The following is a 144,179-nucleotide window of genomic DNA, read 5'->3' as shown; positions in this document are numbered from 1 at the left end:
ATAGAGTGTGATCTATCACATCTGAAAGTAGACCTACACCTATGATCAGGTGAATTATACCTTAAACGTACCAATTTCCCACTGATCAATACAGACATGTCTCAGACATAAATGTGTCTGTCCCAGGTATCTGAAGCTAGTGACATGAATCTACTTCTCCAGTCTCATTCTTAAACGACCCTCAGCTTTTCCATTGCCTTGTTCCCTCTGGCTTCCCACAGTAAAGGATGCTCCCTATAACTGGCAATGTGGACTCAAAATAGTTTTCACCTTTTGAACAGTGACAGTCCTGCCAGTCACACTACGAGGACTTTAGAGAGCGCACTAGAAATGCTGATCCCACTTATACACCCAGGGGATAACCCCAGTTAGCTCTGTACTGAACTTCTCTTAACTTCAGTGAGAATTTACATGTACCCCAAGCATCCAGGTGTACCTCCTAAAGAGAGCGGAGCTCATCATACATGTGACTGTGCCTACAGCCACCAAAAGAGGCAGGCTTTGTGAGGTTGGCACCTTCCCCCATAGAGCATCTTCTCTAAGGGAGGCTTTGCATCATAGTCAGCACAATAAACACTCCCTAAATTATCTGTACTTGAGCCACAATGAAATCTATTCAAGATGAAGAACTTTCATTTTTAAGTAAAGTGGAAGTTTTGCCTGGTAATGGATAAAATTATATTTTAACTGGCCCAAAAGGTGGCTGGCATGTAGTAAAGAGGCCATGTTCTCTGATTCCAACTGTACTAAATGCATCCTCTAGCTGAAAGAAAACAGTGATTATCAGAAAGTCAATTGTCATTCTGCCTCTTTAGAAAAATTCCCATTAAAGATAAAGCCAATTTTAATTAGATTAAGTATCCAATTACTGTAATTACATTTTAAAAAAATTCACATCATGAGGATGACCCTTTTAAAAAGGGTTACAAGAATAATTAGTGTATTCATATTAACCAAAATGTATTGGATAATATTTATACCCAGAAGGCAAAGTACATTACACATATTTCACCTTTGGGGAAAGCTTGCAAATGTTTTGGCAGTGGTATGAATATTTATAGGGAAGAGCGTGCTTTAGCAAGATTATATGAGAAAGCATTTATATGCCTACAAATTTTTACCCAAGGGTAAAGTATACATAAAATGTAGTGCAGAGATTATGGATATGCAAAGTACGATTTAAGCGGGGAATTTATATCAGTTTGTTTAATTAATTGGTGCAAAATACTACTTCCCTTTTTTTTTTTTTTTTTTTTGTGACAGAAGGGCCCACAGAATTCAAGTCCGAGCTTTCTTTCCGCCGATGAATGACAGCAAGAAAGGTGAAGGGAAAGGGTCATCCCTCTGCAAGGCATCACCTTGTCCATAGGGTAAACCATCCCCCTCAATGTGCTCCTGATCACACTGTGTAAGCAACCCCATCTGTTACCTGATGTTACCTTGTCAACTTGCCGTGGAGTTGGAAAACACACAGGCAGCCTCTAGTCAACACTGCTCACTGAGGGGCAACTCCTCCAGTTCTCAGTAAGGGGAAGACTAGAAGATATGCCAAATAGGTTTGCTCACGCACAGAAAACAAGAAACCACATCCTTGTTCCAGGCTACCCACAGAAGGCACAGCGGATGTGACCCATTTTCACCGCTTAGGTGCAGCACTGGCTTAACACATACTGCAAGGAGGCTAGCTGTGCCGGCTGTGGTGCTGCGCACAAAATCCTCGCTGCAGACTAGTGACCGCAACGTTCCACAGTGGTCTTCCCAGCAAATACTGCCAGTGCAGCCTAACCATTGATTTTTGACGGCTCTGCAGGTAATAATCAATTTGGGAATTGCCAAGGCATTACATTCTTCCTCAGAAAAAGCTCTCGGGCTTCCTACTGGTGTCTGCATTTACCTAATGGCCATTTGGCCCTTTACTACTAAGATACTCAGCAATGAGAAGTATGCTTGCAGCACGCACACAGACACCTTCCTAAGGTAGGTGAGAAGGTGAGGTGTGATGGCACAGCTTTTGGCAGATGGGGAGGCTCTTGAGTCATTTGTCAGTTTGATTAAGTTAAGGAATTTGTTCCTAATTTACATTTATATCTAAGATGATTGTTCATTTTTATGGCAATTTATATGTGGCCCGTCAAGAATGAGCAGACAAAAAAAAGACGGGCTTAAAATGATTCATTCAAATTCTTTCACACTAATTTTCTCTTCACTGAATTATCAGCAATCATACTTGAGCATTCATGCCTCTCCTGTTTTTCAAAATTGTTGAGTATTTTTTTACATAATCCGTATTTTGGTATTCATTAAGCCATAGACTGTGGCTCATGCAGATCTTTACCTACACATGTGAAAAATGTTCTAGATTGTGAAGATGACCCTGCCCTTATGTTACAATAAGTTGCAAATATTTGTGCAAATGGATGCTGGCTTCGATCCTGGTGTTGCCAGCGTAGACAGTAGCATGAATGTGTACAATTTCCTCAACTCACACTGTCGTTTCCTGGATTTTGAGCTTTCTTGCAAAATAAAGTAGCCCAAGAGCATCCTTAGGAAAAAAAGAATAAAAACAAGGAAATAGAAGTCTGATTCATACTGGATAAATTGCCTTTAAAAACTTTTTCAACATTTGTCCCACAAAGAAGAGAAACTGAGAAGGTTGGTAAGCACAGGACAGCAGAGAGGCAGGCAAGTGGGAGAATATCAGGGTTAAGTAAGTAGGAAGAAAATTAAATTAATTTCCAATGCTCCTCTCCAGAAGTTCAAAATAAATACTTTGTTCGAGATTGCTATCAATACCTGCTGAATATCTACAATACTACCTGGAAGGTATTTTGCTATGTAAGTGTTGTTTCTGAATACTATAAAGGCTGTACTTATATCAGTTTGGAAACATAAATCAAAGAAGATATTTATGAACACTAGCACTTACGAGGACATTGTTCTGTGAAAATATCTCTTTTTATGTGATGGCAAACACAATTCAAGGCAAACACAATTCCAAGCAATCTACATACAGCAAAATCCACTTCAGGAGGCTGACCTTTTTGAGGCCCTGCAATTAGTGCATTTGTGGTACTCGGATCATGGTCTGAAAAACACATATTCAGATCAGAATATATTTATTTTCCCTCTCCAGAATGTAAAATCATCTAAAACATCCTCTTGATCTTAATTGTTATGATGCTGTTTTCAATGGTTGTTTTGTACTATTAGAAATGGGTTCTACAGCAAGCTGAACCAGAAGTATTTGACCTGTGACTTCCACAAAGGACTGTCCTTTTTGTGAAGCCCAAGACTTGTACCCTAGGCTTCCTCTGCAGGACTTCTGTATTTGACTGTAGAACAAAAATGGGGTTTATCAAGTCCTCCTTTTTTTAAAACATAACCCTTGATGATTGAAGACTTCACAAAGAGCCATTACATCTATGCAGTCTCTGTGTATAATCCCAGTATTAAATTCCTTGCTTTGGCTTTGAGCTGCCGTAGGCTTCTTGAGTGACCAAGTACCATGCTGGGATCAGAAAGCTGGTGATTCCACATGAAATGCTAGTTGGAGAGTATCAGTCTCCCCATTCCTCCTTGGCTTTGAATGGTGTAGGGAAAAATACTGAGAAAACTGCCCTAAGCATTTCTTTCTTTCTTCCAGTGACCTTCTTAGGGACAAGGTAAGAATGAAAAGGCAATCTGCTTCATCCAAACCTAATCATCAAGGAAAACCCCACATACCAGTGTTTTGAAACAACTGCCTTGATGACACCCACAGCACTTAAAATGGTGAAACCACCCTTTGACAGTTGCAGCTTAAGGCTAAAAAGGCTCAGGTGGTGCTGCTGCTGCTTTCCCCGTTGCCATTTGGCCAGTAGTGTTCTCATGGAACACTACTGGCCAAGGTCGTGGAAGGTTGTTTTGCTTTTGGCTGATGCTTTGGGTAACTTCAGCATCCTCCGATGTTGAAGATGACTGACCTAAGCAACTGCAAAATCTAACCACTGTACTATGCTAAAAAGCTTTTTCTCCTCAATGTAAGAGACAAAAGCTGCTGCTCATGGTAGTACATCATTGCCAGAGAATAACAGTATATTTTTTGTGACAGATTGAGTGAATTATTTCTTGTTAGGGACTGATGACACATTCTGGATCAGGGCGATGCTCCTTTTGATGTCGCTACCTGCTAACTTTGCCACTGCAGGCATCAAGAGCTGATGGCAAGTTCAGGGAAGAGGTATAGACACCGTAACAATTCTTATTCCCAGGAGCAAAGCGGGGAGTCACAGAAGTCATACTGCGAGATGCCTGAGAACCAGTGAATGAGTGGTGGGTGAAGGAGCTGTGGAAGGGGACAGTCCAGCCAGGTTAGTCTGGTAATGGTTGGTGGGACCTGGCCAAGGGCTGACGTCTCCCTCCAGCTGAGGTGCTCAGTAAGAACGATTTCCGGCATCACCTGCCCAGTTCCAGCTGTTCAGTCAGCGGTTATCTCTTTTGTAGTAATTTAAGAGTCTGTGGTATTCTGCTGCTGTAGTGGTCTGCAGCGTTAGTCAAAGCAATTCTGCTCTCAGCTCAAGTCTAATTAAGGGTAGCTCTTGCGTAAAGTGAGTTAAATTCAGTAGTCACAGCCCAGGCCCCATGGAAAATAGTCTAATTCAACTACAGTAATACAGTGTAATATAAATATAATGGAAATACAAAACCATATAATTTAATTTGACATGACTGGCAGTGTTTTGCTTAAGTCGGTGAAAATGAACGAATACAAACAATGAACCTCCCTCTTCACTTCGATCTTTTATTGTTAGTATAGTGGGAAGGTGGTTTCAGGATGACTTTGCACAGCAGCAGCCTAAACAAATGCACTGACAATATGCAAGTTTCAAGCTCTCTTTTGAAAATATATGCACATTTATAATTTTGAAATTTCTTAGATAGTTGCAGTAAATTGAATTAAATTTTAAATACAGTCTGGACTTTTCTACATCTGTTCTCTGTGCTCTAAGAGAGGGAAAACAATCCCGCATGGAGAACCCAGGCAAGCCATGGCCTTAACCAGCTTTTAGCCAAGACACTTTCCTGCAAGTCCCACTGCCATCACGCCAACAGCCCTACCGCAGGTGGGGCCCTGGTCCCTTTCTAGCCCAGGGAGCCCCCCAGTAGCCACGTTGCCACTACCGAAATCGCCTCTCACCATGGCAGGGCACCACAGAGCTTTCAGCGCCCACCTGACCCATCCTGCCATCGCTGCCACCTGCAGAGACCAGCTGTGACACCACTGAAACCCTTCACAGGGGAGAAAAAAAGGTGCAGGATTGATTTCTTTTGCTTTTCCTCTTGCCCAATGTCTGCAGTGCTACAGTCAAGGGAGGACAGAGAGTCTGGAAAACAAGTATGGTGGGATTACGAAGAGGGGATCCACATGCCCCCTCCCGCCCTGACCCGCGTCTTTGATGGCCGTTTCCACAGGGACCTAACCCAGACCAGGACTGGGACTTCCCGCACCCCGCTTCTCAACACTTTTCCCTCAGGGAGGACGACGCTCCACCGCCTCTCAGGCGCCTTCCCCAGGCTCCCTCCCTCCCGGCCGCGCCGCCGCCCGGCGCATGCGCGCGCCTGCGCGGAGACTAACGGTGGGGTAACGGCCGGGTAACGGCCAGCCAACGCCTCCGCAACGGCCGCGGCGCGCGAGCCGCCATGGCGTACTCGACGTGCTGCAGGGTGGCTATGGTCTCCTGCCTGGTCCTCTGCGTCTCCCTCCTCCTGCCGCGGACCTTCCTGTCTCGGGGCGGCGGGAGGCAGGAGCCTGGGGCTGCGCCGCTCGCAGCGCCCGCACCGCCCGAGGGTAAGAGGCCGCCGCGGGCCCCGCCGCCGGTGGCGGCTCCCCTGAGGGGAGGGCGAGCCGCTCCTCGCCGCCATTCCCCCCCGCACCGTTACGCCCAGGTCCGTGTTTCGGCTGCTGCTCGGGGGCCGAGCGTGAAATGCGGGGGGTGGCTCAGCGGTGAGCCCGAGGCGGGGCGGGCGGTGGCGCTGGGCTCCCGGCCCGTCAGCTCTCCGCCCCTGGGGGTGCTGCTGCCGCCGGGCGGGCGGTGTGCGAGCGGGCCTCTGTCGGAACGCGCGTCCGGGGGGTGCTCTGCCGCCTGGTATGAAAACGTAGCGTAGTTAATTGTTCCCATAAGTGTTACCGCGTCACTCTCTCATTGGTGCGTGTGAAGTGTCACAGATTGAATTTAGTATTCTTGCTGTGAGCTACCTTTTTCTGATCCCTTCAGAGAAAGATAGTTTAAAAACTTGCAAGTTTCATTTTATTTGTTTAAGTAGGGCACTAACGCTACTGAAAAGAGAGATACTCATACCACTTTTTTCATTGCGATACATCACTTTTTATTTGAAAGCTTCATTATTTTGTTATTTTCTGTATCGAATGCTTTTGTTATTGAATATGAAATAAAAGTTCATTTGAATCATCTTCATTGTTTAGTTTCCTACTCCAGTATTTTAAACTTGGCATTCATGCACCAGATTCTCATAATGAACACGCCACATGATGGCTCACTTAGACTTGGATGCTGTCCTTGCAATCCCTTGAGCTCTGTCTGCTTGCCTGCCCTCCCACTTTGCATGTCCCCTCTTAAGTTCTAGAGGAATGGATTCATACAAGCACCTCCCATTCTTTTTATGCCCATTGCCCTTTACTGTAGGTTTTTCTCCGAAAGGTGCTTCAGAGAAGTAGTGAGTATCATAGCCCCAGGTCTTCGCAGAGAAAGAGTTTTGCCCAGGGCTGCCGTTAAGCCAGAGATGAGGCTGATGGAGGTCTAGAGAACCTCTGGGTTGTACTGGATGCTGTCCCACAGGGTCTCATGTTCAGTGACTTGATCTTCTGCATCTTTCCAACAGCCTGGTTCTTACGTGACCGTATGGTTTAGTGACACTGGTTTAATTTGGCCAGGGTTTTTTAAGGACGTTCAGGCTGAAGTTGGTGCTGAAACATTATGTTGAACCAAAATACATGACCTATACTGTGGTTACTCTTTCATGGTTGCTGTGTGTATTCTTTTGGTTGGTTCTTGGTCTTTAACTTAAATACAGGTTCATCAGCATGTAGATTTATAGGTTTATAGTTTCATTCTGTAATCTCTAACACAGGAAACCTGAATGGTAGCTGATTTTTTTGATAGCACATCAAAAGCAGTACTGTGAGGGCATGATGCTGGGGCCCGCAAAGGCCCAGCAGACAGCACAGGGGCTGGGTGAGGACCGTGGGTCACCTGCCTGAAGCAGGGATGAGAGGAGATGTTCTGGGAGGTAGTACCTGTCTCTCCCTTAACTTCTGCTCCTGTGCCGCTCCCAGCCCTGATCCCACAGTGATACCAGATGGCAGGGTTTGACAAACTGTTTTCCCACAGCAGTGCAGTCTTAGGCAGTTGTCAGTTAATATTTTGGTGCTTCTTTCTTTGCCTGCAGGATGGACTGAATTGATGTAACAGAAAAATTAGCTAAAAAAACCCAGAAAAACCCCTTGCACCCAAATTATTTTCAGTGACATTTTTGATGAACGATGTTCATACCTGTTCTAGCACAGCCTACTTTAAGCAGTGCTGTCCCAAGCTGGCTAATCACAGCCACAGTTAAATGCTTGATGTAGGTATCATTAATGCTCTTTTTCCATCATCAATAGGTAGCATAAATACTCCGTCCATCATCCTGGAAGAGACTGCAGCACAGCAGGAGTTAGCGTGTGTCTGGTGCAGAGTGAGCCCTCAGCATGCTCCTCTCTTGCATCCCAGTCTTCGGCCGAGGATGTAATACCTCGCCTCAGCTGATCCATTTCAGAGGAGAAATTATAGTCTGTATTTTCAATTTGATAGCAAGAATTTCATTACATCTGCTCTGTAGACCAAACTTTATTTCACCTGGAGTTATTTTTTTATTGGAAGAATAAACTTCGATTGAACAGTTCAATTCTTATCTCTGTCATTCATCATCCTCTTCAGTGAACTGATAACTGCAGTTACCTGACAGCAGTTCCAGGGACTTGAAGTAATCGTGTCATTCTTGAAGTTAATAAAGTGCTTATTGTAGTCTTGGGGGCAAAATGCCTCTGAATAAAACATTCTTAAAGTTTACTACCATTTGTTAGAACTCAATGTTACCGGAAGGCTTATCGAAACAGGCTTTAAGCATGGGAATGGTGCTTTCTCTAATAAAGGCATTTTCAGAGGTCTCTTTTTTGAAAATGGTGAGCACAGTACTATAGAAATTAATATTATCTTTCAGACAGGTTGCTCTTTTTCACAGTAGTAGTTTCATGTAATGAAAGAACTTACTTAAAGAACTAACTGTGCATGTATCACATTTCTAGTTTATTTCATGGACAGGCATTAGTTTGGTGTTTTGGTTTTTTTTAGCTTTTGGAAAAGAGGAAAAAAAGAGCAGTTTAAAAAGTACTTTTAAGTCTAATGTTCATAAATACATGCCGTGCATTTTGTAAAGCTACTCTCTTAAGTTGGTAGTTTAAGCAAAACCTTACAGCTCCATGACAATAGGTGTATAGTCTGTCTGCATTCTTATGAACAATAAAGTGGCATGAGCTTTACAAGAAAAATGCACAACTGTTCAGGGTTCAGGTAACGCCTCTGCCCAGCTTGGATTTGTGCAATGCACACACATCAGTTGCCTGCCGGTGTCCTTAAGAAAATTACCTTTTTTCCATTTGGGGTAGTTTCTGTGTTTTCCTTTTTAACCTCCACCTGCATTATTTAATAAAAAATGTTCAAGCATTTGACTGTTTCCCTTAGAAACACCTGTGCAGTGGTTTAAAGTAAGGATTTCAAAATTGTCATTCCTTCTAACCATTTTTGGGTAGGTTTGTAAAGGTGTGTTGTTGGGATCACAGCTAGAGCTACTTTGTAAATGTCAGTGAAAGAGCAAGAACTAAATGAATGCATACTGTTTGTCCAGTTCGTCTTGATGTTACTCTGTCTGCCAGAATCAGAAGTATTTATAAAAAGATTTAGAAGGGAAAAACATAAATGACTGCATGTGTTAAAAATCTAAAACATGGGTCTTGTGATAGTGTATAATACTGAAATAGGGAGTGGCCTCAACAATGAACCGAACGTGAACTTGTAGTGTTGTAAAAATGATTAATTACTTGGGCTTTCTTTGGGCAGAGGTGTTGGGGGAAACAGTGTTAAAGAATAGCAGCAGAAATCATATAGGGGCTTGAAAGAGGATTTAGATTTAATGTCAAGAAAACAGTTTGTGTATAGATTATTCTAAGCTATTATGCTAGACATGGAGGCTATGCAAGAAAACCTTGGAGGACACTTTCAGTCTGGAGAAGATCAAGTTACTTTGTCACAGAGCCTGTGTCTGTCTGTTTGTTGCCGCTTGCAGGTTTAGAGCCCTGTAGCCAATTCATCTCATTGGACACAGAGACAGAGAAAATAAATCTTTTATAAAAATACACTTCTGAGAGGGCTGAAGATTGATGCAAGTGTCCTGAGACGAAGGCTTCAGTAGAATGCCTTTTTATTGCATTTACCAGAGAGGGAGGTCTTGCATATCCTACTTCCCTTAGCAAAAGCTTTGCTTAGAGCACTCATCTTCTTTAAATGTCATGTCCAACAGAGCAGGGGACAAAAATGTACAAAACTCTTGAGTTCTGGTTCTCACAAAAGCGTATTTCATTTCTGATCCCTGTGACTGAGAAAGCGGTCATTTTCTTTTTCAGTCACTATGATGAACATTTTACCAGGGAAATGTAAATGGCACCTAAGCATCCCTAAACGTGGGAGTGAGAGTACAGTTGGAAGATAGGTTTGAGGACTGGAATTTGCATTGCTGAGGCAGGAGGATAGTTCTGTATCCCACTGTCACATGTTTTTCAGTTAAAGCTTTTGCAAAACGTCTAGCTGGTTTGATCTTGGGCTGTGGTTTTGTTGCTTGGTTGGTTTTGCATGCACAGTAAGGAATAGTAAGTGGCCTACTTGGAAAAAACACATTCTTAGTATTTCCAAACCAAAGTAATGTAACCATGGTTTTGGGATGGAAACGAAGAAAAAAGGCAGACCACCTCTTGCAGAGGATGAGCAGAACTGTGGGTGCTGTCCCAAGGAGCAGCATGGATGAGATTTGAGGAGCAGTGAGACAGCATCCTTTGCTTTGCTGTCAGCGTGGACAAGTCATACGTGCTTCCCATTCCCCATCAATAATCCTTCTCCTACGCTTCCTGGGGTCTGCAGAACATGCGTATTTTATAAATTAAGTCATGTACCGTAAATCTCTTGATGAACGAAGTGCAAACTTAATGTAGCAGCAGCCCACATGTACTGTATGTCAAACTTTATTTTTTTATTATACGTGTATGTATGTATCCCAGCATTTTACAGCTGGTCAAATGTTGCAGAAAGACATATTATCTAGATTAAGAGTTGCTGAATCGTACAATAACTCAAGTCTAAGTAACTTTATGAATAGTCATGGTGGGTTCAGTAGCAATTCCTAAACCCCATTAGACAGAACACATAACAGCTTTCTTGGAAAAAAGACGCTTGCGTAGTCTGAATATTATCAGCTGGTTGGCCATTGTATTAGGTGTGCTATAAATATACTTTTTAAGATTTGCTTTTTTTCAGCTGAGTGATAATATTGTTAAAAGTTTAAAAAACCCACAGTAAATTTAGTGTGATACTGCTATTAGGGACTTCATCTACATTCAGAACTAGTCTCTTAAACAACACAAGTATTAGCTGGGGCATAATTTTATTTTTGGACCTAAAGCTATTGAAGGGACAGGATTAGACAAAACATGCTCTGCTTGCCCTGTAGCTGGTTTGCAAAGTTGATTTGAAGCATTAAACCGACAAATTATTAAGCATGTTAGGTAAAACTTAGGTAAAAAGATCGCAAAGCCAGGTAGGATGTATTGTGTGGAGTTACCACAGGCAGCGAGGAGGTCTGTGTGAAGCTCACGCTGTCACATGGGAGCTGAGAGACATTTCAAAAGGAGAGCTGTACCGGGGCACCCCTCAAAGCTAAATGGAGGTTAGTGCTCTTCCCTTCCCACAGCATGGAAAATGTTCTCTTGAAGTGCTCACCATCTGCACTGGCAACTGGATGGCGCAGCAAACAAGGACCCATCACGTGGTCCTCTGTGCTCATGTAGAAGTGTCACTTGATTTTATTGATGGAGAGTATGTCGTTGTCTCCATTTGAAAGTGGCTTGTTTTTGTCCCTGGAAATGTTGAATCCAGTCACATCATCTACTGGTGTGGGACACTGTGGGACAGTGTTGGGCTTTTTTATAACGTGAGGTATGTTGTTTAATTGACAGCGGCATCCAAATTGCTATGCATTTCATTTATATACTATTTGACATATTTTTGCATATGGTGCTTTTAAGTTACCTGTGCTGTCGATTTCCTCTGCAATTTACATGGGTTCTTTAAAAAGCTAAAATTAAAAATAATTTTATTTTTTTTAAATAAGGAAATCATTATAAAAGTTTAAAAATCAACAGGGAAGATTTAGAACTAGAAGCCATGAAATTTCCCTTATTTTGATAATGAGATGACTAGTGTGTGTCCCTTTGGCCTGATTATCTTTAATTGAATTGAATCTTTTAAAGCACAAATGAGGCCTTGTGGATAATTTAGAAAACTATTCCCTTTAAATTCCTGTTAAGTGCAGTTTCACCTTTGTCAATTATTTTCTGCTTTCTTTATCTCCTTTTTTATAAATAATTTCTGCATGAGTATAAGATGTTTTACAAAGGTTTATCTACCCTGCTGTTTCATCCCTCCCTCAGTGATGCTGCTCTCTACACACCAGTTATTTCCCCAGTGACCTACTGCTACAAGGCATTCCTGCTGGAAGTAGGATTTTCTTGTAAATAAGATGCTATGCTTTCCATCACAGACTTTGAATAATTCACTAAAATTAAAGTGCATGATAACAGCTTCCTCAAACTTAAGCCTGAGCTAATCTGAGAGAGGTTTTGGTCAGTGGTGGTATACCTAGGCAGTTTCAGTAATGCCTACAGCATCCGTCACCTAAAAGAAAAATGTGAAGAACTTCACAAATTATTGCTATCACTTCCTAATATGTATTTACTGTAATTTTCTGTGCTCAGGAATTTAGCTGCCTATGATGGTGTTTCCTAGCAAGAGCAAATGTTTATTTAATCTAATTTTCTCTTGTCCCGCTTCTCTTAAAATTAGTTGCAGCTGGGTACTTACAGAAGTAAAGTTAGTTGTTTGCGGTGCTACTTCAAACCTAGTTTTCATTATCCTTATGCAAGTGCATGCAGCCTGCCCCAGTGCCAGTGACTAGTGTCCAGGCTGCCTGGCTTTCCTGCTGCCGGGGATGGGGACGGGGACATTTTGCAGCTGGTGTTGGGGTAAGCTGCCACCCAGCCTGACAGTCCCTGGATCTGGTGCTTCCATCCAGTGCCTCCCACCACCAGATGTGGTGATGGAGTAGCTGAGTCATTCACGTCAGTCCCAAATCGTGGAAGGGGGTGCAAGGGCAAGCCCAGGGTAGGTATGGAGATAGAAAGCAGGATGTCTAGTACACAGAGGAGTGAAATAGTGAATTTCATGGCAAAATTGTTGAATTCATGGCAACAAGAAAATACAGTAACTGCATGAACTTAGATTTATTGAGATTCTAGTGCCTTTCAGTTGAATGAAATCATCCACAGGAGCATTTCAGGCTCTTTGCAGTCTTACTGTAGCATCCATGCACCCATTTATGCTCACTCCCCTTTCTTGTTTTAAATTCTCTCCGCCTCTCTCAATGCTAGAAACCATTGTTTCCCCTCTAAAATGCTGAATGTCCTAAGCTATATTCAATCTCCTCTCTTACCAACACCTTTTTAACTGCTTTACCCAACACTTCTTTAAGGAGAACAGTTTAAGGTGCTATCACTTTTCTTTATCTTTCATTACTCATTTGGTAAAATCAGGTAACTACTTCATATGCCAATAGACGAAAATCTATACTGTGCAAACACTGCAGTTGTGTATCAGGACACTAGATGGGTAGCGGTTTATACATGAACATCTTTGCATGATACTGAAAGACCAGGTTCATAGCAGCAAACTAATATGTTATTGGGGTTTTTCTGAGCAGAGAACCAGAAGTAAGAGTTTAGGTTTTCATTCTGTTAGGGATGCTGTTTCATAGGGTCATTGGACAAGTGTGTAGCTGTTAAACTCTGTGTTTTGTTAATTGCCCTGCCAGCTTTTTCTCAAGAGAGTAATTGTGCATACCTAACTCCTAGCACTGCATATAGCAAGTGACCAAGGACTGAGTTTACAGACTTGGTACTTACAGTCCAACAAGTTACTTTATTAATCAGTGGTGGTGTATTTAAAAGTAGAGGAAAGAAGTAAGCCGCACCTGCTGCAGTTTTGGCTGCATGTAAAAGGGTGAAAAGTAATAGAAGAAACATAATTATTGTGTGTTTTCTTGCAGGGAAGCTTGGTCGCTTTCCACCAAGGATGCATTACCAGGTCACTCCCGACAGCCGAGCTACCCCTCATTTTCCAAGGTCTCACCTTGCTGAAGCAGTTGCCAAAGCCAAGGCAGGTGGAGGTGGTGGTGGAAGCACTGGTGGATCTGGGAGAGGTCTTGTGGGGCAGATTATCCCTATATATGGATTTGGCATCTTCTTATATATCCTATACATTTTATTTAAGGTAAGACCGACATAAATTGAAAAGTCAGGGAAATAGCAGCTAAAAAATCCTCAAAACAGAAACAATAGTCCCATTCTGTACTTGGTTCCATTGCAGCCTTGCTCAAAAAAACCTGTTTATGGTGGGCCTTTGGTGGTTGAAAGATTGGCGTGTCGTGTGGTTTTCGCTATTGCAGAGACTGTAGTTAAGAATGTAGGGATGGGTTGCTGAAATCTTGTATTGGCCTCTGAACTCTTACATTTTTTTTAAGGATTTCCCCTCCCTGGAAAATGTTCGTGTCTAGAACAATGTTAGATTAATTTTGAATGTACACGTAGTATTCTTTTCTATCATGTGTGACTACATATATATACTATATATGTCATGTATTGTGTTACACATTTAAGGTGGGAGAGAGGGAGTACAGTTATTGCATACCTTCTGGAACAAAAACACCACATCGTTAGAGAATGGGAGTTTGGGGTTGTATTGACCACGCTGGAACTACCCCAGCTGAGGAACTGGTTGAAAGCTAGTTTAAAAAAGCACAGCCCAAATTCCCCTCCAGTATTTCACACCTGATTTAAACTTCTCATGACTTTTTGTTATACAGACATGACTCCCATGTAGGTGATGACAGTCAGCTGTGTGGGGGGAGGGAGAAGTGGACTTGTGGAAATGTTTTTTCCTTTGAGTGGGTGCTGAATCCAGACTGAGCAGTGTCCAAACACTTGAGCCTGCTCTGGACAGACAAGAGGCAAGAGCAAGGTGAATTGGGTGAGCTGATCAAACACAAAGACAAAAGAAATAGATTGCTTGCAGTTTCTGTATAGAGACAGCCAGTATCTTTGCTGCAGGTACAAAGTTGGCGAGGAATAATGGCAGAAACTGTTGCAAGAAGGATAGGTGGAGTCACATACAATTCCTTCAAAACCCGTCCTTCATTTCACAGTAATTGCCCAATACACTGTTTTTTCCTTCCTATACACCGAAGAATTACAGGATCAGGCTAGAACAGGTAAATATTCTAAAATGAAAAAGTTATTTTTGATGAGTTATGGTTTCACTATGCTTAAAAATATAATTTGTTCCAAGTGTCTTTTAGCAGTTTTAAGCTGGCAATATCTCCTAGGCATCTTTCATGGTTGTCTGATTTTGCTGCTGGCCATCCTTTTGTGTGGTTACTTTCTGGCATATTTTAGTTTTCTGTCCTTTTTGGTGTTGCCTTTGGGGCTTATCTGTTACTATTTCTGTAACTCATAGAAGCATGGTCTTTTTTCACTCATCAGCTGGCTTCCAAGGGAAAAACTATTGCTGGAGAGCGGAAATGCCCTATTGCTGCACCTGGAAACATGAAGAGGAAAATCAGTGAGTATGACTTCTAAGTTGTATCTGTGTAGCTGTTGACTCTGTAGAGGCACGGTCCAACTGGTTTCTTCACTGTAAAGCCGCTGTTTCCCACCCATGAAGAACAAGCCAGAAGATTCTGTGTTGGAATGATCAAGAGTTAAAGTGAATTGCTGCACCATCACTTTCTAATCGCATTCAGCTAATGAGACTCTGTGATAGTAGCCTGATGTCAAGTCCCAGTGGAAGCACTGGCTTTTCATAAGGTTCACCGAATTAACTGTATGGATTTGCTGAAAAGCTATGCAGCTAATGATTAAAAATGGATAATAGGATGTCCATTTATAATTATTCTATAATCCATAATGTTCTAGTAATAGTATATAAAGATATTAAAAGCTACCTTCATTTTTTTTAATTTGTGAATTCTTAGGCATCACCAGGCACTTCCCTACTTTTTCCCTTCCGTTTTAGCAATGCTCTAAGTTTTGATGAGAAAGCAAGCAGTATTCTGAAATGTTATTGTGGTTTTACCTAAACATTGATGGGATAGATTCAACTATTTGTAGACATTTATTAGATAAATTAATGAGCTTCCTATTGAAGATTGGATGAGTAGTTACCATACCAGTATTTAAGTATTTTGTGTTTAGCTGGCTAAATTGTAATAGGAAAGAAAAGTACTTAGAGCTTTATAGAAAGTGCTAGCAGTAAGGTAATTCTCTTAACATAGCTGTAATTATCTTGACATTAATGCATATATTAGGAACACCTAATGTACTCAGTGATATAGATTGTATTTTCAGTGCACTTGCACCGCATTGTGCCTAGCAATTTTGTGCAATTTATTAGTGAAGGTAATTGTATTTTTTTCTCTAATGCTTGGTAAGAGAAACTAACTTTGCAGTAAGTTAAATATTTACCATCATTATAACTCAAAGAATTTTAGTGGTGAAAATTATTCTGCCTTTTTCTAGAGTTCTTCATTTGTATTCCTAACGCATTCATTGCAAGCTTTAGCAGAGCAGGGGACAAGCCACTGGACTCGCAACCACTTACGTAGTGACTTGGAGGGAGTAACTTTCTCTTTGCCAATTTACTTTCCCATATTTTTAAAGTCTCAGACATGCTAAATAATGACATTCTCTGCAGAATAGAGATCTTCCCAAAAGCAGGATGTTTGTGGATGGCTTTTTCTATCCCTACTATGTGGCTTTGTGCTGCTTAAATGGGTGTGCCTGTAGCAGCTGAATATTTAACTTAACCCAGGCTGGTTTCGTTTTGTTCTGCAGCTGGGAACAATGAAGTCACAGGTATAGGATTTTGGGTGTGAGCTACAAAAGCCAAACGAGAAGCTCAAGCATTTCTGTTGACAACCATGCTGCTATGTCTTTGCTGTTAATGCTTTCAGCTAAATTAAAGCCAGTATGGGTGTTCCTGCAGGCATGCATGCCTGTGTGTCTACTATTGAAATATGGACACATATCTTGAAAAAAAGTGCAGCTGTGGAAATACCGTGCTTTGCTCCCCAGGCAGACATGATGGGGTTAGCTGTTGTTCATCCTGGTAAGCCTGGCAGACTGCATTTGCTGCCTACCGTGGCACATCTGTGCAGGGTTAGATGCCATCAAGCCCATGAACTTTATTCTCTTTGATAAAGATGTGGCTTCTCAAACCTTAGAGTCATTAGAAAATGCTCGAGTGACCTTTTGTCTCTGTTCCCAAGGATTTAGCAGGGAAATTCCATGAGAACCATTAATTTTGCGGTAGGCAGTAAAACACTCTGGTTTCCTTAGAAAAAAAAAGTACAGTATTTTCTTTTTTCTAACTTTAATCTCCCGGGCATTTACAGTGGCCCACTCACTCTGCTTATTGGGAGGTTGTTTGGGAGCCTTTGAAAGAACGTGCTTTCTGTGCGTCCTATTACCATTGGCAATAGTCTTCACCTTCTTGTACCAGGAAAAGTAGGTAGAACTCTTTAAGCTGCATGTTTTAGTTTCCTCACAGCCAGTTTGGTTTGGTACAGCATGTGGTAATGGGACAGGGATACGTTTTCAAAGCTCCTACTGACAGATCTTGGGTTTTTCTTGTTTTACAGCTGACTATGAGCTCACTCAACTCCAGGAAAAACTGAGAGAGACAGAAGAAGCTATGGAAAAACTAATCAACAGAGTAGGACCTAACTGTGACAGGTATGTTTCAAATTACAGCATTTTAAGGAGAGATTCTGCTCTGATTAGAAATTAAACTTTCTTACATTGGCTATATTAAAATAGCATTTTTATCACTACTTCAAATTGTAGAAATTTTATTTTAAACATCACACTTTTTGTTCTGCAGTTTTTCTCTTTTCAGCATCTACATTTAAAATAAATAATTTTTTCCAACTTAATTTTCCTTAAACAGATATGCAACTATCCCTACCCTCCCCCTTTGTACAGTACATTGTTTGGAAGATAATGATGTGTATGTGTAAACAGAAAATAAAACGCTACATTTGAAGTATATAAACCAACCTGTCCTAATATGACCAAAGTAATACTTTGAGTGATTCCTAAGAGACCCATTTGTTTTATGGCTCTTTTTCCAGTTCCATTTTTCTAAATAGTTATTTATGGTTATTTATATAACCCTTTTCTAAATAGGGTTATTTTTCTAAATAGAAATGCTGTTATAATCTATGTAAATGCTTGTTAGAATATTCATAAAATATTTCTTTAAGGGCAGAATTATATAATAATCTGATTCCATTACTTAGTTCCACCCTGTAACCAGTAAATCAATGCATTTGCTTCTGAATATAAAAGAAAAAAGCAGTTGTAAAATCAGGATTTAAAAAATTATTATGTTTATTAATGTTTGCTATAAATCTGAGATCAGTGTTCTACATTATAAAGAAGCACTGGAAGCAGGTCTATGTTTTTCACAAGGAATGTAACAACACGAATAGGACAATGCGTAACTGCAGTGTTTGAAAATTTAAATACCATGAATATTAAGGTGAGGTTTGCAAGCAAAAAAGATAGCTCTTCAGGTTGTAACGCATGTTAACTTTGTCAGGATCAATCAATGCCTTTTTTAACCTATTCTGTAGGAACAATTCCTTGCCGAACTCGCGCGTTATGTTCATTTATGCTTCAAACTGCATTCTCCTTGAGCATGTAGTTTTGACTACTTTGCACCATGCCCCGTATTGCAGCCCTGCACTCATGTCAGTAAGACAAGGTGCCGAACTTGCCCGTGTTAGGCCAGGTTCCAGCAGGAGAACCCGTAAGCTGCCCTGGTTTTGCTAGTGAAACAGAAGGGTACTATTTTGTCTATTACTCATCTCTGTTTTGGAGCGCTAATGCAATGCTCTATGCATACCTTTAAGCTGCCAGAAATAGGCTTATGAGATGCCCAGATACTGTGCTGACTCTTGGGATAGGATATTTTTTATTGAGAAATGGGTTTAGGGCCTGATCCAGTATTTGTTCCGCTATGTGTTATTGGCTCAGAGCCTTTATTTAGTAGAACTTCCCTTCTTTGTTCAACCAAACTATTTTTATAGATGGATCTAAAGGCCTCAGGGGAAATCAGAATCTGAATCTAATAAAGCATTTTGTATATAGCCTCTTTAAAGAGAACGTGAAAAGCACCTCTAGATGGAGCAAATAACTGTTTTTCAAATACACCCAGACTTTGAAGCTTTCTTAGTCTACACTGTGATACTCATTAAGTTCAGTAATACTGGATGAATGTCTTAAAATAAAATGTATGGTTAGAAAGTGTAATTAGAGCACAAGAGTATAGTGTTAGACTTATTCAATCTGGATGTTGACAGATTTAAATAAAAAGGAAAGAGGAAGAGAGCAAAAATTACTTGCGCTCTATTTATTAAAATGCAGATAAACAGAAATCCTTACAACAGAAAAGTCAGAGAAAGAAATAACTGGTATTAAATTTAAACTAATGCTGAAAGATCCCAAGTGAGACCATGGCCCATTATACTAGATATGGCAAAGTAACTCCTAGACTGTCAAGTGAAATATTAGTAACCAAAACAAAAGACTTATTTTTCATTGTCACAAATACAGTGTATCATCATAATACACAGAGTTTGTAATAGCACTGATGTCTGAGGTCACGCCTCATTTTCCTCTTGCTATACTTCAGGAGAGTTCTCCTTCCAGCTGAACTATTCCAGGATTCATCCCGGCTTTCTCCTTCTGGTGGAGATTCTTAAAATCCAAAGACATTCTAATTTTGTATATTTTCTTCAGAAAAACCCATTGCTTTTGAAATGCGGATGAGTTTGGAAGGACAGTTTATTCTTAGATAATGCTGTACCATAAGAAGAAATTCTGTTTCAAAGGAATAATATATCCTGTGCTCTGTGATATTATTCTGCTTTCTTCTGTAGCAAGTATACGTGCTGTTTTAGAAATAGATAGGAATAACACAGCTCAATTACCTGTTTTTAAAGTCCTGTTTACCAGGCTGTCAATTGGAAAAACTTAACATGAACTGAGCAAATGTGATACGGAAGAGAGATAGAGGCTGTACTCTGTAGGGTTCTATTTTGGGCCTATAGCTGCATTTTAATAGAGATCATTTTAAGATCATGAAACAACAAAATACCAGTTGACATGTCTGAGATATCATGTTAGATTATGGATTTTCACTGCAGTCAAGATAGCTCTTTAGGAAATGTTCTGATCTCAGTGTAAGAATAAGAAACCTTTACCTGTTAGTGAGCACTTTGGGACTCTACAAAACATAAGCATTGCCACTATGAAAAGTAATAGCTGCGTTGGAGCTACAAATACACACAGCAAAAATATTGTCCTTTTCTTATACTGTAAACCTTTTGCATTTGTTGTCCTCTTAGTATTCATAAGTGAATTATACTCTAGTAAATCTCCACTGTGCAGACAGTCAGATGTCTTATACATTGTCAGCATCCTGTAGTAGGTCTCCGTAGAGGTTTTAAATTAAGTGAAAATACTGCATGGGCTTTGGTTTCTCCCTCTCTATAGGGGAATTTGTCTTTTAAGCAAGGTATCTTGGAGGAGGAATACTCTGAAAAACTCACAGAGACCTTGTGTTGCAATAAGACAGTGCTTTCTAATGAGAGTATCCAGCATATTAGGAATTTTCCTGTAGGAAATCCCACAGTATTTCAGCTGCATTGGTTGATCCTATTATCTGAGTTAGCATATCTCCCCATTGTGCTAAACAGACAGACCTTTCTGTCTTTATCCAGGTGATAGATATTAAAATTACATACACTATTGTCTATCAAAGGAGGATTAGTTTGACAGTTCTATTACAGCTTCTGTCAAAGGCAGCTAGCTGATAAAACCAGTTATTTTTGTGTCCCTGTTAATTCACATCTCAAATTCTACATCTGCATAATGCAGGCTTTTGAGAAGATGCTGTTTCACATCTACACTTGGTCTGTGGAAAAAACTGCCACTGCAACTTGAGGGGACCCAGTGCAATCTTCCTATAACATTGGGACTATATCAGCTTTTCAATCTGTGGGGCAAAGTGCCCCTCAGGGGAAGCTCAGAAAAGTGATGTTTAGCCTTGTGATCTCAATCTAAAATGTTTCATCTGGGTAGCTGGTAATGAAACTGGTGGGCCTGCTCCTGAGCTAAGTTCAGTTACGGAACTGTGCTCAAAATCTACCCCAGGGTCAGCACTTTGATCACCATCACACAAAACAGCAGTATGATGCTAATCTCTTTGGCTTTAAACCAGTATGACTCTGCTGCCTTTAATGGAGTAACTATCGTGTCATCATCATTCCCGTATATGTAGAGTAGCACGAAGTACCTATTTAAAGTGCCACTCTATTCACAACAGTTAGTAAGAGGAAAAACTGAAGATGGAAGCTGCAAGCTTTCAAGTTTATGAGAATTCAGGTACTTGAAACAAGGTTTAGATAGGTAATAATCACTTAAATCCAAAATCATTAATCTATTTCTAGCTCCTCTCTTCCCATCTCACCCCTAAGATTCACTGAGCAGCTGTCTAATCTTGGAGATTATCTGTCTATCTGATGATCTGGAGATCACCAGAGATCATCTGTCTGACCTCACGTACCACCTACAGTTGAGCATTCTGCGCATGCTGAGGGTCACCCTCTCTGAGTCACTAGGGGCAATAGATCCTGCCTAAACCACAGTGAGATTCAAAAGAGCACCAGAGTAGTGCCTAGGTCCCCTGAGGGGCTTGAACTGGCACTTACACAGAGATCAAACACCTACTCAGCGACCTGAAACTTAAGATGAAACAAGTGCAACAGTCAGAATGATTTTCACCCCTAAGCATCATTCTTTCCTATTCTGTCTTTCTTATTCTGACCTACTGAGTGAGTTAGTAGAGCTCAGATCACCACCCTCCAAGTACTTCTTTTTGCCCATAAGATTATTAGGACGCTGTTTGGTTTTTTTTTCCAGAGAAAATAACATGTAATGACTACATGATCTTATCTGTTGGAAGCATTTTTGTTACAACAGTAAGTAATGGTATTACCTGAGCAGTAGTAATTACTAGAATCAGCAGTGTAGAATCAGCCAAAATTATAATTTACTTTAAATGTGATAAAAATCTCAGTCCTCTTCCACTCTCCCTCTGATTCTAAAGGCAAGTTAAAGTTACATCTAACACATTCTTTTCATTTTTAATTCTTCCTTCCTGCTTCTCCCCTGCCCCCCCCACCAGGCAGCATTGTTGACTCTATATGATGATGATCTGTCCAACTGACATTTCTTAATGAGGCCTTGCAAATTTCATACCTTTAATGGCCATAATTAGGGCTCATCAGACTCTTGAGACTAATGTCTGTGAGAGACATTTTTGGTCAGCCCCACTAGTTGTTTTAAATGTAGCATAGATTCTGAATTGTATTTTCTTGTAATGCTTCAAACCAGGTATGGCCCTCTAATTCTCCACCTAATGCTCTTTTAAAAAAAGACAGAAATTTCCATACTGTCTTCTGTACCATAACTCTTGCTTGTGTGTCACTTCCATCTTGCTCGCACATTTGTGCTACCTGCCTTCCTTTACCTGTTTGAGTTTGCAGGCTTTCTAGATAAATGGCTAAACCTTTATACTGAGCTGGAGGGCAGACCACATGCAGATGTTGAATTGTGATCATACTGCAGCCAGGTTTCTTCAGACTGTGCTGCTTGGACGAACCAAACAGTTGGGTTCAATCTCTGTTAATAGTTTGTAATGATAGTGGTCTGAATTCTGGTGTTTAATATTTTCTAGCAGGACTCAAAATGTTACCACAGACCAGGAAAAACGGTTACTTCAGCAACTCCGAGAAATTACTAGAGTTATGAAAGAAGGAAAATTCATAGATGGCATCTCTCCTGAGAAGGAAGCTGAAGAAGCTCCTTACATGGAGGATTGGGAAGGTAAGCAAGAGCCTTTCTTACAATTACCCTGATGAAAAAAATTGAGTAAGGATTACTTATAGTCCCAGGTCCTTTCAAAATTTTTGCTAACTTTATCCTTCCTTCTCAGAAGTCAGTATTCAAAACTTTGCAAGAGGTGGTTTATTTTCCTGACCATAATAGAAAGAAAATACATTTTGAGGCATCCAGCATTTCCTTTAGTGTAAACACTACACCATCTGCTGCCAAAAGTGGCATACGAATATTCACATATGCTTCATCTGCTGCTGGGTCTTGGCTGCTGTAGGTTTATATCTTTCCCTTTCTTTGCTGGGCTAGATTTCATGCAAAATCATAAACCCCTTGGGTATCAGAATCAATATGTTTTGGATAACTTAGAGTTTCTACTTTTGATTAGTCATTCTTCGTTTGCTCCAATGTTGTAAAAGTAAACTCCAAGAAGTCTGTCTTCTAAAAATTATTTATTTGAATTTCCTTTCCGTTCCTTGATGTTTACGTGTTACATAAATGTGTTTTCAAGATATCCTAGCTGAGCTACTCACTATGATAATTTGAAATGCAGGCTTAATTCCTTGCTCTTTAAGAAGCTTTCAAAAATGATCCAAAACATAAACAGTGGCTTCAAGCTCTGTTTTCTTAAGTCAAGTTCATGAGACATTTTCTAAAACGAAATGCACAAAATCATTGACATATCTGTTTTTTCAACTTTATAAATAATGCTGTTTATAGCAAAAGTCTTCAAAACATGAATCAGTCAATCTGTAGACAGAAAAAAGGAGGGGGGGGGAAAATCTATTTAAAGATCTAAGACACGCAGTTTTCACCTGTTAGCTCCCATAGCTTTCAGCAAAGCTCAGATACTCACTTCTGAAAGTCAGGGTTGATATTCTGGCTCCCTAAAAATAAGTGCTTTCTCATCATCTCCCACGAAGTCATGTTATGCACATTCTTGCCATGGATTTAATACTGTGACATATACATGGTATTAAATGGATGACACACATACTGGCAGTGCTAAAAACAACTCTTTTAACAAACTTATGCATCCAACACTGAAGTCAGTACTACTTTTAAATGCTGGTAATACTTCAAGTTGCCTATCAATTTATTCCCAAGGTTATCCAGAAGAGACCTATCCTGTCTATGATAATTCTGATTGCTTCAAGCGCAAACAGGACACAATCCTTGTAGATTACCCTGACCTGAGCCAGCCTTCTGCAGAAGAGCTGGCAGAAAGAATGGAGGGCATGGAAGATGAAGGGCATCTGTGCAATGAAACCCTGCTAACTGATCTCACCACGGGAAGGGGTGGCCTTGCTTTAATGCAGAAAAAGGACGAGATAACTGACACCAGTGAAGAGGAGAGGGGCCTTCATCACAGCCAAAGCATTGAGGAGTGCTGCTGTTGTTATGAGGATGATGATCCTGCTGTCATAGCAGAGAATGCTGGATTCCACTCTGACAGCTGCAGTGAAGCAGAAGAGTCAAGCCAAGAGGACCTGTCTGTAGAGTCTGAAAATGAAAATGCAGCACTGAAAAAGCAAAAAGCCAGTGATTCAGATGAAACAGGCACACTGAGAAAGCGCAACACAAAAGGACTTGAGTAAGAGGGACAATGGTGGATGTTATCTAGAAGGTAAAAGTAGAGGTCATAAACTGTCATTCGTGTGGTTTTTGTTCCCAACGCAGACTTCTCTGTGTTCATCTCCTTGTACTGATTTAATTCCCGTGGTAACAATCAGTCACATCATCTACCTGAACTGGAAGCCAGTGCCCTCTTTCATGCAGTCTCGTCACGGCTTACCATGGTGTTGCCAACAGCGCTTTGCCCTTGCTTTTGGAGACTGGTATCTTAGAGCAGATTATTCCATTCAGATACTTGTGATTCTTTCCAATTCTGAACAAACAGTCCTTGTCTTTACCCATTGTCATCCCAGAGTTATCCAAATGTGTCTTCTGACTTTCAAAAATATCTGTTTGTGTGCTGCCAGATATGAAAATTAATCAAGTGGATATGTATTTATGAGATTACCAGGAAGCTGGAGGAGGAAGTATGTCTTCTTTCTCTTACCTGAATGTTAACTGATCAGCAGAACAGACCCTAGTTCTACAGCTGACTTCCTCAACCGTGTCATTGCTGCTGTATGCCCAAGAAACTGTTGTCACTACAATCCACAAAATTCATATGCAACCCCAACCCACAGCCCATTTCCCATCTTATTCCACGCCACAGGACCAGTAGCCTAATCTGTGTTGTGTTCCAGGAAGAGCGTGAGCAAGACTGAGGTGTTATGAATTGTTCTTTGTCTTTGCCATAGCTGTGGTGAAGCCTCTTGGTGAGACTCCCAGATAAGTGCAGGAATTGGACCTTTGTGTTAGAGAAGAACATTAAAAATATCCCTGGGGATTGGAAAAAAAAAAGCAGTGAGGTTTGTCCTTAAAAGTAGAGAATAGAGTGAGGGTGAACCTCAGACTGAAAAGAAACCCCACCACCTGCAGGCCCCACGGACCTCCCTTGGTGGCCTCTGACAAACTCCTCATGTGGAGCTGGCACAGTGGCCCAAGGGATGCCAGGCCCTCTCCACCCCTCTCCCTCGGGGCTCTGTGCAGAGGAGATAGCAACTCCCCACGCAGGGCCGGGGGGACTGGAAAGAAGGGCGGATGCAACACTTGGCAATCAGCACTTCTTTTATGGTGTGCTAGAGACATGCGCACGCCAGCTGTGCCTCCCTTTCCCGCTGGTGGGATGTCTGGATGCTTTGCTCCCTCTCAGCCACTATGGGATATGGAGGACTGTGCCACTTGCAGGGAGCCAGGTCAGTGGGGGGTCATGGGGGACACCTGACCCTCCTGGAACACCCTTGCTGCCATCTCGTCCAGGGGAGCCACAGGATGAGGAGGGAGCTGGAGCCCAGGCCCACAAGGGGAGGTGGAGGGCATCAGTCCCTGTGCCAAAGGGAGTAATACCTAGGAAAGGGGCCCATATTTGGCCACATGCATCCCCATCACAGTGGCCTCCTAATGTCATGGGTTACCTCACTGCCGTTTATTCCGGACCCTATAAATACAGGGACCCTGGCAGCTGGCCCACAACTCACTGACCTTCAAGTTCCAAGGATGACTGGAAGAAAGAGGTCCCACAGCAGCAAGGCAAGTGGCTGCCCACGTTTGTGTGGGAAGGCAGAGAGGCAGCTGCAGGAGAAGTGGAGGAAGAGGAGGCAGCTTTAGCGGGGGACACCATCAGCTGCATGGTGGCTATGGCCGTCACTCATGTGGCTGATGGTGTGGAGCCCATGGATCCACCTTACGATCAAGAAGAACCAATGGAATTGGATCCACCTCCAGCATGGCTCCTCAGCATGGCTCCCCAGCACCACTACACCATGCCAGGGCTCCCCTCTATGACTCTTATGTATTCCAAACACCGGACAAGAGAACCCAGGTAAGAGTTAGAAAATCATTTAGAAATCATTTTAGAAATTGTTTTTTTCAGTGGTTTTATACCAACCACATATTTCAAAGCAAATGAATGCAACATCAGATCAGGCAGAGTGAGCACGGCGTGTACAAATACAGCTGGAAAGTTTGGTCTAGTCAAGTGATTTTTCTCAGCTTTGGAGCTTCATGAGTTTTCAGGGGGGGTCACAGATTCCTAGAGAGCAAATAAACACCTGACAATATGCTTATTTTTCTCAGTGATCTGCCCAGGATGGCTTAGACAGTGCCCAGAGACCACTCCTCCTCTCTGCTGGTAATTCCTGTTGTGATCAACCATCTGCCAAAATGCAAGATTACCCAAACCTATATTGCTCCTGACAGAGGAAATAGCGAGTCTCCTGTCACTGAAAATTTCCCAGATAAAAAGGTTTGTTCACTGGCCCCGTAGTCAGAAAATTTTCTGATGTCTAACCTCAACCAGTTTGAATCAGTTCTGTCTTTCAGAGGTATGGAGGACAGATCCTTCACTTCTGCTTTCCAGTAGCTTTTTACCTATTTCAAGGTTGGTTTATTTTGTAATTGTCCAGTTGATCATTCCTGCCTAAGTATAGTTCTTTGCTCTTGTCCTTACTAAACTACATTCCAGGTTTTTCTGACTGTTTTCCAGACTAATTTTTGTAGAAATGAGCAGGCCAAAAATGCAGTCCCTAACAACAGCTAGACTTGGAAAGAGTTGGTTTAGCTCCTAGCAAACAGCACTGAGGCAGCAAGAATGGGACAGTAGGGACCTAAAGCAGCAAACAACTGGGCCTCTGCTCGGCCGGTGTTCATTAGGAACCTCTCTGTCCTTTTCATGAAAATGGGTAAGAGGAGCATTTCTACAGTGATTACCAATTTCAAGTCTTCGAGCTCACAGTTTGAGAAAACTTACAGGCTGAAAATGACTACAGATCTGGTAAAGTCAGGACTGATAGTATAATTTCTATGACTCTGTGTTTTTAATTGATATTAGTGTTAAAGGTAAAAATACAATATAGACAGCAGTGGAAACTCCTTATGTTAAATAACCTCCATACTCTGCGTAGGTAATTTATCAAGCTATTTCTTACCTTGGGTAGGGAAAGACATAGTTGTTTCAAACAAATTAAGTTTAATATTTCTGCACAGCATTCTGTATTGACAAATACTGGAACCTCTATGACATACATAAGGTAAATTATGTGAAAATACAAAAATCAGTCGTTGCACATACTGTTAAATAAATACTTTTACTCCAGAATACCAAAGAGTTTCTTTAAAAAATTTACTTTGTAAGAGCACATTCTTGCAGGTTTATCTAAAACTCCATATAGGTCTGAACAAAAATGAGATGGCTGACTACTCGAAACAGGTCAAGACAGTCTTATGTGCAAAGAAGGGTAATGTATTACAGGCATTATGAAAAAACATGACTGGTTAAATATTAGTTCTCAAGATTAAGACTTTTTTGTCAGTTTTGATATTTTCCACTCTTCAAATCCCATATAGTGTAAAGGAAATCTAGACCATAACATACTCAAATTCTGCTGTATATCATTAGTTTGTTTAAGAAAGGCAAAGAGATTAATTAGATGTTTACATGGGAATAAAAAAACTCCAAACCCCTAACTAACCTGCTTTTTCATTTTATAGGGACAGAAACATTCATGTAGCACCTACATTTTCTACTTCTTGAAGTTTAAGTAAACAAGTCAGAAACAAAGGTGTATTTTTCTTTACAGGCAGATATAGATATATATATAGATACATATATATATATATAGAGAGAGAGATATAGTGTGTGATATATATATATATATATATAGTATATAGTGTGTATATATATATATACTGTCCCAACACTATATATACCCAAAATGGGTATTTCTAGAGCTGCTGCCAAACTCTGGATCTTTCAGACTGTCATTAGTTGGATGAAGACAGTAGTGGGAAATACAAAAATGGTTCAATGTCTACTAGGAACTCTCAGAAATTAACCACCTCAAAAGTATTTACTTTGTGAGGTACTTCTAAAGCTGTCTCATAATACAAACATCCTTCACAGATAATTTTTCCCTTGTTCCCATATTCTTGAGTATAAGAAACTGTTTAAAAAGGAGAAACAAAAGCCCCAGTCTTGTAATCACGGGGTACAGACTGACTCACTGCATGGATCAATACGACTGAAAAGTGAGCTCAAAGGAAAAGGGAAAAGCAGATAGCTATTTGTAATAAATACAGACACTTACAGGGACAACATTTAAGAGAGAACTTTTTTTTAACCTTTTCCACATAAAGATTTCATGTGTTAAAAATTATTTTAAAAGGAGTTTCAAATAACAGCGTCCTTTAGCGATATTTTGCAATAATTAATATCAAGACAAATTAATATCATGGTTTATACTGTCAGTATGAACAGTGGGAAAGAAGACTGAGTAATCCCCCAGACACCACCAATGGAAATTTTTTAAGACTGCGTATGTATGTGCGCACAGCACATATATTTGCATATCCAACATTGGAAAATGCTGAGAAAGTCATAAATTAAAACCTAGTCCATACTGCGAATCCTGCTGTACTGGGCATGTACATGTGCCCCCTTTATACTTTGCATATAACTTCCAGATGACCTTATTTTCTTGTCACTGAGTACAAGATTTTTTACTTGAAATAAACTCTTAGTTTCAATCACAAGAAAATAATTTTGCACTCTCAAGATGTTAACAAATTTAACAAAGCTCCAATATTTGTCTTTTTTTATACAGGTTTTACAAAAACGCACTGTAAGAGATTTGTTTCTTACAGGCTTCATCTCTTAGGGGGAACTTGCTGTGTGATTTGCTAATTCTTGTGCAGGGTCAATTAATCCAGTATTATCCCGTAAAACATGGGCAATTATTAGCAATGTTTTGTTTTTCTAAATGCCCTGTTTAGTTGCAGTAATGACATCACAGAATTTGATGTCACATTTAATAGAAAAGGTCAACTTCTTCACTGATAGATGTTCCAGATCCCCCCTTGAGTGTGAACAAGACTTCATGGGATGTACGTAAGAGCAAAATTTGGCCTCCCTTCCAAATCCACTTTCCAAAGTATTGCTGCCAATACTGCCCAATTTTGAGATCCAGATAAGCCCACTTTTAAGCAAAGACAGGCCAGAAGACATTAGGACTCTTGTAGAGACACACAAATGTGGTGTTATGGAGACCCAGCAGGAGTTAGAAAGGAACTTGCAGCTACAGCAGCAGGCTTTGCATTAGGCCCTAAACAGAAATAAATGGCTGAAAACGTCATCATGAAGAAATCTGCACAGAAATCAAGCTGTTTAGGAGAGAAAAAAAATGGTATGGGCGGAGTTCTTTCTAATGTAACACAACATAAGCAGTGACCATCATAGTCTATCAATGAACACCGAAATCCATTACTTGCTCTAAGTAACGCTAAAGAAGTGTGCCAATTCACCAGCAAGGAATCACTCTACTGTCATTCCCCAGCATGTACTACTGCCTTGCCTGCACGCTGGAGTTCCTCCACATCTGCAAATGGAGCTTGTTTGCGCTTTTGTTTGGTTTTCCGTAACTGCTCTCCTTGGATTGTATATTCCATTTTCTGGGCTTAGGCCTCAATGTAGTGCAAGTACAATTTAAAAAAGGTGTTATCTTCTTATATGCAATGCAAACACATGGGAAGTTCAAATAACTTCGAAGAGCCACAGGGTCCCGATTTTTGCCTTCAGGAGGAGCCCTTTCTTCAGTATTAGGAGAGCTGTATCTTAATGGCGTCAGCTCTGCAGTTACTTTGCTAAGCTTCCACGCACGTCTTTGCAGCAGTGTCCTCTGGCTGGTGACAAGCACCCAGGGTGGGAAACAGCATGCGAGGGAACACGTGTGCTGTTACAGAGCAGGGTGACAGTAAGCATGTAATAGTTGCATTGCTTAGTGATAAACCCATCCACAATAAACCCAGTGTGTGTGTTTTTCTTATATGGTGGCTGCTTCCATGAGTGCTAAGAGGGGCTCTCATCCTCCAGATCCAGGCAGATATAAATGAAGAAGAAAAAGAGAAAGAAAGATTATTGTCTGAGAAACAAGCATATCTCTGATGGCCACTGTAAAAATAAACCTAGTTATACTGGCATCGTTTACACCATGCTCCTAGCATCAAGCTCTGCTATACCAGTAAAGCAGTAGCTTTCAGCATACAGCCCCCAGACCCCTGGCGTCCACAAATTCCAAAGAAGAAAGCACATTGTTGTCAGGAAGCTTAAATTCATCATACAGGTGGCAGTGAATCAGAGAGGGCTGAAAAGTACTGCTGTAGAAAAAGAGGACTTCAGAAACATGGCCTCTAGTGTGTAGGTGCCGAGCTTTGCGAGTACAATTCAAGGAGCCAACTGTTAGAAACGCTGTACTGTAAGCCATAATTGCCACCCTGAGAATACGCAAGACTTCTCCAGTATCTTGGTCAGAAACCTATTCTGCACTTTAATATTCACCAACAACCTTGAGCTGCACAATGTGATGAATACCCCCACTGCAGATTATGCAACCGGAATTGAAGGCCACCCTACATCGAAATGAGAACATATACACAAGGATTTAACACGCTTTAATTCACAGACATTAACTTTATAGGTTTCACTGACTTAGCTTTCTGGAGTCTCCCCATATGGAAAAACCTGTACATGTTTGAGACGAGAAACTTATAGATGGAAAAGAAAATCGGGGAGCTTAAAACAAAACATGGAAATTGTAGTAACACAGATGACTAAGAAGCTGAAAAGCATCTACCACCTGCAAGAAAGTGTTTGAAGTGATACCAAATAGGAATTCATCCTCATGGACTTGTGCTATGTAGTCCAAAAGACAGAATAAACAGTGCTTTTGAAAACAGCGTTTCTAAAAAAACAAAAACCAAACCAACCTTGTCATAGTGTCATTGAATTCAGCAGCTCTTGAGAATCCATCATAGTTAGAGCCCTATTCCACAATCAGCTTTTAAAGGAGACAGTTACAAATCTTTTAAGAGTAAGCATTACAGCTGTAGCCCTACTTTAAACCAGAAGTTAGAATTAACAGTACACAGCATTTTTATATTTTCAGCCTACATTATAAAACAGTTAATATCCAAATAAATACAGTTAGGAATGCAATATAGCCCCATTGTTTTTTCACTTAGGAAAACTCAATGGGCCTGATTTAAGTTATTTGCAGAGCAACTTTTCAGTTCCTGACACTTGCACAGCACTTTCATTTTTGTTCTGGGCGATTCTCATGAATTAATAAGCATGAAATTTGATTTCAGTTTAATTTCAATTGCCTGATGAAAACTCTCTGTAGTAATATAGTTTGGCTTTCCAGTGTTCCAAACTGAAGTGAAACACGTTAGTCTTCACAATTAAGTTCAAAACAGAGACCTTATGCCTACTAGTTGGTCACCCATGGCAATAACTAGAACACAGGTTTGGGGTCTAAAAACTTAATTCTAGTGCCAGCTCTAAAAAGGACTCTTTGTTTTTCTGTTTGCTTTTATAAACTGTAAATTACATCTTTGCTGCCATTAAAAGGATAATACTACTTACCTGCTGCTCCTGGACTGCTTTAAGGCTTTCCTAGCTGATGTGTAGCGTCTTTGTGAAGTGTTAATTTTAGCTTGTGTTTGTTTGTTAAGGCTAATATTTACTAACCTAATCACAGGTTGGCCCCAAGATGGAAGACACTGCAATAAGCATAGAAGTAGCAATATAAAGCCCCCCAAAAGGGAAAAGCGGTGCCATGCTGGTGAGAGAGGGCTGTATCTTTGGGTAAGGTCCTCACGCTGTGTTCCAGATGTAGTAAGCAACAGGGTATCAGAGGATGTTTCACAGCACACAATACTCTGCCAGTAATAACATTCCTGGTTGGAAAAAAAAAGCCCTCTGTCAATCCAGGCACATAGCACTAAAACTTAATGATTTTGCCTAGAAAGCCTGTTTTATTCTTAGATCAAAAGTTTCTATTTTTAGTATCAAATCTCCACATGTAAGGCAGCAGAAAATGAGGCAGAGACTTTAGTAGAAAACACTGCTCTATTTGTGTTTAGGACTGGAATTACTGACCTTCAGAAATAAACGTATTGGTGCACAAAAAAAGCAGTATCATAAGGCAAAACCCAAGGAAAGCGTATTATTATAGCTATGTTATGTTTCTTCCAGCGGGACTATCAAGCACTGCTCATGTCAACCGAGAAAACTCTTGGAAAAGGCAGCTGCCTTTTAACCAAATCAACTTGGTACACCTATAGCTACTTCAAAAACTATTTTATTTGAGCTCAAACTACATCTTTGAAAACATTTTTAAAATAGCTAAAAAATACCATAATGTTTAAAGACACATCAGTATCAATATAGTTCTACTTCTAGCCACTGAGGAGAGGAGATTCTTCCCTAAGGAAGAGAACAGGATGGTAATAAGTGGGTTATCTTCTGATGTCCCCGATCTGGAATGAAATCCTCCTGTTATGAGGTGCCAGAGCTCAGAAACTTGTTTGACAACGCTGAACTTCATAGCAAGAAGAAGCCAAATATCACAAAATATATTCTGGTTTTGTGTACTTGTGAGATTTTGTGCACTGGCAAAATAAGCAAAATAATGTCTGATAAAATCACACTTGCCTAGACCGTAAGCATTGCCTTTCTAAAAAGATTTAAAAAACTAAAAAGGAGTGAAAATATTCCTGCTGTTACTTGTTAAGTCAACATAGAAAAGGTGCATGATTTCTTACGTGATGTTCAAGAGTGCTTAAGAGAATTAGGACGTGCGGTCTTGTTAAACTTTAGAAATCCCATCACTTACTGCGTCTGATCACACTGACAGATTCCTGTAGCCAAAGTCTGTCAGTCTGCACAGCTCAAACTGTGTTCTGCTTGCACAGATGGAGCTGCAGGATCAGGAGCTTAGTGCTGAAATGAGAGTTCAAACTTCAAGACAAGCTTAAGGAAAGAAAATTTTGAACAAATAATTTCCCTGTACTTTCATTGTAAGCATTAAAATCAGATTGATTTTAATGTTAAAATCTATAAAAATGTTTATAAATTACATTCTGTTACTTTGAGAGAGTTCACTTTCTAAATTACTGATACTTCGAATGGCATTGTGCCAACTGGGATAACCTCGGTAAGAAGCCACAGATACAGGGTCAAATGTAAGAAACAGATTGCATTGTAAACATCCCATGTGAGTATAAAGGTAGTCATAAATCACGAGACTCATTGTTTTTAAATCAGAGGTGCGTGACAGAGTCAAAGTCTGCAGTAACAACAGTTTTGAACAGCTGAGTCACATCCAACAAAAAAAACCCCCAAAAGTACAAAAAGGCAATTTGCAGCACAATCGCCAAGTGTCTCAGTTTGCTACATAAAAGCATAAATAGGCAGTTGCATTAACTGAACCACTGCAATGTGTCAGGAATAATAATTCTAAAACAAGTGATGGTGCAAACTAAAACACAACCAACAATACATCACTGTGAGAAGGAAAAGTGTATCAGATGGTTTGTCCTTACTATTTTTTCTGAACATTTAGTGACCAAAAATGACACAAGGTAAAAAATTAAAGCCTCACTGAAATCGTTGACAAGATTTCCATAGAATTCAACAGCGTTAAGATTTTATCCTAGGAGAATGGTTAGCTATTTAGTTTCTACATACCTGGCAGAAAACTGTTCATATTTTACTGTGGTTCCTTCAGTGAGAATTTAATAGGGTACTTGGCATGCCAACACCACCTGCCATCCACCAGCCTCAGAACACTCCTGAGAAGCCTCTCAGCAGAACAGGAATGTAGGCAGGTCCAAAAACTATTATTTCCATTCAACTTGTTGGAACGGAGGCACAAAGAAGTTACAAAATTTGCACAAAGCCACACAGTCAGTTGGGATTAAAACCCAGGTGACCCGATTCCTCAGGCCTATATATGTTCTAACAGCTGTTGGACAGCCTAAAAGATTAGGCTGATTTTAACACAGATTTTTGACTCTTGAGGACTTTTTTTTTTTGCATGCAGGCAGTACCTAAGTACAGAATAGATGCAGGAGTATTCACTGGTACTTGCTAGGTTGTGACTTTCAAGTAGGCCTTCGTACCAGTCCATGTGCTAGCAAGCTTTTGTCAGAGTAATTTCAAACTGCCATTGTAGACTTAAATAAAACCATGGTAAGCTATCAGTGTTATTCAGTGATCCAATTATAAAGCGAATAGGAAGGTGGGTTTTTTTCTCAAAAACGTAAGCATAATTTTTCTGAACTGTGTCCTCTTCCTAAAGCGATTCAGCAAACCAGTGTACAGGATCCATTAAACAGTTTCAAGACGGCCAGTTAATGCAAGTCTCAGCAAAGGTATGGATAAACATACCCTTACTGAAAAAGAGGAATCTAAAATTTCTAGGCAGTTAAATAAAATACAATATATAAAATAACTTTTTAATGCATTTTCATCCAATATACAGGCATTTGTGAGTATCAGCTACTGAGCTACTGAGTTCATAGCAAAATACCAAAACATCAAGATAGTTGTGCAATTCTTTTTCTTAGTTCCTTGGCAAGCAACAGAAAGAACTGAAAAATATCTGGCTAATTCATTTCAAATACTTAGAGAGCAGAACCCTGGAAGGTAAATTTCACACACGTAGACCAGCAGATACCCTTTATCATTAAGTAGCCCATATAAGAGAAGCCTGCATCTACAGTTAGATTAATTCTAGTGCAAGATTTAGATGCATAAAACTACTTTCTTCTAGTAATCAAAATGATGCCTTTTGAGAAATCCGAGTCATCAGCCCACAATTCTGAGAGAGGTGACTGCTGTTTTATCACGTGTGCTGTCCTTATTTGCCATATTTTACTGGTCAGCACATACTTCTCTATAACCCAGGAAAAATCTTGCAAGAGATGTTTCAGGGCAGCAACATGATAGTATGAGGGGACTAGTTAGGACACCACAGGCTCAACCCCAAAATCTTCTCTCTGACACCTGCCACGCATCAGGAGAAACTCCCTCCGTCAAAACCACCAGGCAAACCCCTGTCCTATCCTACTAAAATAATCAAAGACAAAATACTCTGGTACCAGTCTAGAGTCATCATCTCGTCAGGGCAAGAACTCATTTGCTGTGTGACATCCAGTTCCTGCCATATCCTTATATGAAACCACTAATAAACTAATAAAATCTGTAAAAAGCTAAGATACAAGAACTGGAAATGATTTTCTATACTAAGGAATGGATTGATTTCCTTTGTTTTTAATTGGCAGCACTCAGGTAGGGTTAAGATCTTTATAGGCAGAAAAGAAGGTCTAATGCTTATTACTTCTAGAGACCTCACTGATGTCTCTGCTTGTTCATCAACAGGGAGCAAAAAACCAGAAAGTTCAAATTGATGGTGTCGGTTCACCATGACTGATAAAAATCAGTGGTGTCATTTGACTCCACAATAATGTTTTTCAATCGAGGCAGCTACCAGATTTTATTACAGAGCCCCTTTCACTAAAGCTCCTTCAGTTCTAGTGCCTCATGAGGGCAGTCAGCTGGGAACTCCAGTGTTTCGTAAGGCAACTTGAATAGTGAGAGACTTGTCCAGTAATTATTACAAAACCATTTGCACAGATGTATTAGCATCAGAATTTGTAACAATGGCCTACAACATCACTATGCTGTGTGCCATATATTACCCTACAAAAGACGTGGAGTGATGTCTAGCTTCTAAAAAATAAACTCTATTTTAGGGCACCAACACATTTTAGCTTATAAAATCACTTTCAGCCTTTTGAAAAAGGAGAAATAAGGCAGCACTACAAAGGGAATCTGTCTAACAGTCTGCCTCGAGGCTTCTGGACAGTTCTGCTCGTTGATTTGCAACCAATGGTTTGGAAACTCTGGTTACTGAATGTTTACTGAGAAAAATTCTGATTATATTTTAGGCAAGCTTTTTTATCTGCTACCTTTTAATGTGTTAATTTACTCTGCTGAAAAGCCAAAGGGCCAAATTCACCCCTCTGATAAGGCTCCTATTGTAGGAGCATCACTGGATGTGCACCGAAGGCATTATTCATCTGTGGAGAGATCACTGAGTAATATTGTCAAAGTAAACACTTTTGAGTTGCACATCCTTGAAGAAAAGATAAAGGGATTGTGAAGAGAATGAGAAGAAACAGAACGTCAGAGATGAAGAAAAGTAGATAAAGAGCCAGGAAGAAACTGTTTGATGTAAACAGAATGACAAGTTAGATTAAGAACTCTCATTAAAGCATGCAGTATTCGCCTATAAGCAATTCAGGGAAGGAATTTGTTTACAACTCTCTGCCAAAATCAACAGCAGATGCAAAAAATCATAAATGTTGGGATTTTAAAGAATATTACATCTACTTTATCCAAACAGTCACTAGGACTATGTGAAGGAAATGCACAGCTGGGTGCCATGATATTCTTTGTCACACCAAGTAAACAAGGTTATGCCCTGTTGCACATTGACATGCAGGCCCTGCAGAAGCTTCTGCTAATACGAGTGTGCCTCTAACTACTCTTCGGTTACTTTAGTATGCATATGTCTCTGAAAACATATACTGGTGCCAAGGTTTTATTGCTGGTGAGGAAGAAAATCTAACTTTGTGAGGACTGTGTAATCTCAGGTATGACTGTATGTTAAGACAAAACCTGCTGCGACTTTACCAAGTTAGGAAACCAAAATTTGGAGATGTGCTGAAAAACTTGTGATACCACCTTGCATTCATATGCAGTAGTGTCCTTCACCAGAAAGCGTCCATCAGAGATCATATGGATGCTGAATTAAAAGAAACTGCTTTTGGAGCAGATGGCAATGGTCAAGTGAAACTGAAGAACCCAGTACCTTGCTCAACAACAGTGAGGAATCAGGATTTTGGCAAAGACCAGTAGGCACAAATCCTATTGTAAATGAAGCAGATTTAATGAGAGGTCCTCATTCCTCTTAGTCCCAGGTTAACATCCCCCTCTAGTGATCTCAGTTTATGGTGGGGAATTTTTTCCTCAGCAGCATATTGGCTGATGTCTCTGTATTAAGATGATAGGAATTTGAGTCACCGCTTTCCTTCTGGCATGCTTACAAGTTAAAAAAATACCTGGCCTGGGAAGAACACGCAGTGAGAGTGAAGTTACACAATGTGCTGGCAGCAAAACTGTCCCAAGAAGCTGAACTCTCGCCTTTCCCCAGCCTCCCATTTTCACCCTTGTGCAGGAGGTTGCTGCACATGAGTTTCCTTCTCATGCCAATTCCCTGTGGGGCCATGATGCAAGTCAGACCATTGTTATGATCTGCATTAAAAATAACCCTTCCTAAACCATTACTAAATCCAACAACAGATCGTGTATTTGCACCATAAGACACTTTGTTCCTTTGACACAGTGTTGTGCACAGAGAGAGGCAGAAAACTATGTCAGGTGCCACTTTCTCAGGCTTTAAAGAAAACGTATGACTGGTGAGCCACAGAATTAAAGCCACGCAGATTCCCATTCCTATGCTGCAGAGTTCTTGAAATCTGCATCGCACCTAAATACCAGCAGTGGGAATTCCTGTCTGGTTTTGCAGTAGTCTAAAGAAAAGATTCTGGTTATCATCGTAGCAAGTTTTTAAAGACTGACATGAGGTAACCAAAGGCGTGAGGGTTAAAATTCAAAAGTGAGATCACAGATAGGGATGTGAAGTGGTGGGAAACCACCAACTACAGGCGAAAACAAAGAACCATGTGCAAAGCCAAAGTTTCACACCGCAGCTCACGGCTCATCATTTTGGTTGTTCATTGAGGGAACCGACTGCTCATTTCTCTCAAACAAAAGGTGTCTTTCCATTTTATACCATTGCGTGGAAAGGCTCCTTGCAAAAAGATGTGAAAAAAATTACTGTTATTTAAAGATGACATTTGACAGGCTGAGTCCATCAACAAAACACTGTTCAAAGCCAACAGACTTTTTTCCCCTAGATTTTAAAAAGGATTAGAAAAAATGCTGGCAATTACGTATTTACATCTCTTATCTGAAATCTCCTTGTCTGTGTACTGGGAAGGAGACCTGAAGGCAAATGTGAAGAAGAAAGTATATTTCTTTTATTAGTTGAAATTATACAGACCAAATGGCACAACCTTATGGCCTATAGTCCCTTATAGTCAAAAAGGGACTGACAGCTACAAGACGAGCAGATTTGATCTCATTTTCTCATTACATAATATTTGGTTGTGCAATGCAGGAGTCTATAAGGAGTAAAAAGGAGAATCTGAATACATACGGTATAAAATGCAACTACTTCTTCACTCCCATTTCAATACCCTTCTGGTGAACTATGTATAAATTCTATTACTTTGTGTGCCGTTTAGGATGACATTGTTCAGAACAATGGCAGAAAGACTTGTTAATTTTAAAGGTGTTTTACAGTGTGCTTTCAGTTGCAGCTCTTGGCTTTTGAGATGTTGAGAAGATAAGAGAATGGCATGTTCTTTGCTTGTGTTTTGACATGGTACTTGTTTATATATTCCAGATAAATCAGAAAAAAAAAGAAACAAAAAATCCACACTAGTTTAAGCTCTTCTGTGTCCTGCCAGTGTCTCATTTGTATGCAGCATACACTAGATTTGCCTAGAAGGATTTAGCTCAGTAGCTGGCACGTTTACATTAGAGAACAACATACACAGTTTCAATCGATTTCAAGCGTTCTTCCAATGGGAAATAAATATGAAAAGTGGTTGTTGCTGAAAGTTCAAAAAACACAATCAACAAATTGTAAAATAGCAAAAGGCCAGACAAATTTAATAAAATATTTCCATTTACCTTCCTCAGCTTTACACAGCCTGTTCAAAATAATAGGATTCTCTGTAGAGAGCCTTTATCCAACTGTTTGTATCACTTCATACAAAATATGTTTGAATTACCACAGCAATACAAGGATATAAATTCCCAACACGTGACATGCCAAATTCAACATAAGTTATGCTTTCTTGGCATCTAGACCTTTTCCTTTTTCTTTTCTATACTCCAAATACATTTCCATTTAAAACAAATTAAAAAGCATGAAGATGTTAAAACATAATGACATCTTAGAATTCAAGTGACTTGTGCAACATTATTTTGTGCTTTCTACTTCTCCATTTCCTCCTACTGCAATTAAAATTCATCATGCCCTTCCACATATTCAATAGCAATGCATCAAGTTCAGTCCAGCACAGGTTTGCAACCCTCAGACTTGGCTTTATACTACACAAGATCCTTGCAAATTCAAAAAAGTGCATCTTTTTTTGTGACGTTGGATGATGTGAAGCTCTGATTAGTCGATGTAGGAATGCAACCTTGAGGTATGATTGCAGCCTCAGAATAATTCTTAAATGTAAAAAGAAATTTTTGAGCGTGCACGCCCTTTCTGGATTTAAAAAAGACACCGTTATAATGGTGCTACTAGAGCCACGGTACAGTACATCATGGCACATCTCCATAACATAATCAAGGACATGAGATAGAACTTCTATTTACACAACTTGATGCCACTTCCAGAAAAATATGACAGAAAAAAAGGAAAATATTATTTCCTGAATGTCCTGAATTTTTAGAAGATTCCTTGTACTTTCTCTTCAGCAATAGAGTAGTCCTCCAGAACTGCTTTTTCCCTCACCTGTTTAGTATGGACCGTAAGTGACACCAGCAGGAATTGGGAATCATATGGCAAACGGCTTCCTTTGAGAGGATGCTCACCCATGCCCCTTTACTCACAAGCCAGCTTGCTGTCAAAACTTGAAAGGGCAATAGCAAAGGCTTGTAGTGCGCACATTGGGTAGTTGTAGTCCATGGTGAACACATCCTCAGCCACACGGCCAAACTGCATCACTATGTAGTCAGCTGCAAGAGAGGCCATAAAAAAGTGACAAAGTGTTACTTTTGTTTGCAGCCATTACTAAGTAAGTATTCAACATCATACCCTGGCCCAGCTCAACAAAATAAAACCAAAACATGCTCGCTCATCAAACTTTGCAACACTTATTCATGCAAGTGGGTGTGCTGATATCAGAGGGAGAAGCAAGTTCCTTGAATGAAGAACAGCTGAATGATAAAGGATTGCAAGACTTGTTACTGTCTTAAAAAAAATTACACAGATAAAAAGTGGTTTTTTAAACACAGTGGGAAAATTGCTTCTGTATAAAATACTCAAGTCTTTTATATAGACCTAGTGCAGAGTTTCACATGTACCAAGAACCAATCAATAATATTCCTACTTAACTTCAGGCAAGTGGACAAGCAAGGATAATGAGGGAAAGGCAGCATGATTGTGATCTAGACCTAATCATGTCTCTCTATTTTATCATATTCAGAAATCCTTCCTCAACATCTTTTCTCTTTTGTACTCTGTCAGCGAGAGGAAATCTCAGCCTCATTCATCCTTTGAATGTTTCACTGTAGAAGCAGGTGTAATTGTTTCACCTTATAAAATGTAGCAAATGCCTCGCCCAATGTTTCAAACTCAGTGATGCTCTCAGCAACTTTCACCAGCTTCCAATATTCCCGGCAGTCTAAGCATGGCGCTGCTGTGGCCCAGTGTGGTCCAGCACCTAGTGACTGTGCTTACCTAAAGTGAGTGTAAAGTGGGGCAGTATTACTCCATTCAAGCACTTGTCTTTATCCCTGCTCCAACAACTGTACCTAAGACTGAGAAAAACGGGGCTGTACGTTGCTGGCAGAAAGCAGCACATCGGTAAGGTCCTACTGATAGTGTGAAAGGCAGTTCTGACATTTTCAGGGTGCTCATTAAATTCAACAAGGCCACAGGCAAGGTCTCACATGTGGGTTGGGGCAATCCCCAGCACATATACAGGCTGGATGGAGAATGGATTGAGAGCAACCCTGAGGAGAAGGGCTTGGGGGTATTAGGGTGCTAGTTGACGAGAAGCTCAACTTGACCTGGCAATACACGCTCACAGCCCAGAAAACGAACCATATGCTGGGCTGCATCAAAAGAAGCACGGCTAGCAGGTCAAGGGAGATGATTCTGCCCCTCTACTCTGCTCTGGTGAGACCCCACCTGGAGTACTGCGTCCAGCTCTGGGGCCCCCAGCAAAAGAATGACATGGACCTGTTGGAGCAAGTCCAGACGAGGACCATGAAGGTGATGATCAGAGAGCTGGAGCACCTCTGCTATGAAAACAGGCTGAGAGAGTTGGGGTTGTTCAGCCTGGAGAAGAGAAGGCTCTGGGGAGACCTTATAGCAGCCTTCCAGTACCTGAAGGGAGCCTACAGGAGAGCCGGAGAGGGACTCTTTGTCAGGAAGTGTAGCGATAGGATGAGGGGTAACGGTTTTAAAATGAACGAGAGAAGATTTAGATTAGATATTTGGAAGAAATTCTTTACTGTGAGGGTGGTGAGGCACTGGAACAGGTTGCCCAGAGAAGTTGTGGATGCCCCATCCCTGGAAGTGTTTAAGGCCAGGCTGGATGGGGCTTTGAGCAACCTGGTCTAGTGGGAGGTGTCCCTGCCCACGGCAGGGGGGTTGGAACTAGATGATCTTTAAGGGCCTTTCCAACTCTAACCATTCTATGAGTCTGTAGGGCTAATGCTACAAAGAGTAGTAATTGCAAAGTGGATGTGCAGTGGGATTGGTCTGACTGCCACCATCTTCAACTGGGCAGTGTATGGGGGTTGGAGTGAACAAAAAAAACCAAGAAAGCACTGTGTGATACAAGCGTTTGAGTGGAGTTATACTGCCCCGTGGTCCTGCTGACTGAAAGTACTGCCACTCTGAGAGCAGAAATGACTGTTGCTCAGTTCGTAAGCTGGGCAGCCAAGGGAGAAAAATGTGATAGCACATAGCAGAATCACCTGTTGCAAGCATGAGCACTTAAACGCCCGACTTGCATCAATGTCATGGCCACGAGGCAGAGCAGCATTAAGCCTGACCCACACGACTAAATTAAACTCACTCAGGTAACATCAGTAATGGCAAAATCACTGTCAGGCTGTGTATGCAATACTGTTTCTACACATTACAGACAGAGAGCTATACTTACGATCATTATCATGAATAATTTGGAAGTTTTTCACTGAGGCCTGTGTGACTCGACCATGGAAATTTAAAACATAGGACTGGGTGTCATCATTCCAGACTGGCGTTTTGTTATGCAGCTCAATGACACTCTCTGTATTTTTGTTCTGCCATCTTGCAAGAAGTGTCTCATGTTCCTGCACACACCACAGATACAAACTTCAGTTTAACACTCTCACAATACAAAAAAATAAATTCACCAAAAAACTGCCCAAAGACTAAATTGTCACCCTCGACCCTCAAAACAGTATCATCGAGTTGACTGATGGTATGACTTACATTTCGTGGTCTGATGGAAACTCTTTCGTGGTCCATATTCATTCCTGGTATGATCACACTCATTTTACGAGGTCCTTTAAACCCCAAGACATTTGTTTCCTAAAAATGTTTAGAAAAGAGCTTGTCATGTTCTGTATTTTTAAAGTTAATTTCTTCAACAGAGGGACACAGTGGCAGCCTGGGGAACTTATTTGTTAGACAATTCAAAAAACATTTTGAAACTCCTACCTTCACTGGCACTGCCAAACATTCTAGCTTTGTCTTAGAAGCTCCGACAACAGGAAAAATGGAAATAGAGAGGTTTCCAAAAACACTCCTAGCATTGGCTGCCAGCAACCTTAATACAAGTTAAAAAAAAAAAATCCCTTTGTTGAAAAAGGATATGAACTAACCAGATTGCTTGGCTACTGCTACATCCCAAAATAAAATAGTTGTAATTTAAAAATCATAAAATGCAGTCACACATTTTGATGAGAGACAAAATTAAATATATGGGACCAATTCCATTTATTCTAGAGCCAGGACAAAAGCAAACAAGAAGAAGCTGCCAGTAAAAGCATCTGTTAGGAGTGCTGTGGTTTTCAAAGTCTTCAGTTATATTCTGCTTAGAGATGAGCATGGTAAAAAACAAACACATTAGCATGAATGCAAATTTGAGCTATGAAGGCAGAGAAAGTAAAAAATAACATGGACAGCAAAAACAAATCTGTGGAAAATACAAGTTCTTTCATTAAACATGATTTGATGCCTTTCTGACTAGCGTTTCACAAAAGCGTTCTAATACTGCGCTATGCTCTCAGAACACAACAACTAAAATCTAAATAGGTCACAAGTCTTATTTTAATCTGAGGTTTTCTTTTTTCCACAGAAGAAACTGGGGCCAAATATTTCAGTAAGTTGTCATCTACTTTTGAAAAAGAAAAAATAAAGGGCAGTATTTTCCAACCCACTCAGTAAAACCTGATTGCCTACTTCAGCATTAACTGCAATGAACAAAACAGTGACACCTCTGAAAGTCCATCTCCTCATGTTTTGTGATACTTTTTTTTTGGGTCACATACATTTTCTCCCCTCATTGTTCCCCAAGTCAAGGGCTGCAGACACACACTGAGGAATCTCAGGAAGGAAATTCACATTGGCGCTATTCCCAACAATGTACCACAAAACGCCAAGAACTGGACACCCGCAGGCTCCAGCTGGTGTGGCTCTACCATCAGAACATTCAGAAGTGACATATCGAGGTGTCTCTGCTTTTATGTATCTAATGCAAGTGTCCTGATCATAGAATGGTTAGAGTTGGAAAGGCCCTTAAAGATCATCTAGTTCCAACCCCCCTGCCGTGGGCAGGGACACCTCCCACTAGACCAGGTTGCTCAAAGCCCCATCCAGCCTGGCCTTAAACACTTCCAGGGATGGGGCATCCACAACTTCTCTAGGCAACCTGTTCCAGTGCCTCACCACCCTCACAGTAAAGAATTTCTTCCAAATATCTAATCTAAATCTTCTCTCGTTCATTTTAAAACCATTACCCCTCATCCTATCGCTACACTTCCTGACAAAGAGTCCCTCTCTGGCTCTCCTGTAGGCTCCCTTCAGATATTGGTAGGCTGATTTTAAGGAACATTAAACTTTTTAAAACATCTCTACTTTTACAAGCAAAAATCCACACATGTCAACTCACTGGAAACATCGGAAAATAACAGCCTAAAATTTACATGTGCAGAAGTTTTGTCATCCATCAACCTTTGGAATAACTTTGCTTGTTTCAGCAAACCATCTGGAGATTTTACACAACTCATTACAGATTTTCATTAATGCAAGAAAAATTCCACTGAGTTATTTTACTGAATATTCTTGAAGCAATCCAGGTATATTCATAAATCTTCAGAATTATATACATTAATCGGAAGATTCTACCTCTTTTCTGAACCACTTATGTCATGGCCTTTGGCAGAATAAACCAATGGTATCAGTTCAGCTGGAAGCATACACTTGGTTCTGCATCACGGCGAGACTCAAACTAAAATGACTGCCAGCGGATTTTATAAACAGGAGAGACTCAGCACAGCAGAGGACAGTTTCTAAGAAAAGATTCATGCTTATGCTTATTTTCCACTAACTACTGACAATTTTGATCTTCTCTGCAATGCTTTACAAGCTTTTCTTCTCATCAAGCTGCAGTTATGCTATAAAGAATTAATTTAGATGCTGACTCGTTGAAGACATTGTTCAAGGAAAAATTAAATAATAGCGCTGAATCACTTCCCTCCCAATAAGCAGTATTGTCACTGAAAAAACAGGACTATAGTCTTTGGATTTACTCAGAAACTCTAAAATCAATACTTCTACCAAATGATAAGGGAATGGCTTTTAGTTGCACATTACATCAATCACCAATTCTATCAAACGTTTTACTGGCAAATGCTATCCTTTTGCTAAAATCAAGGTACAGAATAGAAATTCTACAAACATGGACTATAAGAGGGAAACAGTAGGGACAAAAGAAAAGCTTCAACTAAGAGCAGACCTTTCCAATTTACTTGCATCCAAATAAAATTAATTCCCCTTATCTCCTGTCTCATTCTCTGTTTCTCTTTTATTTGCCTCCTCCACTATTTTGTGTGCGCAAATTCAAGACCACAAATGGCATTATTAGGGGAACATAGGCCAAATTCTGATTTCGCATCATTTTAATGCCACTGACAATCTTGGTTTATATAAAAACTCAAAGTAAGGGTTGTTAGCTGGCAGAGCCCTCTTGACTCAACCAGCACACCAATGATTTAAATCGGCTAAGGACTTGGCCCAGTATTGCTCAGAAACTGCACCCTCTGCCTTAGCCCAACCAGTAAGCTGTTCCTGTGAGTATGTGTCAAAACAAACTGGACTGGAAGAACACAGAGCCTCTCCCCAGAGTTGCTTTTAAAATCTCACACACTTTCATAAAGTTCTGTAAGCATTTTGCTACGGTGGCAATCGCTGCCATGATAGAAGTGGCAAGGTGTATATCCCAACAGCTCCCAGGAGATTCACAATTTAATTATCCCAACTTTCTTTCAGCCACTTCCCTTTCCGGACTTGATTCACACATCTGTGTCTTGTCCTTAATATATTCTGTAGAAACTATCACTCCGTAGAAAGCCCAGACCACAGAACCCACTACAATGGAGCACAACGCAAGTGACCGAGGCCTGAGTAGAAACATGTAGTTTTATTACTTTACTGAGTCACACCTCAGAATATCAGCTGAGCTCCCTGCCTGCAGAATCTGATGCAAACTGAACTGTGAGACACTATGGATATAAAGGAATCCAGCACAGAAAATCCTGGTACAAATGGTAGCTACACCTCCCTGCTTCTCAATAAATTTTGCCAAGTGATTCTGAAGTCGGCCATTAGGTGCTGCTGCAGGTTTATTAATATGCCAGCCTGCCATCAGCAGGGAGAGGAAAAATGGTTAACAGCACCTGATAAAACTCAGTCTTTGCACTAATTTTATTCCTGTTGCTTGAAACATGTCCTAAGGTGAGCTCCACAATGAGAGTTCTCAACATGTTTATCCCACGGTTAACAATAGCTGCATCACTAATCAACAAGACCTGCTGAGATGATTCAGCAGGTCAGGCTCAGTAAAGCTGGTGGAAACGGGTACAGCTTGCTCTCCAGATGGGTGCTCGATCGGATGAGCTGAGAGACAGCGAGAGGCATAGTGGTGCTTCCAAAGTATTGTTTATTATAGTTTTTGCTGCAGGAAAATTCTCAAGGCGAGAATTAAGAGGTTACCTTAGAACAAGGGTGTTTCGGGGGTGCTCTTTCTGGCTCTGTGGCTCTGCTGCAGCCAGGAACAACCATCTCACTTTAGCAAACCTGGCTAGTAATGAAATAGCATTCTGATTTCCTTTCGTCCTCTGACCATAGCACACCTGCAAGCCCGCTGCCTTTCTCCACAAGAATCAGAATATCAATGGAACAAGTCTTTTTCTTATACAAACATAAGGGTTTTAAATGGCTGATCTCAAAATAGACATACATAAGCAGCTCATCTTAGCCACATTCTCCAAACAGTGGCCATGGTTCTGTTCTTTCCAACACTTCTAATTACCTCTGCTGACTGCAATTAAGTTTTTTACTTGGTAATGTTAATAGTTCAAATGCCATTCTTGTTGACTTAAACAAGCAATGCTTAAATTTTTCAATATACAACATGTTTTTAAACTTTTTTTCATTTTATCCTTGTATTTCCAGTTTGCAGCAGAAGATTAGTTGCTTGGCTTCAGGGAATGCCCTCCTATATAAACCAGTAAAATTACCTTTATTTAAACATGTACATTCTCTTAGGTTCCTACCGAAGCTTCAGTCAAACTCTAAACTGACATTAAATCCTGGACTCTCTTGTTAAATCCTGTTAGCTGGATTTTCTGAAATTCTCAGAGAGTTTTAAATCCAAAGGAATGGAGGGATGTGTGTGTGTCTGCAACCATAGGCCATATGCCTGAATAATATCACATGTGACCCCAAACTCAAGAAAAACTGCACCCTAAGCAGCAGGAAAAGAATCTATTAGCAGCTAATACTGCCGCCCCTCAGTGCTCTCAACACTTTGCACGGAAAGGATGGCTCTCTGCTTTCCTTCTCACATGCCAAAAGCTTTCAGATGCATTGCTCCCCACAACCTGAAGCTGACCTTTCCAGGAACGCATTCTCTGCATACGCAGGGTATATGCCGGGATGGCTGGACCTCAATCTGACAGAGCTCCAGGCATCCTTGATTAGAGCTGGGCAAGAACTTTTCTGAAAAGTGGTTCTTGGGTATTTTTGTCAGAAGCTGATGATTTGTGTAAACAGAAAACTTTCTGTAGCAGTGTATGGACCAATTTTAACTTGAAGAGTCTCTTGGGCCCTGATATTTCTGGACAGAAAGAATACTCTAAATAAAATAGTTAGTCATCCAGTGATCATGAAACAACAGCAACTGTATTTCAAGCCTTGATGTCTGCATTGCCCCTAACAAATGCCATTTACTGTCCTATAAGAGGCTGGTTTCTCTCATTCAATTCAATTTTGGGGTTTGTTTGGGTTTTTTCCAGGTAAAAAGGAGTTTCAGAGTTTTTATCCTAGTCTCTCAGCCACTGCTGCAGACCTAGCTATCCAGGTACCCGTGTGTTGGATCAGAGAGGCCTCCTACAAAATGCCATTAAAAATGATTGTACTTTAGTGCAGTAATTCCATGCACACAACACTTTCCAGTTCAGGAGACTCCCTCAGTCGGTGCATGCAGGCTGTGAAGCCTCCTACCCCTCCCAGAGGGTTATGTAAAAGCTCCAACACCTTCCAACCAAAAGTGAGAACTGGGCAACCTGGTTCTATGCACAACGTTTTTCACCTCTACTTTCCATTGAATTCCCTGGTCTCTCTAGTGAAGATCAGCTGTTTGATTACATCAAAGTATAAATGCTGATTTACATAATCATAAGTGAGAAGGAAATTCAGTGTGCTATTTCAGAAACTGAATTGCCCTTTCGTGCATCTTTTGCCTGTGAGCAGTACTTACGTAACAAATAGCAGCTAGCTCCTGACGCAGGATACTCGCCTCCAGGCTTGATGTTGTTTTCATTGGATTTACTCCATTGTCATAAACTGTAAACTTAGTTCCCATAAGATTTGATCTATCAGAAAAAAAGGAAAATCCAATCACCATCTGTCAGTAATGCTGCCCGAGACATCTATCCTTTACTGCATTGTAGCCCCGGAGGAAAGACAGGTAATATCAAGTACAAATAGTTGTTAATTCTGATCCCAACTAAAAGGTAACTCCTGGATTAAAGGCCATAACAAAAATGTACAGGTACAGTACAGCAGAGTATACTAAATGTCCCTTATTACAGTGGAGACTTATCAAGACGTCTTGCAAACTAGAAAATTCCAGAAAGCAGTAAGGGAACACTCAAGTGGGGTTATTTTGTTTGTTTGCTTGGTTTTTAAAATATGCTTACTTTCTACAGAACTATCTGCTTTCTTCCCTGACTACTAACTCTATTGGAAAACAGAGAGTGATTTTCATAAAGTTATAAATAAGATCAGTCTTTCCTATTTAAATGGAAATCACACCAAGAAGCAAAAACTTAGAACATACTAAAATCACGTTATCCTCATTCTGTGTTTGCACTGCAATAAATAGCACATGAAGTTCTGACATCCACACAGGCAAATAGGAATTAGCAACACAGTCCCTTTCCTCAGGCACAGACGATCTAAACATTACATTAAGAGGCTCCACATCAACAACAGACTGATGTATGATGGGGTGACAGACAGAAAAGAAACAAGTGCTTCTGAAAGAGTTCCACCACTTGCAAATAACTCTAATTCAGATCTTAAGAAATGGCAAAACCAAAGAGATTTTCAGATTGTCTGACAGACAGAAATTCCATTCTAAAGTATTTATATCAATAGGGGCTAGACACAACCTACTCATGCACTTCTGAAAATCCCATTAAGATAAGTTGTGCTCGTACACCCTTGAGAACCTGGCCTTTGAGCACTTGAGAGCATCAGTCCTGCTGACTTTTAATAAAATGTTACCTTGTGAGTACTTGAGACGTTTTGAAAACATGCCTTGGATACTGGTGAAATTTAAGACCATTATCACTTGATGCAGTCAAGCCTCTAATTAATACTGGCTTTCAGGCTTCTTAATTTCAAATGAACTTTATATTATAGAAGGAAAATTCTTAGATGTATCAGTGTTTACCTCAGTTTTCCAATAAAACTCTCTCCACCCCGAGACAGGTCAGTTGGGTCTATGGAGATGAGGTAATTAGAGGTTTTACTCTTCTTTCGTTTCCTTCCAGCTAACAGAAACACCTAAGCAGTGCAAAAAAACATATTCTAGAATGCCAAAGGGGTTAGCACACATCACTTTCTGCTTTGATATAAGGAAACCATTGGCAATTTTTCTGTCTTCCAGCATTCTTAGTGAAGTAACAGAAGGTCTCCAGGGACCTAGCAAAACCAGATAAAAATCTGGAAAGGGAAAGTGACTTCTCAACCACTCAGTCCATTATTTATGGTATAAATAATTAAATTCGATTTCTTTTGTTAAATGTTTCATTCTAAGTTGCTCTGGCTTTTCCAGTTGAATTGAAAATAGATGCTTTTCAGGCCACAGAATGCAGAGCCCCAACTGCCGACTGTCACATAAAGGTGCCATGCATGGATTATTTAAGGCCAAAGATTAAACGTATGAAGAAAAGCAGCAGAACAAAATGATACTATTGTTTCGCTTTTGGAAGACTGTAGGGCAGATCTCAATAAAAGTGAAAATATATTTAAAATATAAGATTGTATTTTCTTTGTAAGACTTCTTCAGACTTTTAATAGTTTTTTTTATATTCAGATGCAACTGGTATGCCATTCAAGTTATTTTATGACCTTTTTACCATGCTCCCTTTCCAAGTGGAGGTAATAAGTAGGGTACATCCCTCTGTCCATTCCCTTCTTGTCTCTTGTGATTCTGCATTTGACAGTGACACCCTGTGGAGCAGGTCTTATGGCAAATTCCTCCAGGTCATCGACATCTATGAGAGGCTCATTTGTAGAAGGACTGGGGGCTGAGGCCGCTTCCTAAAACAGTAATCAAAATTCAGGTTTCTTCAGTTTTGATTTACAAGGTTATAAGCAGAAAGGAATGACATAGATAGAAGATTTGAATAGAAGAATTGATAGAAGATGCGCTTTAAAAAAAAATTTTAAAATGGACATATTGTCTTCCCCATTCTGATTCCTCAGCAGCCTTGAGGGCAGCTTATCAAGCCAAAGATCTCTCCCCATCCAATCGGTCAAGCTCTCGGCTACCAAAGGCCCAGGGAGCAGTTCTCTGTGCTGCTGATACTCAGCCTACAGACACATCTGTCAAAGCAGAACGGGGTGGCTGCAGAGGGAGAGTGCCGTAATGTTACAAAGCAAACACTGGCTCACACCTTCCCATCTCACCACACCTCTTTTGTCAGAAAGGCCATACCCAAGGACAATGATGGCCTTTGACAAAAGCATGAAATGGGATAGGAGAGACAGGTTAAGGTAGATAGAGATTGTTATAACAGAGATGAGAAGTCAGTGAAGTATATAAAAGAGTGGGGCACCATCAACTGGTTTAGCAAGAGCTTGTGATTTAGAATATTTGAACAAGTCAAAGTCTTATTTTATGTTTGGATGGTAGCAGCGAGAACAGGGTGGGAAAATGCTCAGAAAAAGGCAACAGAAGCAAAAGATCCTTCTGAGCACCTGCAAGAGGTAGAAAAGCAAATATTTACTGTTTACCTTTCTCTTTATTCAAGTTCAGACAATATTTGTTATTCTTTTCTAACCAAGTCATTATTTTCATTGCTTGCTCCTGTGAGCCCTGAGAGCTACTATAGTACATCACCTTGGAGATACTCTAGTGCATAGTGAAAACAGAACAAGAAAGCCAGGCCTATCCTGACTGCACTCTGAAGTCACGCAGTACATAGCATCCTGCGTGCTCCTTCTTCGGCACTCACCCCTTACCTTATTGGATTTCTTGCTCGTGGCAGAACCAGGTCGGGTGTTACTGTTTAACTGTGAAGAACTAGAGCTATCTTCATCTTCCTCGTCTTCTTCCTCATCAAAATTCATGCTACTTGAAATGCCTGAGGAGAAAGCAGTGCACTTACATGAAATACTAATTCATTAAAGCTGTTCATACTTGCTGTAAAACATCACCTATTATACTGTGGCACCCTTAGGCTCACAGGTGAGAGAGGGTGTGTGTGAGGGAGGTTGACTGTGCGAGGCAGTGTACAAATACGTGGGTGAGACAGCACCTGCCCTGAGAAGCCAAAACATTTCATCAAACAAGAAAGGAAATATCATGGTTTCCAGTCCATAGAGAAGACCAGATTACCCAGTGATACAGTTAGGAATTAAATTCAGCTCTTCTTCATCCAGTCAAGTGCTTCAAACACAACACAAAATCTTAAACCTGAAACTGGAGCTGAGTGGAGAACCTATCACAGCCATTTGGAAACCTTAACAATTAAAATACAAGCCCTTCTACAGCACACTTTTAGCTGTTCCTATGTGATCTGATGAAGACCAGATCTTCGACTGAGAAGAATCATTCACGTCAAGGAAATGTTTTCATGCATATTTATTTCATGTAAAAACCAGTATCAGCCCAGGCTAAAGGAACTGCCTTGCAGCACTTAAAAATTTGACTTTACAAGAATTCAAAACCTCAGACATTTCAAAGGGAAACACAACTTTGAACATCAAATAGGACTTAGCAGCAGAAAGCATCAATGGTGGGACATTTGCCAGGCCTACTTTTTCAAGGAGCATCATGCAGATGAAGCCACCCTGTATTCAGGTTCAAGCCTAAGTTCCACATATTAGAGGCTAACTATGCAATATTTTTTTCCTAAAAAAAAATAATAAATAAATCACTTGGTCCAAAATTTCCACTGTTGGCAAGTTCAATGCAGAAGGATAAATGAAATGCAAAGATTTCCAGAGCCAAGCAGCATGGGCGTAATTAACTTTTTCCTTCTGTACTTACCAGGAACATGATCCAGGGCGACAAGACTGGATTGGGAGGTGGAAGAGGACCAGGATGTATTTGCATGGGGATCTGGGAAAGGAAAAAATCCACGGGCTTGATTCTGCAAACCCTTAATTGAGTGAACAAGCCTTACTTGCCAACAGGACTCCGCACAGGGCTAAAGGCTTACTGGATGGGGCCATAATGCTGCTGCCTTAATTCTCAATTATGGACATTTTTCTTTCTGCACAATCAAATTCACCTTCTACCTGCTTATACCTGTTGTCACCTTCTTTTTTAGTACTTTGAATAATGTCAAAAAGCCCTGGATCATAGAGCTGAATGGTCATCATCCATGCTGAATGGTTATGCCACAAACCCTTCTGTGCACAATGTGCCCTGCATGGTAGGTATTTGGCCTACTTTTGAATTCTAACACAAAAAAAACCAACCAAACAACCTGATTGAAACAAGTGATATGCACAGACTCTGCACAAATATTAATTCAGTAATATTGAAAAAAGTATTCAGAGTCATATTCAGATGGCCTGAATTCTACCAAAATCCCTGTGCCCAGTGTGTCCTCATCATCTTTCTCAGGCTCTCTAAACTGTTCTTCCAGGACTTCCAAGGCTACACGCAGAGACTTTCATGTAGCTTAGTCTTTTGGAATATGAGCTTGGTCTGCAACAAGCAGAAGCTGAACCAAACTAATGTACAGAAATATAAACATTAGAGATAGTATCAGTAATAGTTTTCTTCAGTTCAAATTTTAGAACAGAATGAGGAAAAAAAGACATCAAAAAAGGCATTTAAATACTTTTTATGTTATTGCTGCTTCCAATAACTTCAATGCATATCCCTTTTGACACCAGGTACACACTGGATAATGAAACAACACCAGAGTAGTAAGAGCGAGTGTATAAAACTAAAACAGAAGCATATGCAATGCACTGCTTGCATTCCATTCAGCCGCACCATGAGTGGTCTTGTTATCCACTTCTTCAGTTCCCCCAGTCTGGACATACACCACACAGCATGACAGCAACAAATTTCAATAGGATCTGGTTATGCAAGGGAGTCCTGAATTTACAGGTCACCAGATATTTTCAAAACCTGTAGAACTCACTCATGATTAATCACACACTCATTAATCACAACGCATTATTTCTTAATAATGACAACCACATTCTAGTCAACTATGCATGGGTAATAGAGACGGTCCATCTCCTCAGCTGGCAGCTGTGCAATGCCATACTCCATATGTACAGATGTAATCAGTTTATTTCTACATCCATGTTCACTATTTCACCACCAATATTTTGGTGGTGAAAATTCTGTGCCAGCCTTAGAAAAGTCTGCACTCATGACCCGTGAGAAAGAATGCTTCAGAGAGCTCCTGTTTTGTTTTTGAACCCAGAAATCAAATCTATTCCTTCCCTAAATGTCAAAACAGTTCTAACTTCAGGTGGCGAAGAAGAACTAAGACCAAATTGCTCATTCCAAGTCTTTACAGAGACATACAGGAAACTGGTAAACGTGAAGACTAAGTGTTAGTTATTCAGTGTTAAAATTTATGAAAGTGTGGCTCTGTTCTAGTGACTCATTTGCCAGAGAGGAACTCTACATATTATGACTTCTGAAATCAAAAGGACAAATATTTCCTGCAGAAAGAAAATTACTCTAGTGTGGCAATTTCCAACAGATGGAGAAAGCAAATAAAACATTTGGCATTTTCTTACAAGTGGCATATTCTTTTCACACTTGGGTAGCCTATAACCTCTTGTCTTGTAACTGAACTTGTCTCGCTGGGGAAGCAGAGACACGTGCTGAGAGAGGGTTCTCTCCACAAAGTTAGTGTCAAAGAGCAGAACGGGCACAAATGAGGCTATGCAAATCTGATGGAACTCAGCCTTTCCCCTTAGGCCAGTTAGTATTTATCTCTGTGTTCTACTCCTTTTACTCCTATTACATGCAAGAGAAGGACTGATGGGAGACTGCAATTCTAAGTGCGTTTCAGACCAATAGGACATGCCAGCAAGGACATGCCACAAGCAGTGAAGTGGCAGTGGGAATCCACGTGAAAAGTCCTAGCTCTAAATAAAGTTTCCAATAAATAATGGGATACTCAAAACTTTCTAACAAACAAGCCTCCTCTGCTGGTATCAAGTGGCAAAATATACACGCACAGTAAAAATATTTTATGTGTTTCACAGAGCATAGGTCTGTTGTTAAGAAAAAGAGTAAACCTCAGCATTCCCATTTAAAAACAGGTATGTTATGCCCCCCTTGCCTCCGCCCCTGATCAGGAGTATACTCAGACCTGGTAAAAAAAGGTCATATCATATATACAAGAATATGAAGCAACAAAGCAAAACAAAACCAAATCAAAACAAAAAAAAAAAATCACCACCCACAGCTTCTTTTAAAAAGCAAACAAAAAATTGGGAAGAATAAAAATGTATCTTAACCTGGAAAAAACCTCAAAAATAGAAATGTCCCCCAGAGTAAAAATCTGAGTGCTCTGACCTAATTTGAGACGTCTGATGATAGTTTTAAAGTCAATCAGCTTTAGTAAGTAGTGTGCCTGATGATTAAATATTCTGAGCCATGTCTAAGGCAACACAATCACCACACAGATCAGAACTTGTTAGGCATGCCAACATCCCTCTGACTCAAATGCCCAGGAAATACCACACTCGGAGAAAATCTGCCCATTTCAGTTGAAGTTGCTCACATCTGCAAAGTAACATCCCAGAAAAAATGAATCTTAGTGAGAACCGCTCTACAGACAAGAGGCGGGCATTTAGGTATGAATAGTCTATTCTAGATCAGTCAATTTTGCACTTACATTTTGCTGTTTATACACAAAGAATTTATTCTTAAAGCATCAGAACACTCTTGGCTTGAGCCACCTTTGCTTCAAAAGCTGTACACTGAAGAAGAACAACTCTAAAGCAAATGTCTTCAGAAATAGCTTTGTGAGGATTTTAAGTTGGTTTTTTTTTTTCATCCCTACAGTTAATGTCTAATGAGAGATAACAACAGTGCAGGAAGGAAGAGACGGATGTATGAATGTGCACATACACAATCTATCTCCCAAAAAACCCCATTCCAGAACATTTGAGGACTATGCATGGGAAATACTGCAGAATACACAGTGCTGTAATTTTCACCTCTGCAAGTATGAACACACTTTATGAAAACATGAACAATATTTAACTGACAGCACAACTAAAATTAATATTCTAGCTTGAATGTTGCTATTCCATATTCTTTCCTTAACCTTCAAGTAAGTGATTTCCAGACTTGTGCAATAGAAAAATGTGAACAGATGGATATTAGCATTAGCATCTGCCTGGTACCTTAATAGCAGCACTACACTGCAGAAGGGAGAGCCACATCCCTGTGAGCCTGGAGAACTCTTGTTCCTTGGGACAAGAGAGAATTTTTTTTTTTAGGTAATAGAATAGAGCATAACAGGCTCTGAGGAGAATAAATACAGAGTAACAATCTCCACTTAGGCTAGGGGTGAGAGTAAGAATGAAAAAAGGAGTCAACGTACATAAAACAAGCAATGAGAACTTGAAGGCAGCTTTGGCTACTTACCTTTTTTCTGCATTGCTGTTCTAAGATCTTGTTTGCTTTGTTGTTGTTGGCCACTAGCCATTCTCTCTCCATCATCTTCATCATGACTAGACTGTCCAACAGTGAGAATCTGCACTTGACTTCCTATCTTCTGAACATCATCTTGAAAAGCAGCTGGGCCATCAATCCCTGTCAGACAACAGCAAAAGTCTTAGCTGTCTTTGCGTCAAGAAGTTATTGAAAAGACAAATGCTCACTCACAGAAAGCATATTTTCTAAGAATCAGAGATCAGAGTTTCACATTCAATAATACTTCTAGACTTAAACAAGACTAAACTAGCCTCCAAGGCAAACATCTTACTTCCTACATATTACACAAGAGAATCTTCATGAGGTGATCAGGATTCCACTGTTGCCCAGCTCATTCCCAAAGCACACCCATCCATGCACCAGAAACACTGAAAACTACACAGAAAAGAAATTCACTGGAGAGGACTGACAAAGAAAACAGATACAGCTTTCATAAGGAGACACAACTGGTCCAGAAACAGATAAGCCTGAGTCCCAGATTATGCCATATTCCCTAATAAACAACACTGCTATTACGAAACAATGCTTTAAAGTTTCAGAAACCTGGAAAATTCACAAGTAGATCTAGTAGTGTATACAAGAGGAAAAGCAGCACATGACCAAGACTAAATATGCCTACTGAGTTAGTAAATTTTTACACAGTTAAAACATCACTGTGAAACTATAAATAAGATAATACATATTCCCTGGAACCTCCATCCTCTGAGATGCTCTGTCCTGGTTTGAGGTAAAACAGAACTAATTTTCTGTTCGGTAATTTTACTTTTTTAGCTGGGCCTCTTCTAACTAACTAAACTCTAAAATTAGCAGCATATTGTTCAGAAACTGTTCACTCTCACAGTGATAAGACCTGATAATACCAAGGAATGGTATGCAGAGAGGCCCTTGCTTATACTTATTGCTATAACAACCAAGGTCAGCTAACTGCATTATTTGCCCCGTTGGAGGGTCAGAAGCGGAAAAGCGTAGAGGGGCCACACCTGTAGGGAGGAGCGGACAGGACAGGTGACCCAAACCTGACCAACAAGCTATTTCAACCCATCTGTATCACACTCAGTATAAAAGCTGAGGGATCAAAGGGTCAACTCTCTTTCTTCAATGGCCGACATCCGAGGAGAGCCCTGTCTGTTCTTCTGCCTTTGATCCCAATCCGAGCATTCCTGAATCCAGACCCAGAATCTAGCTCCTGTCCATCACCGAGTCCAGTCTGGGACTTTTCCTTGTACCTGCTGGTGACATGATCATCATCCTGGGAGCCTGATATGGTTCTGTATACACTGTATACTTTTTTTTCCCTTTTTAAAATTTTCTTATCATTATTTATTAATACTTTTATTAAAGTAGTTTAGTTTTTTTCTAAACTCATAAATCTCTTTCTCTCTTCCTCTCCTCTCTTTTTCTTAGAGGGGGGACAGAGGGGCCATCTGTCGTTCTGATTGGTCAATCCGGTCAAAACCATGACATGCTCAAATCCTGACCTGGGCAACCTGCTCTGAGCATGGGTGTGGGACTAGACAGTCCCCAGAGGCGCCTTCCAGCCTCAGCCATGCTGCGATTAAGTGGCTGCTGGTGACAGCCAGAAAGAAACTCCTTATGGCTGTAAACCACCTCTGAAGACAGAAATAATGAAAACATGGGGTGGGGGGTGTTCTTATCACAAGCTAACTTCATTTTTTGTCTTCAGGACAGCAAGTTAAAAATTCAGGTTGCAAATGTACTTTAGCTCTTAGTTAAGACTTAGTGCTTGTATATATTACTAAATTAGCTATACAAAAATGCACTTTTGCACCAATATAAATGGTAATATTATCATGTACAAACATAGTAAATAACATAAGCCTGTACACTGTTGCTGTTCTGAAATTTTTGTTAATAAGCAAGCAACATTGTGGAGAGTGAGCAAGCATTACAAAGAGCTAGTTCAGTAGAAGAATATGGTGCTTCTTACACCAAACAGAGCTGAAAAAATCCTGTAAGAAAGAGCTGTAGGGATTGGGATTTTTTCAGACTGATCTGTAGCAGAAGCCTCCCAACCTGCTTTGCCAGCAGCTGTCAACTTGCATTAAAAGACAACTGGATTCTACAGTTAGCATGCTTAACTGTACTTTGCCACATTTGCCATCGCTGCCACTGCGATACGAAGCATAAGTAGAAACAAGAGTGGCTCCCACCCCCAGGAACAGGGACAGCTCTGGCTGTGCAACTACCAAACAAGATGCAGTCCGACACTGCAGAAGTATTAAATTCACAGAGTTCAAGACCACAAGGAATTACTGACTCATCTGCATCACACAGATCCTTATCTGGCAATTTTTGCACCAACCTTGTAAATTCTGATTTACTTACAGTGAAACTAAACTACCACCAACAAATAAGCAATCTGTCCATCCAACCTTGAAGGACTAAATAAAGTCTTTGGAAATGTTTCTCTCATCTTGGTGGGACGACAATTTCAGATAGAAGCTCTGCGCGATGCAGAATGAACAGTATAATTTCCTATGCTGCAGGTATAATATAGCAGTGAACAGAATACCATTTTTCTAAAAAGTTATCTCAGGATAAGCACTACAGCAAAGGTGCTATAGAACAGACAAGTAGTTGCTCAGACCCACTGTAGTATTTTTAACAGCTTTAACAATATTAACCATTATCATTAAAGTGGCTGCCTAAAGCTAGATTCTTACCTTAATACTCTGAATTTCAAAAGTGCTAAGCATCCATGAGTTTAATAAGATGCTCATACCTCACACATATCTATCTAGCCCCGTATCAAGTTTTAGACGATACAAACCTAATTTTGGGAACCCATTTCAAAAGGAACAAAACACCTTAATTATTCTTCTTCAAAGCAGACATTGATCTGCAGCAAATGAAATGCCTTCAACAGCATTAGACATTGCACCGAGCCTGCTTTTTTCTGATGCCTGCAGAACATCTGCGCTCACATCCTGTGCTGTCAGGAACATCACGTATTATTAGGCGTTAGGACAAAGGCTACACTGGCAGGTCATACTTTTAGAGAAGAAAAATCAATTTCAGTATTCTGAAGAGTGCATCACTGGTAGAGTGTGTTATTAAGCATTATGAATGGTTCCACTGGTGACCCCATTTAAGGGAATGGAAGATGTAGCCAGACAGAGAGGAAAAAAAAACACACCAAACTGCTGTATTTGAATACTGTAGATGTCTCATGGTAAATGCAGCATTAACTATGTAATATTTGTTCATGTGCACACATCTTCTTAGCTACGTATGCATGTGTAAAAGGGTATTTAATGCAAGCATACATACACATTTCTTTTCTCTATATCATGAGATATGAGTGTATCTTTGTAAGTCACACTTCAAAAGGCAGCTTTACCATCACATATCTAATGTCTGAACACTTCCAAGCTTGCATAATCGTGATACTCAAGGTGGATCTCTCCCTATGTTCTCACTTTCTTTGCCTCGTTGACTCCTTTCCACCCATTTACTGGAAGGATGGTTCACTGTGCAATAAAACAAACCATTAAAGTCTATAGTTACAAGTTTCCCAGTTTAAGGACAGGGTCAAAAGAGGCAAAGAAGCTGAGCAGGCTGTGCCAAAAAGAAAGTCTTTTTTGCTATGGTCAGCATTTTCTACAGCTTTTCCCAAAAATTAGGTAGAAAAAAACCTGATAGAGATACCCTTGAACACCTGCTAAGAAGAAAAGGGGATTTTTGAGAGGCAACTGTGAGGGAGGGCAGGGAGGAAAGAGGAAGACCGAAACAACTCGCAGACTACTACTCCTTTCAGTAAATGCCTTCTGGTAAACTTTGACATGGTCATGTCTCAGATGAAACCCACAGGTACTAGAAAAGAAAACAAGGAGATAATGAAAAAAAAATGCATCAGAAAATTGGCATTCACTGACATTTCCATCCCATAAACTACTATTTATCAATGCCTGTATTCGGTTAGCACCTAAAATCTTCTAGAAAGTATTTGTAAATAGACAGTACCATGCTCTTAAAAGCTGGTAATCTAAACGACCACACAGAATGTTCTTATAACCTGAATTCATCTAAATTCTAAAAATTCAAAATACATTAAGTGGATATGCACTGAACTTTGATCTCAGTTATGAGATTTTTAGATAAGTGGTTTTGTTTTTTTTTTGCTTTTGCTTTAAACACACAATGTTAAAGATCTACACACAAAAAAAAAAAAAAAAACCCACAACACAAAAAACCAAAACAACCAAGATCCAAGTCTGGAATGAGGGGAGAGAGAAAAAGTATGGGGAAAATAAAGATGATAAATGCTACTGAAAGCCTTGGGAAAGGAATAGAGTGGCAAAATTTTGCTTAGTGTTTATGACATATAAGAAACAAATATAAGCTTTCATGCATTTTTACGATACCACATTATGCCTTTTTGAAACTTTAGCTTCTAAACGATGGACCAACAACCCAAAATCCACTCAATCTCACTGGGTTTAGTAATGACAATACATTTTGAGGATATGAGGTCAAGACCTTGTTTTACTGTTCCAATCCAGCAATTAGAGGAGATCTCTTTATGTGAGAATCACCAGACATACATTTCTCTATACCGCATCCCCAGCAGCTTTCTGCTGAACAATTTGCAACCATTTTGATATGTCCTATAAATAGATGCTAAAATGAATACAGATGAGCCATCTCAGTTCTACTAGATGCAGCCATAAGATTTCTTTCTGACAAAGTAAGTACAGACTACATAGAATGGACATTCTGGATCCTAAAGTATATCCTTCCTCCTTGGCCCTACAGATCTAGTGGTTGTTTTGGGGTGGGGTTTTTTCCCCAAAACAGGACTAAGAAAGCATTACAAGTGCATTTCTGGGTATCCATTTGAACCTCAGGAATTTTTATTTCAGCTTCACAATCTTCAAAAGGATTTTGCAGAAAAGAAATACACTTCCTAATCCTATTTGCAAGTGGGAAGCTAAGGTTATAGTCATGCTGAACACAAGGCTTAGATCAGTCTGTTGATTAGTCCTGTCTAAACCCAGAATCTGTAACAGAATAGGTCCAAGTGGAACTTCCTCTCAAAACTGAACAACAATTAAGCATTTCTAGACACCCCATCAGAGAAATTCTCAGTCATCACATTCTAATGACACAATAATATTGCATCATAGTAAGAAAATTAAAGATGATAGGCCAGAACCACAATTTTGATTATTTCATTGCTCAAGAGATAATCAAGAAAGAGCACTTAAAATTTTTAGGGGGCAGAGGAGTAGGGGGAGAAGATCAAATAGGAGGAAAAGACTACATACTACCAAGTATGACCAAGGGAAAGTTCAGAGAGGCAGCTGATATATGTGGCCACCATTTATAGTTGAGCACAAGACTAAACACAAAGAAAGATCTTGCTATCTGACCATAGTGCACAATACACAATGGTAGTCTTGAAAAAATTAGGTACAGATTAAATATGTGACAAACTACCCAGCAAAGCAAATTACAGGCATAAGCACAGTGAGTCAGCTCTCTAAAACATTATTTAAGAATTTGACTATATACTACATGAATCCCCAGTAATTGGATCTTGCAGGAAAAAAATCTAATTGTATTTATATACATCATGTTCCTCTCAGCATGTATTTATACATGCAAACGTTTTGCTGTGAAAATGTTTTCAGCAAATGTTATCTCCTCTTGGTTCTTTTACATGAACTTGTAAGTACAGGGAAGAATGATTAACTGATTATTTACAGAGAGCCTTCACTGCACCCAGGACACTATGAAAAGACAGATTTCTAAATTATTTGAAAATACCTGGTACAATAAATTAAGAATGTCTTCATAGGACATTTGCAAACTAAGAAAGAAACTAAAAAGAAAAGCATTGTACATCAGAGAGAACTAATTGAGCTCAGTGACTGAATGGTAAATGAGATTACGTATCAGGAAATATAGCATAGAAAACAACTATTTCTCTCCCTAATTTACAAACAGTAGGATACAAAAATTCTTGGTCTCATTTCATAAAGCATTTAAGACACAAATTCAACATATGATATCAGGCATATTGCTCACAGACTAAGTTTTAAAATATGGTTAAGCCTGTTGCAGATCAGAACTGAAGAGCTGACTGAGGTCAGGCAGAAGGCCTCTGGATCAGAACATCTCAATCCACATTTTCTGACCTCAGTTATGTAACAAGGGTTCCACAACAAGTGGAATGCCCTTCCTCTACAAACTTGCTGACAACAAAAGTAGGCATCCTAGAAAATTTCTTCCTGGTTTTTTTTTTTTTAAATGTTCTTTCAAAGGCAAGGTACCAGGTTAGACAAGGCGCTGGACTGACACAGAATCCATATCCATGTGGATAACACTCAAGGCTGCGGCCAGCAATTGTAATTGCTCTTCAAGAGCACCGCAGAGCAGCTCTTCCTCCAACTTAGGGATGGCAGCATAACCCTTCAAGGGCCAGCTGGCCTACACTGAGGTCAAAGACAAGGAGTCTGTCCTCTGAGAAATCTGTTCTAATTAGACTGACACCGGAACAAATAGAATTTCCGTCCTTTAAAGAACTTGGCTTAAAGCAAACCCTATTTCTGCTTTTATCGTCTCAAGGGATCTACATTTTATGTTTAAAAGACAAAACAACAGTTGATTATATTTTTGAAATCTGCATTTATCAAGAAGTGTGGCCACTGAGTATAATAACATTTACTTCCAGAACAGTGGTACAAGAAAGTAGTATAGCACAAATCATTAGGTGAAAAAAGGTTCTTTCTCAGAATGATTCCTTGGGAAGCTCTAATAAAATGGATAGAATGAAATACCATGAAATGACATCTTCTAGAAATTTAGAAGTCCATTGCTTAAAAAAATATAAATAAAAAAATCTCTTTCCCCCTCCTCCTTCCCCCAACTCTCCTCAAAAGGAATTTACTGAAAAAGCAGAATGTTTACAGGGGAAAAAAAGCATTTTTTGCTATAACTTTTAGGACCGAATAACCTTAACTATATTGTAGCTGCCAATATTTTGTAAGCCATTTCCCAGTACATGCCTGTTCTCATAGGGGCTGTGCATCCACTGAACTGCAAAATCACAAAAATCACAAAGGGATTTATTTATAGGAAAAGGGGGAAAACAGAATTTTTTTTAGGAAAGGACCTCTGGAGATGATTTAGTCCAACCTTCCATCAAAAGGACTATTACTAACACCAGATCAGGTCACTGAAAGCAAGTGCTTGAGCACCCAGCTCTAAATTCACCTTGATGAAATCTAGAAAACCGTAGCAGGAACTGTACTTTCATAAATCTCTATCGCGAGGAGGCCAAAATTACTTCTTCCCAATCAAGTTCATGTGTTGCCAAAGCACAGCCTGAAAGGGTTGTCAGATCTAGAAATAACAGGACTTTTCTTGGTCGAAACTCACTTATTGTTCCTTCTACCCTTTCTCTTTAATGCACAGGGAAGATGAGATAAATCCACTCTACGTGAAATTCCCTCCCCCTGTCAGAACGGAGGTATAGTGAGAAATTATGCTTCTTATCCAACAAATGGTGTTGCTTTCTTAGTCAGCCAGCGTTAACATAGTTGCTTGTTACATATAAGAATGGGACAGGATGCACAAATCAAAACAGACAGACAGGCGTGAAAGACAGAAAAGAAATATGGAAGAAGCAAAAAAAAAATCAAAACATGAAATAACCATCCTGGCAGAAAAAATGCTGTGTGTCAGAGCAGCTCTTTTGCTTTGACTCTCATAGAGACAGCATGGAATACCCAACATACTATATACATTTAATGCACAACATAAAAGAAAAATTGCTGGGAAGGTACTGTCTATTTGAACATTTTAAACACATCCAGATTCCTGATTTCACTGACAAAAATCTTCATTTATATTGCTCATCGCAGTGAGTGAACCAGTGCAGTTCAGAGCAGGGTCTTCCTGGAATGTACTTACATGCTATAAGTGCAAGAGTGCTAGGAAAAAAACCCAACAAAATCAAACAAACAGCAACTTTTCACAGAATGATTCCTGATTTTTTGTATCAGATTTCACTTTGAATTAATTCCTGGTTTTGCGTGGTTTTTTAAAGGTTCCATTTTATTTTCCTGATTTGTTTTTGCTCCATTAATTGCATATAGCCAAAAAACCACTATATCTGGTACATTTATTACTGTCTTCACAAACTTATATTGGGGGAAAAAACCCAACCAAACAAAAAACCCCACACCACTACATACTTGTAATATTTTCAGGAATCTCAATTTTTAAAGAATCACTAAGGTATCTGATATCTAAAGATGCTCCAGTTTTGTATGTGTAATACTATGCAGGGTGCATCCTTTTAATAGGCTCCTGCTGCAACTATTTTCACTTGTTTGCATTATTTTTCTGTTGAATCATCTAGCGATACTGTACACCAGGTTCACTACCCCTTACTAGCCTCGCAAATCAAACCACAATTTGATCCACTATCTCCACTGGAAAGACAACAATTTTACATATTCATTTGTTACATTTTGAGTTTTTTCTCAATACTGAGTGTTAAGTCAAACAATAAACTGGGAGACCAAAGCTTTCAGAAATACCAGTTTAATAAGCTAAGCTACCACACAATGTCATCAATTTACTGCATTTGCAGGCTCTGTCCCACAACAATGATGTCTCTTTTTAAAAATAGGCACAGTGTATACTGGAAACCGCCACTAAGAATGAAATACCAGTAATAATCACATATTCAGAAAAAAATGCTAAATACTGTACGACCCATCAAAGAATTACAAAATGCACTGACCCCTAACTTAAAAGGCACAATCAGCTCTACATGAGCAATTAGCTGCATTCCTTTTCTTGTCTTATGTCAGCGTAACCTCATTAAACCTAATACTTCCCTTGCGTTTCTCTTTAGTACATTGTTCTGATCATAGTTTCATCATTCCTCGAGCCACTTAAAAAAGCATTACACATCTAAGACCAGAGTACAATCATTACACTACAGCTTTGAGAGCTATTCATGTATAATTCAATGATTTTTGCTCTGAATTATCTTATTATTCATAGGATCTGTTCTAAAGGTGGGTTGTTTTTTTTTTCTTGCAGTACAAAGAGCTTGGCTATGATTGGAAAGGTAATGCTCACTATAGCTAAATACTAACAGAAACCTTTAAAATGCTATTTTAGCATGTAAAGTGCATTCACCCCTCAGCATCCATCCTGCTCGTTTACAGGACATGCAAAGGTTACAGTCAGGGTAGTCAGAGTGGAGACAAAACCTGAAGCAATTGCAAAGCTAAAAGCAGACCCTAAAATTTCCAAGATTTGGTCTAATTACCAACGATCTTCCTCCAACAAAATCTTTTGTGCCACAAAATGGTATAAAACCATTTAAACCATTTTCATGAGTTGGATCTGAAGTTATAAGCAAATCTGTTCAATATTATTCTGTTCAATATTATTATAAAATCTTTTCCTAAGACTCACAGTTACTCTTAGAAGTAACTGCAAAATTGATACAAGTTCCACTATAGGGTTCTGCTACCACTTGCATTTTTTTCATTCCTAAGCAGCACAAATCAGCTATGTCTGTAGTGGATTGATCAGTAAAATCCCTCCAGAATTTTAAAGTCAGTTTTACTTTTTCATCCAATAACAAAACATTTTGCAGCTTCACTAGGGATGCAAGACTGGAAATCCAGTTATAAACGCCTGCAAACACTCCAAGTTTACAACAATATCAAAGGTAACCTAGATAGGATTCCAAGGGTGAAATCATACATGAATGAACAGTTAAATACCAGTGTGCAGAAGAAGTAGATGAGCTGGATGAGAAGGTGCTATGTGTACGCTCTGAACACACCTTAACTGACAGGGATATTTGTTACTTGAGATTTATCCTGAAGGTAAGCTTTAGGAGAGGAGGTACTCAAAATTTTCTTTAGTATAATTGATGAATAACACCTTCACTCTATGGAAACATATCCAAGATGCAATCGATGGGCAAATGCTGAAGGCCAGAGGAATGAGCTATAAGAACTGCAGCAGAAGCAGAGGTTTCTATAGCTAACAATATTTGTTTCCAACACATAGAGCAGGATCAGCACACAAAAGTTCTCAGTCTATGTAAAGTGACACAACTTTTACTGACACAACTTGCTTCTATTAAAATATACCAACATTTGCCTATTTGTGGAATTTTTCAGAAAATGAATAAAAAATTATCAGCCTATGAGAAAAATACTAGGTGCTACTTGCTGTGCAACTCCTTCACAGTAGGCACACACTGCTCGTGGACTAACTTGCCTACATCCAGCAGGCAGGTTCAAAGAGAGCTACCCAGCAAACGCAGCCCCAGCACACACATCACCAGCAGAACAGCCCTGGAAATCACACACTCAAACAACCACTGCTTCTTGCTCGGTGCCTCACTACGCCTACGGCTACGATTTCGTTCACAGAATATTTTAGTCAAGAGCTCTCAGAAAACTGCTTAGAAACCATGTGAATGTACACACGCACACATTGGTGTTATACAATGCAAATCTGTCAAATCGAACTTACTGTAACTGACCAGCACAATATCTTAAGATCTGAACATAGTGCAGACATAGACACCCCATAAGGGAAAAGCATGGAACTATATGAGAAGAAACAGAGCCTCAAGGTTATGCAGTAACCATGATTTAACTATTACCCTGCACAATGCTCAATTACAGCCTAATGCAGGTTTTTTTAAACTAGTAAAAGAATTTTTACTCTTCAGCAAGATGTACTTCACAATAAAATTTGGCATCTGTATTACTATGCTGGAGTGGAACTATTTTTTACATTAAATTGAGAAACATTAGCTTTCTGTTCACTTATTTTACCAACAATTTTTACATTCAGTTAATTTTACCTTTTATTTTTACTTATTATTTTAAGCCTAGTTACTGACACACACCATCTTCTTTTTTCAAATATATGAATAAAGCCTTTACCTCAGGGCCAGACTCTAAAGCCTGTCTAACCTAGGGCTTCCTTTGCAGCCAGAGGAACTACAGACACAGAGATGCTGTAGATTCAAATCTCAAGAATTAAGCTGCAGTGTGTAAAGGATTTTGATAAGGTAGGCTCAAGTCCTGCAAAATCCCTATAGATAAGCCCCAATACTTTGACCTCAATAACTACCCTTAATAGTCACCGCTGTCTTTAAATAGACTTGTCAAGGATATACATGATTTTCTTATTTAAGCAATAATGGCGAGACTGTTGGACACACACAAGACGGGAATATGGTACAGTCCAGGCAGTGTAGTGTTACAGTGGCCTTATCTAAGAACTTAAAATTATTGGAAAGGTATTTATTAATTTCATTAGTTGTTCACCATGAAATAGAAAGAAACTGCATGTGGTACAAAAACCTCTCTTGTTGTGAGTGTGCATATATAAAAATCGAATACCTCTAAAGTAGCTCATGTTACTTCCTCCATCTAGTCCAGGTAATTCAAATAGTAAATGTAATAATGGCAATGTCATTTCTACCAACCCTTTTGTCATTATCTTACCCAAAGTCATTGCAGAAAATTTTTCATACAAACAACTCCCATATGTCGACCAGGTGGGATAGAGTAACACCAGAGTAACAACTTGAAGAACCCCTTTGAGGACGTTATCTCGGTTTTGTTGAATGTATTTCAAAATGCCCACTTAACCTCTAATTTGTATAGTTTAAACCTCAGTAAGGGTCTGGACAGAAATGACTGCAATTTAAGGCTGTTTCTCCAAATTATATTACATGCAGATAATCTAAAGAGCACACTGGTATAAAATGGTTCTCATTTCTTTAACACTGCAGGAAAACATCAGCATCTTTGCATCAGAACTTTCTTCCTCCTCTGCAATCTGAACAAACACTCCCCTTTGGAAAAGACTCAGCTTACAAATTTTCACCATCCTTCACTCCCAGGCTGTACATGCCGAGACAAGAACAAGTCGCTCACATTTTCCAATCTCATAAAAATGTCAAGAAATTACTTTTAAGCAATTTTCAGAAATTCAAAGGAAAAAAAAAAAAAAGAAAGAAAAGAAAAAGAATTATTTTGCAGTCAATTCAACATCTGATATTCAGCCGCATGCAGCTAACCTTTGTGTTTCCCTTTTTTCTCCTTTCTGGTGCTGCCAGTCTGACAGCTCGCAGCTGCTGCCTTGGTTTTTTTAGTTGGCTTCGGAGCTTGGGCATCCACTATCACCTTTACATCTTCCTGTTCGGCCTCCTGCACTGCTTGAGAGGTTCAGGGTACCCCACCAAAAAGAAAAACAGAGAGAGAGAAGAAAGAAACAAAGAGAGAGAGAGAAGAGTGAACGAATTGAGAACTCTGTGAAGGCATAAAAGAGTAAGCAGACATAGCAGAGTTTGTTTGGTATCTCAGACAGTTCATGCAGAGAGGGGAGCCAAATAAACCAGAATTTGCAAAGCGACAGCAAAAACCTGAAAGTGTTAGGTTAGCTAGGATGTATTTCCTAACTTTTTTCCTCTTTCCAATAATATATCAGCTTCTCACTTGCAGGCCAAAAGTGACATCAGAATACAAATGTGCTGCTGAGCTATTGTAGGAAGCACTTTTCCTCATAGTAAAGCTCTGCCAGACTGAGCATCAACAGTGCCAGCAGAAAAAATGTATTTAGACTTTGTAGTGCCTATGCTTATAGCTACATCCTAACCCTGTAAACAAGGAATCATTGGAAGGTTATTTTCAAAACACATCTCTCACAATTGTATATATCACAGTATGAGCAGAACTATGCCATGCATTCTATGGTGAAACTATACGCAAGCTGAAATTAAAAACTCCTCCTACTTTTTAATATAAACACATTAATTAATTCCTTAGAAGTCTCAACATAATCTACATGGCATAAACTGTGAATGTCAGCATAATTCATGCAATGCTAGTTGTTTTCAAAGTAAAAAGAGGCTTTAACATTTTCTAAAAGCATGACACACTCTGAGGTCAATATATGAATCTGTGAAAGTGACATACACAATAACTCTTTCTTCTGGCCAGGCTAAGCCTTGAAGTGAAATAATATTGAGTTCACAACAGCATAAAAGTAATTACCTTTGTGAAATACGTAACAGAATCACCAAACTTCACACCCCAAAACAAAACAAACTGTAGGTGGGCACTAAGAGATTTTGGTGCCAGCTGCTGGTCACTGTTGATTGCTGAGCCCCATTGGCTTCAAGTCGTGACTGTGGTTCATCTCAGAGGAACATCACCCTGGTACTTGGGGCCTCCCACCATCCCTTTCTTTTTCCCAAAACTAAAGTGCTTTCTTTAAAAGGATAAAAAAAAAACCACTAAAGGAACCTTACTGGAAAGAACTTGTTGCCCATAAAATTACTTTAAAAATACCCCGACAAACTTCATAAACCCCTAAAAGACCAAATGATGCTCAATGTCAATGTCAGTAATCTTTCTTTGAAGGGAGAAATTCTCCTGAGGCCTCTGGTCTGTGACGCAACTCTCCTGTTCACCACATCCTTCATGCGCATGAATAGCAATAGAAACACCAAGGAGATTCTCAGAGGAGTAAGATGAAATGGATTTAGCCATGTCTGTGTAGACTGTAGCTTACAAACCCCCAGCTACCCTCCCCAACACAGGTATCTGTTAGGAATAACATTCCATTCACAATACAACAAGCATCTGAGGCACTCAGTAAACACATGGTCCTTTTCTCGTTACGCAGAGGAAGAGTTTAAGTTTTATAGACAATATACATTAAATAAGTTGAGGAGTGACTAAAGGCCCAAAGAAACAGCTTGTCACTGCCCAACTCCTCATTCCTGTCTTTATGATACACTAATCACAAGATTGCAGTCCCTTTGCTGAGTGTAAAGGAGCACTGCAAATGAATAAGACATAAGCAAAGGAGTTAGTGCACAGGATGCCAGGGAAAATGGCACATAGAAGGCAGTACCCTGGGTGCTATTTCCATGGGCATGGCAGCCTTGGAATAAGCAGGGAACCAGAGTCCAAACCAGCAACGTATCCTATATTTGTAACTCAGTCTCTCTTTAAAAACTAGGGTGTGTTCTTTTAATTGTTTTAAAGATGATAATCCGCATTATAATTAAATTCAGTACTTTACAACTGACCTGTATTAAACTGCCAGACAGTTCTCTAAATCATTTTAAACATGGCCATATTCATTCACTCAGATGAAGCATCATTTACTCGGTCCAAAGCAACGATTAATCAGCAAAGGATGAAATATTCTGACATTGTTAATTGAAAAGCTGAAGACTTATCTTCACTATCTTGTCAGTCATCCTTTGATCTAACAAGTAAAAGCTTGAAGCTTTTTGAATTACTTATATCTCATAACTTTCAGCAAGAGACATCTGATTACAAGTACAGTGATGGAGCTCCAAAGGACAGAGAAGGGAACATTTCCATTGCTTTACTCTATAAGGCAGAGAACAAGATTTCAGTCCAGTAGGCATTTTGAGCATATACCGTCACTGCTGTCTATGGAAAACATGACTTTCAGGCATAAGCAATGGAGACTGCAAAATAAGATTTAAGCCATAAATACGCAGATACTGCAGCTGGGTTCATGAAAGGAATTGGCACAGAATTTCCTGCTTCTAAAGGATGATTTTCTGAGCTTTACGACTACATTTAAAGCACCACCTCTAAAATAAATCCAAATCTAATCCCAAAATACCATCTCCACCACAAAATCTTCTTATTCTCAACTATTAACTATTCAGCGAATAGCAGACCTTGGCTAAGGCTCATCCACTCACTAATGTTTTCTCTTGTAACTGCAGATATCAAAGAATTTATGTAGTTTTGCTACTGACAGTACACATTCAGTTCAGGGCAGCACTGAGTTCCAGGGGCTACATACTTGCATTTAAACAGAGTGTAAGCACTGGTGTCCGCTGCCCATAGGCGCTAACCTCCCCAGACACCTCATGTGTAAGTGCTGCCTGCTGCAGCGTGGTAGGAAGAGAAGTTTATGCAGCACAGCAGTTCTCATCCACAGGGCCAGCCAGCACCTTGATCCCTGCAGAGGAGTGAGCAATCTTCTGCGGCCTGCCCACCTACAGAGAGACGTCTGTGGACCTGCCTTGCTCAGTGGGTCCAACAGATTTAGATGTCAGTGGGTCCAACAGATTTAGATGTGCAGCAAAGTAGAAAAACTCTGTTTTCTGTTTCCAGTGCTTTCTCCCACCCTGGGGAGTTGTAAGAACAACTGTTTCTAACACCCTCCATACTCACTCTGCAGCTGGTCATTAGCATCTGGAGCTTTGAACTTAGCGAACCAGCACTCCTTCTAGTCTGTCTTTGTGGAGATGAAGGAATTTGTAGAATTAGTGTTTATCCCCAACCAGGTTGTCAGGGGATCAAATGTCTTCCCCTCTGCCTTCTTTACTACATCTTGGGATCACTAAGTAACAATCTGACAAGAATTTCCCTCTCAGCAGGATGGGAACCTTGAGGCAAACTCTAACCTGTGTTCTTCACTGGCTCTAGACAGCCCCATAAAACAATTTACAGTTCCCCACAAGAAAGTCTGAATAAGGAAAATGAGATAAACTGGTCTGCCTAGGTAATATTCACTGATATGACAACATGATTATGTCCTTAGTTGGATGATAAAAACAATGATAGGCAGTACCACAGCATAAATAAATTAAGAATCTTAAATGCAGCTGTACAGGGATGGAATTTCAAAGACTGTCACTGAAAAATGCATTCATTTCAGTACAAAAAAGAAATTTAGGCAACTTTAAAAATCCCTATTGATAGTTATCTTAAACAATAGGAGAGTATATTTGAAAATCTAGCCCAATACTCCATATGCCCCACCCCAAATTATTAAAATATTCACTTTAAAAAAAGCCCCAGAATTTCCTTTTCTATTAAAATCATTTGTTTGTACTAGAATCTGCATTTAGACAAGACAAAAACGGAGGAGCATGTGTTGTGGTGAGACAGAATTCCAAACAGCAAATAACGGTGGACTCTGAAATCTAGTGTTTCCTTCTCATTTGAACTCATAAATTGTAAGAAAGAGTTTTGAGATAAATGGCAAGCTTTCAAATGAAACAATGGCATGATTTTAATTTTAGTGTTACTCATCAATGTTCATTAAATCAAGTACTGACTGCTAACCTCAATACAGTACTAGAAAAAAATACTTTTGGGGAGACAGAAAAGAGCACAGATTGTGATATTAATTCAGGATCTGAGCTGAAAAGAAAAGAGGAACAACAAACAAATAGTCTATTAACATAATACAAGATGAGTGTGGAAGGACTTACATCAATCAGGGAAGGGAAGCGTCCTGGCTTTGCCTTGCATCACCAATGGCCTAACTGTTAAAAGTGGGGAAAAGAAGCCTCTCCTACGAACTAGTTCTGTGTTGGACAACACTGCATGTTACAGGGATAAAGCTACAACGCACAGTCAATCAAAAGGCTGCAATTTGTAAGTGAATAATCTGTGATGCAGACAACAAAGAATTGAAAAAATATTGAAAGATAGTTACCCACACATATTCACATGAGTGAATGAAAATGAAAAGCATGTTTTTCCATTTGGCCTTCGTGACGAGAAGTTCACACAGGAAATTAGTTTCAAAGTAGCAAGCAATGAAAATGCAGAATATTTTTTTCCATTTGCATGATCATTTTTCTTGATACGAGTGCTTGCACACTCATGATCTTAGAGGAAGAAACAAATAATCTATGAATCATAACTTACTAATCCCTATCACACAAAAATGCCATGTGCTGAAAAAAAGAAGTGGTTTTGATCAGTATATTATGCAAAGAATGAAATGAGTGAAAAATCACAAAAAGAAAAAAAATAATTAAATGGGTATATTAAAAATTTGTCCAGTCTGTCTGGAAAACACCTTAAGTAAAAAGAGGCTGAACTAGACTATCAGGTACGTGAGGCAAATCATTGGCTCAACAATAAGGCAAATATTCATTCTATTTACCAACATTCTCTCAACAGTAAAAGTGAAAACCAGAATGAGTACCATGCAAAGAAAGATAAACTACAGTTCTGTCAGGGTGTACTTAACAAATCAATGCAAATTGGTTGCCCTTTTTTTACTGTTGCCTGAGATGTTCTTGTGCTTCATTGTAAGAATGGCTTGCTATTTTACTTTGTAAAGTTCTAGCCTTAGTAAATCTTGCTGCTCATTTGGGCTGTTGTTCGTTATTACTTTATTTAATCAACTTAGACTCTGAACTGATCTAGCATTTCTACAATCGTCTAAGAGACACCGGATTCTATCAGAAGTATTCTGAAGATGGCCAAACCCACTATGTTTTACAATGCAATGAAATATTTTTATTAGTTTTGTAGAGACAATAAAATTAGTTAAAAACAAGGGTCTGAATTAGGGCAAGGACTCTGGTATGTTAGGTGCTATTTAATCATATAGAAAGATCTGTTTTCTGCTTCAAAATGCTTGTAATCAAAGGCATTACCCTGCAGCCAGCAATTTACAGTCACATTCCAAATTCCCATAAATTCCCCATGGCTCCTTGCAGTTTATGTATCTAACACTGATGTGCTGACCAGGCTGATTTTACAACAATGAAAATACTCATAAGTGAAACTGAATGTGAATGGGCTGAGCAAAAAGGAACAAGCGTACATGAGAACGTGGTGCTGCTTAAGGACATTACTGAAAGCTCATTGACATAAGGAGATATCCTCAGAAAGAACAAAAGGAGGAATTAAATAAAAGATTCTTCTTAACCCCCACATATCTGCTGTCCGACCCTGGGGAGGGGGAAAGAAAAGGGAGCATGTGAAATGAAGAGTTAATAGCAATGAATTACACTCTTTGTGAAAGCGGACGACTAATAGGGAAAGCTAAAATTATCCATGAAAAACCTATGCCAGGAAGATTAAGGGCAGTAAGACATTACATAATTATGTTGTGCATCAGGGCCCTGGGGGCATGAGTAGGTTTTAATTGCCCTGATGAGCCTCCCTGGGGGCTTCCACCCACACCCTGCCCACGGGCCACAACTCTATTCCAGCTCAGCCCTGGCTACGCTGTCAGTGTGCTACTTCCCAGCTGTGTCTCCTCGGAGGACCTTGGCGCTACGCTATAGGTGGCTCATCTGCTCGAGGGACCCCTCATATGTATGCTGCAGCCTCGTCTCCTGGCCCCGTCTCCTTTCTGCCCTGACTGGTACCCCCTGGTTCATCCCTTGCTGTGTCTGGGACCGGTGAGGATACCGTTATCCGTGGCTGTCTCTTCCCACCCTGTTCAAAGCCCATGGGATGGTGCTCAGTCTGCGAGGGCACTGCCTATGCTGGGGTGACCCTCACCTCCTGGACCCTGTCGCTCCTGGACACTGAGGTTGTCAAGGACAAAAAATAACAGCTAGCTGTGAAGTACTAACTGAAAGTAAATACACTTTAAGTGGAACTTTAAAGCAAAAAGAAGGGAGTTTTCCAAGTTTGAGCAACTGCCTCTAAACTTCCTTCTCAAATCGTACAGTACCAAGAACCACAAAAAGACCTCTAAAACATTTGCTACTTACCCGCTGCTCTCTGAGTGTTGCTGCTGGGCTAGTTTGTTTATTTTGGAAATGTACTAGAGCAGTAAGGACTGCTGATAAATCAAAGAGATGCTTTAAAGGATGAAGGTGAAGAGACTGTGGCTGAACAGGAGGTTTCAGAATATACACTTATTGGAAGTTAAGTGTTTTGCCCACATGATACTTGGAGTGCTGCCTGATCTCTCGGTATTAATAGTCTTGTGCACAGAACATTCTTTGCTTCTTCAAAAAATAAACTAATACCTCCTCGTTTCAAGGTCAGTGGAAAACAGGGATGGCAAGCCACTTGTGATGAACATGCAAATATATGTTTTTTAAAATGAATGGTTAACTGGTGTTATCTTATAAAGCTGACAGCTTGATAGTCATCAGAGAACTCTCTCTCATCATTCATGGTGAAGGAGCGGAATGACACGTCAAATTTAACAATCCAGAGCTATGACTTGTCATCAGAAGTCTGTTCAACACACCACACAACCATTACATCTAGATGTGCTGCCAAATGTCAAAGAAGGAAAGTAAGAAAGTAATTTTGCCTCTTTACACATGGTTAATCTAAATCTCTAAATTGGAAGTTGCCATAAAAATTAGTCTGAGAGTATTTAATTGAAAACATTTTTAATTTCAAGTCTTAAAAAAAAAAGTCACAGCTGCAACAAAGTATGGCAATATTAATGAAAGCATATCTGGCACTCATTCAAATCTCTGCCTCTCTGCCTTCCTCAGTGCTGTGAAAAGAAAAATCGCTCCCCAATGGAAATTCACCATTTTCACAGAAGTAAAATCACTCTTCTCTGTAAAAATGGGCTTTCATCATTTGCATTAAATGTAATTAAGTAATGTAATTAAATTGTTGCAGTAACTAGTGTATCTCTGTATGCTACTTGGCTCCAGGAAAGCTCAGTATGTATTTGCAATCCGGATTGAAAAGCACTGCACTCAGAGCAGAATTTTGCAATGTCATTTGAGGCTAAAATGTTTGTTCAGGTTTTCAACAGACTTCATAAAATAAGTGCTGTAGAGATACATGAAAAAAAACCAGCAGATGTGACTTGGATTATAGAATGGCAAGCAAAATTTAATAAAAACTTTAAACAAACAGCTAGCAATATGTCCTTATGAAGGACACCAAATCGAAAATAAACACAAACACAAGAAGGAGAAGATAAAGCAATTTGTAAGTGTTCTCTCTTACACAGAAGGATTAAATTTATTCCAGTGAATGAACGACTCTATTGTCTTTTATATACAATGTAAATGCAATAGCAATACCAAATGTTGTTATTGGTTCTTATTTTGCTACTTATAATGGTGAAATAGCAATGAAGTAGTATTTGGTACTGCAAGAGAAAAAGGCATTATTTGTAATAGTAACAACTGGAGCCAAACATCACGGAAGTCAATGGAAGGGTACCCGTTGCTTGAAATGGCAGGCAGATAATTTAGGGTCTAACTTACAAACGTGGTCCCAAATCTATATTAATACCTTAATTTCGGGGGGGGGGGGGGGGGGGGGGGGGGAAGAAGGGGAAAAAAAAAAAGGACACTGCATTTATCATTTTACATGAACGCTTCCTGTTACCTTCACGTACCCAGCTTTGTCCCAGACTTATCTAGAAATGCTGCTATGATATTATTTCTCCTACTACAGTGCCTATGTTCCTAGATGCACAGATTATAAAATAAGAGGTTCTGTTCCCATTAAACATATCTCTATAATCCTTTCCAAGTAACAGAAGCTAACCAGGAGTTACTGGTAACACATGGAAGGGAACTGAGATACCATTTCATCCTACCAACATGTCACCTCGCTGCTTTGATGGTATCTAGGAAAAAGTCTGGTGATCCTGTCAGTACTACTCCGTACTGTGTGGAGACAGGCTTTCAGCAGAGCCGTTTCATTACTTACTAAACTAACAAAAAAGAGCCTCAAAAGAGCCCTGTACCTGTTCAGTTTCACACTGAGTTAAGCTGGTCCCAGCATCTTCAATCTTGAGCAACACAAGTGCAGGAAAGCCACACCTGTATATTCCCTTTGTGAGCTGCCCTAGCTGAGCTCAGTCACAGCCCTTAATTAATATCCCTCCATCCTATTGCATCTTAGATTTATTTGCACTTCCCTTCAGCTCCAAGCTAGATGAAGCAAAATACAAGTGCAGCCAGAGGACTAGCAGCAATCACCCTGCAACTCCCTGCAGAGGTTCAAAAGTAGGCAAGGGCTCCTTTATATGGAAAAAACTTATGACCAGCTTAACCAGCAAAACATGCTGTTCCGCTGTACCTACCTACAAAGAGCTCACCAGGACAATGTTCTATTCCAGAACAAAAGTGACTTAGACTTTTTACTCCACACTCTGATAATTATTCTAGAATGAAATGAGTTTTTATTCCAGAGGAGAGTTGCCCATCAGGGAACCACTGCAGCACAGATAACTGCATCAGAATAAGCTATGGCAGTGTACGAAAGAAAATTTCCCAGTGCAGAAAGCCTAATATCTCAGAATTGCTGAGATGTTATCTCTGACCTACTTTGCTCAAAGTACCATTCAGATATCTCTACACAGGCATCTAATTATTTGTTGCAATCAACAAGTACTTTTGTGCTGCACAGATTTGGTACAAGGGAAAAAGAGAGAGTAGAGGAGGGTGATAGGTGGAAAGAAGTGTTCTTTTTGTAGCATTTGCAGTACAGGAATTGATTTCACAAACATGCTCATCCAAGCAATGTAGTTCATTCAGGAGACAGTCAAGTCCCATCAAAGAGTCATTCTTAACTTAAAATCAGCATGCCCGTAACAGAAACAAGTGAACGGAAAAGAGCAGAATAGTTCTTTAGAATCAGCCCAGCTGTCTCACGCACCCGACACTCCCACACACAAATGTTTTCATTGAAGGGGAAAAAAGTGCAAACCCTGAAGCTGAATGCCATCATTAAAAATGGCCATCAAAACCTAACTATGTACCATGCAAACAGTGTAAGCTAAGACACTAAGCACATTCCCAGAGAAGACCACACCAAAAAAGGACACTTCTGGAGTTCTTATAGTATTTTGAAAAGCAACGCTCCTAACAAAGGATTTTACAAGGCAATAAAACACTTTACTAGGTAATTAAATTCTCCTAAGTTGGCCTTTGCTAACTGCACAGTTTATTACAAGGACAGCTGTCCCCAGGGATTAACAAACTCCAGGTTGATATGAGAAACATTAATTTTTTTTTTTTTTTCCTTCTCTGAAACTTTGTGAAATATTGAAAGGTTTTGAGAGACAAATTTAGAACAAACTGATTTAAGGAGTATAAATTTGTACGTATTCCAGTAAATGGTGTGGTATAACATTAGAGGAAGGGTCACTTTTACCTCAAGAGTGCAGTTAATCTCACTTAAGTCAAAAAGCCCATTTTGGTGCAAATTGTTGCAAAATTTAGAATTTAGCTCAGCGCAGATATGAAATTTGCTACTATTTATGGGACAATAATGTCTGTTTTTCTGACCTGTGAAAATTATAACCTTGTTCAACTGACAATACAGAAGTTTTAGTATATGATGGCACCTCTGTACCATAAGACACTATTTCTTAGAACAGTTCTGTACGTTTGATAAGCTATGGAGCGAAAGAGGAAAGAGAGAAAAATTCTGTTTTCTCTGATTAAAAAATTAAAAAAAAACCCTAATTAAAATTCTATGCTAAATCAAATTCTTAGGTCAAACTGGAAAGAAATTTCATTTCATCTTAAAAATTTTCTTCCTAAACCCTGAGAAAAAGAGCGCAAAGAGAGAAAAAATTACTAATGCTTTTAATATTTATTAGAAAAACATAACTAAAATAATACTAAGAGAAAAAATAATTCTCCATCTGAAACCACTTATGATAGCCTATCTCCTTGCAGAAGCAAGATAAAAAAAGGTCCAGTATTAATGAAGGCTTAACATTTAATCAATCCAATTTCCAGTTTCTAACAATGAATTCTGTAGCTGTAGCCACACAAAAAATTCCACCAATTGCAAACTGGGAGTAGAGGCTCTGCAACCTGCACTTCTCACGGCATGATTCGTTAGTCCAGTAAATACCTGCCCATCACCTTGTTGAAAGATGTGACCACCAACTAAAAATTAAATGATAGGGCAGATAAAAAGTATAGTACATGCAGTATGCTTGACAGAGATGTGAACTGAATAATGGATTAAGTTTTTGGTTTTTTAAATCTAGGATCCTGGTTGGTTTCATTTTTTTTTTCCCCAGAGGCAGATTCACAAAGGCACCTTAGGTTTTGGGTTTCAGACATTAAACCTTAAGTACTCTGTCACCTAGCAGCATTCCAAACCCGAAAATAGCCAACTGCATTTCAGTTCATGTCCTCTACTCTCTTTTTTTCCTTGTACTAATTCTGTGTGGCACATACCCACCAATACTCAGGGAAGGAAGCCTTTTGCTATTGAGGTTTATGAATCCCTTATGAATCAAATTTGACTTAACAATCTGCAAAACAAGAAAACTTGAAAATTGCTTTTCGCTATAACTCTTGGAGGTGTTAGCAACCTGGAACGAGATCTACAAGAGACAATATTGAACAAGGATCACCCAAGCTTCCCTCTAGGAAATCCTGAAGAAAAGTATGTACCTACCCTCATTAGGGGGCCAACAAGCATGGGCTATATGAGCAGAAAACTAAATAATGACTGGTTTCCTTAGGATTTATTTCTGATCATTAGATTATTTGAAGTCTAACAATATAGAAATTGGATTATAATTTTTTCCCTATGGCTGCGATACCTGAAGTGTCTTTGTCTCTCCTGGATTCTGTAATCTCTAATAAGAAAGTGTAGACCACATTGTACAAGCTTGAAATCTCGTTCCTTACCTACTCACCTATTTTAGTGAGCCTTGGAGAAACACAGTATCTTTGAAATTATTATATTCAAACTTAGCTGAAATTAGTTAATGGGTTTCAAATTTATCATTAAGACCATCAGGCTTAAGCAAAATTATGTATAGAGGAATATACAGAGCGGAACAGCATAAGCTTTACTTCAGTAGGAACCAAGGCTGAAGACACTTAAGTATTCATGGCAGAAGGGACAAGCCACTGTCTCTTCCCCACAGCACTGAAATGGCAGCTAGTTTTCTTGCTCCCTCCTGTTAGGCTAGCATTGCAAGTTCTGATGTTTTGTCCCCAAACACAAGTGAAGGATATAAATTATTTGCTCAAAAAAACCCAAACAACAGCCTTTGTTCTCCTTAGCATAAATTTAACATGGAGAGCATCATATTATGACTTGCAGTAAATAAACATGCAATAGATCATATTCATGTACCATGATATATAGTGCTGCTGTTGCTGTTAAGATACGACTCAACCAATGGTGCTTGTTCCTCCGAATGTTTCATTCTGCGCGTCCTTGTGCGACTGTCCACATTGGACTGAACCATTAATGGCTCCTGCCGCTTTTTTTTCTGCTTCTGTTCTAGCAGTGCTCGCTGAGGAAAATACAAAGAAAAGCATCTGTTACTGGACTCCAAACAGTAGCAATCTATGATGAAAAACAATGGGTATCTTTACACCTTCTGCAGTTTTCCAGTGGCAGCAGTTGGCAAGTGGGATATGGGATATCGGGTTATAGGAAATCTTTCCAAAAAAACCCCAACCAACCCAATACTAAAACACCTTCTGCTGAAAACAGCAATTAATTAAAATAGATCTTTCTGAGCAGTCTACCAGCTGTCAGAGCTTGCTTGGAAACAACCCTTGGGAAAACAACAGTGTGACAGTAGTGGCTGTGAAGCAATGGGAGGGTAAGGGCATGAGGCAGAGATGCCAATTTAAGTTTCTGTAAATTAGGAGCAGGTAATCTGTAAACTAGAATCAAGTGACAATGCTGGACATGAGCCTAATTTAACAGATATACAAGATGAACTTTAATTAAACAAATTTATTTCTCAGCTAGTCCTGCTGAAACCCCAAACCTTTAGCATCTGATGCCACCACGGACACCTCTCTCTTTGAGGCTTCTTCCACAGCCTCAGAGAACTGAGCTGTCAATTTTACTTATTCATTACCTTACCATTTCCCTGCTCCTGTACAGTGATTTTTTTGCTTTTAGAAAGGAGATACACTAAAACTGAAGAACAAGAAAGGAGAGTGGACTCTTTCAGCTCCATAAGACCATTTTTGCTCCATAAGCTCCATAAGACCATTTCAGCTCCATAAGACCATTTTTGGTCTTTCAGGACCAAAAAGGAGGCCTATAGAGGGTGGAAGCAGGGAAAGGTAGACTGGGAAGAATACAGAGAAGCTGTCCGAGTCACCAGAAACCTGATCAGGCAAGCGAAAGCCCAGGCAGAACTAAATCTAGCCAGGGATGTGAAAAATAACAAGAAGAACTTCTATAGATATATCAGGGATAAAAATAAGACGAGGGAAGCTGTGGGTCCCCTCCGGAAGGAAACGGGAGACCTGGTCACCCAGGATGTGGATAAGGCTGAGCTACTGAATGACTTCTTTGCCTCAGTCTTCACTGGCAAGGGCCCTAACCACACTGCCCAAGTCACGGAGGGCAAGAACAGGGGCTCTGGGAATGAAGAAGCACCCACAGTACAAGAAGACGAGGTTCGAGACCTCTTAAAGAACCTGAAGGTGCATAAGTCCATGGGACCTGATGAAATCCATCCACGGGTCCTGAGAGAACTGGCGGACGAAGTTGCTAAGCCCCTCTCCATCATATTTGAGAAATCGTGGCAGTCTGGTGAAGTTCCCACTGACTGGAAAAAAGGGAACATAACTCCAATATTCAAAAAAGGAAACAAAGAAGACCCGGGAAACTACAGGCCGGTCAGTCTCACCTCTGTGCCTGGCAAGATCATGGAGCAGATCCTCCTGAAATCCTTGCTAAGGCACATGGAGAATAAAGAAGTGATTGGAAACAGCCAACATGGCTTCACCAAGGGCAAATCGTGCCTGACAAATTTGGTGGCCTTTTACAATACTGCCACAGACTTGGTAGACAAGGGCAGAGCGACTGACGTCATTTACCTGGACTTATGCAAAGCATTTGACACTGTCCCGCACGACATCCTGGTCTCAAAATTGGAAACTCATGGATTCGATGGATGGACCACTCGGTGGATAGGGAACTGGCTGGATGGCCGCATCCAAAGGGTTACAATCAATGGCTCAATGTCCAGGTGGCGGCCAGTAACGAGTGGTGTTCCGCAGGGGTCGGTACTGGGACCAGTACTGTTTAACATCTTTGTCGGTGACATGGACAGTGGGATAGAGTGCACCCTCAGCAAGTTTGCTGATGACACCAAGCTCGGTGGCGCAGTTGACACGCTGGAGGGAAGGGATGCCATCCAGAGGGACCTAGACAGGCTGGAGAGGTGGGCTCGTGCAAATTGCATGAAGTTCAACCAAGCCAAGTGCAGGGTCCTGCACCTGGGACGTGGCAACCCCAGGCACAAATACAAGTTGGGTGGAGAATGGCTGGAGAGCAGCCCCGAGGAGAAGGACTTGGGAGTGCTTATGGATGAGAAGCTCAACATGAGCAGGCAGTGTGCACTGGCAGCCCAGAGAGCCAACCGTGTCCTGGGCTGCATCAGGAGAAGTGTGGCCAGCAGGTCTCGCGAGGTGATTCTGCCCCTCTACTCTGCGCTCGTGAGACCCCTCCTGGAGTACTGTGTCCAGCTTTGGAGTCCTCAACACAGAAAGGACATGGACCTGTTGGAACGGGTCCAGCGGAGGGCCACGAGGATGATCAGAGGGATGGAGCACCTCTCCTATGAAGACAGACTGAGAGAGCTGGGGTTGTTCAGCCTGGAGAAGAGAAGGCTCCGGGGAGACCTTATAACAGCCTATCAATACCTGAAGGGAGCCTACAGAAGAGCTGAAGAGGGACTCTTTGTCAGGAAGAGTGGTGACAGGACAAGGGGCAATGGTTTTAAATTGGAAGAGAAGAGATTTAGATTAGATATAAGGAAGAAATTCTTTACAGTGAGGGTGGTGAGGCACTGGAACAGGTTGCCCAGGGAAGTTGTGGATGCCCCATCCCTGGAAGTGTCCAAGGCCAGGCTGGATGGGGCTTTAAGCAACCTGCTCTAGTGAGAGGTGTCCCTGCCCATGGCAGGGGGGTTGGAACTAGATGATCTTTAAGGTCCTTTCCAACTCTAGCCATTCTATGATTCTATGATTCTATGATTCTATAAGTTGTGTGTAACACCTCAACATGACTTCAAAATGATCAAAACTAGTACAAGATCATGGCATAAACAGAAAGTATTTACATTTTAAAATGAGATGCTGATAGACATAGGAGTTGATAAAACAATGGGAAATGAAAAGTATAGAACAACATAAAATTAAACTCACAGGGTTTAACTATAAACATGACAAAGTTTCATTAAAAGGGGAACACAGAAAAACCAAAGGAAAAGTGGAAACCTCAAACCCCATTAAAACTTGATGGCAAAATTCCCTGAGATTTCATGGAAGAGATTCTGAATTACTTTCTGTACAAGTCATGTAGGAATACAGTAGCAAAATAGGCAACAAAGCACATAGTGCCATTACTTTAGTCACAAGGGCTAAATCCATGGAACGAAAAGGAAAAGATGTAAAAACTTTGTGGTAAACCTTTGTTGGCTGGCACGTCTGCCAGAACCTCTTGTCCTTTCTGGTCCATCAGAGGGGTAAGAAATACATTGTAAGTCAGCTTAAAACAAGTCCAAGGCAGTGGAAATGAGAATCACTCAAACCACAGTCATAAGAAAAATTTCAATGGAAGTTAGACTTCTAAGTAAGCTGTAACCTCCACAGACCTCTCTTTTGCATTCCCTAATCAGAGGATGTAATTTTCTATCAATTAGCAGATATAAGTGTTGGTGATTTCATTACTCCAAGATTTAGACTGCAGAGAACAAGTAGGTCCCCCTCCAAAATCTTACCTGCCTGTCAAGCTTCTGCTGACGCAGGCTGCTCCCCTCATCATCCAGAACACTGCAAAGACAAAGAGTACATAGTTGGAACAAATTTATCACTCAAAACAACACCTAACAGTGATCCCTGGAGCAAACTCTTGCAGGAGCTATTCATATAAAACTTCCACTGTGTTCCATGGAAGTTTGCCTGCCCCAAGCTGCAAAAGCTGGCTCAAGAGAACTTAAATGCAGTACACAAAAAACTGATTAATTCTGGTTCATGTAATTTTCAATAAAAATAAATATTCAGCCAGTTCACAAAGAAATGCAAAATCCAGGGTCTACAACTTTTTTTCTTCTCCATTGTCTTCTAATGCAAAAGTCAATATATACAGCAACAGAGTTTGAATGAAAATTTGCATATAAAGCATATAGAAAGTGAGGAGTGTAAGAGAGCTGCTTAGCAACTCAGCAGTATTTAAAATTACCTTATAAAAATTAACTGCACACTGAAAAACGGAATTTACTCCTGAATATCTGAAAAGTCACACTGATTGCCATGCATTTCAGCTTTTAGAGACCGGCAAGACAAACAGTCTTGTGCACTTATATTTCCTTTCCATATTTCCTTCTGCTAATTGTTGCTAGTTGGGAGATTTGCTCCTGCGCATTCAATCATTTTCATTAATTAGATGTTAAAAATGAATGGCATTGAAATCACAAAACTATTTTTGTCAAGTATTTTATCAAACTACTGACTACACTTTATTCTTCTGGAGAACAAGGGTCTCTATTTTAAGAACACTATGGTTAAACGTGGAACACAGTGCTATAAAACAAAAAAAAATAGCCTCTTACAAGTTTCATTTTCTCTTGCAACTTATTTATATAAAAGACTAGTCCCTTTTTTATAACCACTCTTAACAATCAAAAAGAAAAATCCAGGACACATGAACCTGGATTCTGACCTACATACAACCAAAGTGTATTGCAGCAGAAATGTCATAAAAAAATGAGTCTTCCCATGTATTAATATATAGTCTTTAGGAGACAGTGAGATTATAGTAGTTAGATAGGACAGCTAAGGCATGCAGAATGCCACGTTTCCAATGCCAGCATTACCAAAGATCTCATTAGATATTATTGGTAGCATCAGTCTTTTACAATTTATATTCATGTTATATGTTCCACAGAATGAAACTATGCTGTACAAGTACCTCAGGTATGAAATTACAGTCTCTTGCAGAGGTAACACATTACTCATAGTCCACCAAAAAAAAAGTAAAAAAAAAAGAAAAAAACCCTCATGCTCCTCACGCTCACCAAAAATGTTCTGCTTTACACCAAACACTCTTTGTTGGAAAAATTACAGAAACAAGTTATAAAAAGAAGACACACATTCCTCCATGGTATATATCAGGATTTTTTCAAGAGTGCTTCACTACAACTGCGATACATATTAGCTGCAGTGTTAGAAAATAAAACTATCCAAACGGGTATCTTTGGCCAAACAATTGAGTAAAAGATGCCTAAGTATACAGTTTCGGGCTTAATGGCCTGAACAAATCCTCCTCATCTAAGGCAATGCTTGAAAAAAGCCAAAACCATGTAATGATGCTAATACAGACCATAGGAACTGCAGAGGCAGCAGTGCATATACAGCTGTAATACCCAGAGAGGTCAAGAGTCAATATTGCTCCACTTCACCAGTCATTTGCAGAGCTAAGGAGAAAACTCCTATCTCTCATCTTCTGCTTTATAAATCAGACTATGCTGAGTCCCTCAGACATGTTACATGAGCTATATATACACTTCGCAGGTATTATGCTGGACTGGTGATAATTCTAAATTCTGTATTACAGACAAGGTGGTGTCTAAGTGCTCTGGGATGACTCTACCTTCCTTCGCTTTCCCATCACACCATGTCCTGGCATAACACACTGCACTGAACAAGGGCAGGGAAATGTCCTCAGTCAGGTTTTAAACCTTACCTGTGACTTCCTGGGAAGCCACAAGCTAAATTCAGGTTCAGGTAAACAAGCCCAGCTCCCTCAGGTCTCTTTACGCCCAACCTTACCATGGTAAATATGGCAGTTTAAGTAACACCACAGCAAACACGAGAGGAAAGGTGTGATTTGCACTGATTCAGCATTCCACAAATGCAAAGCAACCATCAGACACACCAAACGACTGCCAAAAAATTGAACCTCCATCCAAAAACTGTGGATCCTGTAACACTAAAACACCTCTCCATACTGCCCTTCTACTGCAAGACATTGTTTTTAAAGCCTCTGAATATATGCAATCAAAGCTGACAGGAAAAGCAGCACGCCTTGAAAACCAGCTGACAAACTCATCTGGAACTTCCAGATCCTTTATTCTCTCACTTCATATTTTATAAAATTCTGAGTTGTTTTCCACAATCCTTTTGTAAATATGCATTAACTACAAGCCTTGCAGTATTTAAGCCCTAACATTCAACAACTAAAATTGAACTCCAGCTTTCTTCACTGATACTGAGCTTCAGTAAAATACAGTTATTTCAACAATTCTCGCCCCCTCGATTACTGGACTTGTACTAGAACAGCTTACTCCCGCCAGACAGACACACCACCCTTCTGCACCCTTCACAGCGTAAAAAAGGCCTTAAAAGTAATGTCATTACCACCAACTCTGTCTATTTTAAGTTACTCAATGCCAATATAAGTGAAAAGCTGCAGCTCTGTCCTTTCTTGATGCCTAAATAATCGTTATGGAAGTCCAAATAAAAAGAGGACCCCATTTAGCCTTTTTCTAGAATAGCAGAGCACACTAGTTTGTGTACTTTGTTAATATTTTCTACAGGACTGGTGGACCTTGGAGATGATGATTAGCAGCCAGTATTTCTCATTCCCTGATTTTCAATGGAAGAACTCTCCTGACACTAGGTGACTCCCAAGATTTGCCTTTAAGGGACATCAGGTTATTAATAAGTAAGAATAATAAGCTTTGTTTCCATAGCAATTCCATCAGGCCCTCACTCCTGCTGCCTTAAAAAGCATTTGCGGCAGACTGAGATGCATGTGTGTTACCACCACTGACCCTTCTGACCCTTTCTCACACTTCAGTGAAGCCTCGCAGAAGGATTTAGCAGATGATCTTGCCACAGCATCTGGCAATCCATGCACTTGGGCAGATGCTCCAGGGTCCAAGAGCTGAAATAAAGAGAATCTTCCCTTTATTTCTTTGGTAAACACAGAAGTCTAGGAGCAGAAGCACAGCCTTTTCACTTCCTGGTCTTTAACAGAAATCAATTGCTCTTTCCTCTGGAAGAGTTGTGCACATGGAGAAGACCCAGCCTATGTCCCGCCTGGTTTCAGAAGTGGCCATGGTTTTGTGGCTCAGTGGTCCAAATAACCATGATGTCCTCAAACCAGGCAGATGGGTCAGAGACTAAAGGCCCAGTACAGTGGAAAAACTCTGGCTGTAACATGGCAGGACCACTACAGGAAATAATCTCATAGGGAGCGAGGCTGTTAGAACAATTCTGCCTGCATATCTGATGTGATGCTAGAAAATGCCAGCAGCAGCATGAAACTCAGTCAGTCTTAATAGACAAATATAACTTTAAAATTCATGAAAATTTAATTATTGAAGAGAATGCATACATATTAGCAATCTGCTGAGCACATTGGAGCATCCTAAAGATCCAGCAAGGTTCATTTTTACTCCTATTTGATCACGTATCATGTATCCACCTGGCATCTTGGCTATGGCTTTGACCCCATTTAAAACAAAAAGCGATTTTGCACGATATATAATATTGTAAACAGCACTTCAGGTCTCCAGTAATAGTCTAGTCCAAATTCAGTTAACAAATCAGAGCTTGTATATATTTCCTTGCAGATAATTATCCAGGGAAGACCCATTCATCTACACACAACCCGAGCAACCCACCCACTAGAGCCTACTGGATGCTGGGCTTAAGAAGTCAAGCCTATAGCTATATATCTTAAAGATTTATATTAGCAGCCTGGACCAAGGCCCACAGAGACTTAAGTATTAAATTTAGGTAGCATTATTTTCACATTTTACACATGGCATTTGATTCAAATATCCCCACCTCCTATTTTCTAAAGGGAAATACATTAAATGAACAATCATCTTTTTGCGCAAGTATTACTTCTCATACCACCTTTTAAAGACACAAAATCTATTTCACAGAGACAGTTTCAACATTCGAGGCCTCAACTTGAATACTGTGTTCAGTTCTGGGCCCCTCACTACAGGAAGGACATTGAGCTGCTGGAGCGTGTCCAGAGGAGAGCCACCAAGCTGGTGGGGGGTCTAGAGAACAAGTCCTATGAGGAGAGGCTGAGGGAACTGGGCATGTTTAGTTTGGGGAAGAGGAGGCTGAGGGGGGACCTCATTGACCTCTACAACTACCTGAAAGGAGGGTGTAGAGAAGTGGGTGTTGGCCTCTTCTCCCAAGTGAATAATGACAGGACCAGAGGAAATGGTCTAAGTTGCAGCAGGGGAGGTTTAGATTAGATATCAGGAAGAATTCCTTTACTGAGAGGGTGGTCAGGCACTGGAACAGCCTGCCCAGGGAGGTGGTAGAGTCGCCATCCCTGGAGGTATTTAAGAAATGTGTAGACATGGCACTTCAGGGCATGCTCTAGTGCCCGAGATTGTAAGGGGTTTTTTTGTGTGTGTTATGGTTGGACTCGGTGATCTCAGAGGTCCTTTCCAACCATGATGATTCTGTGATTCTGTAAATTCAATTTACACAAAAATAACCAGACTTTCTATACTGCTGCATGTCATAATGAAGACAAAAACATAAGCAAGAGTTTTAGTATTTTAAGCTCTTCATAATCTGTATTCCTTAAAAATTATTTAGAGAAAAACACAAGACCAATCAGGTTTTAAAGATGAAACTTCATGATTATGTGAAGCTCCACAATTTACTTCTGGGATGAAGGCAGGAGCTTCTGTAAATCAACATCTTGCGACATTTTACTGTAATTCCACATGGACTGATTTCAATTTAAGTAAAGTCAGAAAAGCCTTAATTCAAACAACACATTTCACAGCAAGTATTCACCTTTAGTCTTTGAAAATGCAAACTGCTCACATTTCAGTAAGCCATTGCAAGAAAAAAGAATTAAGAACAAGTTTTCAATTAGAACATGCAAGATGTATATAGTCACCATTTTTATTTATTTTTTTTAAAAGAAAATGTCTGACACAGTATCTCTATTGTATCTCTGCCTAACAAATGAGGCAATTGTTTTTGTCCTGACACTGCTTCATGAAGGAACATTCTCCATGGCAATAACTTTTTTACCAGGACAAAGGTCCAAAATCACATCCATCACATCTCTGCAGCCCAGCACTAACTGCAGTGGGAAGCGTTCCTGGTCAAACATGCAAAGACATCTACTACCACTAAAATTTCATACACCATTTAAGTGTCGCCCTTGCATTTTCTCTTTCTGCTACTTCATGATAATATACTACTGGCAGCAGCACCCAAAAACTCTGCATGAAATCAAGGACCTTTGCGCAAGCAAAATGAATGTACATAATCAAGGAAAATTCCTGAAACAAACAGTTCACATTATAAAAGGATGAGGAATTGGATAAGAAAATATTACCCCCAATTACAACACTAAACCAGAAGTAACGGAAAATTAGACATTTTCACCTCGAGTTTCTTCTGCCATTTTGTCAGCTGCAATACAAAAACAGTAGATGATCAAACCAGACAGGGAAAAAAAAAAAGAAAATACACCATACCAGACTAATCTTCAAGATCACTCAGATCTTTTCCATGTACTTTTGCTGTGAAGAAAGCTGGTATGTTACTATGTCAAGAGAAGCAGGCTATGCGATCTTTTAGAACAAGGCTGACTCAAAAGGACAAGAACAGGTGTAATGTGCCATTTGAACATTACAAAGTCTCCAAAAACATATGAAATAAAATTCCTGCAAAGAGATAGCACTTGGCTTGCTGGATACCATCTGTCATATTCACCCAATTACACTTCTCTATGATCTCTATACTTCCATAAAATCTCTGTAGTTCCATAAAAACGAAGTGCTCTGGATAATGTTACTGTTAAGCTTTTAGGAACAACCTTTCCAGCAGCACTGATGAAATGCTATTGTAAAATTCCCAATAACAGGGTCAGGGACCTGCAGGCTGAAGTCATGCTCCAGAGGGAATGGCACACAGTTAGGTTGTTCAAACAAGTGAAATACAATGAATTCCAAAGCAGCGAAGCCAGCAATCTCTATAAAGTGCCAATTTCTGCAAGTCCCCACATAAAATAAGGTCTGCTCCCCCATGTACACCATATGCTGACTTCACCAGAAGCCTCTTGGGAGAACATTATTATACCAGACACACACGCTAATCAAAGACTTTTAAATTAAACAAATCACTCTGAAAGATTGCAAGGGCTCCCCTCATGCTAGGAATCATCAAGGTTTTTTGACCCCAAAGTACTTGCTCAGTCATCTGATTTAGAGTAAAACCTGCAGCTACTATCTTTACAGTAAAGTGAGTAACTTCTTTCCTGGGCCATCTAAGCATGCAAAAGTCTGGCCATCTTCTTCATTGAGAAGCAGCCCAAGGACATTGTCCTTCTACTGCCAACAGCAGCAACAGCAGAAGGTCCTGGATTTCCAATATTCATATGGCAGAGAGGACACTGCTGGTACAGCTTTCAGTTACCACTGAACTGACCAGAAAGGTACAGACACTACAACTGCTGCAGAAATAAAGATTGCATTTCTTCATGTGATGGTTCAGAGGAATAAAATCATTTCACTGTGAATCTCCCACGGCACATAAAGGCATGCCTGTCCAGGAACACAGCATTTCTCCCCCTTCCCATGCAGCTGTTCTGAAGACCCTTAAAAAGACTAAAAGAGATAGAGCAAAAGGATAGGGGGAAAAAAAGGCAGGAATATAAACAAGGATATTTGTATCAGAATTATCAGCAACAAGTCAGCCACAGAACACAAGAAGATGCAGAGGATCATACACTGTGCCAATGATCCAAATGGCACTACGAGTAATGCCTGCAGGGCAGATGTCTGAAAGCAGAGACTGAATTTGTAGTTGCACAAATAATTACAGAACCAAATGCTCTATTTTCTTTTCAAATCCTGGCCGGCAAACCAGCTTGAAAATCAGTAAATAAACAAGAATTTCCTGAACTGTTGGTCCCATTTGCTTCAGTAAGGTTTATCTAAATGTCCACTGTACATTAAGATCTATAACACTCATTATGTCTGTACAACAGTTCTGTTTTGGGGATTTAAAAAGAACAAAAAATTTATTAGCAATCTATATTTTTTCAGTAAGTCAATGCAGAACATTATTTGTTAATATTTTTCTCTTCCATCCCTCCTCAGTCACTTGATAAGTATTTGCACCTGGGCAAGAGGTAACACCTTTATCAATGACCTGGGGGAGACAACTGAGAGCACCCTTACCCCATTTGCAGAGATGACACCAAGTTGGGGGGACCAGTCAATATACTCGGGGCAGGGCTGCCATCCAGAGGGACCCTGACAGAAGTCACTGGGAAAAAGACACTACAGTTTAGGATCTGAAATGTCTAGGCTGATAGCTTTCAGTGAGGATTGTAAGGAGCCATAAGATCTAACAAGAGGAAAAGCAAAACTATTCCCTAAAGCACATTGCATGTTTTAAATAACCTAAACTAGAGAGCTGCCACTCTTGCCCTGGAAAGATCAGTTGAACTAATATTTGTACAGATTCATTCTTTGCAATTATACAGAGGTAAATAAGATAGCACACAGCAGTAAATTGCAGGTAATGAAAAAAACACCTAAAGGAAGAGCGGATGGCTAGGCTATTTCTTGCCTTCTCCCAACCCACACAAATAATAAATGCGATGTTAGAAAGAAAATCTACGTCCCAAAAGAGAGAAGTGAATTTAAGAAACATGAACGACGGAGCACAAACACACAATAGCCTCTGGGTATTATGAGAGCTATGCTAAAATTATATGTAAAGTAGATCAATGAGAAGTGCCTGAATAGGAGCAAATTGGGAAGGAAAAAACAAACCCTGACCTGGAGATACAATACCTGCAATGCAGATGGATCCAGATGACAAATGAAATTACTTTCAGGAAGTGCATTTATTGAAAAAGCATTGCTGCCAGCCACAGGAAAGATCGAGCCCTAACAGTCAGTCTGATTCTCTTTCCGTACCAAAATTCAACCAATCTCAGTCACTAAGCAGTAAACTATATGTACAAATGAAAACAACCCATTAATGTACAAAGCATCTGAGCACAACAAACAGTAAATTAAACGAGCAGAAACTAGGGAAAAGTATTGTCTGGATAAGGAGACTGCAGTTACACATACACTACAGAACAAGAGTTCTCCACCTGTACCTCAGAGGACAATGACAACTCTTCCATTCCACTACTGCTGCACTGGGTAAAAGATGTCACCTAGAACAGACCTCTGTGATTCGGATATGGAGAAGACTGTGAATCACTGTGATCAACAGAAAACCTGTGTAAGATGATGGCTGGCTACTTTCCCTCCCTCTCTTATACCTGTTCTATGAAACATGTTTTTGTCCAGCTGGCAGCATAGACCTGTAAAATGAGATTAACAAACAAGTCTTAGCTCCCCTTGGAAACACCTTTGTGAGGTAAGAATGAAGAATTACAGGTACAATAACTAACCTAAAAACAATGTTGGCCTTTAAAATAAGAGTATTATTGTGAAGTGTTTAACAAACAAAACACTGATCCCAACAATAGGGTCAATGCTGCAGGTGTTCAGCGAGGCTTCTCCCTGCAGTAGGCATGTAAACAGGCACGAATATGTATATCAAATACGCTGCTGCTGAAAGAGATGATATCTGAGATAACTCACTAATGCAGCAGCTTACTAACAGATACCACTGCCTAACTATGTCTTTAGGATAGGCAAAAGATACAGTTGTATTTATTGGATTTTTAAAGGAATGGTAAAATTAAGCTAGCAATTTATTGAAAATGTGAAGGCGAAAGAGACTACCTAGCCTCCTGCAGCTGCTTTAACAATCAAAGCTGAAGAAAAATAGAGTAAGAATTATAACTCTATAGAAGATGTTCGTGAAGCGAAACAGCCAAGCTTCGTTTTCGTTTTACAGGTAGTTTTACAGTTTCTATGGAATACAGTTTCTAAGGGAAGACATGTCATTTCATGATAAATACTAACCCTGAAACAAAATATTTTGGCACATTTTCCCCCCACACATACTATCTTTATAATCCAATCTAGTACTCTTTTGCTGGAACTGAAGAAAGCAGATTTTTCATTTTGGTTTGAGTTCATTCTCTGTAGTTACCTTCTACACAAGCAGAAAATTCTGACAATCCTGGACAATGTTTTCAGTGGAAAAATAAGTTTGTCAGATCCTGGTGCCTGAGTACACAATACAGATTTCAAGAATGGTAATATGTTGATGGCCAGCAAAAGTAAAAAACACCTTTTGGCCTAGATTTTATACCCAATAATGAAAACTAAGTCATTATTTCTAAGAGCATTCTATGCACATGAGGTATTCCATACAGTCTGATTTGCATACTTGAGCCCTGAATTAACATTGTTTGGGATCAATCTCATGAAAACGTTGCCACTAATTTCACATGGCATAAAAAGATGCATGTGTATAAACCCTTTCGGTTGGGATTTTTAACGATAAACTCCTGGAGACAGAGAACTGTTTTCACAATGTGCATATACAGTGTCTGCACGACAGAGACTCTTTTTCTGATGGAGTCCTCCAGGTATTAATATAAGCTCAGAAAAGCATGGTAATAAGGTTGGGATGGTGACTTCCCCCCCCTTTTTTTTTAATGAGACAGAGGTGTTCACTCCTTTCTAAAACATGGTAATCTCTACAGTATTCAAAGATAATTTCAAAAGAACTTAAACATTTCATCTTTTCTAATTTATCAGTTCACTCTGAAAAGATGATCTTGTGAGTAAACAACCTGAAGAGCATTATTGCCCATTTCAGAACTAGGCCAACCTCTTTCCTTTTCTTCTGTGTGCCAAAGGTGGGTAAGTGGAATCCACTCTCAAGATTTAGGAAGTGGCAGGAAAGCTTTGCAACACGGTCAGAGAGTTTTCTGCAGCTGTGAAGCAAACAGCTGTTGAGAAGTAGTGGCAGATAACCAACATGGGAGATTTACTCACGATGAGAGTATTAATGACGGTCCTGTGAAAGCTGGTCCCTCTAATTTCCTAACTCAGTCATTATTCTGTGAATTTACACTGAAAGAGGGGAGATTTACATGAGATACTAGGAAGAAATTCTTTACTGTGAGGATGGTGAGACACTAGAACAGGTTGTCCAGGGAAGTTGTGGATGACTCTTCCCCCGAAGGGGCTTTGAGCAACCTGATCTAGTGGGAGGTGTCCCTGCCCACGGCAGAGCAGTTGTAACTAGATGATCTTTAAGGTCCCTTCCAACTCTAACCATTCTATGATTCTATGAAGGAAAACATGGTGGCCACCTGGATGTCGTTGCACAGTGAATCATTCCTTTATGGTACATTACCCAGTATGTAGGAAACCATTTAAGGATTTGACATTCACACACAAAGGTTTTTCAGCGCAGCAGAGACCTGTGAGCCTACCCTTTGTTCTTGCCCTCCACAAAAGAATTCTGCTCCTTGAAGAACTGGAGTGGGCTCTACCCCAGCAGACTGTGGCAGACCACCACAACAGGGTGCTGCTAATTGCAGGGCTGGTCAGAGAAAACTCATTCCATTACATTGGTAAGCTCCAGATTTTGAAATCTGACATCCTGAAATTCACAACTGCTCTAAATCAGAAAAAAACCCAAAACAACCAAATGCATTCAAATTTTCTACAGAATAGATAAAACACCTACAGAATTGAGCACCTGGCAGCCCTGGGATCTCTAATCCTATGCCTGTCCATCTGCCTGCCTGACAACACAAGCAACATGGAGGGCTCCAGAAGCTACAGAGTACTGAGTGAGAAGCACAAGAGATGGGTCATGTATCATGGAGGCTGCTGAGGGGGTAGGTGGGCAAGCAACCAAAGAAATTCCCAAAAGAATTTTGCCCAATAAAACTTTTCCAGGATCAGGCTTCCTGCATGAATCATTTTAAAGCAATAAATCAGCAAATTCTGATGAAAGCTTCCCCTCACCAGCACATATATAGTAAGCAAAATAACCAGCTGATATTATTATGTGATTATATGAATATTATATAATTACATATTACTACAGGAAACTGTTGAAACTACAATACAGCCAAAAAAAAATAATCTCTGCGGCTTATTAGATTTTCTGGGTGTTTAAGATTATTAAGAACTCATGTTTCACAACTTTAGCCATCAGCCCAGAAAGTCAACCATATGCTGAGCTGCATCAAAAGAAGCATGGCCAGCAGGTCAAGGGAGGTGATTCTGCCCCTCTACTCCGTTCTGGTGAGAGCCCACCTGGCGTACTGCATCCAGCTTTGGAGTCGTCAGTACAAGAAAGACATGGGCCTGTTGGAGCAGGTCCAGAAGAGGGCCACAAAAATGATCAGAGGGACGGAACACCTCTCCTGTGAGGACAGCCTGAGAGAGATGGGGTTGTTCAGCTTGGAGAAGAGAAGGCTCCAGGGACACCTTATTGCTGCCTTTAAATACCTAAAGGGGGCTTATGAGAAAGACGGAGACAGACTTTTTAATAGGGCCTGTAGTGATAGGACAGGGGGTAATCGTTTTAATCTAGAAGAAGGTAGATTCAGACTAGATATAAGGAAGAAATGTATTATGATTACAGTGGTGAAACACTGGACCAGGTTTCCCAGAGAGGTGGTAGATGCCCCATCCCTGGAAACATTCAAGGTCAGGTTGGATGGGGCTCTGAGCAACCTGCTCCAGTTAAAGACATCCCTGCTTATTGCAGGGAGGTTGGACTAGATGACCTTTAAAGGTCCCTTCCAACCCAAAGCATTCTATTATTCACCTTTAACCTGTCTCCGTGGCAAGTAACTCACTGCCAAAGATACTATTAGGTCCAGGCGTTGTGTTGGAAGAAGGTAGCATTGGAAAGCAGGCAACAGAAGTCAGACTACTGTCAGGTTCTCTAGGGGTGGAAGAGAAAAGTTTGCATTATCATAAGACCTATCAGCTTTTTTTTTCCTTTTTGTTACGTTAAGTGATTTTCTCCACATCTGTGTGTAATTCCCAGCCAAGGAAGCTGAACTACTACATGCAAATTTCAGCCTGTGTCAGTTTCCAACTTCCTCTAGTAAAAATAATTGTAAAGAGAAAATAAACAGGAGGAGCCAAAAGCATAACAATGAATAACACTGTATAGAATCTCATGTCATAGGACACACTAGGAAAAAGAACAAATACTACTTTTTGACAAATTTTAGGAAAAAACCTAACTAGTCCCATTAAACCTGTATTTCTGTATTCTGACCATGCTTTATTTAAGCACAAATACGCTGGCATACATTTTTGTGTTTCAAATTGAGAAAAAAAAATAGCCCTTTTAATAGTAAAATGCGCTCACTACATTTACAACTACTTGGAAATATTACATCAAGTAACAATCTCAACATTGTTATGCAACATACCTCTTTTTGTTGCATACTAAAAAATGTACATTGCATAAATTTCAATCATCTTTGATTTTCATTAACTGTGCTCACCAATTTGAATTTATATACCTAGTTTAGCATGTCAGCATTAAGTATTTCAAATAAATTACTCAAATTTAAAACAGATCAAATATTTGTTATTGAAATATTTTTATATCCATCTTCATTATGAATCATCAGAGTCCTCACTATACTTCTTCTTGACTACTCTGTGACCATTTTTGTTACATCTGACAATCATGAAGCACCTTTCACCTAATTAAATGTACTGAAGGAAATTATATTAGGAAGTAAACATAACCTCGGGCTTTTCTTGTGCCACACAACAGGAAAATTTCAGCTATTTAAGTCTCCTACTTCTATCATCAAAATCCTGTCACAAAACTACAATCCAAAACAATACCTGTCCACTCAGAAAACTCCAACGGTTCAACAGTTAACGGAAATTTACCCTGTGATCTTTTGACTCCATTTCTGATACCTTCTCACACAAAGCTTTGTTTCCAGGGTTGCAGCAGTCTTTCTTGATGCAAGAAAGATTCTAGCTGCTGGAATTACCTGTCTTGATATGAATCGTTAGCACACGTGAATCCACCTGGTGTGTAAAGTTTTAAGTTCAAATCAACTATCAAGCTAATATGTTAAATCAAGAAGTCTTTAATCAAATATTCAATCAGAATCCCATGGTAAATGTAGCACGCTTGAAAAACACTTAGTTCACAAGGGCAGTACCAGAAAGAACATGTACGTCACAAATTGAAAATCATGGGAAACTACAGAGGGTAGAGCATATAAAACACAGAGAGGGGGTTACACGGTGTTGTTCCACTAATATTCCATCAAATAAGAAACCTGAAATACCTTGAGAACACAACCTCTAACTGATTAGGATTATCAAGTTTTCTTCATCTAGTTCTCTCAAACTCCCTCAAATGAAGTTATCATTTAGTCTACTAATTACTCTGGATTGCTCTCTCAACACTTTATAATATGTTGTATGGAGCTACAAAGAGCTATGTGAAATGCCTTGCTGTAGTGATATATAAATGGAAAAATACGAAAAAGCATTTAATTACTAAGAAGTGTGATGACTTGATAAAAGTGCCCAGCTTGAACTTTCAACAGGTAACTGGACAAGACATTATTTCCTCATATTTAACTACATACAAAGAGATATATGTATATATTTTAAAAAAACCTGGAAGATAAAATCTGGAAAACTACTACTTTTTTAAAAAATACAGTTTGGAAAACTATCATCATTAACTGGTATGACTCAAATGTTGGATACTTTCAGCATTGGACAGTATATTGATAAAGCAATCTTTCGTTTCAAGACACAAAATTTTGCTCTACAACACGTATGAGATATGCAAAAAGGTGTGCTGCCAGTGAGAAATGAGAATTGTAGGAAAGGCTGTGGCAGAGAAGTCAGCACACACACTCGCAGTCTGAGGGAACTGGGAATTGGTGTCCCTTAAAAGCTTTGTATTTCCAGCTGAAAATCTCCTCTGCAGCTTATAGTTGACACAGTTTATCAAATCACTAGAAAACTAAGAGCTAATTAGCATGACCCAACTAATTCATATTTCCAGCTGCAACTATCTTTTCCAAATTACTGTTCTAGGCTTGAAAACATCTTCACATGAACAGCTTGTGTGGTCCTCTACGAGAGCCTCCATCAGTTCGCCACAAGACATTTCAGACTCTAGAACACCATTTTCACTGTATTTGAAGAAGACTGCAAATAGGGTCTGATACATGCACACCACCTAATTTTTAGGGTTCTGACCCTGAACAGACTAATAAAACTTGTTATCGCTGGACATAAATACTGCCATTTGAGCCAATGAATCACTGAAATAGATAAGTATTTGCATAATAAAAGTGTACGCATATGAAATGGTGAACACCGAAAGAAAAGGTTGATAACAAATCATTAATTTTTGTCTTTGTTTCTAAACTGCTTGTCAAATATTTGCCATTTCATAAACAGTAACCAAGGAGAAAAAATAAAAGACAAAAAGAATAAGATGCTTTTTCTGATTGTTTTGAAAACTCCCAGGATTTGCACAAACACTTTACATGCAAAACCAGTAGGCTTTTCTTTAAAGTAAAGCATGTATAAGATAATTAGATTTAAAAAGGTGTGTCAACTTTAGTTTTGCTTTTTTTTTTTTCTTAAATTGGCAAGCAGCTGTCATCCATAACTGTAACAAAATATCCAGAGGCATTAAAGATTTCAGTATTTATCAAATCCGCTATTTTTAAACCGTTCTTACCTAAATTAAGCATTGTTGGTTTTTTTTTCTTTCAGCATGTGACAATTGCTAAGCAAATACGGTATCATGTTTTATAAACCAACAAAGAGCTATCATACAAAACCACAAGCATTCTTTGCCAGTCATATACTACTACAGATTTTCAGTATAACTTGACCTCTCAAAATAGATAAAAAATACAATACCAGCATGATATCCAAGGAATTAAGCAGTGCCATTAATTCTCATTAAGGTTGTGCCATTAATCCCTGCACAGAGTGTACTGAAAATTTATGCTCAAACGATATATTTCTAGATATTGGTAGAAATTACAGTTCTCTAGAATCAGAGTATAATTATATAGGATTGCAAATTGTACGTTTGTCAGTTCCTCAAAACAAAATGGATAGCAAAATCTGCAATTCTAAAGGCTGTTTTCATGCTAAATACAGATACTAAGAACAGTGCAGTTCATTTACCAATTAAGACAAAAATTGTTTCCCTTGTCTTTATCTTCTCTTTTTTTTCTAAGATTCAGGCATATTATGAAACCACAGAAAGACAAAGATAAATTCATTGGTCAGAAATAATATAAAAAAAAAACCTGCCGACTCTTTACTTACCACATAGAATAGACAAACTCACCTTTTTAAAACAGTTCAGATGTACAGAAGATTGGGTATCACTGGGTTTGGAGGTTTTGTTTCACTGCCTTCTTTGTTTTTTAAAGGAAAAATGAATGGTAGTCCTACACTGAATTTCAACCTGTGGATTCCATCTGTGGAACTTAAACTGACCTTCAATACTCGATTATATTGTGAGAAGTACTGTTTCCTATGTGTTTACAACTTGCCAAAATAGCTTCAAGATAGAAAGAATAACTGGAATCTAGAATTTTGTAGATGTCACTTTCCATGTATTCAGAAAAAGTGCAAATTTTTTCCCATCCCAAATGTTTTAATAATAAAATAAAAAAGTCTGCATAAACCCACCTCCATTTCAAATCTCAAAGCTGGGCATAGCTTTAGAGAGGTATTACTGATGAGAGCCACGCTCTTTGTAGCAGATTTGTTTAAGCATGACAGAAACAGGTCCTGAGGTAATTCAAGATATTACAGGTCTCAGATTTTGTGCTTTCCATTTTTCAACAAAGAAAACAAGCATAATTTAATTTGCTCCAGTGTGTCTTTTGTAAAGCCTAGAGATAAACCGTCTTTGGTTTTGTGTAAATGAAACAGATCACAGCTGAAGTAGATTAGATTAACTGCTAAAGAAAGATTGTGTTGACAAACAGTACAGAGAAGTTTATCAGCATTTTTTGTGGATACAAAAACCACAGTAAAACATACAGATCTGTCTGTCAGGAGACTGTCTTACGCTTGTGTTCAACTTGTAAAGCGAAGGCTGGAAGAATAAGATGTAAACAGTTTTTACTGAACAGAGAGCTGTTCAGGTGCTGTGACATCAGTAGCAAACCATTACACAAAAGGGCTTTTCACCATCCTTTCCATATTTTTTTTAATATGTGGCTGAAGTTGCCATTTTAATTATTCCACTTCACCTGCTAGAATGCCTCTTAGCAACAACTGTAGCAAAAGCAATCTCCACTGGGGACTGAAGCACCACATGCAGCCTTGTCAGTAGACACACTTCTAAGCCTGCTAGTTCCTTCCTATGAAGCATTTTCAATTAAAGTGTGAGTAAGATGTGAACAGAAATTTGTAGTTATCAGACTGGTTACTGATTTTCTAGAACAGGAAGCAAATCATACCATGCAAGTAAAATTGAATTCAAAACATTTAGGTCTTTGTCAGAAGTATTTTTTTTTCTCTGTCTCACATGAAACGTATATTAACGCTACATTTTGCATAAGAGTACAAGACAGAAAGCAGTGAGCAGGTGTATCTCTGGAAAGTTTCAATAATGCTCATTCACAACGGTTTTGTAATAAAAATTGACCAGACCACTCAAACTTCAAAATCCTTCACTGACAATTCAGTGTCCGTACAATGAGGGGGTTTTGCCCGGTTTCTTATGGAAGAAAGACTTATATGTTCATAATGTCTATAATTTTTTTTCTTCAGTTGCTTAATTTCAATTAAAATTAAAGAGGGTTAAATCTTTTTAAGTCCAACAGATTTCACGATGAAGGTGCTGGCTGGGTAGAGGCAAAGACCTTAAACAGCCTCTCTGTAGAGAGGAAGTTTTCGGGCCCAACTCAATAATATTATTAATGAGAATCCACATAGGGAAACATTGTTAATGGCAGCTATAGGAATTCCGGCTTCAAAAGTTGGACTGAACCTAGGATCTCTTCTTACAGATATATGCAGAAGATCCCTTCCAACCCCAACACATTGTGAAGAAAGTTTACTGCGTTCATTTTTTCTTGTCTACATATGCCTAGTTCTTATTATCTTAATTTTGATTACTTATAAACAGACAAACAGAAATACAAAAGAAATAAAAAATACAATCTGTTTTAGAGACAATAAGGATAGAAGCAGAAGATAAAGCAAATATAATTCCTTCCCTGATCTTGCTACTGAGTTTTGATCCTGGAAAAGCCAGGCTTCTTCTGTACATGCAGTGTCCCCATCTGTAAGACGAGGGTAACATGCCTCTGCCTTTGCATCACCTCCCAGAGCTCCACACACAGCGCAGCACGTGAGGGTGAAACGCGAGACGGGCAGTGCACTAGAGCAGCATACCAAGGTACTTCCCGATCACCAAGGGGACCCGTCACACCAAGCTCTCGAGCCATGCCCACACCATAAATCACCCAGTGCGTGCCAGGAAAAGGAGACAACAGTAGGAATAACTTAGGAATAGTTATAGAACTTAGGAATAGTAGGAATAATAATACACAGCACGTGTACTTTCAGATAGAGGATGCTCTACCAGGCAAAGCTGGAGACCCCTTTTAACCGTATCAGATGTAATTAAACCACTTCTGGCGCTGTGGGAACACATTTCCAAATCCATTTGAGTAAGGCAGAAAGTATCATTTTAGCTATTGGACCATTTAAAAAAAACAGTGAAAATAAAACCCCCTTTGGGTCTAATCAACACTCACAAAGCACCAGATGTTTTTCTGCTCCTCTCAGATAAATACGTATGGTCATGATCTTCTTGTTTCTTTATTGAACACTAATTGCCTGCTGCACAAAATGTCTAATTGATGTAGCATGTGATCACTGTTATTTGCACATTTTTCATAGCTCTCATATTTCTATGCACAACCAGCGAACTTGTGTTTATTGTAGCATACAAGGTTACCTGCAGGATCATCCACTCAATGTATTTTGGCTTCACTTGGTCAGATTCTGAGCGCTCCATTTCCCCGCTCTTTCAGGACCTAGCCAAAACTGGAACAGGACGAGGGAGAGCAGAGTTCAGCCCAGGAATTATGGAAAGAAAGCTGGCTGGCTTTCTGGAAAGAAAGCAAGCTAAAATGCGTAAGACAGTAACAGCTTCCTCTTTGTGACCCTTCAAAAGTGTTTATGATGCGGGGGTAGCGTTGTACTGCTCCTAGTGCACGTGCCCTTATCTTTAGCAGCGGCAAACTGGGAGCATGCTTCTCTGGGCTGCCAGCCTCGCAACGGTGACCACAGCGGCCATCAGAAACTGCTTGCCCACGTCACTGAAGCTGTGTCTGCTTGCAAACTATGCTGCTCCCTGGGGAACACATCTGCACTCCCCTGCTCCCACGTGCTGAGAGAAGGACCTTTGCTTCCATCTGAAGTCTACTTTAGAAAGACTTTTGATGACAGTTCCTGGATGGGAGCACAGACCTGAAATCCCAATCAAATATTTATCTGCTTTATGATTATTTAGTGGTGGTTTCAGCAGTGTTAGGTTGATGGTTGAACTTGATGATCTTAAAGGTCCCTTCCAACCTAGACAATTCTATGATTCTATTCTATGATTATGAAAAAATTTAATTTAAGAAGAGCTGGAAGACTGTAAGGAAATATTGCCATTGACTTATTGACAATTTTAACTCAATTCATATTATGTCCAGGCACTCTCCCAGCAGCACATACACTGTTCTCCCCAAAACCAATATCAGCCATTTATCTGACAGTGTGCTACAGATCAAATTTCCAGATACGGAGGACTCACACGAAAAAGGAAAGAACCACAGAAACAATCTGAGTAAGTTTCAGTATCATTGAGCATCACTAAAATACAGAGGAAGGCATTTTATGATGTAAAAAGAAAACAAATGTATTTTATTTCACAAAGTAAATAACTTAGGGAATTATTAATAGTGAATCAATCATTATTAGTTATAGATCTATTCTAATGGAGTGAAAATAAAAAATACCAAAACAATATCATAGCCATTTTGATGAAAGACTAGCAACAAGATGTAAGTCATCAAGTGCAAAGTGAAAAGCAAAATCATACAGAACACCATCTTTCTATTTCTTGTTTATTGCAATACAGAGTCACGTTTGGCATTGTTAATCCAAGTCCGTAGCAAACGCAATACTGCAGAGCTGGCTATAAAGTAAAACCCCTTGGGCTGAATTTTCATCCCAATGCACAGAGTTACCCTCACACTGCCAGTCGGGCATATTTACAATTCATCATGCAATGCAGTGAAAACCTCTGTGCCTCCAATGTATCTTACGTTTTTCTTCAGAATAAGCTTTTTCAGATGAGAATGAGTTGTTCTTGGCAAAGAACACATAAAAACTGCAAAGTGTTATACGCTGTTTGTCATTTTGACTAGGCAGCACAATAGTCATTCTCCCTTCCCCTCTCCACCACATTAAGTATTTTCAATAGAAGCTTCAGATTTTCAGAGGCTCACAATTAGGAAATAACGTGAGCAGAGAATCAGAGTGACCCTGAGAACTCTTGAAAATCCAGCCACAGATTCTTCAAGGCTCCCTGTGTAGCATTACATTCCACCCTTTGAAAGGCCTATACCAGCCTAAAGATAAAATACAGCTATTCTGCACATGTTCTTAAATCTTCTGTTTCAAAATCTCTATATTTTAATTGAATGCAACGATCAATAAACTGAAAGTCCAGTAACTCGATAGTCATTTCCAACAAGCTCCAAGTTGCGTTTACTATCACCTTCAATTTTTTTATGGCTTATATTACTTCATACCAGTTCAATGAAATGATTGCTCTCAGAAATTGTAATTTATTGTAAGAAAAATTAATTTTCTAGGCCCTAAAGTCTTTCATACCAAGTCTAGAATTCACTGGATTCTTTTGCCAGAAGTCTTTGTAAAAGAATATCAATTTATCAAACCCAAATCTTGTCAACTCAGTGACCTCCAGAATTTTAGGATAAAATTTCAGGGGGGAGGGGGAACAGGCCCAGCTCACGCCAACAAATAATCTGAAAGTCCAGACACTCCTCTGAGGTATTAGAAATACCTTCCTAAAGAATACAACACACAGGGCAGAGACTTCAACACTTCAACCTGCATATCCCACTTTCCAGGCTATGCAAACGTAATTTCACATTTTTTCCAATAGAATAAGCTGGAAATCATTCTGACACAGGGTGCACAGGATTGGAAAACTTTGTTTCCCTTCAGTAGTACTCAGAACAACCTCTGTCTTCCAAAGCCTCAAGCATATAGCATTAAATGAAAAAATAACAGAAGGTCCCTAAGAATTAAAACGGGAAGGGAAACGGGAAGGGAGGAAGGACCTTCCATTTCATTTAAATTTCTTCTGTGCTGGTTTTACTTAGTCATTAAAATCTGTGAGTGATACTCAAGACACAAGGAAGTAATTAACAATTTTTCAAGCTGGATCAATAGTGCCAGAAAACTACACTATATCATTTTTTGAAGTAGCTAACATTTAAAAGGAATCTTCCAGGATGCCTCAAACTTCTAGCAATGTCATGATCTTTGCCACTGATACGATGGCCCAGTTTCTCTGGGTATTTATACAGTATTCCATAATTAACATAGCTGGCATATCCAAGAAGAATTATCCTAGTATTCTGAAAAGCCAGAGCCTTGATTAGGTTACTTATAGGTGACTAGTGCTCTTAAGAGCCAAAACTTAACATTTTCAGTTTAGACCAAATAATTAATTTTAAATTAAAAGTTACATTCAGATTGTGAATTCTGCTATGGTAGATACCCAGGTAGCTGTAAACAAGTTAACATATTTACTGGAAACAATTTAACTATGGTAGTCCATAGCTCCTCGCAGACTGAACTGCATTGCTCCTCAAAGGAGTAAATCACTTCTGCGTTTTTGATGTTGTACGGCTTTCAGTATCTGTGTTAGCTCATATGCAGCTCGCCCAAGTGTCTCTCTACTGCACTGCAGTATGCAGTGTGGACATACCACAGAGATCAAATACAGAAGGAAAGAATTTAACCAATTCAACACCAAGGAAAGCTACAGGGTTCTCCGTGTCTCCATCATTGCACAGATTTAACGATACGCAATATGCCAAGGCACCTGAGCTCTGCCTTAAGGACAGGCAATAGAACCAAGCTAGTGCCATTCTAGGGCAAGCACAAAAGCTTTCTCTCAAACCTTGTACTTTAGTTTTTAAATCTGCAGCAACAGCCAGTGAACTGATTTAAAATTCAGTAACTTGGAAGAATCAATTATCAAGGTCTGACTCACTGAGACATCTTTAATATTATTTAACGTTCCTCTACAGATGCAGTGTCCCAAAAGACGCGTTTTTGCCCATATTACTAACCTCAAGTTTTAGGTAGGCATGTAAGAATTCATGCAACCCCTACATCTGCAAAAGACCATTTAATGGAAATTCACACTCCTGGCTTCAGTCTTGGGATTTATATCTGCGAAAAATAGTGGGATGCATTCCAAGGTACAGTAAGTGTCTTAGTCTTTCATTTGCCACTCAACCTGACCTGAGCAGTTTGTCTAAGTCACTGTACAGAAAAGCTATCTATTCTTTAATTTCTACAATATATCCAATAGTTTCCGCAAATTTTCAGAAGTGAGAATTGCAACATAATGCAATATTTCGTGGGTTAGTTTTTTTTACTGCAGACAAGTGAAAATGCTGCTGTAGCAGCATCAGTTAGCAACAACCTGCTCTGGAAAAAAAGAGAGATCAATTTTTCTTACGCTTTCTATACGTAGCCTTGAGCTCCATTCATTTTTATTTCAAACTGATATCAAATCCGAACAACAGACCTGTTCTCATGCCTTCCCTAAACATACATCAAATACTGATGTATCTATATTTCACTTGCAGATACAATTTCCAACTTAGTCATCATTTGAAGTTAATCAAGGAATTTCTTCATCTTGTAACTTCTCACCTGCAGGTAGTTAGAACTGTGATTACACTTGAAATTACCATTAAAAACTTCATGCTGTGGTTTCATTACCTGTGTCAAATGAGTTCTATTAATTACAAATTATGATATTCAGACTTGTGTTAACATGCACATCAACAGGAACCATGAGGTTTCCACTGAAATCTACAATTCAAGACTTAATTTTGGGAAACATCAGTGAAATCAAGCTAAAACTCAACTTCATGAAAGAATGACTCGGGCACTTGTGTTGTCAGAGAGTAAGGTAAGTTTCCTAAATGTCACAAAGCTACACAATTTAGACATAAACTAAAATTATTCAGTAGATGACCTACAATACATCCATGGTTACTGTACGTGTGTAAAGCAAAAAAAAAATTATGTTACCATCAAGTTATGTTACCATAAAACAAGCTGGTGTAAAACACCTATATCAGAAAAAAAAAAAAAAAAGGTTTCATCTTTTATCACGTGTACTCATCCCACTCCAAAATAACTACTCCAATCTTTCCACCTTCTCCCATAGTTACCTTAGCACACTCTATACACTCTTCTCTGGGAGCACATTTCCTTATCCAGCTAAGTCACTATCCCCTTCCTTCCCATTTTCTTAAGAACAGGGTAGTCAAAAGAAGTTGATGATCGTAAGTCTGTAACAAAAATGAAAGCAAGAAGAAGTATGCCAACAATCACCCTGATCTTTCCACTTGCATTTTGTGCCCTTCTTTTGTACCTATCTTCTAAACTGACAGTTCTTCAGACTGAAGACTCTCTTGCTGTATACCTGCATACTATTAGCATAATACAAATGGTAACAGAGCCCAGAGAGGTGTTATATTCTCAGCTGAGAGTTCTCAGAACTTGCTGGCATCGTCTTGCTACTACATGATAAAAGAGATTGCAAAACTGTGAGAGAACAGTTCTTCAGTTCTCCACCTGCCCTCATTTGAGTGACACAGGCTATCACCAAGGGCACCTCCTAATCCCAGTTACTGGCCTTCATATAGTGCAGTAACAAAAGCTTCAACAAGAAGTGAGATACAAAATAAACACTGATTTTAACATCCGTGCTTAAAGCGATAACCTTTGAATAATCTGCTGCAGACACTGAAAATAATTCTTGACGATCTGCAAAAAAAAATAATAATTTTGGCTTAAAAAAAGTGCAAATACCACTAAGTACTTAAGAAATGCAATGAGAAGCTGGGATGGATTTATTCAAAAGTTACAAACAATAAAATACAAATTAAAGAATGAACATTTACAGAGAAGGGTACCATATAGCTGGCAAGACAGAATCCTATTTTCATGAATAATTTCTAAGTGGGAAAGAGAGAAGAAAGCAAAAAAAAAGAGGCAAGGAGAGCGAGATGCAGGGACAAATGTCAAAAATATATCTGTTCTTAAAGAGAAAGAACAGAAAAGCATGAATTAGAAACTAAGTCATTAGTATGAGGGGAAGAGGTACAAGGAGGAAGTGCGAAGAGAATCCAGCTCTCTAGAATGACAATTTTTAGTTACTCATAAAAAGTACCACCTTCCAGAAAAGCTACTGCTTGCATGTCTAAATGGACACAGCTTTAAGGAAAGACCAAAAACCCTCAGGCGTAAGAGCCAAAACTGTCCAACTCAGGGAACTGCAAGAGGAGCCATAACACTTCATATCCACTTTCTGGCTGTGAGCCCAATCTGGCACAGGTGGCTTGTACATGATTGTCACTGCCAGAAACCCATTGGCCTATTATGAAACAAGCTTTAGTCTTGACGTGGATGTTGATACTGCAAAGGTGGTTGGGAGTCAAAATACTATAGGATTGTGCAGCCGCTTATCTGTCAATACGGCCAAAGCGTACCCTGCAAGAGGTGGCAAAGCCCCTTCAGCCCCTTACATCCATCTTTGGCACACTGCAAAGCACAGGAAGACTAGGTTTCACTCCCTGCTCTGCAGCTGATCTCCCTTGAGCCTTGTCCCATTTCCATTTAAGCCAATTCCCCGCAACTTCTACAGGTCTCTATTTCTCTCACTGGTAAAACTGAAGCGATACTTTACTCTCCTCACCTCTCTTTTCTGCCTGGTTGATTTAGGCTATCAGCTTCAGGGTAGCAATTGCCTCTGACGACGTGCTTGTATAGCTCCCTAACACTGATGCTGGGCAGAACAGGCCTTTGATCTCAGCTGGAGTCTCTATACACTACAGCAGTAACACTCTATATAAGGGCACAGACCCCCATTAAGGGAGAGCTCTAACTTAAACATTTTAAAACCACACCACTAGGCTAATTTTGTACATCACAATAACCTGAGACAAGACAGCCTAATTTAGAGCAGAGGAGACACATGCTCTTTGTACCCTTTTCTTTAGAAAAAGCAGCACTCTCATAAATTATCAATGCCATTCCCCACCACGGGCAGCTGGGAGCGAGCTTGCCTGCATTGCGATGCTCTCGGTCACAAACTGCGCCTTGCAGCAGGGTGAGCACTTTACCTGCACTGCTGCCTTTAGAGTGTTGAGGCTTAAAGGTAGATAGTATACCAATACCTCAAATAAACGCATAGAAACAAGCGTGGGTCGCCCTTCATCTTCAAGCCTGTTCCAGGACTTGTTTACACATCACACTTTCAGAAATCTTATCTGCTCTAATTGCCATGATTCATGAATTTCCAACACAGCTCTGCTCCACAGTTTTCACCCAGCTGTAATCCTTCACTTTGCAAATAAATAACTAGTTACTGTTTATAGCTGCAATATCTAAGCACAGCCTTAAAACTTCAGAGCAAATTCATAAAAGCTACAAACAACTGAGTATCATAAAAAATGTCACAAATAATGTATATTATTACCATCATCTTGTACATATCAAGATGTATTATGTCACTGCAAATGGAAACTGCATTATCTGCTTTACACGTCACCCCCCGTGCAAAGTGCCAGACCCCTCACAGCACAGTTCACGGGTTCCCCCTGGGCTATGGCAGGTTTATCTGCACAAACCAAGTCTCAGTAGAATCACACAGATGCTTTGCAGAGAACTCTGAGGACTTGCAGCAAATTGACTCCTATGTGGACTGCGCTTTTCAGCTAACAACATTTATATATTTCTCATTAAACAGGTCAGATGTTTTTGTAAATGCTGCTTTTTAAGTTACAGTATTAAGATTTATTGTTAAAGAAGCAGGTGAAAACGTAGGAACAAATAATAATAATAAGAGGAACTGGAACCTTACTCTAAGTGTAGTAAGACTTTTAACCTCAGCTAGCAACAGTTTCATTTAAGTACAGTTACATAGTATGCGGAATATGCTCACTTATTCAAGACACACCAGCATAAAATGAAAAGGAATATGTTAATTTCAGAAACTCTATAAATTAAAAATGAGTTCAGGAAAAAGATATGAAACTGAAACATATTTTTGAACAAAAAAAAACCTGAATTCCTGTGAAAACTGTAATGATTCCCAGGTATTTCTGCTTTGTATTTCCTACTGGAAACTGTTAAAGGATAGCAAAGGAAAACACTACTGTGCTTGAGAACATAATTCCTAAAGAAGCTACATCTTACTCTTAACTGCCATCAGGAACCACTTTGGGGCTGAGGGCAGCTACGTGAACTGCAACTGATTTTTTACTCAAGTCTAAACTATTTTAATCCTTTACAATAAAGGATGGAAAAGTTGTTAAAAATAGGTTCAATTTAAAGAAGAACTCCTACCTTGTTGTACCTGGTATATAGCTTCATATGAATAAGTGTTTAATCATATGCTTAGATTTCTGTCTACAAAACAGTTTCATGAAAGTAAATGCAAAATATTTACTTTTAAAAAATAATTTGTGAATTGTATTTGATAACATTAGTGAAATCAAATCTCTTCATCCTATGACTATTAGCTTTTCAAAAGCAGAATACATAAGAGAAGAAAAAAAATGACCTAAAGGGCAAAATACCACAATTGCAAATTCACAAACAATATGAATCTTTTATGCCCCTCAGCATGAAAAAGCTAGGCTGACACTGAAAGAATTGCCTACTATTTTTTGTTAGCTCACTCAAAATGTTCTCTGCATCTTAAAAGTGGAAGTATAATCTGTTTTGTGAGTTTTGGACATGCAGGTGGATTGCTTAATGAGTTGTACATGACACAGGCAGAACTGATTCCCTCTTTCCCTCTGGCTCTTTTCACTTGTAAGGAAAATTATGACATTTTACTAAAGAAAAGCCACTTCTAAGCTTGAATTAATTCAGGTATATAGCTGCATGTACCTTCATTTGCTAGGAGGAACAACTTGGGTTTAAGAATCATGCTACTGTTTTAAAGTCTGTGTGGAAGTTGAAACAGCTTTGCCAAGCTCAAAGAAGGCCTTGTGGCATTTTCTAGCACACTGTACATCAGCAAGGCTCAGGCTATGTCCCATACATCTTTACAGACTTCAGCATGCCTAACGGCCTGTGCTATGTGCCCCACGCTAGCAGCAGTGACATTGTGGGCTGTCACATGCCACCTGGGCCATAAAGAAGGTGGGGAACAGGCCTCCAAGCTTTGAGAGTCAACAACCACTGAACTCACTACAGTAAACAAGAAGCTGAAGTAACGGAGCAGATAAGCATGGGGCATTTTTCTCCCAGAAAGAGGATGAACTATTCCAAGGGGTAGACATCAGGCCTCTCCCTCACCTTGTGTATTTCACTCCTAATTTACTTATTGACCTAATTCACTAATAAAGCATTTTCATGTGTAATCTCAGTCACATGTGCATTCAGAAACTATTGTTTCCTGGATAAGTATGTTTAGGGGATCTTGGAAGATGCTTTAAATGAGCAAGTTCAATGAGATTTGCAATTATAGACCTCTAACTCAGGAATTAGCCTTATAGACTGAAAAATAAATCAACTTCTTGAGAGAACTCTATGGTAAAAGCCTAAACAAAGACACTTCAGAGCAGAAGCGTGGTTTGTTTGCCTTTTGGTTTGGGGCAGTCCTCGGCAGTTTCTGGCCATAAACATATGGTTAACATTCAAGAATATTATATTAGAAGAGACATGAGTATCATCAGATCTGCATTTCTCTGAAGATCTACTGCTTTGTCTCCCTTTGCTGCTCTGAGCTGCGCTGAGCAGAAACAGAAGAGATGTTTTGTTTCCTTCAAGGCCACTGCTAGAAAAGCCCTCAGCAAACTTTCAGCATCGGCCTCTGCGGAGCCTTGTATACAGTGAGAAAACAGAGAAACAGTCACTCTGCTGCTGGGAAGAGCCATGAACAGCTGTTCTTCTGGTATTTTTGCCTTCATTGCAAGGCTTCAAATTGCATCAGAATGCACACACTAGTCATTTTTGAAGCCTTAGTGCCAATTCCTTACATCTTTTCAAAACACATGGTCTGAAAGAGCTACTGGAGAGAGCAGCAGAATTCTTGGGTTCATTGTAATCAGTTTTCTTTTTTTCTTATTCTTCTATTTATTAGAACTATCAGGTGCAGAGATTAAAACAGCAGACTTCCACTTGCGCATCTTTTTTCTCTGTACTAAGGAGTGATTTATTTGTGTTTACATTGCACACATTGTGGCATATGGTCACTACAAACATTGTCATTTAGAATGGGGCAAACTACAACTGACCTGCTTAAACAGCTGTCTTTGTTTTAAAACGCACTCTGTAAAGATTTTTAATTTCATTATTCTCTACCAAAAAAAAAAAAAAGTTTACATTACTGTATCCACCTTGTTTTATTTACAACCAAACAAATGAAACAAACATGCTTTGCTGTCTTTCCCAGAACACCTTTTTCAGACACCCGTTATTTCTTTCTGCAATAATTCAGTTTGGAAAAGAGATTTCAATGAAAACTAAAAAAACCCCACAAGGTTAACGTTAATCCAAAGAGCAGGTTCAGAGACAGCTTTATTGTTGTTCCGCAGCACAGCCCGTCCCGCCCGGAGCTAAACCCCCTTTGGCCGGCTCCCTCCTGGTACCGGCAAGTCAGAAACAAACTACCCTCGTGCTGCCAGCACCAAACGCTGCCGCCGCTCCAACACCGGGCGCCGGGGGCGGGCACGGGCAGGCCGCCGCCGAGCCGACCCCGGCACCGCCAGGCCGAGGAGGGCAGCGCGAGGCTCCGCAGGGCGAGCGGCCCCCTCCGCGGGGCGAGCGCGGCTCGGTGCGTCTCCGGTGCCGGCGGGCCGCCGCTGCCTGCCGCCCGCTGACGCAGGGGGCTCTCGGGCAGCGGCCGCCGCTGGCGGCTCCCGTAGCTTATGGCAACGGCGGAGCCAATGGCAGCCGGCCGCCGGGCGCTGCCATGGCGATCCCGCTCCTCGCCATGGCGGCACCACCGGCCGCGGGGAAGCGGCGGCCGCGCCCGGCCCGCCGCCCCGCGGAAGGGGCAGGGAGCGCCCGCTGGCGCCCGGCGGGGGCCGGGGTCCCCGCGGCCGGAGCGCGACGGCGGCCACGGACGGCGCAGCGCTGCGCTCCCTCCGTGCGGGCCCTGTGGCGGAGGGAACCTCTCCCGCTGCGCGGCTCTCCCGCTCTCCGCCGGGATGACAGCTCTCCCCACAGACCCGCCGATGAACTTCGCCGAGCGGGACTGGCCCGAAGTTGGGAGGCGGGACCCCCGGTCCAACAGCGGCCGGCAGGCACCGGTGCTGGCCCACCACCCGCTCCCCACCGGCGGGACCCACCGCCTCCCGGGCGGGGTCCGGCCGCCCCGGCCCCGCCGCCGCGGCAGAGGGTTCCAGCGGCGACCCCCCCAAGGGGCAGCGGCTGCAGCCCAAAAACAGCCCCAGTCCCTCCAGCCGCCCCCCGCACCGCTCGACCGGTCGCCCCCCGGCGAGGGTCCTCCCCTACCTGTAAGGGATCCAGTCCGCCTGGTGCCTTGAAGTCATCTCTCCCCGGCGACGCTGCCCGGAGCCGAGGAGGGGGATGCGGCCGCTGCTGCCCGAGTCGGAACCCGCCACGGCGCGGGCAGCATCCTCTGTCCGGGGCGGGGGCGGACGGCGCGCCGGTTATCCCGGCAGCGGCAGCAGAAACATCCCCCCGGGGAGGGCTCCCAGCGGCGGGCCGGGCTGCATGGGGAGGGGGGCGGCCGGGGGCAGCGGGAGGCGGCTCCCAGCCCTTCCTCCCTGCCCGGAGCGGCGGCTGAGCCGGGCACCGGCGCGGGGGAGGGGGGCGCGGGAGGGGGCGGAGGAAGGGCCAGCGGCGGGCAGGGAAAGGCAGGGCAGCAGCACCGCGTCCCCGCCGCGGCCGCTACCCGCCCACCCCCCCGCTGCTGCTGCCGCCGCCGCCGCGCTGAGGCATCGCCCGGGCGAGGCGGGCCGGGCCGAGCCGCCCTCCGCGCCGGGCCCGCCCCTGCCCCGTCAGCCGCGCCGCCACTGGGCATGTGCGGGGCCGCGGCCGGCGAGGGCTAGGCCGGGTTCGGCTCGGTGTGCCTGGCGCCGCCCCCGCGGCGGGTAACGGTCGGGTCCCGCGGCGGGTAGCGGGCCTCGGGCCGCTGAGGGGGCTAACGGCCCTCGCAGCCCGCTGAGGCGGGTGCGTGGTGAGCTCAGCCCCAGCTCAGGCGCTTCTCAGTCTGGCCCTGCCGACAAAATCAGTACATTTCAGTAACTCAACCCAAAATGGCTGAGGAGCCATGGCCTGGAGTCAGTTAGCAAAAGCTTAATGTGGTGCTTAAGGGAAAATTCCTGTTTTGGGTTCGCTGAGGCTGGACTGGTGCTTCTTGACGATGCAGGCCCACTGGGACACAGTGGCCACAGCCCACCTCTGCCAGCCCCGTGGCAGCCACCAGCACCAGCAGCTCTTTTGGGGAAGCCGTGGCGGAAGGCTAAGGCTGGCTGCGAGCAGAGCACAGTCATAGCTCCCTGAGAAGCCCTGCTTTTGCTACACAACTTGGCTTACCATCCATTCATCCTGGCAAGACCAGCTCGGCTCCAGCTCTGCAGCCACAGCAGAACTAAAGCCCATTTACACTATTGACTGCGTAAATCCCTTCTCCTCCCCTTAGTCTGTGCCAGCTCATAGAAACAGTTCCTGACTTCGTGGAAAAAAAACATGATCTGAAGAAGGGGCTTCGCTACCACCTGGCAGTGTTATTAGCACGAGGCTGCAGGAGAGAGAGCCCATCTCCTGGTACTAAGCTGCATGATTTTTAAGAATGCCCATTTACTAAGGCTTCTGTAGAAAAGAAGAAAGATGAAAACTAGAAGAGTTTCATTTCTTCAGAGTCAAAAGCTCTCAAGAACGATGATTAGAATATCTATTTTCAAAAAGCCACAAGTGTAAAGTCTGATAGATGTGCTAATGCACACACATCAAAAAGATCCCTCTGAACCTCTGACTGATATGAAATATGGAAGTGCTTTACTGTCATATAAACAGCACAAGACTGTGCTTTTGCTAACAAATACAAATCATGTGGGGTTATGTTATTTTGTTAACAAATACAAAGCAAAATGTGAGACTGTCTGGGTGTCTTGGAAGATGGGGGCATACAGAGCATAATGTCCATCTAGGGAGAGCTGACACGGAGGAGAAGAAGGATCGGGAAAATTGTAGGGGGAGAAGGGAAAAACAATTCTCTGATATTTTATCTGCTTGTGTAGGGTTTACTTATGCCCCCAACCTCCTCCTTATCCTCCCCCATCCTGATTCTCCCCCATCCCTTTACCATCTTGGGTCACATGTGTTTATACTGCCTCACTCCAGCTTTGGTCTTTCTCACTGGCAATGCTCTGCCCCCATTTCTGAAGTGGGTGAGCTGAGCAGAAAGATGAATACCAACCCTCCGCAGCTGGCACTGTTAAGAGCAGGATTGCTGCATATCTCTAACTGAGCAAGGTCCCAACTCACCTGTCTCCTCTGGATGTCACTCTGCTTTGTCTGCATGGCACGCAGAGATAACAGGGCAAGAGTTAAAGAGGAATCCTTGCAGGAGGATGACCAAAGCATCTGTTTTGCTGAGTAACAAGCCTCAAGATTGCCCTTGAATTGCAGAGCCATTCACTGACATTTCTAGTAATTTTCAGCAGCTCGTGGAAGACCTGGCTGTTGTTTCCCCAAGTACTATTACTACAACAAAAACTAGGGAAAAATGCCAGCATGTAACAAATAACCCTGACATGCAATGATGATTTCTAGGTAGTGTCTGTAAAAAGTAATTCTCAAAAACCATGCTTAATTAGTTTCAAATACCAACCTGATGGGCAAGATAGTCTATTAGAAAAACAGTGCTTTAAAGGTTCAATGATGGATATATGAAACAGATGGAAAGGAGCAATGTAGATGCAAACCTAGCTCCTCCACTGCAAAACATACCTCACCGAGTACCATCTTTCTCTATATAGTGTGCTACCTTTCCAATTAATACTATTTTGTTCTCTATGTAAAATAAGTGTTTTACTAATAATACAATAATAACAATGAATGATACAACACAGCTATATCTGACAGTTGAAAACACCTCCATTTGCAACTGAAAGCCTTATGGCATCTGGGTAGAGAACAAGACATCAAAGCAGAAGGACTCTGTTGAAAGGGAGTTGGGAGAACCTAAGCAAGCAGTAAAATAAGAAACTGATGTAAGCTCTTTCCTAAATGTTCAGATTAATAACTTTTAAGAGTCTAACTTTGCCATGATGGGGGAATTCAGTTCTTATAATTTAGCCCATAAAAAAAAGAAATCAAGCAGTAAATGTATATACTGATTTGAAAAAGCACACAGGGTGTCTTTCATAGAGAGGGTTTTATCTATCTATATTCCTATTGTTCCTCTTTCTAGGGGCACTGTTGCTTCTGCACTAGTGAGCACAGCACTGTTCAAAGCTTGTGTGCTACAGGTAGAAGGGTCTGCATGTTGTGTGGCTTAGAATGTTTCCTACACCTCATAGCTACTATAGTAGGCTCAGGGTATGTATTGAATTAAACTCCTGACTCACTTGCCTTTTTGGCTGACCTGAAAGAAGGTTGGTTTTAGAAAAAGGAAAAGAATAGTAATGAAGACCATGGACTTCCTTATTTCCGGATCCTTCCTGGGTTTGTGCTGTGGTGTAAAACACATCCTAACTCACAGTTCCTAACCCATTCATAAGGCATCCAAGAGACTAATTTGATCTTTACTTTTTAGGTCTTTTAAAGGGGCAAAAGCTGACAGTTTGTTGTCTCTGGATCAGCTCAAACACAGTGCAGAAAACACTTCTATCCAGCATTTTAAATCTTACAATAGCACAAACAGGACAGATTTGGCATAAATGTGTAAGGATTCTGGGTTTTCCTGTACTGGCTTGGACATTTCTAATTTTAAGCTCCAAATGACAAGCAATAGGGATGTGTTTGTGCTGGCATAACTACAGACTTGGTTGTGTTTAGATTTTTCCATCCCAATATATCTAAAATCAAGCTATCATATTTGAAGTAAAGCCATGCCAAATAAAATTTATCTGGATTCATTACAAACCTAGAGTTCTTAACAAAGTTCATGAACTTTTCTGTATAAAGCTCAGATCAGTTGTGAGTGTATCTAGGATATTTTGTTTGTTTGTTTATTCATTTGTTTGAAAAATCAAACTGCGCAACTAACCAGGACCAGATGCAAAAGCAGAGGTTTTGTATAATGAGAATTCAGCAAGTTCAATGGATTTCTTCGCAAGCAGGAAGTTCTGAAATGTGTTAAACTCAGAATAAACTCCAGAGATGATAATAAAGGCATTAAAACTTTCACAAATCAAAAAAGAAGAAAATGCTTACAAAAAGCAAGTAAAATCAAAGCCCTGAATGGTTATTTTAGCCATAAACACTTCAGTAATACCAAAGACATGACAGAGATAATTCTACTCATTTTCATGGGCTTTGGATAAGGCTCATGCCAAGTTCATTGTCCTCGTGCCTTAAACAGAAAGAAGACCGGGTTAAATCTTGTTTCCATAGTATGAAAAAAAAAAGCATTATTTTTGATAACCCAATTTCAACTATAACAAGAAAATTTTGTGGTAAAAGTGAACAATTTGGAGATGAAACTCTGGGAAGGAGATAAATTGGTCTATGAAAGATTTATTGCAGCCTTTACATGGTTGATCCTCTCCACCTTTCGATGAAAGCTCTCTTTTCCTTACTGTATTTCATCTATTCTCATTCCAATAAGTACGTTTCTGTTTCTTTATTGTGAGGCTGTGAAGCATAAATACCGATCGCTAACACACTGAAATAAAATCTATTCTGCAATAACAGAATAGAGTTCCCTCGCCACCCAGAGTGATTTTTCATTTTAGTCACTTCAGTTTGAACTTGACTAGCTCCACTGAGATCCTGTCTGATATCAGGTTTTTTACAATTAATATCAAGCTGGCACCTACATCTACATATTTCTATAAAATAAGTATGAGAAAATGTTAACTTTTGAGGAGTGAAAGTTGTTAAGCTCACTTTGCCAGCATGAGAAATCAAACCTTGTACACCACTGTCCTGGTATTTGCCGCTGGTGGCCTGCTTTCAACACCTGCTAATTAAGTTTTTAGTTCAGTCTGATAGCAGATCCTGTAATGACACTTAGCATCCCTCTCAAAATCTCGCACTGAATATATCCAATGCTCTGATTCTCCACTGTAAATAATAAACCCTGTTACTTAGGTGAAAGCAAAGTCTCTTATATAGAGACAGACTAACCTACAGAAATACTGTACATGAAGTCACCGAAACTTGAGTAAGAAACTAGTAAATCATAATTAGAGCTTTTGTCATCTTTGGCATTGCTGTTGCACTGAACACTCATCTAAATCCAGTGGGACCACTAGAAGTGGATTCTGCTATATATTCCCTTCAGACTACCCTTTTTACTGCCCTCTAACATTATCCTTACATCCTGATACCTAAAATGATTGTTCATGAAGGATGAATTCTCCTATGATAGTGCTTAAATACAAAATTGTATAATCCTATCTCATTTCAACATACTATTTTGCATACGTTTTGCTTTTAAAGGTTTCTTTTTCCTTTGAAGGTTGTTATTAAACAAAATTTTACACAGTAATTTTGCTCTCATCTCTTGCACTGATGCTTTTTGAACTTTTCTGAAACCTTCACACTATTTACGTGTCACTTAAGGCAGTTAGAATACCAAATAAAAAAGACATATTTTCAAAAAGACTCTCCCACCCAAAGTACATGTCTCTCTCTCTCCTGTAAGACAGGTCTAAATTCATAGCAAACCAAATGCCAGTTTACTGACCATGAAAATTATAAGTCACTTTTTGTATATTTTTCCCTTCTAAAAATCAAGGGTAGTATTCACTTCTGTTTCTTTTGTGTCGTTTTTTTGTCACAGAATCACAGGATGGATGACAATGGAAAGCATCTCTGGAAATTATTTTGTCCAACCCCTCTGCCTAGAGGCACGCCAAATACAGCAGAGCTGTGTTCAGGCAAGTTTTTCATTATCTCCAAGAATGGAGACTCTGCAACTTCTCTGGGCAGCCTGTGCTACTGTTTGACCAGGCTCACAGTAAAAACTTGTTGTCTTATGACTAAATGGAATTTCCTGTATTTCAATTTGTGCCTGTTACTCATTTTGTTCCTCTGAGTTAAGATGCATCATTTTACACTCAAACCAGCAATAAGGGAACATATTGCGTCTCCCTTTGTCCTCCTGGCAAGTCCAGAGGACCATGAGGTGTTCTCTCAGGACAAAAGCAAGCTCTTCCAACTCTCACTGGGAGAGCCATGCTAAAATCCTCGTAAGCTGTTAGCAAACCATAGCATGTCTTAGCCTGCTGAAAGGATAAACCCCAAACTTTCTTCATATTAGTCTTTTCTTTGCAGCATGGTGAGTAGGCAACTGTACTTCATACTGCAAAACCTCAGGATTAATCTGAAGTTAAGTTCATAACTGTTCTGTAAAAGCATGCATAGGCATTACTGCCAGTTAATGTAAATCAAAAAAATTCCATTGAAATTATAAATCTTAGCCTGTCTGCCCCTGCTGAGGACACGGTTTGGGGAGCTAAACAAAAAAACAAACAAAATCCTCTCTAATCTTGAGATGTTTCCAACTCACAGATGTTTCAAACTCAGACATGACTTATCTGCCCTTAAAAGCTGTTAGCTTCACCTGACAATGAGCCAGAAAATTGAAATGCTCCCAGCAGAACCTGTAAGTAGAACCAGAAATGCTTTGCCATAAGTGTTCGTTTGGAACATCATGATAATGACCTTCTCATTTTATACCCTCTAGATTTCTTCTTCCATCAAACATGATTACTCAAAGAAGTCAATTTACTTATAAAAAAAAGAGCCACAGGTTTTGAAAGAATTAACATTCCGTTACACTTCAGCATAGAGCTGCAATCAAAACAAAATGAGGTTGAGTTCACTGTACAAGGAAAAAATATCTGAATGGTTTTATTTGGAGTCAAAGCAGCTAGAAAAATAGGAAACTAGCTTTAGAATAGCTGAGCATTTTTATAACTAGAAAACATTCTATTTAACATTAAATTGTATGAGGTTATTATTTTCATTTGCTTGCTTTAAAATGGTGTAGCTAGTAAAACTTTTCAAAAGGAGCAGGCATAAGAATTTAAATTGTTTTGCTGCTCTCTTTCCAATAGAATGGGTTAAATATATCTGAGCCTGCAATGGAAACACCTGATTTTCATTCAGAATTCATGCAACTTATTAACTTGACTTACTGCAATCATCTGCACTTCTGGCCAATATATGACACTATTCATAATATGACTGCTTTACATCATCTTTGTAATGCAATAAAATGCTGCGTTCACATTAGAGACGATAAACTGAGGCAAGAGCTAGATTATTTAGTTTGCCTACAGCTATACAAAAAGTCTCTGGATAAGCTAGGAACTGATCAGTTGATCTCCACTGAAACATCCATCTACAGTGCATACAAATTATATTCTGTGCCAAGTGCTTTCTGAGTCCTCCATATTTGCCAGTACAAGGACAGGATGAGAGTGCATTGCTTACTCAGGGTTTCCTTGAATTGCAATCTAATGCAACTGGTAATAATTTCAAATTTACAGATACACTAAATTAACTTAAACAGCTGGCTAAGAATTTCTGTTTGCAAGAGCTATTAACGTTATTGATTTCACCACGCTATTTTTTTTCACTTTACCTCAATAGATGACTAAAGTTGTGGCCAAATAGTTCAACATAGGCTAAATGTGAGACACTGTTCAATAACCTGGTCCAGCCTAAAGAGACTGGATTTTTTTAGGTTTTAGCATATTGTCGTAAAATGTTTTACTTCAGTGTTCACCAGTTTCTCAGTGATTCGGCAGTCAGAGTTTAACAGATACTTGCTGGGCAGCTCCCAGCTTCCGCTGGAGAACGCATGGGCATTTTCTTTTTGACTGGTGAAGAGGTAGCTCCCGGTGTGGGCACCTGGGCACTCCCTGCCTACAGTCCGGGGGTCTCTGTGGGCTGATTGTGCAGCCCAGCTCCCACCTCCAGCACACCTTCCCACCAACACTTCACGCCCATCCTTGGCAGGGCCCTCCTGCACTCACTTGCAGAGGCCCCCGAGGCATTCCAGATTTGCCAGCCCCTCTGAAAGAAAATTCCTGAAGGGTCTGGCACGAAGCAGGCAAGGTCCCGCCACCTCAGAGGGGAGGGCACCTGCATCAGGCCAGACCCTGCTGCGCTGCAGCCCTTAGCACAACACTTCTTTCAGAGGGGGAGAGCCCAATGCTGAATTATTAACAGTTCTTCTGGGAAAACTGTATCAGCTGCATCTGGCAGACCATGAGCACATTTTCCTCACCAACTTCTTCAGTGATTTGAGCAGAGTCCCTGCACCAGCAAGTACAAATCAAAGCAGTTTTGTATGTTATTTTTCTGTAAAAAAATGTTGGAGGGACTATTGTTTGCAAAATATATTTCCTGGCAGCCAGACAGGAAGATAAGCTTTTAAAATTTCCCTTCTAGACATAAAATAATAAGTATTTAAGCACCAATTAATTACTAAGCAAAACATATACCCTCAAAGAGCACTGTAAATAAAACACAAAGGATTATTAAAATAAGACTTCCACTTTAAAAAATTAAATTCTTCAAAGAGAGTTTTCTTGCATGGCAGAAGATAAGGTAAAGCAACATTTATCATATAATTTTGGGATAAGAACTAAAAACAGGAAAATAAATCAAATAGCAAAAGTGAATTCACAACTCAGTAGTAAATATTGTACAGAAATTACATGGATGCAAAATTCTCTGAGCCTGTGCAGATTTTCTTACAGGGAGATGACTATATGATATCTATCTTCTTTTTGTCCATTTTGCTTCGTATAAACCAATCTTTTTTTGGCCTCTCAGACCCTTTTCAGACAACATCTAGTTTCTCCTAAATTACTGCAGGTAGATATATCTGGATGTTCTTCTCTCTAATATCCAAGGCAGGAATTGCTACTTTGACTCCTTGGGTTTTCTTCACATCTCCTTATCAATGGCAGTTGCATCCTCCCCTTCTAAGCCAAGTTTTGCTGCAGCTGCACCTTCCTTGTGTTGATACCACATTTTCCCCTCTATCCTTCCAATTGCATGGCCAGCTGGGTTCACGTACCTGGTTCATTCCCATGCCAAACACAGTTATTCAGGTCTGGGTCATAACACTGCTAATACGATTGTAACCACATCCTTCAACCCCACTTCAGGAGCAAAAAGTTATAAAGACAAACTGACTGAGAGCAGGGATAATTCCAGATTCACCCAAAAATGTATTATTTATGACTAAATCAAAAGGAGACTGTGAGATCAACGCAACGTTCCTTCAGTGAATGTGCAGATACAGTACATGCTATGGAGAATGTGAAGCCAGACAGACGATCTGCATTGGTAAAAGATATGATGCATTCACTTAAAAAAAAAATAATGTGGAAGCTTAATCACAGGCTTGGATTTAGCGAGAGGTCTGGGGAGAGGAAAAAAGTAAAGGGCATGAGACAACTCAGGATGTCAGAGTCTGTTATTGCTTTGCTGCTGGTAGCACCCATCATGCCCATTCCTGCATGAAGGATGTGGCAGTGTCTCAGTTTACCTTTCTTCCTTTCACATCTCTGTCTGCTTTTCTTGGATTTAAAGAATCTATTAAGATCCTTCAGGAAAGGTCAAAGTTCAGGTCTTCAGGAAGGGATTTTTACTGTCTCTGCAGTATTGCCCCACCTGTCCCTGGACGGCACAGTTAATCTCTGAGGGTCTTTGACTGGAAGATAAGCAAGAAGAAAACCTGAGGCAAGGAAGAAGTAGAAAAGAGCTGGGGGGAAGGGAGTATTACAAAATAGGAGTGGAGATTAGAAAAAAAAAAAACCACAGATTTTCTGCATTTACTAAAAGTCTGTTCCAACACCACTGATGGCCCTTTTCCCAGAGAGTACTGTTATGTTTAGATATGTTGTATATACATATAATATACATACATTTTGTACCTCTAGCAACCATAATGAAGCAATTGTGCATGCAGGATATTTGGCACAGACTTTTTGCTGCTACACCTGCTGTGTTACTCTGCTCCCTCTCATGGAGTCCTTACCACAGCAACACCCTTGAGAATCCACTCTGCAAAAAGCACTACCTCTTCCTCAGGAGCTGCTGAGCGGTTTCCTCATTCTGACATTTGCTATGTATTGATCCTTGTCTACACTGTCTTCCGTTACATTAGGAAGGTGGTAATGTTACAGCAAGTTTTCAACCAGTGCTGTATTGTACTGTAGTATCAGAGAGCTGTGTTGAGACACACTGACTCTAAGACCTAGAGAAATTCCCTTCTGTGCCTCTCAGCATGTTTTCCAATTTAACCCTCAAGCAGACCAGTTAACAATAAGACCTTTCCTTTATACAGAAATGTCAAAGTGGAACGAAGACTCAGTGAAGGAAATTAAGTCAAGGAGAAACAGAAAAAACACAACCAATCCAGAAAACATTGAAAAAGTTCACTAAGGGGTAATATTGATGTGGAAAAGGAGAGAACAACAGACAGAGGGAAATTATATATAAAAAATAAACCCAGAGAACAGGAGACTCAGGTCTAGAAGACAGAGTTGGAGTTAACAGACTAAATACAGTCAGAGAAACTACACACAAAAGGTCCCTATATCAGCAGTCTGGGGAAAAAACCAAAACTTTACAACGATGAAAAGCCTCCAAAATACCACATATTGTAATAGGATATTGGAGTAAGTCAGTCAAATTTCTTGAGTCACAGATGGACTACTCAAAGGTATGCAGCACCTGAAGTGGTACAGAAGCAGATGGTGGGTATTGAGACTTTTTTTTCTATTTGCCAACTTTTTACTGCTTGATGGCAATGAATTTTGTTGCACAAAATGTGCCAGCCATACAGTAAAATGAGCAACACTTGAAAGAAAGCATACTGCATATTTTCCTGAATGGCAGATTTGATTTCAAATTGTCTTTTAAAAATAAATTGGTCTGTAGCAAAATATATTGTATGCTAAATTCTACTGGAAGTACCCATCCTCACAGAGTACTGATCTTGGAGATTACGTATTTCCCTGCCATTTGCCCTAGCTATCAAGTACTTGTTGAAGAGTTCTTGTTTTCCCCTTTACTACTCACTGTGCATAGACAATTCAACAGATCTAAATGTATTATTACATCGAGATAATGTAGGAGAGTCTGTGGCTCAGATGCAAATTATGTTCTGGAAGGAAATAACTGGTAACAAATAGACTTTTCCAGAAGTCCACTGGAACTGGTGGAAGTATTTATGCACGTTTATTCTATGGTCAGCCTAATGTGATCAAGGTAGAGCTTCTGAGAGGAGGAAAACGCAGTTATACCAGCCAGCCTCAAGGTACATTATGCATGCTCTCCTAATGTCAATTTAGTACCAGCTTTCCTTGATACAATATTTAATTATTTGAAATTAAATCTAACTCTGGATATTTAAAGAAAATTGTTCATTAATTCAATAATTTGGAAGAATCAGTGAATATAATTTCCTTTAAAATGACACCTGTGACTTAACTGTAAATCAGAAAAGAATACCGGAAAATGTGTAGGTTTTCATATTTAATGAAACTTCACTGTCCACTGGAGACTTTAGGGGGGCAGTAAAACAGAGAGTGCCTCTGTGCATATTGCCCCTACCTGAGATAACTGTTTTCTTCCTTCAGCGTAGCAGTTGTAAAAAATATCAAGTAGCATGAGCAGTCCTGCCTGCTTACATGACACCAGCAGACATTGGCCAAACATAAAATGGAGACTCTGGGCTCTCAATCAATGATTTGTGTCATTGTATAGAAATTATTTTCATTCCCCACTGACATGAAATGAATTCTAAGCAGGCACAAAGGGATATGCCTCTGTCCCAATTGCAATCTCAAGAGCAGAATTGATTAAATATATTTATCTTAAAAAATATCAGGCTTTCAGCATTGCTAAGTTATTTCTGGAGATGCTCAAGTTACATTTCCTATTCTCTGATCAGCTGCATCCCTGAAGCAATCTATCACCCTTTTATTTAAAAGAAAATATTCATGAACAAAGGTAGTGCTATAAACACCTGTAGCCCCTGAAGTACGAGAGAACTCCAGGCATCAAAGCAAAGCATCAAAAGAGGCAGCAAACCAGGAAACTGCAGTTTAACAAGAGCACGAGATTGAATTTCAACTGAACGAGTTTCTCAGTCCAGGGCCTGATTACCTGGTTTTGAACAAGCCACTGCACCCTTTGCTCTCTCTTTCCCTATGCGATGTTTACAGTGTAAATGCGCAAGGCAAAGTGTGATGCAGGACAGCCCCTAGATGCATTTGTCTGCTCCATCAGTGCCATTATCTGGATGGGGAGCTCTGCAGTATAAACCAAAAAAAAAAACCAAACCAAAAAGCTAACATGGAAAAAAAAGTCTAAATCGGTTTACACTAAGCTGAACTTGTAAGCCATCATAATTTAAGTAAGTTAAAATCTGTAGGGTTTTAAGAAGGCCAGGTCACTAAAGTGCCTACTCAGCTCTCAGTCTTGAGATACACTAAACATACTGTTCCTCATCCCAGGAGAATTTGTCACATAACCAGTCAGTCCTCATGGGCATGAGGAATTTCTGTCACTGCCTCATAATAAGCATCTGAGGTGGACGAATGAAACTTACTTCATTAAACCAAAGGGAGTGCATTGGTTCTCATCATATCCACAAAGAACAGCCAGGCTGCTGGCTGTTACAAAGTTTACCAGCACTGGAAACACCAGAGTTATACAGAAGTTACTCAGAAACACATCCAGCTGGAAGTGGCAACTTCTATTAAGAAACCTTACAAAATTCCAGCAGCAGCTGAGCACGTTAAACGGAAGACAAGCTAGGGTTTAGATTCCTTCCATACTTCATTTCAGTGACATACATGCTGAAAATTCCTTCAGGTGAAAGATTAATGCATGTAATCCTCCGTAGCATTGCATATAAATTACAGGTTTTGTGCATCAAAACAAAGCAGAAAACAAAGATGACAACACTTCTGATAATCTATAACTTTACTAACTCATCTTAAAAGAACAATCCCCTCCTGTGCCATTATATAAAGGCACATGGAAGCTCTATGGCTCCCCAATTCCTCACATTTCTCCAGAAGGAAATTGGTACTTTAGCCTGATCTCTGCCATGAGTAAAAGGTGTCCGTAACGGTAGCAAAAATGGAAGGTACGGAGGGAACAAAACCTTTCCTTTACAAAAGGTGTCTTACCCCACGTGTCTTAGGGTACCTGAAGGAATAGACCTGCCAGCCTTCACGTGTGAGGATCTGTCTTGCCTGGACAGTTGGCTCAGTGGTTTCACCTACTGACCTCCCTATTGCAACATATCTGTCATTGGCCAAGACATTGTCAAAGATGTATCTGGAGATACAGCAGGGCAAGGACTAAATGAACGCTTGCAAATTGTATTTGAGTCATCAGATGACAATTCCATGTTGCTACCACCCAGCCTCCATCACCCTGTGATCCAGAGGTAATACCACGTACTTTCATTCAGTGCATTATCATCTTGTGTTTTAAACTGATTTTTTTCTACAAAGTATTTCCCCATTATACATGCACAGGGAAGGAGAAAGAGTGGACTTACTTTTGCACAAGCAGAGATGTTCCAGGGCAAGATCATAATTTATTTATTGGTTTAAGTCTGAATGGCTTCATCTGAGCTAATAACTCTTCTAAGTTCGTTCTGTGTGTGATTTACTCTGGCAGATAAATTAGTAAGTGTAAAGAGATGGATAGAGCAGCCAAAATCTTTTCCATTTCAGTTCCAAGGGAATATAGCTGCTGCATGGTAGCAAAACACTGAATAAGAGAATAAAAGTTCAAAGCTAAATAATTGAAAACTTGGTTGGTTAAAACCATCTCTTTTGCTAACCAACCCTGTATAAGTGTTCTATGAAAAATACAGAGCTGAGCTCAGTTCCTAGATAAAACCTATAATTATTTTATAAAGACATATAGTAACTGAGGATGATTCAGAGATAGCTGAAGAAATATCAGCCGTATCAATCTTCAGGGAAACAGTTCACAGAACTACATTTTTAAAGACTCCTCAAGGGCAACTGCTAGCTATAGCCCATCTGTTCGTAAAAACGAAAATGAGAAAAAAAATCAATTATGATATAAATTTAAATCAGCTTTCAAGCCCAAAGCTTTTAAATTTCTTTGTCTAAGATTGCCAGCACACAGGCTTTGTATTTAAGACCTGTGTGATCTATTTGAAAAAATGGCTAGCAAGTCACACCATTACATGTTCAGGTCTCTCCTTTAGGCCAAAGTCCTCCTTTTCCTGCCAGTTGAAATGGTATCCCAAACTTCAGTTTCCATAGCCTGGCCAGCAGAGCAGCCCATAGCCCTTTTTTTCGCAGACCCCTCCGTGAAGGTAGTTTGCTGCCCTGGCTCTTGGCCAAGGCAGGCTCCTTCCCTCCAGGGAGACCATTTGATGGCTCTCTGGCTGTTACTCTGTCCCATCACATTTCAGAAGCAGAGAGCCCTGAAAAGCAAGTTCCACATTCCTAGCTCGGATCAATGAGCTGTAAGAAGAAACTCGATGAAAAGATAATGACAGAAGTGAAACAGAGGTCACATCACAGATCATTTTGCAAATGAACAGATTAGTTCATCGTCTCTCAGATCATAAGAAACTGTGCATAGTTATTAGTAAGAAGCAGAACTCATAAAGACAAATTGATGGGTATTCTCACATGCAAGAGATGCAACTTGGGGATTAATAGAATTGAATTTGCTGTGGCAGCATAAACATCAAATTACATTTTTGCTAAGAGAATGGCAATGCTAAGAACTAACACCATAGCAAGACCTCGTCAGTGTTTTTAATTGCATTAGCAGTGCAAGGTCAGGTACTTGTCCTTCTGTGAGATCAACTTCATGTTATTAATCTGCAGAGAAAACTCTGCATTCAGATGGATTTATCAACATTGTCTATGTTACTTGAAATACATCCTGCAAACCCTGTGGAAGCAGGGAAAATATTGTTTATAGCAATAAAAACTGCAAATCAAACTCCAAATTTCCAAAGGGACTAGCAGAACTTCACTGAGTTGGAGTGAGCGATGAAGATTTACATCAGCTGAGAGCTCGGTCCATTATTTCTGTAATACTACGTAAATCATCATAAAACATGACAGATGCAGCATTAATGATGAGCTGCTAAAATTTAACCAGGGTCTCCCTCAAACCTTGCTGCTTCAATCAGTGCTATATATGGCACTTCTGGAATAACCTGCTCTTTCATTCCAAATCCATCACATTCCCTATTTTGCCTCTCCTTGAAGTGATGGATTTTTGGCTGGGATGAACTTTATAGGCAGGTATTTGTTGGTCGTAGCCTAGAGTTCACTTTGAGAGTACAGTCTCCCTCTACTTCTCAGGACGTTTGAAATTTGTGTGAGAGTCAGTTAATCTGATGGGCAAACAAATTCCCTTTCACTGAGCCTGGAGGGTGAACAAGCTGACACTGGATGAGGATGAAGGGGAAATCCACAATAATGAAGAAACCAACTCCCAGAACCAGCTTTCCTATCCTTTGCCCTCCAGGCAGCGAGGAGAAGGGTGTGCAGAGAGCATGAGGATGGCACTTTCACACGCTTCAGCAAGGCAGTAACTCTGCCCGCAGTACCACTTAATAAAGGATGGACACCTATCAGTGCAGGAAGAAACACAGCACCTGCTTTTGCACTGTTTGCCACTGTAAGCAGGCACCAACCATCTTAGGAAGTAAAAAAAAAAATAAATCCACCACTAATTGCTTTTTAATGCTTTGCAGCAGAACTGCAGCACATCCCCTCAGACACAGAGAATTTCTCCCCTTCTCTCACCACTCTCCATGAAGTGGTGCCCTCCAGCCTCTTGAGGTAGAAGCCCATCCCATCTCACTGCTGTGCTTAGCTACAGCCTTTTCAAGAATTTGGGCCTGCTGGTGGCCAAATGGTCGGTCATGCAGAAGTGGTTACCTTTTGTAGAGGAGCTTGGGAGGCCCTGGGAAAATGGCATCTGCACTGAGGATCCCATGCATCCAGAAATCATGCCATGCTTCTCCAATGCTGCAGCACTGGCTTTAAAAAATTGTACTGTTTCCTAATAAAATGAGGCTATTTTCAACTGGCTCTGGGATTTTAGCTTTAGGATTCTGGTTTTCACGTTTTCTGTACAACAGGGAATGATGGAAGTATTTTCCCTGTAAATGGACAGGCTTAAGAAATCAGAAATGCTGAGACTTTAGGCTGCATCTCACAAGAGTCTCAATGTGCTGCAAAAGCAAGCAGTAATGTTGAGCAGACATAAGAAGTCCAGCTGATTTCAATGGAAGTATTCAGTATGCAGCAGTGACTGTGTACACAGGTCAACATGAAATAGTACAAATTATAGTTGTACGTATGCAGCATTAACATATTAATTCTGTTGTAGACAACACTACTAATATGGTCTTGAGTCATTTACTAATCACTAAATAATTAACTTTTACCACCAATATACTTTTGATTAATCATTTTTTTCCATAACAGTTAAAAGTGGATCAGACCACAAACCATCAATAAAGCAACTTTTTCCAGTACTTTGCATTTTCTTGTGAGATGAACTAGATAAATTAACTAGTCTTTTCTTAGCTACAGTATTCATCATTCGGATGAATAAGTGTCATTTAGATCAGCAACATTCTCCATTCTAATAGTTTATATGAAAAAGAAAATTGAAATTAAAACATTTTTTCAAGCTACTTGTGAACAGTGTTGGCACTCTTGAGCTGAAAGATGCTGACTCAACAGCACTTTCATAGATGAGAATTTGCCCAAAGAAGTGGAGAAAAATAGCAGATAGGGAAGAAGGAAAAAAAATCATCATAAGGCCAAATCCTGGCCCACAATAAAGCTGTTTCAGGAAAACATTGGTGATGAGAAGCTGATATAGGAGCACCTCACAATTGTCGGAATGACATTACCTCATGTTCACACCAATGCCAGCATCTGAGGGTGGTTTAGCATGCTGCCTCCACTTCGGAGGCTAAGCCACCTGTTCAGACCTAGTCATGTGCAGCCCGTTTGGTAAAAGGCTGTATTTGGTGTCCACTCCAAGGTCTCCCCAAGTTGTACAAAGCTACACCAAAGGCTGAACAGGTCCAGGAAGCTTCCTGCTGCTTGTTGCAAGGTGTTAGGCTTTTTGCTGCAATAGGCAAGCAGCTCCTGTAGCAACTATACCTATGCCCTCCCAAATTTACATGCTGTCTTTCTCCTACAGCACAAAATGGAAATTTCACAAGTAACTCAGAGAAACTAAGCTTCTCCTAAGAACTGTTTCCTTAGAGGACAACAGCATTGCTAGAAATTTTTGCTTGTGGCACTTGACCCACAAAGAACCTGAATGGTTGCAGATAGAGCAGGCTTTGCATTTTCATTTGATTTCTCTTACAAATTTGTAAGAGAAATATTAATAGCACACTAATGGTAGCAATTACTATAATGAATGTAACAGCTGGTAGTAGCAGCTGAGCATACATTTTGGTTTTATACTTTCCATGTATGGCGTGAGGTGGCTCTGAGCAGTTGCAATCACTGTCTCTCACTTTTCCTCTCTGAAGATTCTATTTTCAGCAAGTCTGTGCTTGTGGCAAAAAGATGGGAGAGCTACTTTTGTAAATATGTCACCTCTCGGGAGGTTACTCACAGCTCGAGGAAATAGGTAACATGTTCAAAGTATGGTCAGTCTCTCAACCTACTCTGTTCCTCTCAATGAGTTTCACCACCAGAGCAAATATCTTTCACTTGTGCACCAAGCCAGTTTGTTCCTCCTCCTCTTTCTAAAGAGAAATTGAAGGGAGGGACTCCTGCAGTAGAACTGTGAAGCAAGAAACAAATCTGCTTACTTTGAAATATTTACAAACAAAATGCATATCTGGGCTGCCGCCTGCTCCTTCTCTGAACAGACCCCGTGAGAGTAAATGAAACAGAAACGGTAGCACGGACACTAAGGAAGGGCAGAAAGGAAATAAGAAAATTGTTCTGGTCCACCTTCACTCAGATTAAAGCCAGATTTTTAATTCGGAATGCAGTAGCTCCTGCTCTGCAGGACATGGGCATCTAGCAGCCATTAGAGTGGTTGCTTTTAGTCAAACCCATAGGATGACGCCAACCTCCCCAAGGGCAATTCAGTTCAGGGGTTTACCTCCAAATTCCCAAAGGTTGCCCAATATGGCATTCAACATTCCTGTTTTAAACTTGGAATTCAAGCCTATTCAAATGCTTTACGGCATTCATATGCTTTTCATGCTAACACAGTCTAGGCACTAAGGAGCCTGAGGCACTTCCAAGCTTCAGTAAAAGCCTGCGGGAACTGAACTGAATGCAGGAATCAAAGGAAGCATGAAAAGCAGTGGGCACTTCTGGTAGTTGCTTTACATCGTGGGAAAACTTAAAAGGCTACAACAACTGTATCTGTCATCTGTTCATCTACTGAACATTCAAGGATAATATTCATTGAATCAGAGTTCTTTCCTGCCCTAAGATAAAAAATTTCAGATTCCTTTTTAAACTAGACTCTTAATCAATCTCTTAGACTCTTAGACTCTTAATCAATCAATCAACCAAAATACTACAGAAGTACTTTGTTTCTCCTGAAGAGCTACATGTTCTAAAATTACCTCAAATCTTTCTCAGAACAAAATGTTTCCAGAGTTCATCAAGTTCCCAGGCTAATGTCCACATCTGTTATCACATTCAGACTTCACCTCTTGGAAACTCAATTCAAAGTTGACTCTCATAGCCCCACCTTATAAACGAAGAGTACTGGTTACCCCATGCTTTTGTCCTGAAGGACATTCCAGCTTACACTGCCATTATGAAATGTAATGACTGCATTTTAAAACTCCTCTCTGTCAAGTGCTTAGGGTATGAAAAAAACATGTTTTACATTTAAACTTTATGTGCATTGAGCCAGGACATTTTGCAGCAATCTTCAATGTCAAAAGGTGGAAAAGAGAGTGTAAGGCAGAGAGTAGAGAGAATACACCGAGATCACTGTTGAAGGGAAAATAATTTCCTAGAAGCAACAGAGGACAAAATACAGTCCTTTCATGCTAAAATACAGCTTTAGGATCTCTGCTCTTCTGACATTGCTGGAATGCAAATCTCAAAGTACAAGGCTCAGAGAAAAACAAAGACAAGTAGCATATACATTCAGGTCTGCAAAAAACAAAGGGGCAACTTTAAGGCAATCTGTCACTGTAAGAGCAAATCAAGCACAGTTGCTGACTTCAGCGAGGCAGCAGACATTTTGAACAAATGAGAAGCTCTGAAGAAGAATTGCTGGCAGCTGTGTTAGAAGGACATTAAAATAATAAAATTCTGTGATCACAAGGGCAAGCATTGCAGATACAGGTAAGTCATAGACTATTTTGGGACACAGGTTTTTGAACCTCACAACTATAAGAGACACCTAAAACATGGTCTCACGTGTCTCTGGCAAACACATGATCAAAGAGAGAGACATCCTGAGATGACTCAGCTGCCACCGTGTCATTTTTAGACACCTTTGTCTGGCTTGCTTGATCCCAAATATATCCTCTCAATGGAAAGCAAAGCAGAAGTTCTATTTCTCCTCAAGCTGATGAGTGCCAGTTTGATGGGAATATAGCCCTAGAAAGTGTTGGCTAAATGTCACTACTACTATAAAGTCTCTTTTGTTTAATTTTGTTTTCTTTAAAGACATGGAAGAAAGACTATGTTCTTATTTAAATTCCAGAATGTCATCCATAAACGTTGTGGTAGTGTGACCCCATTGCAAAATTGTGGTAAAAGCTGTACAACAACAGCAGGTGTTCTGATAAGTCTTACATCTTTGAGAAAGTGTGAAAAACAAGATCAATAAATGCACACTAATTTGTAACAGATCAAAAAATGCACTTCACATTAAAAATTAACATAAGCTTCAAGATGATTCTGCGTGGCTTTTTCTCTGGTGTATTTTAAGAGTACCAGCCATAATACAAACATGTATATCATGGGTAACTGTCTCACCGGATTATTATGGGATTTTGCTATTCATTTGATGCTGAAAAGGAGGTGGCTCACAGTCCACATGACATGTCATCCTTTTTTTCACTTTCATTTTCTTTTCTGCATTACCTACACAACAGAAATGTCACAGCCTAGTGGAAAGGCACCGTACCGTGCATCAGGACACCTGGATTCTTCTCTTGGCTCAACCACTGGCTGACACTGACCTTGAGCAAGTTTGTAATCCTTATTTTCTCCATTTTGTTCATTCAGGACCAGATTGGTCTCTGTCGCTATTAATGCGGTGCCCAAAGCTTTATGTAACCCAGCCTTTACGTAACACATTAAGACAAGCTGTAAATATGCAGGAGGAGCAATACTCCATGCATTACAAACAGTGAGGAACACTCATACAAGCTCAGAAGGAAGAATTTGTGCCTCCGTCGTAAGCTGCTGCTGCAGTTCAGCGGCTCGAGAGCCCCCTGCAATGCTGTGCCTCACATCCACAGCTAGGACAGGTAATCAATTCACCAGCTGTATTCTGGTCAAATTACAGTATTATCACTTCAGACCAAATGGAAGAGGAACTTGGTGGCAGAGATACAGTGGGGAAGGTCACGTTCAAAAACAGACTATTTCCTCTTTATTCAGGGCCTTATGAATTTACTTGTCACCGCTAACACCATTTTCAGACAGGTTTGTAGGGGTAGCACGATTTTCCACAGGCTAGAGAAGAAAGAATTACCATGCATAATAATAACATAAAGAAAAATCAAGTGCAACATTTTGTTTAAAGGAATAATTCAAATGAAACAGTAATACACTTTGTTGAGTTTCTAATTCTTTTTTTAAAAATTCCATGTCCCAAACTGGAGACATAGTAACAAAAAGCATGAAAGAAAAAGAGAGGGAAGGAGTGATGGGGGGGAGAGATGACAATGCTACAGACCTCAGCATTGATACTCTTTTCTCTTCTTCACCCTGAATGTTTCAGACACTCGCCATTTAGTTATGTTCTGCTCTGGGTTTGTTCCTTCCCTGGCTGATGTTCCAGCTACTGAAAGCCTCTGGTGAAGCTAGAACTCAGGGGGTTGCCTGTGTGCTAAATACTAAGGCATGTTCTTTTTAGACCTTGAGTGCTGTTGTATTCTTGCTCCTGAGACAGAGAAAGCAATGCATTAAATCCAACATATTTTTCAGAGCAATAACTATGACCAGGAGTACATCACTGTATATATAAATCTACCACTGAGTGAATAGTAGGTATGAGAATACATTTCTTGTCCCTAAGTGCAGTTGTAGACCATACCTGTGGGACTGTCATTTCATTCTCCATTTAAAAAAAACTGAAAATGGTGGAGTCTCACATACTTTTCAGAGCCAGAAACACTTGCTGTACTGTTGCTCCCAAATAGCTGTTTTTTGTAATGTAAAATGCAGTTTGAAAGTATAGATGTTCCTTGCTTTCAAACAGCTGATTACTCCCAGTGCCCTGCCACACCTGCTGCTTTGTGTAACACAGACAAATTTCATCATGTGGGAAGATATTGTCCCCATGAACCAAAGAAAAAAATGCAATGAACCCAAAAACCCTCACCCGAGATAAAAACACCACAGGTTTCTCTTGACGTAAGAAATTGCTTTGTTGTACATGCTGTCTATGCTTAGTTTTCAGTATTCCTTACAAGTCTTTGTTCTTTACATCATTGTCAAACAAATCCCTCAAAGAGAACCTTTCTGACATTTCAATAATCTAACCTTGCTTTGTTCTTTAGTATATTATTTTCTTGCTTGCATAGCCAATTTTTCCATTTCTTTTGTCAATGAGCTCTCATCCTTTCCCATCAGTCTCTCCATTTCTGCAGAAACCAAAAAGGCACAAACTAAAACTAAGATTTAGTTTAACTTTAAATCATTAAAGCTGGGTTTCAGGCAATTTTGCGAAATGTGTCAAAAAGTGTAAAGTGGCTCTCTAATTAAAAAAAAAAAAAAAGAAAGAAAAATCATGAGCATAAGTGTTAAACAGCATGGGTTTTCATTTATCTATTTAGTCAGTAGCAAAGCTCCTTGAGCTTTTTGTGTAAAAGATTAGGTCCCTAATATCATGACTGGTATTTTTAAACATAGCACCTTGCTTCAGACTCTTCAGTAACAGCCTGAGTGTCAGGTAATTTGCTGCAGGCTTTCTAGTGTGAAGACAATATTCAGTTTTCCAACATGTTTTCATAAAGAACCTCCTTATTCCTGCAGTCAACATTTATTGGTGCTTATATGATTTAAGAAATAACTTCTAACACTTGCAGGGAATCCTATGTGAGCTAACTACAGACCCACGGACTATACTGTCCCTCAGAAAGTACTCTCACATCTGTACACAAATATATACCAGTAAGTTTGCCATTCAAGATAAAAGCAACATTGTACTACCTACAATAACAGTGCTAGCCACTGAAAGAAGTTCAGTTCTAAGCTATTTTCAGGGTATATTCCTTCTGGATACAGAGCTGGTTTAACCTCTGCTGACAGCAAAGGTGTCTGGATGTCTGAAGTACATATTTTCCTTTTTCACTGGGGTGAAGACAATGTATGATGTCATGTAGCTGAGAACAGGGTGGTTTTGGCAAGGGTACATCGAAAGGTAGTGGGTTTTGGCAAAGATCCTCTGAGAGTCAAAGACCTCGAGCGTGTTTCACAGGAAAAGGAGCACAGCAGTTTTTCTTACATACCCAGTTTCACAGGGACTGAGCTGAAAGCCCAACTGACATTCTGCCAAATCAGCCCTGGAGTCTTCATCATGCAATTCATCCACTGCCCCAATATCAGCAATGAAAAAGATCCATACACTGTTTCTAAATTCAGTGACTTATTGATGTCTTAGTAACTAGTCTATTTGTATAATACAGCAGCCTAACGAATGAGTGTAGTCAGCCTGCAGAAGCTGGAGAGAAGAAAGGCAGCAAAAACCCATGAGCTGGAGCTCAAATGTCAAGGAGCACTTCTGCTTTGGGGACACAAATATCTGAGCTGTGCGGTGCCTTTATTGCAGCCAGCATGGAGCAGTGCAGAAGTCCGCAGGAGCACTGATCTTGGAAATGAGAACATAACCCAAATTCTGCCCTGTTATACAAGAAAAATAATCTCACCACGAAGCCTACTGAAATCAATAAACTTTTGCCAGATCTGCACAGAGATAACAGGGATTAAAAATTTGCCCTTCCATAGTATATGCTTTCAGAAACGACCAGATGGATAGTGTCATATAGAAATATCTGACTTGTTAAAATGAGGTTCAGGAATGCCAGGTATGCAATTTTGGAATTTAAGTGTTTTCGAACCAGGGTAACTATTTAGCACGTTGCATTCAAAATGGCTCAGTACCCTGGTACTTCCCAGTGCTGACTCAGTATGGTGCAGACATCTTTTGCAAGGTAGAGTAAGCTCCTGCAAATAGAGAACCCCCAAATCACTGGAGCAAAATACAGCTTTTCCTACACATTGTTGTAATACAATTGATGCATTACCATAAGACTTTTCTTTTCTCCTTTACTTACATTTTTGAATGGGTTATTGTTAAATACTATGGACAGTACAATATTAACCAAGACTGGAGGGGGTGATTGGTGTGGGATTTTTTTAATATCAATTTAATTTAAGCAAGAATTCTTGCATGGAATATTATTTTAGTACTTTTCTAGAAACACATAGATTTTCTGCCATGGGTTGTGCAGTCAAAATCCAAATGCAAAAGAATATCTTTCCCTGAATATCATCGTTTTAATTGTTCCAGTGACTTAATATTTATGCATTTAGAAAGTAACTACTGTGGCATTTTAAAAGGTTCCTGTGAATGGTAAGCTGACAAGTGCTTGCATATTATTCTAGGTAAAACTACTTCACATTGTTCCACTGAGTATAACAACTATAATTACTCTTTTATTCAAAATGCTCAACATGTTTCAGAAAAGAATACAAAATCTTCCCTTAGTGTTCTAATGAGTCTGCTTTCCACTGAAGAGCAAATCCTTAAGTAGTAGAACATATAAATTAACAGTATTCCAAGACTTGCCCCAAATAAATATCACCCTGTCACTTGCAGTTAATTTAACTCAGTCTGATAATGCAGAGGTATTAGGCTTCTGGGTGCTGAGCTGACAGAGGGGAAGGTAGCAGTGTGACAAGCTGTGGATTGTGCTTAGACAGTTGTCTGTGATCCTCGCTGGGCTTTTGCTTGGCTTTGTCAGTATGCTCGCTATAGGCCTATGGAGAAGAAAGATAAACCTGGATATTCAGTCAAACTATTAGCCATTTCTTTGTTCAAAAGTTGCGTTTGAAGATAATCACAATGTTCTGAAACATAGTCAGTACGTTGAAATTACTCAGCAGCTCACAGGGAGTACATCCCTGAAACCCATGGAAATATTACTGTGTACTCCACAGAGCCAAGAATTCGTTCCTGGTCTGTTAATTTCCTGTGAAAAACTCATTACGAGTTTCTGCTGCTTGCGTTACCATTAGAAAAATACCTTAATTATTTTTGCATAAAACCAGTCACTTCATGTAAATCAAGCATAGGAAAACAAATTTTATGGACTAGATAACATTTTCAGAAATAAATAAGTTCATAGCCATGGTTTTAGATCAATTTGACATAGAATAAAAATCTCATGTGAACACAAAATAAGATGTAGCAGTCTCTCCAGCGTCAGAACAGCCTGTTCAGGCCATGAAAGTGAGTCCTAATGGAAATTCATTTTTGAGAAATACTCTATTATTTACGCTAACAATTAGACTTATAAGTTAGTGAAGTTTCAAAGAAACTTTGTGGAGGAGGGAGCCAGTAGATGGTTTGAAACTAAAAGGAAAGAAATAGAGCACAAAATATAAACACCTTTACCTCAACAATTCAATACATATTGCACCCATATTTCAAACACTGTACATATTCCTAGTTCTCCTGTTTCCAAAAGGACATAGAAAACTAGAAAAGATACTGAAAGGGAAACAAAACCAACCATCAGTTCTGTTGTGGCGTGCTGGGAGGCCTTGCACAGGCTGGCTGCCACCTCCCTTTCCCACTGATGGGATGTCTGGATGCTTTGCTCCCTCTCAGCCACTGTCAGGCACAGGCGACTGCATCTCAACTCCTCTGTCCCCTCCTGGTCTCCACAGTTCAGAGAAGACACTGATGCCTGGGGTGTGGGCCCAGCCTAGGGCCTTCAAGACGGTGATGGGCCAGGGCACATGGCACACAAGGGCAGGCTGTGGGAGCTGCCTCTGGTCATGAGGGGCGTGAGACACTGCAGCAGGTTGCCTAGAGAAGTTGTGAACACTAGGAAGTGTTCAAGGGATGGCTGGGGCTTTGAGCAACCTGGTCTAGCGAAAGATACCTGTCAGCCTCACTTCTGTGCATGGGTAGATCACGGAAAAGATCCTCCTTGAAGCTATGGCACACGGATGACAGGGAGGCGATTTGAGACAGCCAGCATGGCTTCACCAGGGCCAAGTCTTGCCTGACCAACCCAATGGCCTTCTGTGATAGAGTGACTACATCAGTGGACAAGGGAAGAGCTACGGATGTGATCTCTCTAGACTTCTGTAAGGCCTTTTTCCCACTAGTCACTCAGGTGAAGAAAGGTATTTCAAAATTCCTGAAGGACCTCAAAGCACATTACGGACCGTGGGTCAAACTCCCACCGAGTTTCCAAAGCTGGTGTTTAATTCCCATGCGCATATAATTCCCCCTTTGGACATGCCCCGAGAGGAGTAGACAGGTACGTGCTCAGCAATCAGCATGTTTGCTGTGCTGTAAGAAGAGGTTGGTTTGGCCCATCACTCCAAGATGCTCAACCACCCTCCAAAGAGCCACACCAAACTATGTTTTTCCCCTCACAACAAAAGAAAAATGTTTGAGTTGAAAAATACTAGAATTTGTTTCTGATCTGTGTCTCTGAAAATCCGATTAAGAAAAAGTACTTTAATATTTATCATGAAGACTTCACTTGCCCTTGAAAATAGTGAAAGACAAGTGTGAAAAATAAACATATTTAAGGGCAAATTCATGCCTTTAACCTCTCAGAAGAAGGCATAGTGAAGCAAGATGGAGAATTTCTCCTACCTGACTTTCATTTGTAAAAAACAAATGAAAAAAACCAAACCCCACTCAAAACAAAAACCCAAATGTTTTCACTTGTTCCTCCAAGCCAAAAAAAAAAAAAAGGCAGTTATTGATTTTATATTTTAAATATAGGTCAACTAATCATGTAAATGAATCACTACAAATGTATGTTTACAAAGTCTTCAACATTGTTAGTAGTGTATTAATGTTTGAATTGCTTTTTACAAATGCATCAGCAAACGTTTCTCCTTTGCATGCACTCTAATGTTTTTCATTGGCCTGTACAAAGATTCCAGTTTTAAAACTTTCCTAGCTTAAACTCAATATGTCCTATTTTTGCCACACTAAGCTATCCAGATGGGTGGTTTAGAGACTAAAAACCTATCAAAAATATCCAGTTTTATTAATTTCTGTGCTCCCCATTTATCACCACCAGCCCGCAAAGAGAAACAGGAACAAAAGACAGTATATTGCACAGAAGATTTAAGGATCGCTTGTGAGTTATGTTTCCTCTTCCCAAACTCTACCACAGCTATAAAAAGTGAATAATCAAGTGGCCTGATTACCTTCTAGAGCTACAGTAATCTAATTAGTAAATCAAAATGATACACGTGTGATAAAAATAATGTATGTGACAAGATCAATGTTACAGAAGGGTGCCATGCAAAAACTGTCCCTCCAGACAAAAACTGAAATAAAAATACTTTCTCTGTTCCCATCAACACTTAGTCTAATTTCCTTGCAGGTCAAGGTAGCCTAATTAGCTCTAAATAAGGAACACCCAGAAGAGTTTGTTCTATCATACATTTTTTAAAACCTTTAAACGTGTGGTTTACTCAACTGAATTCACACTCTGGAGTTTGAAATTCAGACTATTTTGGCGACCGTGGTACTGCCCTTTCCCTCAGATGGAAAGGCGTACCACCTCTTGCAACACTCCAGCTCCTGACTGATGTTTCTTTTTAAATCTCTGTCTTGGTTTAAGCCCAATGAATAAATACTTCTATGACATGTTTTAATTACACATCCTTCACATCCTTTCAGCTCAGCCCTCCACCTGATGAAGCACCATCAGGTGGCACAGCAGAAAAAACCCAGCCTGAATGCCAAATAGACGAAAGCATTTCTGATGCCTGACTGAAATCAACACAGTGCTTCAAATCTTGAGGCTTCTTCTGGAAAAGCAGCAAACAGGAACTCCCTTGCATTATGTGCCCAACCTCCATGCTACATAGCTGCTGCACAGGCCTCTGCTTTCTTTAGCAAAACATCTCCTTATCAGGAATATTCAGAGGTTCTGTAGCAAGCAAACAAACACCGAAACCTCACCCTACATTTCTGAGTCGTCTGTGACAAGGTACCTACACAGCTGGCCCTAGTGGCCTTTGCAGTCATGACTATCAACAGCAGGGCTGCTAGTTAAGGGCACAAATTTAGACACAAAGATGAGCATGGTGTCCTCCGTTTGCCAAGGACAACCGCAAAATTCAGAAGTACGGTATTTCAGGCAATGTTCGTGCACACAATAACATACTATACTGAAGGAAATAGTCATATTAGTTTCTGTACACTGGTGTCTGTGAATAAATAAAAAGCACCAGACTGATAAAACTATTACACATTTATAAAATATATCTGGAAGCATGATCCAAGAACCAGTAAACTAGTGGTAATTAAATTGATATCATTCAGCTCAGGCATCATCATGCAAATAAGCAAATGCTATATTTTAGTACTTGTGAAATGCTGACATGCATACGTAAATCAGGAATCATTTTGCCAAGCTGTTCTCATGCTCTTTCAGTTTAAAGCGGCAAGAGCCTCATCTAGACAATCTTACAGTAACTGCTCTGGCCACAGATAATAATGAATTTTTTCATAAATATTCAATATTTTGAAAAACCTGGATATCAACTAAAGTATGGCTTTTAACTACAAAGGCTTGATGATTTTGGAAATAACATACTAAAAGAAAGAAAACAGCATGCAGCATCCTGAAAACCCAGACACAGGCTTTCGTAAGTGATTTTTGCTTTAACTCTTACATAGTTCTACTGGCTATTATTACTGGTTTATAACTACGACTATATCTGATTTGTGTCTCATCAGAAGCCTTCTGGGCTTTTCTTCACATATTTTCTTTTAAATATTTCTCCATAGATTAAGTAATTAAATTTTTTTTCAGGATGATAATTTTCCCAATTTACAACAGTGAAAATAAGTGTCTACATTCTTTGGTTATAATTCAGTTGACACTGATCTGTAATTTTTTATATTCTGTAAGATAAACTAAGTGTTACAATTCTCTGCACAGTTACAGTTTCAGCAGGACGATTATAGCTTGGCTGTTCAAACAATTACGTGCAAAAATGAAACTCAAAAAATAAAGGCTAAGAATAGCTAATTAGTATGTATTTCACATTTCTTTTTCTGTAATCTGTAGGAAAAAGACCCATCAAATCAGAAAGAGTAACTTCCCTCTAAATTCCTACTGTTGTCCACCTTCCAAACATCTAGAGGCTACATTACCAGATGTTTCTTGAAGTTGTATAAATGAAGTAAAAAAAATTACTTTTTTTTTCTGATCTGCAATGCAGAACCATTTTGTGTTATATTCTTAGATGAAGAAAATTATAGAAACTACACAGCTTGGTTTTCTCAAGTACACTGTATTAGCATGTCCCAGATAAGGATTTTCCCTCCCAGTATTTCAGTGCTGGTAGCCTACACAGTTTGCAACCTGGCATTCAAAAATTCAGCTATTTAACTAACTGCTTTCAACCACGTTGCATTTCTAAATCGGCACAATCAAGTCTCTCTGAATTTTCTTCATTGTTAGAATGGACTAAAGGAACTCTCAACGTGGCCCTACTCAGATTTGACTACAGTGTTTAAACCTAAGTTATGGTGTTTAAATATGTTTAGATTTGCATCATCTATCTATCACGTTATCCATCACTGTAGCATCTATGCCTAGCCTAGAATTTACAGCTGGTTTCTACTCACATAGCTAATAACTTGTCTTGAGGCAAAACTATGTGGAGTGTCCAGACACAGAATTTGCCACTGTCTTGGGTAAAACAAGTCAATTTGCAATTAGTTAACTGGCATTGATAGAACTAAAAGTTGTATATTAGGTGTACAATAAGAAGTGAGAAAACACCTTAGCGGTACACTGAAAGCTCTGGTGGCCTTGGTGCCATCTGAAACCTCAGATGCTGGGGAGACAGCCTGACCCCATCACAGGACAGCTTTGCCTTCACCACCTCTGGCCACGGAGCCCGATGGGTGAGGGCAAAGGATGTGGCCCAGAACACCCAGGACATGGCTACACCTCAGAGGGTCCCTTAGCTCTGCAGAGGCTGGCTGCCCTAGAGAGTGCCAAGAGCTGGGCTGGCCACAGGGCGAGTGAAGCAGAGTGGGAGGCTGGACACTGAGGCTCAACACGAGCAGTCACACATTCTCCTCCCTGGGCCACTCAACTCTGCCTTCTTGGCACTGTTCCCCTGGTGCTGGCACAGCTGCTTGCTATGGTAGATATCAAATAATTAGGTTAAACAAAAATACAGGCAGCAGAAGGAGAAATTTAAATGAGACATTTCCAACAGAAGATTTAAAAGAAGAACCTGCAGTATGGTATTTCATAGGAAGCTAATGCTTCTCTTTGAATAAAAACATTCCCACCTGGTGTAATCCCAAAGCAATCTTAAATACAAATACTTAGTTAAAGTAATGTTTGGGAAAATGCTAAGAGCTGTCACCAGAACTAATGAAAAATATTTACAGAAAATTTTTAATATGCTTGAAAAGATAGAGACAACTTTGGAGAGATGCACAGAAACGGAATGGGAATAGATCTTTTAAATCCAGTCAAGATTGAATAAACAGTTTTATCTGTATTTTCTGACTTCTAAAGTCTTTTCAAGCCACTGGTAACAACAATAAATAACCAAGAGAATCATTAATTTCCAATGTTTTCCAGTTTATGCAAAAAGGGTGACAGATTCAGTAACACAATTTGAACTTGAACAGAAATAGGGCTCTATAAATTTAATCTCATTCTCCTCCTTTCTCTGTCCTGGTCATACTATTCTTCCCATTAAGTTTAATCACCACATTTGAACTGACGCTAGCCAATCAACTTCTTTACCAATACTTCTTAATAACCATGCTCAACTTGATCCTTGCGACTTGCTTATCTCTCTGGCACAGTTCTTCCAGTTCCAGACTGTCTGTAGAGAGCTTCTGCCTTCCTTCTCACATACTGCTTTCTGAATCAACACATAAAGCTCTTTATTCCGATGATACACCTTCCCTTTTTCTAGCCTGGCTGAATCTCTTTTCACACACTCCTCTTTTACTGATAGGGATCCTTCTGTCTGTCACAGCCTTCCTGTCTCACATACCCTCACTGTCTCCATCCCATTTGAAGCTTCAGATTAACTTCTTTTGAACCTTAATCATAGATTGTTCATTGTTAAATTATAAAAGCAGATTACAACTTTTAAACCATTCATTCAGTACTCATCTGAGAGGTGTCATTATTAAGTTGTACGTTTAGCATTTGGAGTAGCCAGCAAGTTGCTTAAGCAGGAGTGAATTAAAGTTCTCAAAAGAAGTCCATCTTCCCTCAAAATCCAAATTAAAAATTTATTTCTAATCAAAAACATTTTTAAGTACTTTTGGATAAACACAAGGGAACTCAAACACACAGCTCGTTCGAAAGTTCATTTGCATTTTACTTCCAGACCAACTGGAAGGGGAAATCAGAGGAAGTCTGTGTGACCAACCTTCAGAAGTATTTAAAGCCTAGAACTGCAAGCTTATTTTGTCAAACGGGACAAGACATCAGGCCTCAGCTCTATTTGTAGCAACTATTTATCCATAGCAATGCATTAATTATGTCTGGCTTATGAATAGGCTCATGAATAGAGGGCTATTCCCTCCTGTTTCACAGTTTCAGAATACCAAAATGGCTTGGTCCATATGGAGACTGTGCAGGACAAATGAGATGAGAGACTGACTTCTCCACATGCCTTCTCAAGAAGTCAAGAATTATCACTGTATAACCCAGTACAGTCTTCTGTGGACTGTCCTTTCACCCTGGCTTAGGCTCTAAACGTTTGCTAGTGTAACATTTCGGGATGACCCTTGCGCACCACATTGTGTGATCCTGCCTGCTAAGACATGCCCTCTCTCAGCACGCAGCACAGCACCAGCTCCTTTCTGAGCTACAAAAAGGTTCAAAACCAGATGTCTGAACCTTGCCACTGTGGCAACCATGATAGTCCATCTTCATCTAGCCTAAGAGATGGTAGGAAAGCCACTACCACCAGTCCAGTGCCAAAAATGAAGTGGTTTAATGGTCGAGAAAGACCAGATCATCTGCTGTCCCTGCTGCCCTGCTGTGCATCTGCTCCTGCCTGGAGTGCAGGCTTAGAAACAAGGTTATGGGAACTCACCCAGCGTTACGTCCTTTTACTGTGTCCCTTCCCTCCACCAGCCTCCTCCCTCCTTTGCTGTTGGTTTTTGTAACAACCAGCATTTTCTACATATTTCCACTCCAGACCCCTGTAACAGTTCTAGACAACTAACCACCCCCCTGCAAATCATCGGCTTTCCACCTGACAGGTACTTACTTACCTAACATCAGCCCCCACAATCAATCTTTCTGTTTCTCACTTGGGCAGTTCAGTAAAAGATCCACACAATAAGGTGACATAAAGCACTTGCAGCATCTTTAAAGATATTCTGAGGCAGTGTAAGTCTTCTCAAAAGTCATTCTATTCTCCAAGTTAAAACTAAGTATGCTTTGCTAGCAGAGATGACTAGAGTTTTTTTGTAATTATTTAGTCAAAAGTAAAACATTTTGAAAGCAGCAAAAAACAGACAAGACATACAAAAGGATTCAGGACATTTGAAGGGTGTTGCATTGTTTAGGTAGTGTATTCAGGTGATGGATAATGGAGTTTCCATTGCAGAAAAGCTGTCATCACACTTTTCTTTGAAACAAATAGTATTTGATTGACAGTTTGCGAACAGACCTATTACTACAAAAGAAGTAGCAAATTCTGAGTATGCTATTTTCACATTCTGGCCATAAGTCAGCTGGAGATAAAATGATCACGGGGTTTTGGGATGTTGTTTTTGTTGGTGGTGGTGTTTGTTTTTTTTCTCTAAAACAACAATTTAAGGCACAGATAGGCTTATGAATTACAAACAGCTGATCATTGTTCTCTGGCTACAGCACAGTCTGGTAATTCACCCCGAGTTTCAAATCTGGAGTAATGACTAAGAAGAGACTGGGCTTATGGGTTGAGGTAATTCAACACTCATCACACTGCGAGCTGACCACAGATTTGGAGGTAGCACTGCATGAACTACAGGATGCTCCCACTGACCCCAC

The 144,179-nt window shown here is 40.1% G+C and overlaps 2 protein-coding genes across 5 annotated transcripts; one reads left to right on the top strand and one right to left on the bottom strand.

Moving 5' to 3' along the window:
• Nucleotides 1-5,604: 5,604 nt before the first annotated feature.
• On the top strand, nucleotides 5,605-27,141 carry RIC3 (RIC3 acetylcholine receptor chaperone). Of its 3 annotated transcripts, none has more exons than XM_074149345.1 (6): nucleotides 5,605-5,827; nucleotides 13,465-13,688; nucleotides 14,957-15,035; nucleotides 17,113-17,206; nucleotides 22,278-22,426; nucleotides 23,543-27,141. In XM_074149345.1, exons 1-6 carry the CDS (start codon nucleotides 5,680-5,682, stop codon nucleotides 24,031-24,033), a joined length of 1,185 nt encoding a protein of 394 aa, XP_074005446.1. In that variant the 5' UTR covers nucleotides 5,605-5,679; the 3' UTR covers nucleotides 24,034-27,141. The 3 variants fall into 3 exon arrangements, with proteins under 3 accessions (XP_074005446.1, XP_074005447.1, XP_074005448.1); XM_074149346.1 differs by having other exon boundaries at nucleotides 5,614-5,827; nucleotides 22,281-22,426; nucleotides 23,543-24,825; XM_074149347.1 differs by lacking the exons at nucleotides 17,113-17,206; nucleotides 22,278-22,426 and having other exon boundaries at nucleotides 5,680-5,827; nucleotides 23,543-24,825.
• Nucleotides 27,142-37,969: 10,828 nt separating this feature from the next.
• On the bottom strand, nucleotides 37,970-112,136 carry TUB (TUB bipartite transcription factor). Of its 2 annotated transcripts, XM_074148871.1 has the most exons (12): nucleotides 112,010-112,136; nucleotides 82,985-83,036; nucleotides 79,363-79,525; nucleotides 55,409-55,576; nucleotides 51,818-51,889; nucleotides 50,788-50,909; nucleotides 49,672-49,863; nucleotides 48,992-49,104; nucleotides 47,792-47,906; nucleotides 42,241-42,339; nucleotides 41,927-42,098; nucleotides 37,970-39,767 (listed from the first exon to the last, which is right to left on the bottom strand). In XM_074148871.1, the coding sequence occupies exons 1-12, from the start codon at nucleotides 112,045-112,047 to the stop codon at nucleotides 39,634-39,636; spliced, it is 1,440 nt and encodes a 479-aa protein (XP_074004972.1). In that variant the 5' UTR covers nucleotides 112,048-112,136; the 3' UTR covers nucleotides 37,970-39,633. The 2 variants fall into 2 exon arrangements, with proteins under 2 accessions (XP_074004972.1, XP_074004973.1); XM_074148872.1 differs by lacking the exon at nucleotides 51,818-51,889 and having other exon boundaries at nucleotides 38,667-39,767; nucleotides 112,010-112,062.
• Between the last annotated feature and the right edge of the window lie 32,043 nt (nucleotides 112,137-144,179).

The sequence above is a fragment of the Numenius arquata genome, chromosome 6, assembly GCF_964106895.1.
Source record: "Numenius arquata chromosome 6, bNumArq3.hap1.1, whole genome shotgun sequence".
NCBI classification, from domain to species: domain Eukaryota; kingdom Metazoa; phylum Chordata; class Aves; order Charadriiformes; family Scolopacidae; genus Numenius; species Numenius arquata.
This window is presented reverse-complemented; position numbering and strand designations above follow the sequence as displayed.

Coding starts and splice junctions, on each gene's coding strand:
- TUB (XM_074148871.1), bottom strand. CDS start 112,047: ATGACTTCAAGGCACCAGGCGGACTGGATCCCTTACAG. Junction 83,037..112,009: donor GCGGACTGGATCCCTTACAG/GTAGGGGAGGAC, acceptor TTGTCTTTGCAG/TGTTCTGGATGATGAGGGGA. Junction 49,864..50,787: donor CGAGCAAGAAATCCAATAAG/GTAAGGGGTGAG, acceptor TTACTGTTTTAG/GAAGCGGCCTCAGCCCCCAG.
- RIC3 (XM_074149345.1), top strand. CDS start 5,680: ATGGCGTACTCGACGTGCTGCAGGGTGGCTATGGTCTCCTGCCTGGTC. Junction 13,689..14,956: donor TCCTATACATTTTATTTAAG/GTAAGACCGACA, acceptor TTCACTCATCAG/CTGGCTTCCAAGGGAAAAAC. Junction 17,207..22,277: donor GTAGGACCTAACTGTGACAG/GTATGTTTCAAA, acceptor AATATTTTCTAG/CAGGACTCAAAATGTTACCA.